Here is a 144,179-nt window from a genome sequence, read left to right as displayed (position 1 = left end):
TTTTTATCACTTTCTTTAGCATTGCAATTTTTTGGACATGATCCATTGATCTTAATGAAAAACATCAGGCATATTAAGGAGATTGATAGACCTATTTATGAGCATGTGCGATTTGGTTTTGCTTGAATTAAAGGGGCTGTTGAGCCTTGGATACCTGCTTCAAGCTCAGATCCCTGATGTAGAGAGTATGTGCTTCCAGACGTAGAGCGGTTCGTCCACTTGCCAGGGGGCTGATGGTACGATCCCAGTCTCCCTAAGCTAAAGTGTCCATGGGCAAAATACTGAATTGCACCTCACGGCACCGGAATTGTATGAGTGCTGCATGTAGATGTGTTCTAAAATGTGTGTGAATAGCAAAGTGGTAATGTAAAGCATTTTGAGTGGTTTAACTATATAAATACAGACCATTCACCATATCTATAATTGTAGATATAAAAAGCAGGAAATACAGGTAACATGTTTTTTTACAGTAGAGATTATAATTTGTTCTCACTCTCACTCTCACTCTCACTCTCACTCTCACTCTCACTCTCACTCTCACTCTCACTCTCACTCTCACTCTCACTCTCACTCTCACTCTCTCTCTCTCTCTCTCTCTCTCTCTCTCTCTCTCTCTCTCTCTCTCTCTCTCTCTCTCTCTCTCTCTCTCTCTCTCTCTCCCTCCCCCCTCCCTCCCAGTTCTCTCGTTCCCACTCTTTCACCTGGAGCCCGGTAATTTATACAGCCACTCTGCTTCCTCTGCATTACCAAGGCTGACCAGAGCAAGCACACAGAAAAAATGAGAGCAAAAAACATGATGGGGTAGACAGAAATACGCAGCAAGATACACAGGGAGTTGTCAGGAATACATTAGTGAATATTTCTCTAGCAGAAGTGTCTGAATCTGATGTATGTAACTGTAGAGCCTCCTTAACGTTTTAATGCTGCAGAACTGCATATCTTATGACAAGGTGTAATGCAATGCATAAGACAATGAAATATAATGGAATCATATGATACTTAACAGTCACAGGACATAACATATTTTTATCCGACTCAAGCCTCATTAGACCTTACATCAACATTACTCATTAAACTAAACATTGTGTAATCATCTCATCTTTTACAGTTTTTTTTATAGAAAACATGGAACAAGCCTCACTATATGAATTATGGATGCAGTGTTTGATGCTCTCAGCCATGGACTGTGAAAAAGGACAATGTGTTTCCATTTCCACCAACTATCCAAATATGAAGTCAAAATATCCTGGATACAAACGTCGCTATATTGTGCTTTTAGAGCCAGAATCCGTACAGTAGCGATCGGGGGATGGTGCTGCACAGTCACTGTGAAAAGAACACCTAAAAATTACAGAAACACCACTTGGAAAAACATTTTGGGATGTGAATTTTTTATTTGGCCAAAATCCATCATGAACTATACTCCAGGCTGCCATCAGGTGGCGATAGAGGCACTTGGCTTTACTTTTGGGGAGCCATCACGAGCCCTCTGTCTGTACTCTGCGCCCCACCTTCTGAAAGCTTTTGGAGACACACAAAACAGATCGCACCACAGGAAGTCACGGCGATGCAATGTAGCCAATAGTTCTAGCGAGACGACCATAGCACACGAGGAAGAAATTTCAACAACGGCAGGAATTTTTTGAGGAGAGACTTTATGAAGGTGTTTCACTCAGCCCTCTAGCGGATTTATTGTTTTACAACCATCCCATCTTAAAGGTTCAATGGAAGTATGAGGGCACTTACGGTTACATTGCTTTTCTACATAAAAGCAGCGTAAATAAGCCTGTAGACTGTGCTGTAGCCGTTAGTCTCAGTGTTTCTAGCATGGGAAGCACAGCAGACATCTTGGCTCGTCTCAGTAGGAGGAGCGCAGGTCGAATTAATAAAATGAATAATGGTCCATTTAGTGGATGCAGTTTCTGTTCATGCCAGCTCACTCTCGCTGTGTCGTGGCTACTGGAACACTTCAGAGCCATCTTTAATGTTATCAGTAACAGCTGCTCTCTGACTGCTATGACAAGTCACCGTCTTGTTTGTAGAAGGCCCGTTTACACAAGAATCTGCCAAAGTAAGACATTTTACACAGAAGTCAATTGAAAACTTAAAGGCACCTCAGAGGCTTTGTTCTTCCCACACAGGTGTTCTCACATAGCGTGCCTGGTTAAAGCTCTTCTCAGGAATATGTGGGACCCGTCCCTCCAGGATCTTCTTGGCTTTTTGGGGGGATTTTTACTGCTTAAAATGTCTTATTTCATGACATCTGATGGGCTGTAATCAATGCACTTCTTTTTTTTGTATAAAGCCATCACACCATATTTAGATGTTTTATTTGAGACCTTTTTCTATTTCTTAACACATTTCTCAGATACACCCACACACACAGAGTGGACAGAGGAAAGAATGATGCCCTGTCCATACACTAACGCGGATGTTTTGCAATTTGAACTTTCTCCTCTGAGCTCTGGGCCTCTTGTCCACACAGAAGAGATTTTTATTTTTCCAAAGTGCAGATTTGTGCATATAAAACTGAGTGTTTGGTAAATAATGACATCTCACCCTACTTTGCACATGCCCTTTGGTACTTTGTGTAATGAACATGCTCCACAAAAAACAAGAATTTCTTTCTTGTTTTACCTACCATCACTCTATGTTTGGTTGGAAGCTAAATCTCGCATCACTGCATCATATTACTGGCACTCACAGGCATGGGGCTACTCCAGCAATATTAGAACCACACCGTTCTTCTCTGGTGCTTGATTAATTATTGATGTACACTTTATTGCCACCTACTGGCCTGGCGTGCTTATTTTGCGTTTGTCTTTTGGACAGGGATATTTTGTAAAATGAAAGTCGTCTGGACAGAGATTTATTTTTTAATGGATAAAAAGTGGTGTGGTCAATGCCACAAGTCCAAACATTGCCTTACCCTGCGTTTAATCATATTTGGAGGTTCAGCTTAATTTGTGTTTGATACAGCTGCATCTTGGTATCTTTGCTCAAACTACCATCATATCTATAACTAGAGTCCAGATAAAGTCCAGATAAATGCTGCTGTTTCTCTTTGAATGCATAAATATGTGTTTGCTAACATAGCTCAGATTACATTTAAAAGGTGACCTGTTTTGTTTTCAGTGTACACTTCTAAAACATACCGGATAGTAAATGTCAGGGGCGTCGTTAGGCCTGTTTTAGGGGGGCTGAAGCCCCCCTAAAATGTTGTTCAGCCCCCCCAAATAATTATTGGGATTTAAAAAAAAAAAAAAAAATTGAATTTTTTTTTTTTAATTTAACTATTGTTTTACACATGGACAAGTTATTTATAACTCTAACATGCTATATATGTGAGTGCGTTTCTGGTTTTTATGTTTTCTCCCCCTTCAAATTACAATCCAATAGCCTCTCATAATACTTAACAATAAAAGACCAGGCACTAGGACCTTGGGGAGTCTGCATCGCTGCTGCGCTGGCTTTCTCACTCTGTCAAGTAACGTCTCTCATCAAGACAGCAGGATTACAGCCAAGGAGTTTAGCTCATAGTAAATGATGCACGGAGTGAAATTGTAAGTACAGGTGGTTACAGAATGTGGCTATCTGTAGTTTCTAACGATTGTTACCTGCTTAAATTTAGGTTTACTTGAGGCAAATGAAAGGGAATATTGTAATGAGCTATATTAACACTAAGCTAGCTAGCTAGCTATTTTGTTAGAAAATGTCTCCAGTGAGCAAGAGTGTGAATGAGCAAATTTGAAATGTAAGAAATAACTATCGACAGTTCTCTATTCTTTGCATTAATATCTATCTCTAGTATTTTAAAACAATAATATCAGTGCCTATAGAATGTTGATGTTTATAATCAGTTAATGCTATTTAAAACTAAATTTCATAGTGTCCCTCATAACGCTATTGTACCGGTATATCATCCAATTCATTGACCAGATGGATATAAGAAGATTCTTTAGCAGAGGTGACAGCTCTGCCCTAGTCAAAACAAGTATATCCGTCTTTCCTTTACAAGCAGGAAAATGATTTCTCTCTATTTGAGAAAAGTTCATATTTGTGTTGTCAAATTTCACAATGACCCTGAAATTCTGTCTCTTCTGTTATCTTATACTGAATGAATGCAAGCAAAGATACAGAGAAAAATCACAGTCTTTCTGATTGAACCAATCTATGAACTGTCTGAAACACTGGATATCCGCAGCCCCAAATGAGCCCAAAAAAAATTGGCGCGCGCTGCGCGCGCAAACATTCAACATCCTTAGGGGCTTAGCCCCCTCCTTCTTTCAATCCTAGAAACGCCCCTGGTAAATGTCATTCCAGTTAGGTTCTGATGTGCTGGCTATAGTAGTGTGCGCTTAAATGTAGATACAGAAATGTGTAATCGGAAAGCTGCAGCCTCCAACTTCAAACCAGTCCCACTATCATTTACTACAGACATTTAGCGGAACAAATGAGTGACCCTCACTCTACCTTTAACCATCTTTGGACTTTCAGCTACCTTTGTGTTTGCCACAGCTCATTTGGATATCTTTGCTGAAACTACCTCCAATTACAGGAATTTCCTCTTGAGCTACTTTAAAAGACAGCCCCAATTCTTGTATTACCTCTATTATCTCACGGTCAAGGCACTTAGTCCAACCCTAAATTACATCTTCCTCTCAGGCTTGCCAGCAACTCATTGCCGCCAGTGTCTCTCCAATTCTTTTCCTCCTTTCTGCCTCTATCTTACTCTTGCACGCTGCCTTTTCTTTACGCCATTAATTACCATGAGGAGATGGCACTCATTGCTTCGGAATTACAGCAGGCATATTCAACAAATGCGCGGCCTGATGAAGTGTCCGCCTCGCGCTGCACCGTGATTTATCACTTATTTCTGCCACAGTGCTCGGGCCGATAACCCTTTTTCTACACCATTAGCTGCCACGACGTGGGTCCCACACACAGACTGGGGACACGTCGTTTGTATTGATGCAGGCTCAGTGTGTGTCGAGTGACCTCAAATGTGATGGGAGGACCCGACCTCAGAGAAACATTATACAACCGTTTGAATTGTGAAATATTATATAGACTGGTTATATGAGAAGCTACATTAAACGCACATGAGTGGCTACTGTATGTGCATGTGCCAGTGGGCAATAAGCATGTGCACACTGTCCAGCTGAGTTGCTCCTTAAGTTCTACACCAATGCTTTTCTCGTACTTCCACCTACACTGACTCGAGGGTTTAATGCCGGGGGATCCCTTCACACAGTGTCATGACAAGGTTTCATCTGCACATGACATGTAAATCACAGGAGCAGTCAAGTGAACGACCTTTATAGAGTGAGCGTAACATCTCTAACAAGATATAACAGATATCACAGTCGCTGTCGTTTTTTTCCAGAGGCAGTGAAGGAAAGATTTTGGAGGAAAGCAAGACAGCTGAATATGAAATAGAGGCAGACAGACAACAGAAAAGGAATGTGTTAGACATATACCTGGGCTAGCACGGAGTTACGTGACTCTCTACTTAATGATGTCCTGTCTAGAACACTGAGATCATCTGCAGCAGTTCTGTTAGAGGTTCCCAAGTTGAGGAACAGACTGCGAGAGAAGCCTTCAGCCCTATAACTAGATCTTGCACTTGACAGCACTCCTGGGCTCTTGTATTTTTTATCGTCTTCTTTCTTTTTTGTTTTTATGCTTTTTTATTCAATTGAAATTTTATTTCTTTTTCCCTTTATTTCCATTTCTTCTAGTTGTGATTTGATCATGTTCTAATGTTTCTTAAAATCTGTTCTCTTTAATTTTGAATGACATTTTAACAAGTTTTATTTCAATCTTAATCTTTAAGCTGCATTAATTGTATCAAAGATGCTATACAAATCAATTTTATTGTTGTTGTTGTTGTTGTTGTTACTATTATTATTATTATTATTATTATTATTATTATTATTATTATTATTATTATTATATACCTCTTTTACACCAAAGTAAGCAGGAGTACATAGATTAAATCGGTTTAAAGGCGATTGACTCCTTTCGATCGGAGCTGGAGCAAATTAAAAACCTGTGGCTGACATGGGTATGAATGCCCGATTGTATCCATTCCCACTGCACACAAAATCCAGATGTTAGTGGGGTTTTTCACCAGTAAGGGTCTATTGATCTGAGTGAAATTAACCAAAAGAGGGTATCATACACAAACAGGTTGAGAATGAGGTTAAAAAAGATATTAAATGTGTCCTTTATGGGTTTAAATTAGTCTGAAGTCAGAGATGGCAGGAGTCTCTAATCCTCTCTCCCTCCGGCCCTGAATCACCTGCCATCCACAAAGTCACCGTCCATCCCACAGGAAAACACTCATTACAGGCTGCCACTACGTTTGACTGCATCTCTCTCCATAACCTTGAAACACTATTCACTCAGCCAAAAACACTTCAATCCAGCAGGAGCGCCGGGTCAATTGAGTCAATGTCGAATGACTCTTTTCTCCCAAAGGCACCGAAATTGACATTTCTTTTTCTTTTTTGGAGAATGTTACAAGGACGAATGTAGGTAGATCACATGGAAACATAAAGCAGCAAAGGTGTGACTATGCGTGCCTTGATCCCAGGGAAGCGAGCTGAGAGAATAAAACCTCAAACAAAAGCGATGCCCAGAGAAACATCCCGCTGAGTCCGTGTCCTTGAAGACTTGCGTATAGATGTCCTGGATACATGGATCGTACAATATGAGTATCTATCACATACTCGCTGAAAGACACAACCAAAAATCTCAGCGCTCCAAGACACGAAGTTTGCTGTTTCATCCTGTCTTTCCTTTCAAGTTCAATGATATTTCACTGATATTGTTTTGTTTTAAGTAGTTGTTTGAATAAGGACTTGTCAAGGCATCATTGCCCCGTTAATCTCCAAATACAAACAATTTAATACTTGAAATAGCCTTTTCTTTTAATTATCAATTAAAAAAACAACCTCTTGGCTACTCAAAATATATTCACCTCATGTAGCCTCACTTACTTTACCCTTTTCAGGTTCGAACTAGATGTTGTGAAGACTTCCGCTAAAAAGCAGGTCGAACAAGGAGGTGTAAACACAGGCAAATAAAGCAAAAATGCACACGTTAGTTTGTGGAAAGGTCGCAGTCATGGATCACGCTGTCAATACATGGGAGCATACTTTTTCAAACCTGTAAAAGTATCACACCATTCAAGGATCACCACTAGCGACTGGGAGGGTGAAATGAGAAAGTGTTCAGAAGTAACAGAGATATACTTAATTATTTTGTGCTGCACTGAAGTCTCTCCTATATTCACAGAGGTAAGGTACCTATCTGCAGCACTCCCCCCACTGGCAAGTGGGTGTAACTGCAAGTTAAAAAAAAGAAAAAAACACTATATTTCTTTTCAAATATTTGGTTTCATTTTCAAACATACATTACATTTTCAGTGAAGCCAATGCACAAACGTTTAGGTGTGACTTCTGTTGGTGTCCTTGTCTCCTTTCTGTTATTGCGTAAAATGTTCTAAGGCCCATGTTAAATGTTGTTGCCCAAATTAATACTAAAACCATTACTGTTGCGCTGCTGCTCTGCATTTAATATTTCACGATTATGCAGCTCTGACCAACTTTGAGCGTCTCTGAAAATATGTGAACTAAATTCAAATGCATCACACATTACTTTGTTTAATCTCATGCATTGGATGTGACTTTCACACTACTCCGCAGTGCTGACCCTTAATAATAAATCTGATGTGAATTTTTCTGCTGGTTCATTTGTAATGGAAAGTAGAGCGAAAAAAACACAGCACAGACCAAATTAGGTCTAGGGAGACAACTCACTGAGGAGGGGAGCTGTAGCTAATTTCATGCCTTGTATTTTTCTGTCATGCATGGCTAATTCACGGTTCAGGCGGGCGCGATGAAGCACACGCCCTGTGGTCTTTCACAGCCGACCCACCCCCCCTATTCGCCAAGGGCCTGGAGTGGTGGAGCCTGAGCTATCTTAATGTGAGGGAGGGTGGGGGGGGGCATTTGCAAATCCATACTGCAGTTTGCTTTTATACAGCACTAATTCGGAGAGAGGCCGATAAAACCAGGGGTGAGACAGTGGTGGCAGTTCCATTTGGGTTCGCTACCCTTGACTGGCTCTGGGATGTAAATGACTATCCACCCCCACCGTCCAGTGAGCCTGCTCTGGTTGCTCACCATTTGTAATTTAATACCTTTTGACAGAGTACACTTTTTGGCTGGGAAAATATTTTTCAAAAAATCCACTTCCTCATGCTCTAAAATTAGATGTCTGTTTTAAGAAAATTGTTTATTTAAGTAGGTGTAATGTGGGAAAACCTTTTATTTACTCCCATGGAATGTGAAAAGATTGATACGACTAGTAACTCAAGTGAAACAAATATATAATTTAAATACCAAATCTTTAAAAAATACTTAATCTTTATTTTCCTGTAATCATTCTTTGCAGATTATCAACTGTCAGCCTGCAGTTTAGAGGAATCTATTTACCATCCTCACATCCCATCCATACTGTGGAGCTATGGGATTCACACGCCATCTAAATCTGAACCCAGGTTACTACTAATCACTCAGACCCTTCCTGGGGTTGGTTGCCCAGCAGCCTGTACCTGCTGTAGACATCTTCAAGAATCGGAACAGGACCACTTGATGTAGGAATGGAATGGCCCTTGCTCTGAAGCTACACTTCTGGAGACATTTTGGTCCACACGCTGACATAAGAAAATATGACTGCTTTATTTTCAGGATCTCTGACTGATCTCTGAATCTTAGACTTTCAAACAAATACAGAAAGACCAAATTCATATCAAATCCTGTTTAAACAACAGGCAGGCAGACCCCATAATGTCAAAGTAAGACTATTATTTAGATAAGTGATGGTAATGCAGGCTAATTAGTGACATTTTATTTGGGTTGATCAGAGCCAGGCTAGCTCTCCCACTTATTCCAGTCTTTATGCGGATATAATAAGGTAACCAGCTGCTGGCAATAACTGATTTTCTGAAAATACAGTGGAGGAAATCTCATGTTGAAGTGAACCGATTATTTTGGTAATTCATATTTCTCTTAATAATGAATCATTTTTTTTGACTGATATTCCAAAGGCTTTTAGTTCCATAGTCAAACATTACCGTTAAATACCAACTCACGAGGTGGAACTAAGCCTGAATTCCACAGCTGTGTCTCTCTACCTCGGGAGACGTTGCCAGCTGATCTGCTACCAGGTACGTGTAGAGCACAGCTGCACATCCTACCTCCCGTCTCCTTCACCTGTCGAATGCAGTTAGGGCAGAGTGGCCCCGTCGCACAGCACACCAACATGGAAACATGTTGTCTGGTTGCTGTGGAGAGGGCGGCTGTCTCTAGGTGAACCTCCGGGCCACTTATTATGATAATGAGGCCCATTATAGAACACTGGCAGCCTGTGGTGGGGTAGTTAAGGCAAGAGTTGAGGGAGCACGGATGGAGAGGGTGAACGGAAGAAGTGGAGATGGAGGGGAAGTATGGAAAATTGGGGGGGGGGGTAGACCACCTGGGGGGACCTCCATGCATAAAGATGGAAGCACAAGGGCCAAAGTTGCCCCAACAAATCAATCAGACAGTGGTTGGAGGGCGCAGCTGGCCGGGCAGTTCCCCGACTGTGACAGGAATATGTCCCTCTTACAGCGGTGTGTGCTCTTGTACAGCTATCTTTGTGAGGACCAGTTTGAGTCTACAACCTACGGAGTGAGTCCTGTAATGGACTGGTTAAGGTTTAGTGTATGGGTTAGGCATTTAGTTTGGATGGTTATGGTTAGGGACTAGGGAATGCATTATGCCAATGTGTGTCCTCAATAAGATGGCTGAACAAGCATGTGTGTGCGTGTGTGCGTTTGCGTGTGCGACCACGATGTCCACTGATGTCCACAAACGATATCATCCACCTCAACATACACACTTTTAGTTGCACACCAGATTTTCAAGATGCCTACGAAACTGTAGACAGTAAGTTGGACTTGTTTCTGTAAATAAGGTGACGTGAGAGAAAAATTTTCCCAATCAGAGTGTTATAGTTTTATGTTTCTCGGTTGATCGACAACCCTCGACAACAGATGTTTTAGGCATAACTTGTGTTAAGCAGTTATGGGTGATGCGGGGTGGATTCCTGCATTTATAAGACGAAAAATTTGACTTTTGCATCGTTTGATTATGTCTGAAAACCGGGTCAATGTGAAATTATGTTACTTTGGAGTAAATTGCACAATTCTCTCTGGGCTACAAGCTGTTTTCGAGGAAGCTGAATCTCAATATACGTAGAGGGAGTTTGTTATTCAACTTGAACACAATTAAAATAAGTTGATTTGCTGCATTTGAAGAAAATGCTACAGAGATATTGATTTTAAACCAAAGTTACAAACATATACTTGATTCAACCACAGGTATGGCACTGAATCTTATGTAACAGCAAACTTATCGAGGGGTCAAAGGTGTTTAGTTGTACAGTTGAGAGCAGGAGTTCTTACTCTGGCCCTTCACATTGGTGGATTTAAAAACATCCCTGAGGACAACAGGCTGTCTCCTTTCTTCTCCCTTGCCCTTATTATGATAAGTTAAGATTGGCTATATTAGAAGAAATGTGTGTTTAAAATCAAGAAATGTTCTGGTGCACTGATGTTGACAGAATGGAATGGTTGTTTGGTTCAGTGCTTAAGTTGAGCTGAGTACATAGTGTGCATAACACAATAATAATAATCAATCAATCAATCTATCTATCTGCAGTTTTTTTTTCTGTTCCAAGACATACAATATCTATAAATATCTATGAGTTCAATTTAGAATATCCTCCGATTAACAGCTCTTCATTCTTGAGCTGAACTGTATTTCCTTTGCTGAACGTTAACCGGAGCAGGAAATGAGGCTGAACTGCAGATGCTCGTACTTGCCTTTCAAATCCTTCGAGGAATCTTTCTCAAATCTGGAGCGATACATATCTACACCACCGGAGACACTGTCGTTACTCACTATCAGCACCCTTCATCGAGCGACATGCTCCAGAGATTAACCCACATGTGCTGCGGCTCCTACTGGCGCCATCTGTATCTCCCCTTCCTCTTCTCAAGGTCAGATCGGCGCGGAGGCACCGGAGCAACCAGCGACTGGGGTTGATCACAGAGCTCTGCACGCCTGTTTATTTGAACACATGCGGCAGTGTGACTAATCATGTAAAAAAGAACTGAGAGCATTTTAATTAGCTGCCGTTCACCCTCTCACAAACAAGCTCTTTGCGAGTTACAAAGCAAGTTGGCCTCGATTAGGAAATGATTGACTTCCTCTCCAAAATGGGAGGCCGATGATGGGACTGCTGGTGCTGATGGGAGTTCACCTCCCTCCGAGCATCCTGAATGAGCTGTGTGCACATTGAAAGTTGGAGAATGTCCAAATACAGAAGGGAGAGAGGAGGGTGCAGTATCTCAGACACCCTGCCTGCTGATGTAAAGAGGCCCTGACTGGCCGATGCTGACTCTCTCTCTTTCTCTCTCTCTGGTAATGCTTTCTCTGGCACTCACGCAGAACTGCGCACAAGCACACGCTGAAACAAATTTAATACAGCATCATCTCTCCTTTTCAAAGTCTGGCTCTTTGTCATGCAAAACAGATGCAGTGTAGTAGAGCCCAGAGTCATCGAAACACCTGCAGGCGTCTCTGTTGTCACTTGTGAAAGTGCGTGTGCGTGTGTGCGTGTGTGCGTGTGCGCGTGTGTGTGTGTGGGTGTGTTTGTGTGTCCGAGGCTTACAACCCAGGTTTGCGTGGTGCTGCCATCTAGTGGTAAATATATAAACTGAAGCACACTCGCATGATATGGCTCAACATGGGTGAATATATGACATGCTCCTTCCTCCATTTGTGAATCAGGGGAACATGTTATTGTGTACTAAGAGAACCTTACATTACAGGCTGCCGGGAAGTAATATTTGAAGTGTAAATGTATTCATGGCATGTATCAAAACATGCACAACACTGGATCATCCATTCCGCTGCAGATTTAATCATCCAAATGTGACCTCAGAAGGAAAACAGTTGTAATGTTGCTGCAATGCTTCATATTGAGCTGAATTACACAGCTCTTATTTTGAAAAGAGCTACTTTCTAGAGATTGTGTCAATTGCTTAACTGAAATAGTTGACATGCAGATCATTCAAACTTATAAACCACACACGTGAGCAGTTTCATTTTATTAAAGACAATGAATATGAAATCTATACCAGGTAGGATGAACACAAAGTTCACTCTGCACCATAGACTGTTGTAGACAACGTCAAGCACAGAATCAATAAAAAGTGACAGTGTTTGAGAAGGATTTACTAATGACAGGGAATCATTCTGAAGTCAATTGAAAACAGGCATGTTTACAACAGGTTCTATAGTATTTTCAATAAGACAGAAACAAAATTGGGTTGAATTTCTACCTCAGAGTTTGTCATGCAAATCCCCTCCTCTTCCTCCTCTTCCTCCTCAGTGCTCCCCTCCCTTTAGATTTCAGGCTCCCCTGGCAGTGCCTGCAGTTTGTTTAGCCCTCATAAGCTGTGTGAGCCCTCCACTGACCTTGTTTGGCCCCATCGTTCTCTGGACTCCATCCCGGTGCCAGGGAACAGGGCCACATATAGTGCTGCCCTGCAGCTTCAACATCACTGGGTTGAGGTCACTGTTAAAGGTTAAGGAGAATTTAGCATCCATTAAAAGAACTCACACTGAGTTTCACCCTGTAATGGCTTCTTAATGACAGTGTAACCACGTTTGACGATTGAATGGAAATAGACGTCTCACTGCCATCTGTGATCGGGGTTGACACACAGTGAAGAAGCCTTATGAGATTCAGGTGGAGGACTGTGGTGCAACAATGAATAAGCAAAGTGCCTCGATAGCACCGCTTCACTTTGTCAAATGTGATGCGGCTCTGGCCCCAAACGTCCTCTCGAGTAGCGCAGAGTGTGTGTGCGGGCTCGCATATTATGCATGCAATGTGTGTGTGTGGTCCACGTTTTACTCATGTTGTGGGGACCTAAATATTTTTTACACAGTCGCATGAAATGGACTTGTTTTCGTTATAGGGACAAAAAGCCCCCACAATGTAGATCATTACATTTTAAGGTGAAACACTTTACACAATCATATTAAGTGGATTTGTTTGAAATGTTATGTCATCTTCAGCCAGGGAAACAATGGTGTGTGTGTGTGTGTGTGTGTGTGTGTGTATGTGTGTGTGTGTGTGTGTGTGTGTGTGTGTGTGTGTGTGTGTGTGTGTGTGTGTGTGTGTGTGCGCGTTTGTTTGTGTGTGTGTGTGTGTGTGTGTGTGTCTACGCACTTGTGTACACTAGACTGGTAACAGCCAGGCTGCTGACCCACTTTGAGATGTTTTCATTTTTCATTGACTTCCCGTGAGGAGCCACAAGGTTTTTGCTTTCTCTTCACTTCTCTCTCGTCTTCTTCTTAACGTTCTCCACCCAGTATTTACCTGATGATAATTGTGACATGAATCATTTCCGACAGGGTGGAGCTCAGCTTTGAGAACAAACTCCCGCTGCAGAAGAATGGAAGAGGAAGGGAAACGTTCTTTTGATTCCCGCAGCTCAGGAAACTGATGAATTTCCAAGTGCTCCCTGTATGTCTGTGTTTATTTTTTGAATGGGAGCATAGGATATTGCATGTGGGGAGAAGACACTGAATTCTTTATTTACATCAGGGATTTTTTCATTTATTTCCTAACAAATAAAGATTGTGACACAAAGATTTCTTTCATTGTAAAGGAAGTGGCCAAGGTTCCCTATTGCTCTATCAGACACAGTGAAGGCACCGGACTCAATCTTTTCAAAAGGGTCAGAACGTTTTATGATTCTGTCCTCAGGTCACCGGTTTGTAGATTTGTACCCATTAAAGGTATTAGTGGAGTTGGTTTCAACCTTCTCCTGCAACTAACTGCCCAATTCAACTAACTGCCCAATTCCAACAAGATTATATTCAGCGTATGTGTCTGTTCCATTTGAGAAATACTTAAAAATTGATGCAAAGTTCAGGCATTTACATTACACCACCTCCGCCAGGGAGATTATGTTTTCATCTGTGGTTATTTGTTTGTTTTTTTTTAACCCAAGAACTTCCAAATGGATTACGACGAAACTGGCTGGAGGGATGTGGTATATGTGTCAATTTGGGGACAGATCCAGGATCTTACTCTTACTTTCTTTAACATGGCGAGATAGGATCTTTTTCAACATAATGCACTGAAATTTATGAAAAAATCATAATCTGGATATAGTGCCGTTAAATGTTTCATAAGGGGACGACCGGACCTTGGCAGCGGTACGTGCCCTCCGAGTGCCCTTCGATAAGATTTTTTCTTTTTTATGTTTTTCCACTGCATTATGTATCTATTGCTCTGGCTCTCTTTCAGTTTTACCTCCATTTTCCCTGCTCCCTCTGTGCCCTGCAGTGACATTAGAGGTGGACCATGTTGCGGTATCACACAGCATGTGCTGCCTCCCTGTGCCTCGTGCCCTGCTACTGCTGGGAGCACTGACATAGCCTCGAGCATCATGGCTCTCTGCCACAACCTCATCTCTAGCAGCCCTGCTTGCAGCACGTGGATGCCCCCTCCCGAACGCCTCATGACAGAGACAATGTAAACCATTTCCAAAGCGGACATTTAATCGGATGAGTTTATTGCACTAAAATTTGTTACTCTGAAAGGACAGAGGCAGACTCTGCCTTACAGCCCGGGTCTTTGATTTGGAAACCACGCTCAAGTGACTTAAACCACATGTTATATATTTTACTCAATTTAGCGGAGAAACAATGGCCACTCCATCATCCGCAGCAGGGTCTAGAGCTCCTCCATGCCAGACATAAATGAACAGAGAGGCAACCAGATGATTAGGGTTATTAAAAAATGTGCCGTGCCACAGCTCGGTGATTGATCTCGTTTGACGTGTCCTTTTACCCCGTGTCACATCAATAAACAACGTCTCTGCTGAGAGACTGACAGACTGCCTCCATGTCGGAGAAATGGAGAGGACAGGAAGGGAGCAGAGACAGAGGAGATGGAGGGATGGAAATGATGCTGACAACCAGACAAAAGCATTAGCACTGGAAGGAAAGGGGGAAAGGAAGGAAGGAGGGGGGAGAGAGAGAGAGAGAGAGAGAGAGAGAGAGAGAGAGAGAGAGAGAGAGAGAGAGAGAGAGAGAGAGAGAGAGAGAGAGAGAGAGAGAGAATGAGAGAGAGAGAGAGAGAGAGAGAGAGAGAGAGAGAGAGAGAGAGAGAGAGAGAGAGAGAGAGAGAGAGAGGTTCAAATTCCAAACAGGGATGTGACTTTTATTGCTGATCATTACAGCAGGACAGTATGAGTCAAGATATTTATCATATTCATCACAACAGAAGGGTCTGTTACATAATTCTCCTTCCTCACCTCAACGATATCAGCTACCCTTCCTGCTCACACTGCTTGATTGCTCTGTAGAACCAGGTATAATCAGTTGCTGCTAAAACATCAACAACAACAACAACAACAACAACAACAACAACAACAACAACAACAACAACAACAAAAAGATAGAAGAATGTGAGCAATATTCACACAGCAGGAGTAGCTCTGCCTGCCTGAACCACTACACTTCCAGGGTCCTGGTGATGTGAACGCTGGACCACTGCCACACAGTCATGGTGTACTGGGGCACTTGAACAGAACCGAGCCATTATTAAAGTTGTTTGTAAAACTTCTCCTTTCCCTTAAGACAAGTCAAACGCTGTGGGGAAAAAGGCCTGTTTCATACATTCTAAATTAAAAAACTAAATAGAACTAAAGAGCTATATAGGAATCTTCTTTCAGTGTTGAAATGATAAGCTGAACCAATACTTTTTTCCTTTTTATTTATGTATCTATTTATTTAGGGGGTTGTTTAAAGGTTCAGTGTGTAGAATTTAGTGATATCTAGCGGTTAAGTTGCATGTTGCAACATCCCTAACCCCTGATGGTTTCTTTACACTGCATATACCGGTATAATTAGGGCCTGAGCACTGACAGGCACTGACAGGTGAGGCTCTATTGGAATTGTAAGGATTGTAAGGATTATCATTATTCAGGCAAATTAATTGGCTTTGTGAGGGCTTTAACATCCTCAAATTCTTACAAACATTTGCAGAAAATTGGAAAGTGGTGAAAATGTATGTATTCTGAAGAAATTTTCAATGGGCGTCGCAAAATGGCTCAACTGTGCCCCCCGAGACCCCCGGAACGTGTTCACATTGACTGATCTTCACAAATATCGATACACTGGTGTATCATGACCAGCCAAACAAAAAAGTCTTGAGGTGCAATGGGAAAAACGCAACAGGAAGCCTGCTATTTTGCATTTAGTGGCCATTTTGTCCATTTTCCACATTTTTACTTTGAGGTACTTGTACCAGGGCTTTCATCAGATCAACTTCAAATTGAGATGAGTGTCATCACAACAAGATGGAGATAAAAAGTTATCAAAGATCGATTTTTCGACACACGGTGTGACCGTGGCGTGGCGTCAAAGTTTGATTACACGCCATTAAAACACGATGTTCTGTAACACGGTCATACATGGACCATGATCCTTTGATGCTGTGCCGTAAACAAACAACTCCGATCCTGCAGTGTTAGTAGTCAACAATTAAAGGATCCTTTATGTCTTGCAAATGCGACGTTCTCAGAATCGGGACATTTCCTCAAACCGTGTAAACATTGAGGTACGGCAAAGGTTCATCCTTCGCCAAAGGAGACGATGTTGTCATAACTCCACTGTGTATTGTTTTATCACCACCAAACTTCTGTCTCGTGGTCAGAGTCCAAGCCTGAACAGCTCTATGTGTCAATATCTCCTCAGTCATTTTTATTTTTTTTTCAGGCAAAACGCTTGCAACGCTTCAAAATGCATGTGCCCGGGCCCGCCCAGTGCTGCTTTGCAGTCCTAGAAATTTTAGAAATTGTATTTAAGTATAGTTATCTATTATTTGCTTTACTGGTGCAATGGCCGTTGTAGATGGGTTGTTTGCTTGGACTGTGGTAATGCTGGTCATAATCGAAATCCATATGACAGATACTTTTACGTTGATCTATCATTTATTTAGATTCTCATCATCTTTCAGACATTGAATATTATCTCTTTGTCCTATTTAATATATTTTTGAAAACCCAATAAATACAATGGGGGGAAAAGGGGGAAATAGATCATTTCAGGATTTTCACTGTGGAAAATAGATCATTTCAGGATACTTCAAAGTACACTGAAAACACTTTGCTCAATAAGTTCAGAGAGATACGTATATTTTCATTTATATTTTCTGTGTATCTGTTCTATATTTATATATACTTATTTATATTCCTTCACCCAAGTACTGCATATGCTACCTGTTTGATGTATTTCTGCTTCTGTAATATTGCAAATTTCCCCAGTGAGAGGACTAATAAAGGACTCCTTATACTTATTTGTATACAGTGATCACAGATGAACACCATGCTCTCATTTCTACTCTATCAGACGGAGAAAGCACATAGTGGTCCAAGTGTCCATGAAGGATATTGTTTGATGTTATATGTATGTTTTCAAACTAATATTTTGCATTGTAATTGTTTGATATCGTTAAGATAATAATATTTTATTTTTTATTAAAAAGCATAGTAGATGACGGCGACAGGTCAATGAAAACCGTAAACACTGCGATCGTGTAAAAATAAACAGAAAAAAAAAGCGAAGCAGTTTCTATCTCGCACATTGACGGTCCGTGATGTCAACGCGCATGCGCAGGTCTCCACTAAGGAAGAAAGAAAAATGTCTCTGACGAGGTGGGTGCTGCGTCGAAGCTTTTTGTGTTTTTATTGAACCAAATTGTGGTTTTATGCAATTTCCAGTCCATGTTTAATGGTCCATATACTGTGTTTAATGTTTTGATTTGACGTTACTGGTCTGTTGTTCCGTCTTCTGCTTTTAATGATGTCAATAGCATCAGCTAACGCTAGCTAGCTAAACTCATATGTATGAAGCTAAGTGTTTAGCATTAGCCAGCTAGCTTAACAGCGCATGGATACTCCTAAGTTTATCCATTGTATGATAGTGAAATGCTAACTGTTTGCTTTAGTTTGACTTAACGGGGGTTTATTGGTGTTTAGTGACGACAGTTAGTTAGCTAACACTGCTAACGCTTCTGAATAAAGCAATGAACTACCGTGTTACACTCGGCTAATGCTAATGCTAGCTAGGCCTCTCAGCAGCCGCGCAACTACGTGGAAAAAAAAGTGACTGATATGCGTGTTGTTGTGTGCGCAGCTTCCTACCTTCGCCGACCCAGCTGTCCCAGGACCAGCTGGAGGCAGAGGAGAGGATCCAGGCCCAGAAGTCCTTCTCCAATGCCCTGGTCTCGTCTCTCAGAGAACCCCCCCAATACGGACAGAGGAAGAGCTGGGTGCCGCGTGCACTCGAGGTAAATAAGTTAATCGCGAGTTACGCGTCTCGCTTTAACGTGAGAACAACGTTTGAGATTGGTTTCTCATTTCTTTGGACGTGGTTCTGGTGGATTTTCGTATGATGTCATGACACTGAAGGTAGAAATCACTGTTAGCATTAATCACCTTGGCATCTGTGCTTCTGCAGGACTTTGGAGATGGAGGAGCTTTCCCAGAGATCCATGTGGCCCAGTTTCCTCAGGAGATGGGCCGGAAGAAGAAGACGTCCAATGCCTTGGCGGTGCAAGTAGATGCGGAGGGAAAGGTCAAATATGATTCCATCGCCAGACAAGGACAGAGCAAGGATAAGGTACACCACCAGTAACTGCTTCAGCTGTCACCTCAGTGCACATATAGAATGTATCAGTGTGGAACTTGACTTGCTGAAATTAAAGGACTGATCAAACTTGGTCTGGAGATGGTAGTACACAAACATTAATTGTAGAAGAAGTTTGTATAAATTACCTTTTAATATAATGCATGCATTGCGATTTTGTATTTCCCCCTGTCATCTACAGACTACACACTTCATTATGATGCACACTGTCTGAACAATCCATGGTTATGTTGCGTATCACGTTTTGATTTCATCATGAAAACGATGACTTCCTCAGTCTGCTATAAATTCTTATCTTTCCTTGTTGCAGGTGATCTTCAGTAAATACACAGACCTTCTGCCAAAGGAAGTGCTAAATGAAGACACCCCAGAGCTGCAGAAGCCAGACGAGGAGGCGGTGAAAGAAGTAAGACATATTGGAATTTGCTTGTATGGAAAAACTGTGAGACATGCCGTTTACTTACAGAACCAGTTAATCGTGAGATTTTAAATTTGCCTGCTCGAAGATCATTAACTAGTTTTATCCAATGTTTACTGGAAAGTTGAAGCTGATGATGGTGTGTGATCAAATCTGTCTTTTGCTCTGTAGAGTTGAGTAAATTATGTAAATGTGAAAAGTGGAATTACAATCAAACATAATGCTTTTGGTAGTCTTTTATTCAGTCTTACCTCTACTGAATTATGAGGCTATTGTGAAATTTGTTAAGATCTTAACATTGTCATTGTTGTGTGTAGCTTACAGATAAAACTCGGGCTGCCTTGGACAAGCAGGTGTCTCAGAAGATTGCTGCAGCTATGCCTGTAAGAGCTGCAGACAAACAGGCTCCTGCACAGTACATCAGGTATGTAGTAGAAGAATGAATCATCATAATAATAAGCATATATTTTATGTATTTAACACTTGAGAATGCTCAAAGACAATTGACATACCATTTGTTTTTTTAAATTAAAATAAACAATCACACATTACAATATAAAATACATGTCACATCAGACAGAATAAAATATGCACGTCATATTCACATTAAAAGTAATTCTAACAATTTCCACACCATTTAGAAAAAAGATTTAGACGGGACAGTTGGATAGTTTTACAACTACGTTAATTTATTAATGTGGGGATCGAATATTGTGATGACAAAAGTTCACAGTTATGACATCAACTGTTATGAAACACATAAGTTGGTACTATTCATTCATTTGTATTTATGTATGCAAGGGAAGATAAAAGTTTATCCATGTTAACCCAATTCTTCTACTTTGTTCTCTCTTCAAGATACACCCCATCCCAGCAGGGGGTAGCGTTTAACTCTGGGGCCAAACAGAGAGTAATCCGCATGGTGGAGATGCAGCACGACCCCATGGAACCTCCACGTTTCAAGTAAGTTAACAACCTGTCTCGGAACAGCATGAAGTCATGAGTATATATTATTTAATATTATTTGAAGAATTACTCTGTTCAGAGCAGCTTTGTACACAGTTTGTTAACAAAGTCTTAAATAAATGAAGCATTGTGTTATGGGCAAAGAAATCTGAAGCTCTCAGCTAAATAAATATATTTTTTTACCTGAATGTAGCATAAAGAAAGAGTTGAAGGTCATTATTTGTTGTAATTGTCTTTCTTTACAAATTGGGTAGTAATTACACAGTTGAATATGTAATAATGGCCACCTTCTGTTTAAAGAAAATAATTAAGTTGTATTATTGTGTGTTTCAGGATCAACAAGAAGATTCCCAGAGGACCCCCCTCTCCTCCTGCCCCTGTCTTGCATTCTCCAAGCAGAAAGGTACAGTTAAACATTTGAGAACATTTCTTTTTATGTGTAACACATTCTGCTTGTACTACTACTATTTAAAATACTTGCATTGTACAAAAGAGAAGATCTTTGATCTAAATGTCCTAATTTCTTTTTAGATGACAGTGAAGGAACAGCAGGAGTGGAAGATTCCTCCATGCATCTCCAACTGGAAGAACGCTAAGGTAATGTGGCACCACAATTATTATGAACTATTTCTTCTATTTCAAAGTTTCTAGAAATAAACATGTATTACCCTGTTGCCTCTTCTCTGCTAATTTTGTTCTCAAAATTTCTCTCAGGGCTACACCATTCCTCTCGACAAACGTCTGGCTGCTGATGGTAGGGGGCTGCAAACAGTTCACATTAATGAAAACTTTGCCAAGTTGGCTGAGGCGCTCTACATCGCTGACAGAAAGGTACGGCACCGTCCTTCTGATTGATCCTATCAACAGTTTAGGATAATGGCATTGCTTAAAATATGCATCCTTCCACCCACATTCAAATAACAGTGAATTCTGTTTGTGTCTCAAGGCCAGGGAGGCAGTGGAGATGAGAGCCCAGGTGGAGAAGAAGATGGCCCAGAAGGAGAAAGAGAAAAAGGAGGAGAAACTTAGGGAGCTGGCCCAAATGGCTCGAGACCGCAGGGCGGGGATCAAAAGTCACGGAGACAAAGGTGAGTGAAGGACCAAGATGTAGAAAAGTTGACTGCTAAGGACAAACGTGTGTGTGGGGATCTCTGGGCATGTGGAAACACTGGTGTCAGCACCACCTATCTTCCACATTTTTTGTTCATGCAATATCTATATTGAAATTATTTGTGATAAATTCTGACAATACTGTTTGTCAGCTGGGATTTTGTCTAAATGTGCACTGTAGACAAACAGTTTCTCTTCGCCTTGTCTTCCCTCTCCTGCTGTGCATAACATTTTCCTTTTCTCTACTACTACATCCCCATCTTCATTTACAACCCACCTCTACAGTACTTCTTCTCATCAGTTTTCTCCTTTCCTCCTCCAATTCTCTCAGTCCCATGTTGCTTTTCACATCCTATTTCTGCTGTAATATTTCACATCATATGTCATGTAGTTTACTTACTGTTTTAAAAAATTCCTTTTTGTGTTTGACGTGGCAGGTGGCGAAGACGGCGAGGCCAGGGAACGTGACGAGATCCGCCATGACAGACGGAAAGAGAGACAGCACGACAGGAACATTTTGAGGGCAGCTCCTGATAAGAGGTGCTGGACACGCAGCATAAAACACACCGCATGTGAACTCACCCACCCCTCTTTTCAATTCCCACAGATACAGATGTACTGCTCACCGCTGAATCATGCATGCATCTGGCAGAAATATTGAATTTAGCATGTGTGATCAGTGTGTGTGTTTGTGTAATTGGTCTGTTTGAGCGGTTGCCGATTGATTGAATTTTGGTTCCCTGGTTGAGTGGAGGAAGTGAAATTCAGATGAGAGCTCATTACAGACACAATTCCATCTGTCTGGCGGCACAAACCTTGTCATCTTAAAATTGCCTTTCACTTAACTTTGAGATGGCTGTCTGCTGAAAGACAGTCAAAAAGGCCAAGTCCCCAGTTATTTAATGAAAAACCTCAAACACATTTTTTAATCATAAATTGAAGCCCCAATGACATAATCTTTTAAATAATCTTAAATAAACCTATAGGCGTATAAAAATAGATTATTACCTCTGCCAAGTCAAATTAGTTTTTCACCCCTGTCCATTTGTTTGTAAGCAATATTACACCAAAACAACTTGGTGGAAGGATGCGGTATGGGTCAGGGAAGAACTCGTTAAATTTAAAGTGGATGAAGAGCATCGGTCGGATCCAGGAATTTCCACTGTTTAAACAGGGAAATTTAGCACCTTTAGGAAATGGATCTTTTCAGTGTGTAACATTTGGTGCAGCTTGATTGAATTTGATGGGGACTGTTTGTTACGAATCGGTGCTTCATCTCCGACTCTGTTCTTTGTTCCAGGTCCAAGCTGCAGAGAGACCAGGAGAGGGACGTCAGTGAGCTGATCGCTCTCGGGATGCCCAACCCTCGCTCCTCCTCCGAAGCTCAGTACGACCAGAGACTCTTCAATCAAAGCAAGGTTAGAAAGTTTCATAGCTACCACAATGAACATTAACATCAGCTTAGAATATTTGTGTTGATTGGAGAGAAAATCTCTTGTGTACAAGGCTGACTACTGAGCCCACTACACAAGGAAACATTTTCAAGTTTCCTATTGTGGACAGCATTTATCCGTTTTTAGGGTACTAGAGGAAGCACAGCAGAACTGAAGAAGAATCTATACAGAAGCCATTTAATTGTTGTGCACTGTTCTGTCTCTTATTTTAGTCGCTTACCTTTTCTCTGTCTTTTCAGGGTATGGACAGTGGCTTCGCTGGTGGTGAGGACGATATGTACAACGTCTACGACAAGCCGTTCCACGGCAACAAAGACATGGCGTCACACATCTACAGGCCCAGCAAAAATATTGACAAGGACACCTACACAGATGACCTTGAAGCACTCAAGCAAAACAAGTACTTATATTCCTCTTATATTTTTTTATCACCACTTCATACAGTTATTTGACTTTGTGTTCGTAAAGTAATATAATTCAATATTGTTTTTTATAGGCATAAATGCAACTTATGATATGGACCAAATTAATAAAATGAAGCTTCTTCTCTTTCAAAAACTTAAAATATTTCTTAAATGGCTAGTTCCATGGCTGGTTAGAAAAACCGTTAATCTTTCATTTGATTTTGATTAATTTGATTTGACTTAATATTTGTCAGACTACTTACAAGACGGCCTACGTTTTATCACTCTAAGATAAATAGAGAAAATAACAAAAGCCTGAATATGTTTAGTTACCAGTTTGTCATTGTCGTCTTTGAGTGTTTGGCGGATAACAGGGCGATACACCATTGGGCAAAGCATGCTCAAAGGAAATGTTTGCGTTGTATACATATGTCGAGCAAAAAAAAAGCCTGCCAGCATTTAGCTTGTGGCTTTAATCCTATGGGTCCTTTCAGTTTAAGAGCAGGACTTAATAAGTTCACCTTCCTATTTTATTTTAATGCTCGCACTCCAATATCTCCTTCACTGTAGGGTTGACAAATTAAATTGCTCCACTGTCGTTTTGATAACTTTTTCTGTTGGTGCGGTTCTGTCAAAATACAGGTGAAGGAGAAACAGGACAAAGACTATTTTGTTTTTATAGTTGTTAGCAACCGTGTTCCCATTACAGAACCTGATCCTTGACGGTGTAAACTGTGGAGGGCAGGGATGCATGAACCTGGTTAAATCAAGCGCCTGTATGGTACACTGGAAGAAAAGAAGCTAGAACCCACAACGAGGGCGGGACAATTTCACGAGTAAACATTACAAATGGCTCGTTGACTTGTTGCGCAAAAAGTCCAAGTGCGAGAAATCTAGGGTTTTGAGTGAGATTATTACGAAACCTGAAGGTGAAATCATTAAGTTCTGCTCTCAGACTCTCCTGCGAAAACCCTGTACAATTGCTCTGTCCTTGCACGAAGATTTTCACCGAGTGCAGTGAAATTGTCTTTTAGTTGTGAGAGAAAACATGCATTTTTGCTGCATATTCTAATATGTTTCATTTCTTTCCTCCAGCCGGTTTGCTCCTGGCAAAGAATTCTCCGGGGCCGACCATGCGCAGAAGCGGGACGGACCAGTCCAGTTTGAAGAGGATCCCTTCGGTTTGGACAAGTTCTTGGAGGAAGCCAAGCAGCACGGCGGCTCTAAGAGGCCGTCAACCAGCAGAAGCTCAAAGGACGACTACCACGACAAGAAGCGCCGGAAGGAGTGATAGTCTGTTCAAGACAGCTGTAAGGCATGTTGGAGGAGGTGGCGCCCTTTCCTTTCTGGTTTTTATTTGTTGCTTATTCAGCTACATTCAGAACATGTTGAACATCCTTACTTAACAGAACATGAATTAACACGTTAAGTTAAGCTAAAGCGACGGACATAGATATATAACCGATCTGCCTCTGTGTCTGACAGTGTCATGCATAGGCGATATTTGGGCCCGGGAAGAGTGTAGACCATAGCTGTATGGTTGTTTTTTTTTTTTTTTTTTTTAATACATATATTCAGAACCAACATAAAAATTCTCAGGAGGAGTTTATTTTTTCCTTTGTCTAATTTGCTCCCCACATTCCCCCCTTTTTGAGTTGTCCACTTACGTATTTGTGAGCCGTTAAAGCCCATATTTGATGTACAGAGATAAAAAAGTAGTTCTGTAGGGTGTAAAGCAAACCAGCTGTATAATTCTTGTACATTACCACCAATAAAATAAATTTCATAATGTGTGTAATTGCGAATCTCTATTTTTATTATGAAGTATTGGGTTTTGTTAGGTGTTTACAAATTGGTCAACATTTTTCACTATTTTCAAGCAGCTTAATTAAAACTTGAACAACATAGTGGGAAGTCCATTGCTTATATAATTGATATAGTTTCATTTATAATGGTTTTTCCCTATGTTATTCATTTTACTTATAATGCAACCTATTAACGTTGATTGTAAGCCAAAAATGTATTTGGAGAAACCATCAATTACGAAGTGTGAATAGTGAAAACAATACTGTCCCTTCCAGGAATGGGCCCTATGACATCATATGATGAGAGAAAAGTTGTTTCCATTAATTACAATTAATTATGATTCATGCCGTGTGACAGTTTTATTTTCCCGGGGTTTGGAAATATAATCAATGTGGCATTACAGAGCCCAGCAGACTCACAAATCTTTGCACAGTGCCATATTTTACTTGTACATGAACAGGGGGTCAGGCAGTTGTTATATGCACATGATTAATGCTTTTTTAAATGGGTCTGGTTTGTAGTCATGGCTTCCTGTATTAGTGCAGTGCCCTAGACCTTTATTGCTCGTCTTTTAGAGCCCATCAGCAATATAAATAATAGCCTTAAAACTGTTAAACGACACTGAGCTAGGAGCTTTAAACCAGGAAGAATCCAAGACAATTGAGGTAAAGATGCTTAACAAATTTTCCTTCCAGGGAAAGGCTCTCCCACCTATCCCCCCCCCCCCCACACACACACACACACACACACACACACACACACACACACACACACACACACACACACACACACACACACACACACACACACACACACACACACACACACACACACACACACACACACACACACACACACACACACACACTGCTAGGAACCTGGGTCGTACACGTGACAGTCAACTCTCCCTTACTGCCAACATTACTGCCACAACCCATTCCTGTAGATACATGATGCACAACATCAGGAGAATACTACCCCTTCTTACTCAGAAGGTAGAGCAACATCTCTTCTGACTATACCTTGGATAAAAAATTAACAAAGTACACTATATTTAGAAGAACTTAAATAGTACTTTGTAGTTTGGCTTTCCTGAAGAAAATTGCACTTGCTTGGTTCTTGTTCGGGGTTTGTACCCTCATGGTTGAATTCACTTATTGTAAGTCGCTTTGGATAAAAAGCGTCAGCTAAATGAAATGTAATATACAGTTTATCCCTCCAGGGGTTGGGCTGGAGCAAATCCCAGCAGACATGGGGCGAGAGGCGGGGGGGCCACCCTGGACAGGCGCCAGCGAATCACAGGATCAACATTAATGCTTTTCGCAAAGTTATAAGTTTTATGTTTTCATTTCATATTGATCTGTGAACAGGAGCAAGCAAAAGCTGCCAATTTTCTTAAGACCTGTGTGTTTTTTTTTTGCCACTTTAACATTGTGAGTAGTATGTGGCGGATTTAGGATTTTTCTAAATCTGTGTAATAAAGTGGCCCCAATTAACACAGGGGGGCAGTTATATGTCCAACATCCATGCACAATTCATGATTCAGTAAGGTGCACATAGTCACTCTTTGTTTTCTGTTATCTCTGTAGCTTTGATTCAAAGCCACACATTGAATATATTTTGAAATAATTGTTCCTTGTTCAAGGCTCAGTGCACTTCAAAAAGTATAAATAAATGATTATATGTATAAACAAAATTGTCATATTGAATGTTATTGACAGGACATGGGCCTGTCAATAACCTGTGACCAATCAGATTTCAGCTGGGGCAGCGCCCCCTGGTGGGTGCCCGTGGATTCGCCCCATGTGAGATGTGGTGTTTTTTGACGTTTCTGTGAATTTCTCAAGAAATAATGCAGAGATCCTGATGAAGGCTTACTTATGGGATTGATATCTATTGGTATGTGCAATTTGATGCAGCCTATAAGCACATATAGCCTATAACATATATAGCTTTGAATGTGTTTTTCTCAAGGCTTCTCCCGACCTCTCCCATGTGCAAGCAATGAATGTGGCCCAAACAACATTAATTCATCACTCAATAACAGCAAAGTGGCTCTGATGTGATTTAACATCGACCTGTGCTCGCGTGGAGAGGAGCCAACGTGTTCAGAAGTCGTTCAATTCCTCACGACCTGAGGGGGGGAAAGGCGTCAGTGTTTGGTTCCCGTCTCCCCTCTGAGTAAACAGGTTGAACGACACAGAAACAGGACTCTGTGTTGGGAGAGGGGCTCTGATGTAATTCAACACTCACCTTTATCGTGTTGAGTGGTGTATCTGTGTTTTACTCACACCCAGAGCTTCCCCCAACTGTTGGGATAACTCCATCGTCTTTACACTCCTTACTTTTGATCAATCCCACACTGTAGCCCTACATTGCTGGATTTACTTTATCTGCTCTGGAACATGCTCCTGCCATGTTTATCCTAACCCGGTGTATGAATAATTGATGTGGTGAACAAACGGATAGAGACGTCCACCTGCTGCTGTCTGTGTGAGGTGGTTTGAAGACAGTAGGGCGGGTTAATTTTGGAGGACCTGGGTATGAGAGTCGGTGAGTGGAAATCAATCTGACATGTAGCAGCTTAGGGTAACTGAATCAAGGGTGGCTCGATCGTTGCAGGGTTTTGGAAGAGGGTGAGGGAAAGCCCTTTCAACAGACAGAATGGGGGAAAATAAGGTTTTTGAATCCAGCAGGGCCTCTGTCTCCAAACAGCAGCAGGGACGTGTGCTCTCCCTTCAGCCTGCATTCGTGCACAGACCATTGTTGAAGTGTTACAGACAGCTCGATAATGGGTCTCCTCTCGTCTCTTGTCCGCCTTTATGAATGCGCACAGGGGAAGATGAATGAGATTCTTATTCATGAAGGTAAGAGGAAATTGGTTCCCTGGCATCGCCTTTGTGTGCTGTTGTGTGTTAACGGTGAACATATTGTGTGGGGCCATCATAATGGAATCCTCAGCCCGCAGACGGCAGCCATGATGGATACTTCCTTATCTGTGCGCCGCAACGAAAACCAAACGCAGAAATAATAAACAATATTGAGTTGTTGCAATGCACCTTTGCCACTCTTCTGACCTGAAGGAGGACAACTCGGGTAACGTGTTTTTTTGCTCATGCCTTTCTGTGATATTCCTCGCCCCGTTTGGCTGACAGCCAAGCAATCATTTTGGTGATGAATGCACCCCCGCCCACTGCTGCCGTTGACCTGTCGAAGAGAGACATCTTATCTGACACTGTGAGATTTGTTCCTCTCTTCCAGTGCTGAAAGCTGCCGCTGCAACAAAGGATGTCTTTTTATCGCTGTGGTGAAGAAACACACCCACATCCACGGATAACAATGGTGCTGTTTCCTCTCTGCCGGGGACACTGCTCTTCTTCCACACGGAGAAATGAGTCATTTTACTTCAGGAAAAAACAGCTGAAGTGTTGCACTGGAGACCACAGCCCAAATAGTGATGTCACAGCTGTTTGACATAAACTGTCCCCACAACGTATCTACTACAACAGCTCTGATTGACATGTGATGGTAACACTGGGCAATTGACATTTGATAGCAAGTAATGTAAACTTGACTTTAAGCACAACACCAAAATTAAACAAAAGGTTATTAGCAACGACGGATGAGATTGAAGCAAGGAATATGAAAAGTGTCCCAAAGAGAATTATCATGTGCAGCAGGAGCGTTTCGAGGGACATTGGGGGCCCCGGGCAAATTGGGACCAAGTGGGGTCTTCATCCAACCAAACCTCTTAAATGATACCTCTTTTACAGTCAAAGTTAGTTTGTAGTTTTGTTTTCCCAGGCTGTGACATGTTCAGTGGTGTATAAAGTACTTGAAGCCATACTTGAGTAAAAGTACAGATATCTTACTTGAAAGTGACTCCGGTAAAAGTAAAAGTCACCCGTCAGAAAATGACTTAAAGTAAGTAAGTTAAGTAAAAGTCTTAGAGTTGCTCATATTTAATGTACTTAAGTATCAAAAGTACCAAAATTAAAAGTGCTAAGTGCTTTTCATAGTAGGCCTACACAGACACAAAACAACCCAAAATTGTTCTCTTCAGGATTTATTTCAACTGACTAATAAATTATAACAACACTATATATATAAAAAGTCTGTAAATATAACTAAACGTGGACCTTTCATCAGTAGCAGGAGTGATACACAATGCCCCTTCTGATAACTCAGCAAAGGTAAACTAGGCACACAAAATAAGATAGTTTTTCTTTTGTTAACAGCCTGGACAGTGCTAGTACAGAGAAGAAAAAAACACTGGACACAGTCTGGTTTTGCTGCCAAATTTCAGACTGAAGAAGGAAATAAATAATTGAAGACCAATGTTTTTTTGAATTCTAAATTACATCTACAAAATACATCCAATTGAGTATCTTAGGGTGCAAATTTGGTTACAGTATTTTAGTGACTTTATTTTGAAGTTTATAAATGATCAGTGTCTTGCTTGACGGCACTTCAACACTAACCTTGTGTGTCTATTAGCTGTATTTTGTAACTGCCTGTATATCTGCCAGCCAGCTTGTCCACGCATCTACATGTAAGCCTGTTTATTTATCATTAGACTATCTTCACTGAATGGGCCTGCGTTTGTGTTTGGAGTTGTTTCCAGCAGGGTGACAATACACCTGTAGGGTCTCTTGCCTGTAGGGACGGCAAAGTGAAGACACAACCCTGCTTGAAGTTGTACACATTAGCCAGTTTGTACAATACATATATAAAGACCCAACAGCTTCTAAGTTGTTTTGAGTCAGCACAAAGGGCGACTAAGGATTGGAATTGGCAATATATAGATATATAATATCTTTGCAAAAATTATATTGGCATTATAGTGAGTGGAAAACTGGGACTGATTACCCAGGGTTCCATTTGGGAGGTCCATTAAAAAACCTGAATTGTGTGCGTGAATATGCAGTGATCCACGACAAAGTGTTTGTTTTTGGTTGTGTTGGCTGAAAGTTGTTTTTGCGTTTGTTTATATAATTGGTTGTGTTTTTTGTTTTTCCATCTTGACTTGTTTTAAATCTGTTTGTTTTGTTTACGTGGACGTGTAAGACTAAGTAGACACGGCCAACCAATGATAGTCTATTTGCCAACAGTTTTTGTTTAAACCAACTACTTCCAATATTTTCTTTAAGACAAGTTAACCACTTGCTGCTTCGAGTTATGTATTTATGTGCAGATGTTGACATGAAGCAGGAAAGGGAAAACAAATATGAATTGAAAAAGGAATAACTTCAAAAAATCATGTGAAATCACCTAATAAAAGCCCTCAAAACGCCAATTAATTTGCCTGAACAATAATCCTTACAATTTCAATAGGACCTCACGTCTGTCAGTACCTGTCAGTGCTCGGGCCCTAATAATAAAGACTGCAGGAGCGAGAGAGCGAGAGAGAGATGCGCCGTGCGTAAAGGTGCATGTTCCGCCAACCTTCGCTGCTCAAGCAACGAGCCAGTTTTGAGAATGTAAGAAGTAGAAAGTACAGATATTTGTGCTCAAATGTAGCGTGTAAAAGTAAAAAGTCGTCAGGAAAATAAATACTCAAGTAAAGTACAGATATGTGAAAAATGTACTTAAGTACAGTAACAAAGTATTTCTACTTCGTTACTTCCCACCACTGGACATGTTCAACATCACAAACAAGTGAGGAGCCCTCTCATCCAACTGTCCTGCTCAATCAGCTCATTCACTCCAAAGCCTCTGATAAAATTTTAGGGGGGTTCCCACAATGTCGTCGTTGCTGTGGTTCACCAAAGCTATACAGGTAGCATGTTATCCAGTTGTTTTGGTCTTACAGATTTCATATTTATTGATTTCTTGAGTCTCATCAGTGTGAAGCATTCTCCAGTGGCAAAAAAAGGGGTTAAATCAGAATGGCACGGTCCAACAGTCCCCTTAAATCCAATCCCAATTTTCACACACTCAAAGAAATCAGCCTCCTAAATGTCCCTATTTTTTCATCCAGGAATTATTCTCTGTGAAATTGGAGAACATGTCACAAACTGGATTTGTCTCTTTGTTTGGATCCAATCTTTAACAGATTATTACTTTGGCCATGTCTCATCTTTCCAACATGTTTCATGGAAATCCGTTCAGAATTTGGTGTTTGCATCTGTTTATTGAACTTTTAGCCATTAAATATAAAATGTTAAAATATGTCAATGCCATGTTTGCCTGTTTCTCCAACACATAAAATGTTCATGCTGCTGTAACATGCATTTGTATATAATATTCATGTAGTATTTAATTGCCATAAAATGTCCGGTACATGCTGAATATTCAGGATTTATAATGATGGCCTCCATTAGGCTCTAGCTTCAAATCAAAGTCGATTTCTCAAGGGCCTACTTGTATTTATGCCTTTGTGCTGTGTCACTCTAATTCATAGTGCAGCTCTACAGTCTGAATACTGTGTACAGAGCCACAAAGTCCACAGATTGAATTTGTCAAACTGACATTCACCTCCAGCAGCACACACCTGAGCAGCCTGCATTTCCTCTGTCACTCATTCACTCTCCTATCATTAGTTCCTCATCTGTGCATATTTAGGCTGGGATTCACTCTTCATTATACCCGCAGACTAGAGTCGGACAGAGTCTACTGCTCTGCTGGAAAATGGCCCGCCTGTCAATCCGTCTGTCCGTCCCGGCTGCCTCACCTGAATCCCGGAGAGCAGACCCAGTCCTCTCCTCTGTGACTCACTCTGGGGATAATCTATAATGGAGGGAGGGTTTAGACAGGCGTTACAATCTCTAATGGTTGTGTCAGTCAGGGAGCGGTCTGCCCGCTGCACTGGGCAGGGCCCGCCCAACCGTGGTGGGAGTGCACATGGACCGCTCTGGGATTTGCTATGACAAGAAGTGATTGACACTTGGGCTAATGTCTTCATCCGAAGAAAGACCTGAGCCAGGCGATGGTAAAGTCGGAATATGTGGCTCTTATTGCTCATATATCAAGGATGCACTTGTTTAACTTCCTCTGCACTGCGCTTGTTTCCATTATTCCCACTTTAAACTTGCCATCTGAGACTCTGTCCCTACATGTTTGTCACAAACGCTGATTGTAGGAATTATCCGGCACCGCTGGAATGGATTGGGATGTGACTTGCTCTGTTCGTGCATGAGCATAATTCCTGGCAATGAGCACACTCATTTATTACTTGTGTACTACTGTGATTTCATCATTTGTTATCTACCACCTTTAGACTCCACTGATGTATGAAAACAGGCCGCACGCCCTCGACTACCTCTCAGGCACCGCTGGCTCTTTATAGGCTGCAGAGGGAAGAGGATGAGAGACTGATTCTCCTGATGATTTCGTTAGATGACATCAAAGCACGGAAATTGCAACGGAGAGTTGGAACACGTCTTTGGTGAATAGGAAATCATCTGTCATTTGAATGGATCTGTATGAACATCAGCAGTGACGTAACCTTGTCAGTGGGAGAGCAGTATTTATGAAGTTTTTCTCAAGGGATATTATGCTGGGGCATCATATTTGGCCAAATAGCCACATTTATAGATACTCAATATTGAGTTAATGATGAAAATAGGTTTATCGTAGAACTTCACACAATGGAAGAATATATTATGTATATAAAATAGGTGGATAGTTTTTACAGTTATGGGAATCCTGAGAATGAGATGCTGAGGGAAGATACCCATATATGTTCTGCTACAGCACATGTCCCTTTAATGACCTGGGTGTCAGTGTGTGGTGTGTGCTGGTGCCTGTCATTCATCACAAATGAACTTGTTGATAAGTGTTTCAGCTTTGTCATTGCCTTGTACACAGTTGAAGGCTCATGGTTTTATTGTTGAATGTTCTCTTGCTCAAATCAATTGAAATGCATTTACATTTAAAACACGATATCTCCCAATCAGTTATTTCTTCATTGATGTTAACTCACTCAAATTAAAGCTGAGTCTTGGCACTGTAATGCCTTATTTCATTTTAAGAGCCAAACATGTTTAATTGTCCACATACTTCCAGTCTGGGTGTATGTAGCAGGGGAAATTAGAACATTTGATTTTGACATAATGTGAGAAATTACATAAATGCTTACATTGGTAATAGGTGAAATGTAATCAACTCTGTATCTAAGGAGTTTACTAGTTATTTGCATTTAACTCTTTGTGGTTTTTTTTAAAGATCACATCTAGAACACATAATTCTAAATTAATTTTGTTACTGTGTCCTTAAAGCTCCTTGCAAAGCCTGTATCAATAAGAGCAGTTGCACTTCCCTTTTAACCCTGCCTCTGATCCTATTAAAGCTGGATACTTATCACCACTATCAGGTTTGGAATGGACGAGAGCTTAACTGCCTTTGTGCGCATTGGCAAGAACGGACCAGACTGATGTGTCATTATTCTGCGCACAAGGTTACAACCTTGAGAGAAAACAAACAGGGAAAAAACCCTGATTAGGTAATCAAATCATCAGATGTTATCAGTGGTGTCTTAATAAAGATGTCACATCTCAGAAGCAATGGGCAGCACAACGATACCACCGCACTGAACTATAACCTGAAGAAACATCAGAAAAAAAACTCAGCTTGTGGGACTGCAGGCCTCAACCTTTGTGTGGCCCAACACTGCCATCTAGGAGGGTGAGAGCAGGAGTGGGTTTACGGAACTTTACTGAGTCATATTATATTATCTTAGAATTGAAATTATCATCCAGCACAAAAGTAAATAAATACAAACAGTGATAGAATTAATTGCATGGTTATAAATTCTGATTACACCTTATCTGAGACACATCCGGACGCAGCACGGCCTCCACCGACTTAGGCCTTTCATCAGGAGATAGTTATCGAGCAGGAAGAGGACATGAAGTACAAACCTGGAGGTCTGGTGTCAAATGCCGACAAATCTTTCTGCTGTAAAAGGTCTTCTTCTTCTTCTTCTTCTTCTTCTTCTTCTTCTTCTTCTTCTTCTTCTTCTTCTTCTTCTTCTTCTTCTTCTTCTTCTTCTTCTTCTTCTTCTTCTTCTTCTTCTTCTTCTACACACATGTAGAGCACTTTCTGTATCACACATCACTCAAACACTGCCAGCACAGCCATCAGGGGCAATTTGGGGTTCAATATCTTGCCCAAGGACACTTCTAGAATGCGGGGGGACTGGGATTGAACCACCAACCTTCTGGTTAGTCGTGGACCTGCTCTACTGAGGCACATATTCATACAATATAATAAACTATAATAAATAGCACAAGTTAAGTAGTTGCCGAGGTGCCGGAACAGTGCAATACTGTGTGTTATGAATTCAATTCATTTTATGATGCAGGCTTGTCTCTGGTATCAGTCTGACAGAGGTTTGAGCAGCTGTTCTCTGTCATGAGACAGAAGATGGAGTTGTCTATGCAGCCTGATGTGGCTCAGATAAAGTGTCTTGTGTCACACATTACAATTTAACACCAGGACTATCATCACTGACATTTTGTGATTTTTTTAGTTTAGTTGACAATTAAAATTGCCACCAAGTCCTCTCCAATACTTTCCTGAAACCTAACAGTGGACTTTAAACCGTCTGAAATAGTGAGCTCATCGTTTGTTTAGTCTTGGCACACCCCACAGCCCTACCCTTTTTCCCCTGTGGGATTCATCTTGGAGATAACCCTGACCCTTGTTTAGGATCCTCTCAGCTCAGGTGAGAAACCGTCACTGGAGTGGAAATACAGCTGACGCCCACAGCAAGCAAAGGTTATTATGAGTAATATCCAAGGGTTGGGTTTATTAGGTCCCACCTTGGGGAGAGAGGGACGCCCATCCCCTCAGAGAGGGTGCAAAGAAGGAGATCTCACACTGCTCCAATATTATCCTGCCACAAAAACAGGTCCTGTGAACTCATCATGTTGTTGTTGAATATAATAGTCAAACCTAACAAGGTAATAAACCTAGGTTACCCTAATGCACCATTAGCCAACTAAGAAAAGTGTGACCTGTCACCAAAAAGAAAAAGTAAAATGTTTGGTTTACTTAAGAAAAGTTTGATCTGTCATCAAAAAGAAAATGGAAATTATTCGATTTTCTTAATCCTTTGATGCACAACATGGGTCAAACGTGAGCCGGCTCAGTTTTTATTTTCTTAATCTTTGCAGTGAATTAATTTCATCATTCAGTATTTCAGGTATTCCCCAATTTGTTTCTGATCCTCACAAATCCCTTTTTAAATGTTTTCTTTTGTTACTATCTGAATAAAGAACATTTTTGTATCACTACCCTTCTAATGCACAACATGGGTCAAAAATAACCTGTATGCATTTCCTGTGTTATTTCAGGCATGAGTGTCTCTTTGCTATATGTTTTAAATACATGTTATTTATTATGAGTGTTTAAGTTAAGATGTTTAAGTATTCATTAAACATCTTGTTTTTGATTACCAGAAATGCATTGGATACATTTATTTTTACCTTTACAAACAAACGTTCATTTTGTATTTTGTTAATCACACATGGATCAAAAGGCCCCAAACAGGATGTTTTCCACTACGGACCAGCTTCCTAGGATCCTTTGAAGACATAACAGACTCATCTTCAACTCACCTGGTGAACGCTCCTATCATTAGACAACCGCCTGATCTTCTATGCCATTAAAGGAGCTTTCTTTTATAAAAAATGCGGAATAATAAGCTATAAAAGAATAAAGCCGAGCCTTGCGTGAAATAACACGGGAAATGAATTACGTTTTCCTGAACAATTTGTATAAACAATCCTGGTGGGAGTCGGGAGTTTTCCTTACACATAGACGATCTTCGTTTGGTAGTGACGTTTTCGACCAATGAGAAGCGCGCAGGGGGCGGGTGTTTCTGGCAGGGGGCGAGTGTGCTCCCAGCTCGGAGTGGGCGTCGCAGCGTCTCCCCCCCGGCGGCGCGTACCCTGGTTCACCCTGCACGACGCCCGCTCCGGCAGTGACACTTCTCCACGCCTCGACTCGAACATGACGGAGGGCTCGGCAAGCAAGACGTTCAACGGGGACGCCTGTCATCGGGCGTCGAACGGCAAAAGCGCCGGCAAAAATGGCTACGTCAAGAACCACTGCATGTACCGGCAGCCGCAGAAGTACCGCCGCCCCAGGGAGAAGGTAAAGAGGCCCGACCGGAGGGAGGGAGAGAGAGAGGGGGGAGATAGGGAGAGAGGGAGGGCTGTAAACAAGCGGCGCTGTGTGGGACTCTGTGCTCAACTAGTTTGACTGAGGGGACAAGACTTAGCTCGGATGCTATCCTTCATTCCTACCGCAGATATGAATGGGGGACTTTTCATTAGCTGGGATAGTGTCCCCTCTGAGGACAGCAATAACGTCACCTCTCGTTAAAACCTGAACACCATTAGTTAGCCTCATTTAGCTCGTTTATGTATGCAGCCGGTGTCCTAGCTTAAGTGGTTTGTCTCAAGGCTACATGTTTTCCGGCTAACGGTTGCCAACAGCAACACGGCATTTCATCTTGAACGCTTTAAGTTTCTTATCACGTGGTTTCCGCGAACACTTCCTGTTATCGGCTTCAGGGGTTAAAGCATGAGAGCAGCTCGTTGTTTAGAGAGGAACCTGCCACCTGATCCGGGAGGGTTGTAGTGACTTTTTTCGTAACCTGACACCCTGTTGTCTCTGCACCTCCTGTGTGTGTGTGTGTGTGTTAGAGAAAGAAGAGGTGAAGTTGGACTGGTTTCTGTTTACACTGCCTCTAGTATGAAGAAGACCAGGGCTCTGTTGTGTGCTTACAAGAGAGGCTGTGTGTGTGTGTCTGTGTGTGTGTGTGTGTGTGTGTGTGTGTGTGTGTGTGTGTGTGTGTGTGTATGTGTTGGGAGAGAAGAGGAGAGGAGGCCTGCTTCCACATGACCCTTTAGCAGGAGAGGAATGTCTTGGGTCTATGAAGGGTGTGGTCCCTCCTGTCGTTGACTGAGAAGCACACACACACACACATTAAAAAAAAACACTGTGTGTAGTGGTGGTCGGTGGGGGTAAACACACACTCTTTTGTCTTTCCCTAAGTTGTATAAGATCAACACATAGGAGCAACGTTACACAACAAACCCCACACAAGTTCTGCTGGAGGTAATGCACTTGGCTCCCGTGTTTGACAACATCACGTTCCTGCTGACTTCCAACACACGCTGGATTCATACAACCAGCTCCAGATGCCGTGACTGTCATAGTAATCAGATTATTGTGCATATCAGCGTTTACTTCTCATCCTGCAAGAAGTTTAGACAGCTGTACTTTTTTAACGCTGCTGGTAATGCCATTAGATATCGGCCTAATAGGGAAAAGATAGGTACTAGAGTTAAGTATGCCAATAAGTTTAACACAAATTGAAATCCCAACTCATTTGGATATCTCTCTGGTGAACTACACTATGGCGACTGTTTTTATTCATTGATTTAAAACGTGGTTATTAGCCTATCATGCAGGATAGAATGCAAAGTAGCAATATGTAAATACTGTATTAGGACTGCTACTATTGGTGTTAAGAAGTCCATGGCCCCATGTCATCCTGTTGACATATGCTCTGCAGGTCTTTGATAAGGAAACTGGCTTTTGAAGCACAGGTCTGTGTTTGCAGCAGTAAATTGGGTGCAGGGAATATTCTACCTCCAGTTTCCCTGTTAACCTCTCACAAACACTGCCTTTAGACAATTTAACAGTAAGCCCCTGTGTCAGTCACAGAGCAATAAAAGTCCTTTGCTAATAATCCCTTTAACGAAAATGTGGAATTAGTCAATAAGGAATAAATGATCTCCCTAACTGCTCTAATCTGTGATGCTAGTGTCAATAAATGTTTAGTTAGAACGAGTGATGTGTTGAATAGACAGTTTTGAGATGTGAGAGGACTTACTCCCGTATTTACCCTGTTTTAGGCCTAATGTGAAACCTCCACCATCTGCAGACCTTTATTGTTGTGTATGCAGTGTAATATGATCACCATCTCTTTTGCCAAAGAGCAAGCATGTGACAAGAGCAGGTATCTCAGAGGAGTGGGTTGGTTGGATTCGCTTCTGGGGATAATAGCTTTGCTCTCCAGCAATAAAGGAAGGGCACAGGCCTCTGTTTGTCCACCGGCATAAAATATTAAGCAAACATGACGTCAGGAAAATTGGATTTTGCTGCTGTTGTTGGCATCAGTGGGCAACAGACTGTGAGCGGTGTGCTTCAATTATGGTGTGTGTGTGTGTGTGTGTGTTTTTTTTTTTTTCTATAGAGGTAGTTCACGACCATAGTTCCTAGACTTAAGGACTTATTAAACTCGTGAGAGGGACCTGTTTGACTGGATTCAAAAGCACACACACACACACACTGCAGTGCACTCCTGTTCCCTGGCTCCGAGTTATTTCTTGGAGAAGCATGACTGGTCACATGGGGTATGGTTGCTAAGCTGCGGGGCAGAGTCGGTAATGAGTGATCACCCTCATTTGTTTAGTGTTGGTTTTGTAGAAAGCCTGGCCACAGTCAAATGAGATGATGCTCGTATTTCTTTTTTTATTTTATGTTGCACTTTTTCAGCATGTGACCATGTTTGCACAGGCCCATTATTCAGGATCAATATTGCTATTCATAAAACTCAATGAATTAGAACCCTGGCTTGATGCTCATTTTACTGCTCACTGGTCTATGGGGGCCTGGGTGTGGTAGAGACTCCATTTATAAATGTGCTTATGGAGCCATTATTGGGTTTCTAAATCTCTTTCCAAGAAAAACACAATTTGAACAAATTAGCCCTGCTGTCATGTAGTGTGTGCCCAGCCTTTACTGAAATACCCTGGTCTGCTTTTTATCAAAGTTTATTGGGCTGCCTAGTGTTGCAGATTTAATGAGTTAACAGACTCGAAGCAAAGATAAACAGTAACCTTTTTAAGGAGAAGCTACCAGCTGTTGCAATGGCCTGTTTGAACAAAAAGTGTGCTGAGTTATGTAACATTTATTTTATAATCCTTAAAGCATGATTTAGTTTCGGAATTCCTTAGTCTCCGATTTGTTTGTACAAATGTGGTCTTCCTATGATACAAGCTGTGGTAAATTCATAGAAAACACATTTAATCAGAACTTGTAGAGACTTGAAATGTAAATACAGGCTCTCCTACTTTATTTTCCCACAGAACCGAAATGTTCCTCATAACTCCAGCCTGTACAAGACGCCCTTCATGGAGTCATTTGAGGAGACGCCTCTACTGGTGGCCGTGCTCACCTACATGGGCTACGGCATCCTCACTATCTTCGGCTACCTCAGAGACTTCCTCCGCCATTGGAACGTTGAGAAGTGCAACGTGGCCCGGGAGAGAGAGGAGCAGAAGGTAGATAAGTATTTACATTGAAATCCTTCTGAATGCAAAGGATGATTTAAAAACAAAATACATTTGAAGCAATTGCTGTCCAATTTAGCGGAACCCTAATGCTTAGTTTTCCTCCTTAAAACTGTAAAAACTATCGTCTATCTACCTCTGTTTCTTTCATCTGTCCTCTGCAGGATTTTGTCCCACTCTATCAGGACTTTGAGAACTTTTACACGAGGAACTTATACATGAGGATCCGAGACAACTGGAACCGACCCATCTGTAGCGTCCCGGGTGCCAAGATGGACCTTGTGGAGAGAGTTTCCCAAGACTACAATTGGACCTTTGAGTAAGTCGCTGCCTTGTGGTTTTGAGTGTTGTTGAATTAGAGTGTGTACACGTGCAAGGCGTGGTCTGTAAAGGTTATTACTTCCCACACAGGTGTGTGCTTTTGATCCCTAGTTCAACAAGAAACTCATCTCTTCTGATAACTAGAGGGACTTAAGCCATAATATAACTTATTATAAGTCCCTTTGGATAAGAGCGTCAGCAAAAAAACAAAAAAATGATATAGATGGTTGTGTATAAAGGATTAGTTTCTGTCACGTGGCTCTGAACAGAAACACTAACCACTACCACAAAGCAGGCTGAAACTCACAGCCCTCTACAAATGTTAGCAGTATGAGTATGATTTAGTATCAATACAATTGTGTTCAGTGCTTGTTACTTGGCAGTATTACGCAAAAAACCCTACTTGTGGAGGGGTAGCGTATTACCCAATAAGGAAAACCATTACATTTCTATTTTCTCAAAGATGGCAAAATAGGCTTTTCTGTCTTGGGAAGTGACGGTTGTGTTATACCTTTCATATTCATCTCATTTGTATAATATGCAAAGCTTTTGGTCCATGTTGGACTCTGCTTGCTCAATACCCTTGGAATGATAAACTATAGTTTGTTATCACGGTGCATGATAACCGGGGCAGGTAAAGGCCAACACTGAGCTGGAAATGAATGTCAAGCGACCAGCAAAGACAAGGTCACAGTGTTGATCTATAAAGTAAAGTCCTGGTACCTGTTCTCTGTCTAACTCTCTGTCTAACTCTCTGTCTCTTTTAGGCACACGGGCAAAGTGGTGAAAGACGTCATCAACATGGGCTCATACAATTACCTCGGCTTCGCTGAAAACAATGGTGCTTGCGCCGATGCTGCTATTGAAGCCACACACAAGTATGGAGTTGGAGTGGGCAGCACGCGCTGTGAAATGGGTAAGTGTCAAAATAAATCTTTTGAAAAGCACAAGATTTGGTTTCGAAGCAGATGTGTCACATTATGTCCTCATCTGAGGCTGCTTCCTTTCTAAAAATGAAACTCTTACGCCATTATGAAACAAGTGGACTTCCTAATAAATCTCAGCTGGTACCTCAACAGCCATCCCGCTTTTCTTTGTTGCTCTTTCAGAGTAAAGGCTCAAGTGGATTTGAAGATTGAAAGATTAAGTATGAAATATAATCACATATTGTGAAAGCATATATTCCTTTTCGGTTTGCAAGCAGCTATGGATTTATTTGACACATTCAGTTGTTTTATCTCCAGCAAAAGGAAACTGGGGTTAATATTGTATTCCAGTTATAGGAAATAGACTGACTTCACAGGTATATGTTTGAAAGGTATTAGAAAACACATGTCATTTAAAGGTATGGTTGGTAAGTTGTTTCAGATTTTTTTTTTATCTTATTGGTTGAAATCCTCTTTACGTCCCAATAGCCATCAATAAATAAAGTTCTCTAAAAAATAAAGAAAAACAACTTGTGTCTGTGGCCCTCACGTGCATGATAAGCTCACCAACCATTCCATTAACCATCCTCCCAGTCTGCACCCTACCCGTGCTCTTACTGCAGATGACTGAAGTCTTCACAAGGCAGGGAGGCAAAGAGACATAATGTACCACACTAAAGCAGAGACAATAGCCAGACGTTAGGGATGATGTAGGCGCTGGGATGTATCAGTTGCATATTTTCAACGTGCAGCCCTCTCTTCTAACCTTTCCAGTGTTACAAACTCTAGCTTTACTCATTTGCACACAACTCTGTGAGTTGCAGTAAACTACTTTGGAGACGTTAAACGGAGATAATGTTGTTTCCAGGGACCCTGGACATCCATGAGGAGCTGGAGCAGTTGGTTGCCAGGTTCCTGGGTGTTGAGTCCTCCGTGGCGTTTGGAATGGGCTTTGCAACCAACTCCATGAACATTCCTGCCCTCACTGGAAAGGTAAGGAATTTCATCCACTTTTTTGTTCCGCAGAGAACATGCCACTCCTAATGAATTGATTTTGAAATTTTCTTTGTGTCTTTTTAGTCACCATGACCCTTGTACCTTTACAGGAACTTTATCAGTTTTACTGTTCAGGAAAATCCAGTTTCCTGTATAAAGTGAAAACAAGCTACATTTTCAAATGTACGGCCAAGCTCGAAGGGTTCAGACTGTTCCACAACACACTCGTTTCCGCCCCAGCTTTTCAAAACACTCAGATTACAGTTGCTTGAACAGGAAGTAAAAAGCCCAGCTGACAGGCATGTGTACCTTGTGAGTCAAACAATACATTTCCTGACAGCAACATGAGTGGAAAACACAAAAATGTCAGTGGAATGAGGGAAACTTTCTGTGCGACAGTAAACGTCTGATTCACAGTTCATTAATTCATTACTGTTCCCGTCACTTACCTGCTAACTCACATCCTTATGTCAAGGCATATTTGTGTGTTGTGTAACAAGCTCATTTGTTCATTGACCAGAGGAAGGGACGTGACCTCTGTGATTGTGTGGGTGTGTTGGCTTATTTATGACGCACTGAAAAAAAGCTCTCATCCTGTTATTATATTTGCTTGCTTTTGAATAAAGCATGTGGATATGCACCAGAATACTGCTTTTACGTGAAGCTTTAAAAAAAAAAAATCATGTTTGTTTTTATAACTATTAACATAGCTTTTAATTATATTAACATTTGGCAAGGTTGTGATTAGTTAAAATCCTACCTGTGTCGTCGTTAACACATAAAGATTTTCTTTGGCATCCAGGCAAGTTGCTAAATATACTCCGGAAAAACCGCTTTTGCTGTGCAAGTTCCCACAAGAAGCAGACAGTTTCGAGTGGAAGTCGTTCCCAACACCCGCCCTAACTAATAAACTACAACAGTTAATCATCTGGAGATACACACCCAAGTAATATTCTCACCAAGAACACATCTCTGCGTTTCTGAGGTATTTTGTAACACACAGACATAGACAGGGCTGCAAACAATACTCTGCTGCGGGCAAGGTAATAGAGTCTGAATGAGAAGCAGTCAACAAACAAATTCTCCCATTATAAAAATTGATCTATTCACAGCAGTTATCTACAGACACCACATCATAACGACAAAATATTATTGCTAACTTAAACTGACAATTTAAGTGTCTGTTGTCACTAGTTTTGAGACAATCCATCCCCGGTGAAGGTAACACATTGCCTTCTGGCCGTACTGCTTATATATTCCTAAGACTTCAGTTCACTCTCCTGCCAAAAAGTCATTGCGCAACACTGAAACATTTGTAAGCTTCTGATGTCTATTACAATTTTGCAATTTGTGGTTTGACTTTGACTAATTTGGGATTGCAACTCTTGCATTCGAATCCCATACAAGTTATTACAACTTCCAACATTTCACATACTGAACCTTCTTTTTGTCTTGTTTTAGGGTTGTCTCATCCTGAGTGACGAGCTGAATCACGCATCGCTGGTGCTGGGAGCCCGTCTGTCTGCTTCTACAATTCGGGTCTTCAAACACAACAGTGAGTGATTGCCAATGTTTGGCATTTTTCATGAGAGCAGCTAGATAGAACTGTGGCTTGGGGCACACCCACAGCTTGCAGTAACACAGATGTATAGGATTAAATGGATTTTTTCGATAGTATGTGAGACAGTAATTAGCTTGATCTGCTTTGCTCAGCAGGAAAGTAAATAGGTGTGTGCATCTTTCAGCACGTTGCCTCACTCAATACAAATTGTCTTTACTACTTAACTTCTCTGCTTCTGCAATTCTACATTAATTCAACACAAACACACACACACACACACACACACACACACACACACACACACACATCCTGACATATCCAAACTGTCAGGATGCAGTCAAAGCTTCAAAGGGTGGCCATCATAAAATATTGACTCTCATCCATTTATTTACAAAAGATCTCATGTTACCGTAGAGGAGTTAAATCTATACTTAGCTGACAACGTACTCTCAGTCTTTCATGAGTTACTTAAAGCCTGTGTGAAAACGCCTTTTATTCACACACGTCTCTTATATTGTAGACATGCAAAGCCTGGAGAAGCTGCTGAGAGACGCCATCGCACACGGGCAGCCGAGAACCCACCGACCATGGAAGAAAATCCTCATTTTGGTGGAGGGCATATACAGGTATAAATCCTTTTTGTGTGTGTGTGTCTCACACCTCAGTAGTCGTAGCCACCCACACTCTTAGACACAATAACATTCAGTCTTAAATTGCCCAAGATGGAGAATTTACTACCATAAAACCCACTCTAACTCAGCTAATTAAGTTATATTTCTACTTCACTGTAAATATCATTATGTCACATCTGGGTCACACTACACTTGTGTTCACTGCCAGCTACTTGACACCCACAGCTTTTAGGGTGAAGACCCATTTATCTTTATTTAGCATGACTGGTTCATTTACTCAACAGTAGTGTATAGTATTCACCCATGATGCATAAAAATAGCAGAATTGTGACTTATTTAAAACATTATGCTGTCAAGTCCCCCATAGGTTCAAAGGCTTCTATTTATGACGTAAACTTGACTCCATCTACACTGTAGCAGCAGTAAAACACTGGAAGACATTTATAAATTAATAATTATTTAAGCAGATGAGAGTTTAGTTGAAGAACAAAGGCCTACATTGATTGCTCTTGTTGTTACACTCAATTTTGGCCTAAAAAGATACTATACAAAGACATTTTTGCAAAACATAAATAGAACCAATGCTGTTTTCAGACAGAAAATTGGGTCTGGCCTTTTTTCAGCGTTTTCCTTTCACATATGAAGAAGGCAGTAAGACTCTGTGTCAAACACTTTGACAACAACAGGAAAATGTCCCAGAACATTCAAGTTGAGTGTTTTTGTTAACAGAACATCGACAATGGCATCGGCCCTTATCACAAATGACCTCAAATCTCATTGTCTTTCCAAGTTGACATTTTCCCTGGCATCTTCCTCTTGTTTGACACCTTTTTCTTTTATGCTAAGATATTTGAGTTCTTCCAGTTTTGCGTCTGTTGCATGGTAGAAATATCATCAACATGCCCACTCACTTGTGAGTTTTCCAGACATTTTCCTGCTTGGGGGCTGGAAGGACCATTTCAAGAAAATGTCAGAAGCCACTTACATTTGTGTTCTGGAAGTGTGTTAGCTCTCCTTTTTACGATAATGTATTCCATGTTCTTTGAAGAGTACTTACTATAAAGGGAATCAATCGTACTGATCAATACAGTTCTCAGTGAGGCTGCCGACATAATCAATGGCCTTTACTAATGCTTTGTTAATGGAGTTTCATTTCCACTGGGATTTTCTAAGCAATTGGTACAACTGCAAATGTAGACAATGTTTGGACACACATTGACAGCCCCACATGCACAGCCCAGCAGTTGTCAATAGGGTCGGCATCTGGCATGCTCCCTTAGTTACACTGCAGCTGTGTGATGTTTGGGGTAGATGGTAGATATCAGTCTAAGAGTATATTGTAGAGGGAGAGGTAATGACACATACAGAATTGTTTTTTTTACATTGGCTTCAGAAGGTATTCAGGTGCCTTCAATTTTTATTCCTTCATGTCGGTTTAGTTATAAATGGATAAAATGATCTACAATCATGAACCCACAGTGAGAAACTGAGATATTTCATTTACAGACTCAGACCCATAGATTCTTATTTTATAGAAGCTGCTTTGGTAACAGGTAGAACTTTGTATCTGTTTATACACTTTATATATTTATATATATATATATATATATATATATATATATATATATATATATAGATATATATATATATATATATATATATATACTGTAGATGTGTGGCCTTTATAAATTATGTCAGTTCAGTTTTTTTTGCCACAGGTGGAATACAATCAGGTTCTAGAGAAATCTCAATGATAAAAAGAAAAAAAATGCACCAACAGGATCCACCACCATTTTCTTTGTCATCACAAAGCGTTTGAATACCTTAAAATAAAAATTAGATAAGTTGAATACTCTACCTAAAGTGACTTATGGAGCTTTTTATAATTTGTTGACTTGTCTTTTCTTGTTTGTGTTTTTATCCTGAAGTATGGAGGGGTCCATAGTCCGTCTGCCAGAGGTCATTGCTCTAAAGAAGCGCTACAAGGCCTATCTGTACCTGGATGAGGCCCATAGCATTGGGGCCCTGGGGCCTAACGGCAGGGGGGTGGTGGACTACTTTGGCCTGGATCCCAAAGATGTGGACATCATGATGGGAACATTCACTAAGAGCTTTGGCGCTGCCGGTGGATACATCGGAGGCAAAAAGGTGGGTGAATACCTAAGACTTCTAAGCCTATCAGTGGAACATGAAGCCTCCTCTGTCGCAAGGGAAGAAATAATAGCCGGAGCAATTAGTGATCCTGTTTTGTGACCTGGGTAATTTTCCAGACTGATGAAACCCAACACAAGGTGTGTCATTCAGTTTTGGTGTTGGTCAACACTGTCTACCAGCAATGGGACATTTCGCTTCCTGATTTTCTGAAAAGAATTTGACTCAGAGTGAAACTGCACACACGCCTGTAACCATATGCTGTTTCAGTTGAACCAAGTTAAAAAAAATACACCCACAAAGCATAAATACACTAGATTGAACTGCACCTTATGCAACACTCCAAAAACAGATTTCACTGTGACACATAAGTACACAGTCTTATAAGACCAGGGATATTCACCATCTTGTCCTATATTCAAATTCTCTAACACAGAAAAACAGCATTTAAAACCATGGTTCTACTTACCATCACCAACTAGCAGCCTTATTGACTTTGTATTACTTTATTCCATGGAAAGATTCTGTCTTTACAGAAACGATACTTTATCTTTTTGTTTTTCTTTAGTATTGTTATATTTCAAGTAATGTTTGTCCTACCTGTACTTATGATTTAAGGCATCATATAAAGGCATTATAAAATTCATGAATCACACTGTTGTATCCATCAAAATTGTATTATATTGATACCTACAAATTGTATCCATCAGCGTTGTTTGCTGTCGCTGTTGTCACTTGTCAACTATGTCCTTATTCTCTGATAGGAGCTTATTGAATACCTGCGGCGCCATTCCCACAGCGCTCTGTATGCCACCTCCATGCCCCCCCCTGTGGCCCAGCAAATAATCACTTCTATGAAGATCATCATGGGAGAGGACGGGACCACACTAGGTAGGTCTTTATTCTATTCTTATTAGAAACGTTTTAATTGATTTAAATGATTACGAACCACTTCTCAATGGTTGTCGATTTGAGTTGAGACCTGGACTTATCCTATTAAGTTCTATTGCTGTTATATTTTAAATTATTTTATTTAAATGTTTATGCCCTTGTGGCACTGTTGCTACAGTACTATAGTTACTGACTGTGGGTCAGGGTTAGTTATTTTAAAGATGCCATATAAATAAACCTCAACAAAGTGCCAGAAAATGACACTAATCATTAAAAAATACATATTTTACAGTTGATATCATTTGCAGGTAGTTTGCATAAACCCTTAGTTTGTCATTCTACACTCAACATACCACAGAAATGTAAATCTAATGTTTGGTTCAGCACATGATGCCAAACCAAAGCTCATACTGTGTTGTGATTGCTACATGTTGGACTGATGAAGTTCCTCTTGGTGAGGTTACTTCCTTGTTGGTTTTTCTCTTGCAATTGCAGCAGCAATTAAATGTTTCAGGGTCACTGAGTTTGGTATTCAACTGTGTTTATAGACATGACCACAAGATGGCAGTGTAGATCTGACATTTGTTTCTTTCAACTCTCATTAACTTCAACAAGTGCTGTACTTTGACTCCTTCATCCTGAATACTTGTTAACCTTTACAATATTTTATTTCCATCTGTTTGATAAAGGCCACTATCAGTGGCAAACTGGCAATTATTCACTAGTAAATAAAGCTTTGATACACAGCCTTATCAAGCTGTATAGCCTGTGTAAGCACTCTGATTTCACTGCTACTGGGTTGAAAGTAAAGTATGATGCAAAGTTCATCTCTCACCACTTCCGGTTTTATTATATGATCTTATTTTTCAAGATTGGCTGCAGTGACAGTTGGTATTGTCTCCAAGTTACTGTATTAATTAGGACAAAATAGTGCTTTTTATGTATAGAGATTTTTAGGATCAGTAAAGTATATTATTAGTGCAAAAAAGTTTAATTTCTAGAGCATGGTTTTGCATATTAGGATGTCTCTCTGCAGTTGTCCAAAGCAAACTCCTCCTGTATTTATCTCTCAGGATGTGAAGCTTTTAGTAGCTGATCCAACATTTTGTTCAACATACACTAACTGAACGTAAACTGTTTCCCCCTTGTAGTAAAAACTATTTGCCAGTAGGGAGTGCTGCTGCTCCCTCAGCACCCCATGCTTCCAGCATACTTGTAGAACGGTTTCTGATTCAGGCCAGTCTGATGAAAGGTCTTGAACCGGCTGCACGCTGACTCCTCTACCATTTCCCTTTATGCCTTTCAGATGTGTGATTCTCTGTTTATCTGCGCTTCTATGCCTTCATGCTGGGGTCAGAGCAGCATGGTGCTCAGGGCCAGAGATCTGTACAGAACAAACGCTGGCGACTCATGTCCTACACACACAAACAGATCACCAGGGCTTGTTTTTCTTGCAGGGCGGCACCTCTTTTCCAGGGCTTGATTGATTCCCTTAACATGCTAATATAAGATCAGATTACATTGCTCTCCCAGTCATTCAGCCATGAGGAACAGGAATACACCTGGGGTGTTCTCTTTGGTTACAGCCTTCCCACAGTAACATCAACTCTCTCTCCAGACTGGCTGACCTTGCAGCGTATCCCAGCTTGACATGTTTTCCTTGCACAAGACTAACAATGGTAGTGTGATTGGTTGCAGCCCAGTCACTGTTTGAAATTCAAGCCTTTTGAAGACGCAGACACTGACATGAAGTCAAAGTGACAGCTGAGATACGGTTTGTTGCTGAATTGGAGTTGCCGATCGTAGTTCCTGGCACCGGCCTGCATTAAAATGGACATTTAGTTGTTTGAAGCTCACATCAGTCAGATATGGGGATGAGGCATGATGGTACAAGACAAGTTTTTTCATAACGAAAAGAATGCGAAAGCATTTTGAAAGCAAAATGTCTGAATATCCGACTCTCCAGGTTTTTGCCAACTGATCACTCAGTACTGAGAATAGCTTTGGATTCTTTGTGAACAAAAAAATGTCTGGATAAATATAATGTCAGACTTTGTTGTGTCTCGGCCGCTCTTTGAAGCTGTGATGGCTCGGCTCTGTTATTCAGCACAGCCAGGCAGATGTGTGTTGCTGTTGGCGATTCGTGCACTGTGGTTATTTGTTAGGTTTAGAAGCTGTCTGTGGAGGCTGGGCCTGAGGGATTCAGCGAGTGAATCCACAATATTCGTCAGACTGACATGTGAGGATTGATACCTGTTTAGTTTCAGCCCCTTGACCTCAGACTTTAAGAAGTTTGTCAGGTTGTTTTAAAAGGCGAATGATGTCGTGCCTTCTCCAAATATACATTTAACATGACAGAGTTTCCTGGAGTTTCCTGCACTTTCTTTCAAACTAACTTTGGCTTGTGCTGTCAGAAGTTCATTTTGATTTTCTGCAGTTTAAAAGCCAACTGAATGGAGGGACCCAGAAAACATCAATGATGGAAAAGTCTGCAAGAGTACATGTTGTTTCCTTCACTTGGCCTCCGAACAAGAGCTGATAATTAAATTTTATGAAGCTTGCAAGTAGAAAAATCGTTGCTGCAGTTTAATGGATTGGCCCACAGGTGTTCTCACTCTGTTTAGACCTCTGTACAGGTTGCCTGAAACTACACAAGGACAGGAAAATCTTCATATCCAAATAGGAATCATAACAGTGTATTTCGGGTAAAGCAAAAATGATCAGAGCGAGGAAAATGTTGCTCACATAGTCTGTACGTGTACACACAGAATCGATGAGATCGAATCAAGCATTTAAGTGCGATTTTTTTGGTTTTCTCCTTGCAACAGATCATTGGGAAAGAAAGAAAATACATAAATGTAAAATTAACAATTTAAGTATTGAACCAGTGAACAGTCTTCAGTCTTCACACGTGAAGTTGAGCTACATCGAAGCCCTGTCAGCACTCATGTGGACATTTTGCAAAACTAACCTGTCGGATGCAAAGTGTTTAAACAGTCGCTAGAACAGGTTTTTACAATTGCCTTCAAAAGTGCTCAGTTTCAAAAAACTTCAGTTTCTGTGTACCCATGTGTGCATGTAAAAAACAGAGCGTTTGGTAAACAATGAGATCACAGCTTACTCTGCGCATGCCCGCTGTTGAGCATGCACCAGAACAACAACAACAATTTAAGGCTATTTGTTGGTTTTCTTAACGTTTGGTTAGCACTGCTGGATCTAATTACAAGTTTACAGCTAAATTTAGCACCATTGCACCACCAGCATAACCAGGCATCTGCCTCGCCCAATATTATTTGATGGATCGTTGAGGTAAACTTTATTACCATCAACTGGCCCGGCTTTTTTTCTAGTTCTTGTATTTGTTTTTGTTTCGGGCTGGAAATCTTTTCAAAGATATATCCGCAGTAGTGTAGACAAAGCCTGACAGTACAAACCTTAATCCTAATAAATTTAGTAATGAATAACTCTATAATTTCTGATTACTGCCCAGCAGACTGGTTTGAACTTTTGTAGTTGCCTGTGTTGTTAAATCCAGCTCTAAAACCCCACCTTATGTGTGTTTCTGTCTTTTCCAGGTGCTGATCGCCTCAGACAGCTCTCACAGAACACCACCTACTTCCGCAGGAAACTCCGCGAGTTCGGCTTCATCATCTACGGCAACGATGACTCGCCCGTCGTCCCCATGATGCTCTACATGCCGGCCAAAATCGGGTATGCTGCCTTACACGTCAAGTTATTTCTTCTGTACTCCTCAACATAAGATACCATAATGATGGCTTATAGGCAGAATTTGACTTCATGATTTCAGTTCACACTTTTAAATAGAAGATCTTTAGGACATGGCGATAGAGATGGAGAGTTGGTTTTGGACTGTGTTGCCCTGTGTCTAATGTCACCGTTGCTTTGCAGGGCATTTGGTCGGGAGATGTTGAAGAGGAACATCGGCACAGTGGTGGTCGGATTCCCAGCAACACCCATCATCGAGTCAAGGGCCCGTTTCTGCGTTTCAGCTGCTCATACCAGAGAGATGCTCGACACAGTAAGTCCTCCAATGAGTCGGAAACACTAAATAGATTGAAAATATGATCATATCCTTATTTATTTTAAGTGTTGCATAAAGGTCAATAACCAGTAGCACTTTGGCATTTTCTTGCCATTTCGCCTTTCATTCTCTGTTAACAGAGGTCTTTCTTAGATGTTTTGGAAAAAAGGACGCTCTTTACTCTAAACTGGTTTGGATACTTTCCAGTAGCAGGAGAAACAGAACAGCTTTTATAGACGTGGAAACAACACTGGCTTGAAAATCTAATTTAACCTGTTAGTTACCTTCTTAAATGAAGGTTTTCTTTATATTAGAACATTCAATAAAAACTCTAAATAGGATTTCTTTGATAATCTGGGCTATTACATTTTCTGTGGAACGTGCCACGTGCAGTAAACAACAGCCACTTTGTCTTCAGTTCTCCTCCAGGATGCAAATAGAAAGATACATCTGTTGTGGGTCTTTGCCACTGGATCCAGTTTATTGCTGAAGACTTTATTTTATCCTCCGTATGATATAGGAGTTTGTTTGGACCCGTGGGTGGTTGTAGATCCAAGCATGCAGTAGGCTTCTCTCAACTTTTAATCAAGCAGATCTGCGTGTGTGGCTGCTGACAGTCTGTGTGTGTCTGTTTGTATGCGTTGAATATTAAAGGCCCCCAATATGCTCTTTATTACAAGGGAACGTGCAAGGCCAGGCTGTCTCTAAGCATCACAGTGTGGCTCAGTCAGAGACTTTAATTCGAGCTGTTCTGTCTCTCCAGAGACACTTCATTCATCTTACTGCAGAGTATGTCAACACTGTTTGTAATAGTCCAGTTAAAGGGCATCAGCCCTTCTTTGTAGAGCGCTGCAAGGAGCCGCTTTCTCTTCCCCCCACCCCACCCCGCCCCCTCTTTGGTAAAGCCAGCCCTCGCTATTTCTCAAACCACGGAATCAGAAAAAAGGTCAGGAAGGTAAATTGTTTCCAGGTGTCCTGCCGTGTTGCAGCACTGATACCGTCTCCTGTGGAAAGAGGTGGAGGAGTTGGTTCTTAGTTGTGGTTCAGGCAGAGAGCCTTCTGTTCACCTTCTCCCTTCAAAGCCCACCTCTCCTTCACCTCTCTGACAAGTTGGACGGTTTCAAATCCAAGTGCGATTAAGGTTAATCACTTAATTTATCTCCTATGAAAGAAATCCCCTTTATGAAGATGTAAGGTTTTTAATTATCTGTTGTATGACTTGCTACCTCTACTAATGTAATAGATGTAAATTATGTCTCTTTTGATTTTGATCAATAACGTTCTTGTTCCTCCTGTCCCAGGCGCTGGAGGCCATCAGTGAAGTGGGCGACCTGCTACAGATCAAGTACTCCCGACGAGAGCAGCCCCTCCCCTCCCTGGGCTGGATGTCTGAGGAGAGCCTAACGCAGGGTTGAGTCCCATCATGACCTCCAGCCCCCCCCCTGAATTCTCCCCCTTCCCTTCCCTTCCTACACCTTTTCTCTCCTCTGAGCCACGCTCTCCACCCCGCGTCTTCACATCTCCTCTGACTCTCGAGGACTCCCCAGAACCAAAGTCTCCACTCTGCTGCAGCCCGTTTTCAAGCCTGAATATAGGTGTCCCTGGTGTTGCCTGCCTAGCTTCCCCCCCCCTTAACCGAGGACAACCGATATCACCCGTATCTTTCTGTGCCCGTTGTTACAAAGTTTGTCCTAACTTATTGCGACTGCATCGGTCTAACACCAGTCTTATTCCTGTTTGCACATCGAATGTGTCTCTTAATTGTGCAATAATCACCACAACCTCGAGCAAAAACACCATGAAGTCATATCCGTGCACTCTAAATCTGATCATAGCCATTTCTATGATGCTCTCAAAAGTAAAACAAAATATATGTGTAAATATTATTTATCCCGAAGTTGGTCTAGCTGATTTCAGGTTAGCTTCCCTCAAAGAGAGATACATCATTTCACAGGAGGTCTTATTGTGTATTTATCTGATGGCTTTTTCCTAATCACTTTTACTTGAATGGAGAGTAGAGGATTTGGCTTCTTTCCCTCACCAAGGGATAGATATAGATATAAATATAGATATAGATATATGTATATGTATATATCTATAGGTATGTATGTATAGATATATTTTCTACCCTTTCTCTTAAAATGCAAAGCAAATGTTCCAAAAGAATAGGGAGAGAATCCCATGGAGCAAGACTAAGATATTTTTACTGCTTATTTTCTTAAAATACTTTTAGGCCTTATTTACTGTTTACACCTGCACTCAAAGAAAAAAAAATTGAGCCCTGTGTCTTTAACATTTCTATAAGCTAATGAGCTACTCGTGTGATTGTTATTTTATTGTTTTTTTTTTCGTTCAATCATCCTCACTCAAGTGCATTCGTGCGTTTCAGCGTCGACAACCGTCACGATGACACGCTGTAACCGAGATCTGCATGTATGAAGATGCTACGCCCAAATGCATCTGATTTGCAGACGGCTTTATTTATTGTTTAAGCCCGCTCACTTTTGTGTTGTATGTATCTTAAAAGGCAGCTCCAAATGTGTCCCGATGAAAGGTGCCTATTTAAAACTGACTACTTACACGTCTTCCTCAGTGCAGCACTACTGACAAGGCATTCAAAATGCAAAGATGACGTAGTCACTGAGATTTTGCGAGACTTGTTGAGGTTTTCGCACATTGTTGTTGTTTTTCTCCTCATAAATCATGTGTGATCATTCCTTATCAACCTGCTTTGACACTGTTTGTTTTTAAGTGTATTGTCTGACCTCTCTGTGTGGGGTCAGCCCCAAACATCCTGCTCATGCGTGTTAATGCTCTGTCACTTTATTGATGTGAATCGGAGGGTGCACCAGTGTGCCCGGTCTGAAAGCTGGATGTGACCATTCCTACACGTGTGCAGCAAAACTCAACACAAGTTCAGAGATGCTTTTGTTGATGTTTGTGGCGTCTTAGCGCCTCAGCACAGTGAGCAACACTGTCGTTTCCGGGTCTTTAACTGTACATCCCTTTTGTGTGAGTCATTCCAATTGTATTGTTTTTTTTCCCACTGAAAATGGCTTGAATAATAATTCCATTATACATTTGCTTTAAATGAATAGAATATAAAAAATGGAACACATGACTATGATGTGGATTTGCACTCTTCAGCAATGTGCTCTGACATGAAGAATTTCTTCTTGTCAAAGTTTCCTCTCAATCCTCAATTCCTCTCAGTCTTTTCTGTCTATGGAGGCAAAAAAACCTGTAATTACAAACAGCAACGTGACTGTTCCTCTCAGCCAGGTTTCCCCCGACTGAAACTGAGGAATTTAAGTCCTGAGAGAAATGTTCCAGCTTACCTACCACGACTACCTGCAGACTGACCTGCAGTCAGCGCTCATGGGAACGTGCTTATCAGCCGCTTTTGCCCTTGGTAGTTGTGTTTGGGTTGAAGATAAAACCACTAGGAGGAGTTTGCAAAGCCATGATGTTTGTTGACCATGCTGTTGGAAACTGCTGCAAAGATTAAATCACTTTCTTAGAATCAAGACCTTGAATGACTTTGTGTTTATTTGCAACTCCGACTGTTGACACTACTTAGCTGCCGCTACACTTGCCTTTACCCTGCAGTCCATGATATCGTGGTCGTTCATTACTGTTCTTAAAAGTGTTTATTTGAATACGTTTGTAGTAGCCAGATTAGATAATAATCCATTTTCCCAGCAAAGAAAAAATATTGGTATTCAACTATTTAGGTTTTAAAGGGTTTTACAAGAGTAAATCAGAATAAAACAATTAAACATACATATAATACAACAATAAAAAAGGTAGAATTTTACAATTAAATCAATAGTATTAGTGTAAATAAAGTTCTTTAAGTTTTAAGAAGGGATTTAAAAGAAGCTTGAGAATTTGTCCATCTTCAAGGGCAAAACAAGATCAAAGAGAATGCCGGGATTTAAGAGACAGTATAAAGGCAGAAAAGGATATAATACCAAATCTAAACTCAAGGACAACAAATCAAATAAATCAACATCATTTAAAATTGATGACGACGGAAAATGATAAAAGAAACAATAATAATAGTTAGGAACAGTGCAGTAAAAACTTCTAAAAGCAAGTTTTGAATGATATTTGATTTAAATGTCAACTATTAAAACAACGATGATATGAAGATGTGAGTATTTGTTTGGATGATTGGGTTATGAGTCAATTTAACCTTGTAAATCATCAATAAACCCAGTGGCCCCCCCCTCCTCACAGCTGTGAGCCTCCAGCCCCAAACTCCTGCAGCACAATGCGTGCGTAAAAGCCAAGTTATACCGAACCCGGTTGGCTGGAGCGGTGCACACACACACGCACACACGCACACGCACACACACACACAAGCGCGCACAGGAACCAGTGGATGAACTTCAGCAGGATAATGGATTAGCGCATCGCAGCTAAGAATAAAAAGGCGCAGCGTGCGATGAACTCCAGATGTCGACGCGTCGGAAGAGAACCTCCACCCCCCCCCCACACCACACCGGGATGACTCACGGTTTGTAAAGCGGCGGAACACGCGGGGCGCCGGTGCGGACGGGCAGATCGTGCGTGGGGTGATCCGACTCGTTTGTGGTACTTAAAGCTCCGTGGTTTGTTTATGGGGGAGAGAGGAAGGAGCAGAGGCAGCAGCAGCAGCAGCAGCAGCAGCGGGACTCGAACCCACACCCGGACTGACAGCTGCTGCAGGAGGCGCCGGTGCCAGATGTGCACAGCCCGCGGGCCACCACCTCTCCACGCTGCTGCGCATCTTCATAAAGTCCCACACGTCCCGACGCCGGGTCTGTGCCGAGTGTGAGCTGCAGAAAACAACAATAACAACAACAACAACAATAACAAGTCGTCCACGGAGAAGAGTTGGACACGAGCGTCAGAGAACTTTTGTCTCCTTGTTTTTTCTTCCTTCAAACGTTCCTGAAGCGGAGATCATGCGTCAGGAGGTGGCGAGGAGGCTCCAGCTGCTGCTCGTCCTCTGGTCGGTGCTCCTGCTCACTTTGGGCTCGGGCTTCCCCACCAGGCACAAGAGTGTCGCCCACAAGGTACGTTCGATTCTCTCCCCTGGAACCTTTTCTGTGGCTTTTCTTTACTTTTCTTCATAGTGGAGCAAGTTCCAAGCAGCTGCGACTCGTAGAACTTCACCTGTCACTGACAAAAGCTGACGAGGTTTCAGCTAACGGCTCAACTATGGAACCCTTCAAAAACAACTATAACATTGTTATTACAACAGAATAACCATGATATATTTGTCAACATCACACATCACAGACAGACTGACATTTCACAAGTTCCTGCGTAGCTTTTATTACACGTGAAACTGATCTTATCACAACTGTTTATTTAACTTTAATTATATAGGTTAGTACTTGTGTGCCATACACAACACATGCTGTCATTGAGTTCATTGAAATAAAGGCGTCTATATCTTGATAACTTCACAGAAAACTTTAATTTAAGTTTTAAAAAGTTCTTATGTAGCTTTTATTACACATAAAATTGTCAAATAATCTTAGCATAACTGTTTATTTAACTTTAATGATGTAAGCTAAGGTATAAAGTAGTTGTGTGCCGTATACTAAACAGGTTTTTCTAAGTTTATCATGTTTACGTCACAGAAAAACGTTAATGTAAGTTTGAAAAAGTTCCTGCGTAGCTTTTATTACACATTTAAATGATGTATTATTGTCGCATAACTTTCATTTAGTACAAAACGCACTACACATAAGTACCTTTAGTACTCAGTAGTTTCATACAGAAAAATAACAGTGACAATATCATTCAAACATCCCAGAAAACTTTCACCCAACGTTTAAAAAAAGTTCCTCTGCAGCTTTTACTTCTCGTAAAAATGTAATAACTGTTATTAAAGACCAAACGCTCTGCAATTAACAACTTTAACCTTATTAGTTAGGCTAGTATTTGTGTAATTTACAACATTTCACTGTCCATTTAATTCTTATTAAAACATCCATCAAGTAATTGATAAAATTCATTGAGTAGATAAGTGGTGTTGCTCTCCTTTGTTCCATTCTTCTCTCCATGTATAGTAAACCGTGCCATCCCTCTGCATACATCCTGCTATAATAAATCAAACTCTCTCTCTCTACACACACACACACACACACAAAGTTTGTTGTGCCTGGATGTGTCTACGGGAATGTTTGTGTTACACGCGGACATATTTGGATATCAAAGTCTGTTTGTGTGTGTTTGTGTCAGGGTTGAGTTTTTTGCCTTTGAAACCGGCTCCTTCTTGTGTGGCCTCCCATGGATGCCCTATTGGGACGTTCTCTCTCTCATCATCTGACTGATTGATGTCAAAGCAAAGGGAGAGACACGGAGAGAGGGAAAGGGGAGGGCGAGGGAGGGAGGGAGGGAGGGAGGGAGGGAAGAAGGGAGGGGAATGATTACTGAGGGGAAAAAAAATATATCTCACTGCGGCTTGTTGAGATTGTTCTATTCATTCACCGAAAAAGGGCTGCAGTTGGTGACTCCGTACCTCCGCCTGTGACCTGCTGGATGCGTGTCTGTAAGTGGTGGATGGAGAGGGGAGATTAGAGAGGAAGGGAGGAGAAGGAGGAGGGGAGGCTCAGTAAAGCGGGTGCCCAGTAACGAGATGCTTATGTAACCAGAATAAGGCCGAACCCTAGGCATCCCTCACTACTGGGGCTGGGTGGAGGGGTCAAGTGTCATCCATCTGATTGTTTACATTGGTTCTTTATTGTGTTAATGTGGAATTTCCTGTTTTGCTCCTTTTTTTTTTTACCCCCCATCTCTTGGCAAAAGGAGAAGCAAGAGTTTGTTTTGAAGTGGCCTCTTTCCCGAATATCGTTTGTCCTGATCGCCCTGTCTGTTTTCTACGCACCCCCAACCCCCCCAACCTCCCAGCTTAACCTCCACAACCTCACCCCGGTTCGACCAGGCATGCATTTGTTGTCCCGTTTCCATTCGCGAGAGGCGGCGATCAAAGAGCTCCCATAGTTTATTGTTCTTCTGTAATGGTTTGGAAACGGCCAAGTGCAGAGGCCTTTGATATCCGCGGGCCACATAAATCAGGGGCTGCCACACCGTCTGCCTCCCCAGAATCCGCCAGATCCCGCTCACACCCCTCACCTCAGCCCCATCCCGTCCCGCTCTCCCGAAACCGGAATGTGTGTCACCATCAGCAGCAGCAGCAGCGCCAACAGTAGCTCAAAATGGATCCATTCTTCTCAGTCACTTGAAAAAGAGGACAACAGTGCTGTGCCAAAAGGGGGTGGGTTTGTCATTGATGTCTCTCTGTGGAGAGAAGCCAGTCTCCACGCCAGTCTGAGGTCCCCTGCTGCATCCGTACAGTTCCCCAGTTAAACACGCTGCACGCCATCGGCCATCGGGCCTTTGATCAGAACAGCTCCACTACGGAGAGGAAGAGAGCAGGATCAGAGAGAACGAGGGGGAGGGAGGACGGAGGAGAGAGTGATATACAGGGCGAAAGAATACAGGATCCAGATGTGTAGCAGGACGAGATGAGGAGGGTGTGAAAGTATGTGGCCTCTCATGACTCTGGACTTAGTGTTTCTTGTGAACTTGCGTAAGTCCTTGGGTGTTAGGGCTTGTGTGAGAGAGGTGTACACTGACACTGCTCAGTGCACTCAAGCTAATAACAGGCCAGTGGCCTAGTGATCATGCTGTCTTATCAGGCACCAGAAAACAGGGTAAATATGAGAGAAGCCGGATCTTCATTATTTGTTCATTTGTTTGATTTAGACTAGAAGTTATATGTTAAATTGGAGGTAATGGCAATAAAACTTGGTGTCCTGTATGAAAAAGTTTACACATGGATAATGCAGAAGAATTGCCTTTTTTCTTAAGATAGCCAATTAATTTGCGGATTAAAACTTGATAATTAACTAACTAACTCACCAAATAACACATGCAAGCACAACTTAAAAGCTTTCTGATGCTATTTAAAGATAATGTTTAGGATTGAATAATTTGCTGATTAATCATTTATTGATTCTAAAGTATAATATGTCCGGCAATAGTGAGTTTCCAAGGTGACATCGTCAAATGACTTGTTTGTTTTCGGTTTACAATCATATAAAACAGAGAAGAGCAGCAAATATTTACAATTCTGAGTCTTTAACTGGGAATGTTTTGTCGTTTCAACGATTAAACAATTATAAGAAGAGTGGCAGATTATTAACTGGGTTGTCTACACTTTGCATATTGTCTTCAAATATTTTACGATTTTCAGTACATGAGCATTAGTACTTCTTGCAATATTTAGCATTTAGCATTAGAATGTGTTCAAAATGTCTGTTGTAAATGGCCAGTTTGGATTTATTACAATATGCCGATGCATTCCCTTCAGATGTTGGATGAAATTACAGCGAGAAACGCTAACCATCCCCAAAAGGTTATCTACTTGTCATCACTAGTTCACAGATATCTGGGGAGGGGGCCAACTCTTCATCCATCGTTTATCATGCTTGACAGGCTTCTCCTCTAAACAGGCATTCTGTGTTCACATGCTTGGATTTGTCCGACCACATAACTTCTTTATGGGACAATCACAAGCAGTCAGTGAAAAGTACTCCCCGTTCCAGAGGCCATAACTAGAAATCATCAACCAACTGGTCATTAATTCAGACATTTCTTCTCCTCTTTAGCCCCTCTAACTGCCGCTGGTTTGCTCCTAGTAGACCGCAAACTGGCTTTGGTCCAAACTCAAAGTCCTGTCCAATCACATGGTCATGCCACTTAAGTGTGTTCGGTACATTAATGAGTGAATAGCAGACCTCAGGGTTCATGGTTTGGTATAGTTTGGTTTTTGGTTTTGACCAGAATCAAAAAATTCCAGGAATGGAATAGATGTATGTCCTATTAGAGGTGAAACAGAGACATGACCCCTGGAGGATCAGCCCTCTGTAAAAATCCCCTTTTAGTGACTGTATTTCAGCTACAGTACATCTCACCTCCATTATAATATCACCATTAATCTCAGAGATCAACGCTGCACAACCTGGAAGGTCACATCAAGCGCTGGCCATAGTGGCGGCAGCACAGCAGGTTCAGACACACTTGCACCAGCCCAGGGGTCCCACGCCTCCCAGGCCCTCTCATTAAAGCTAAAAGAGGATCCCTCTGGCACAGGCCCCTCTTTGTCCGCTGCCTGGATGCCATGGCTGTTGTGGGAAAAAAAGATGAGAATGTAATGAACGAAGGCTGGTTGGTCACTTGGCTGATTAGTTGGATGCCTCAGGGGCTTTTTGGAATTGCTGACCAAGCCATGAGAAGGTAGATGGTTTCAAGGATCCTCCTGGAAACAGAGCTCTACTTGTTGTATACACCTCAATGAGTAGGAATAAACGATGGATTACTATTACTCAATAGCATTAAAGTAGCCCCTGGGTTTTGCATGTGTATCAGTGACTTCCTTATGCTTGTCCCTGTTGCCCATTTGGAAGGTGATGTCTGCACATCATCAGCATAGATATAAGGTCAATGTAATCTTTTAAATCCTTCCAGATTGTAGTTTCTAATTTAGGCAAACACCCAATAATCCATCTATGTCTTGATTTGTTCCTTCTACCAGGGTCACGGACACCCTGTTCATAACGCTGGGGTCCAGTATGTCCCTGAGACTTTGGAGCAGCAGAACCAGGTGCAGAGTCTGCTGCCCGAGCCACACACTCACCAGAGGAGGTGGTCGCACCCGCAGCACCGCTCCGTAGGGGTTCTCCCACAGCCCGAGCCTGAGGAGGAGACCAAACCCTTCATCCTAGATCTCCAGAACTTTCCAGACCTGGCCAACGCTGACATCAACTCACAGAACCCCAACATACAGGTGAGCGGAGAGTGACAGGTGTCCCACATTTCTTTTTCTGTTAAAATCAAAGTTAAGCTTCAAAGACATCCTTAAAGAGATCTACATTGTTAGGAATACTGTATATTTCTGTACAAAATAACAAAAACCAACCCAGGTATAGTTTGTGTGCTTCAGTCGTACAGTAATCAAGAATTATGAGGGTAGTCTTTTGTCCTCTAAAATGATTTATTTCCTTGATGTGAAACAAAATTAACAATCTCAGTCTAATCGTGAAGACTGAACTGTCCTCATCAACTTCTTCTAAATTGCCAAGAAGTTCAAATAGCTGTTATCCTCTTTTGCTCCGGTCAACGTAATCAGGATGTGGTTCAAGGGACGTAATGATGCCGCCCTACGTCTACATCAAGCACAGAGACAGATGAAATGTCTTTTCATGTTGCGTATTGACCAGATGTGCTCTTCTTTGACACTAACGTTATGCTCCACGGAGACAATTTAAACCCAATCCTATTATCATATTTCCTTCCTAACTGTGACTTTGAGGTCAGAAGAGTTATGAAAAGATTTCCCCTGTAATCTTCCTGTTGCCTGGTGTTCACATCAGTTGAAGCAGGCTCCTTGGAAGCACTGCAGCATCTAGGATGAGTCATGTTGAGGTAATGAGAGGTAGTTATCCAGAATAAATGCTCAAATTCTCTCCCTGAGAGGACTGTTTAGTTGGCTGAATGCTCATGATTACGTCTGCTTGGCTGAGTTAGATCAGGGGAGAGAGTGTTCGCCTGCTAAAGTACTCCTCCGCCGATTTGAGATGGTTGATTTCTTGAAGAGCTTGTACGTCAAGCACTAAAGCAGGCCGAAGGTAGTGGTGGTACTGCTGTTTTAATGACAGAGAGGGACAACATTCAAACCCCTCCTCTTTATTCCTACACAGGTGACCATTGAGGTTGTGGACGACACTCAGATGGAGGTAGAGATGGAACTGGCCAAGGAAAAAGAATGGCTGCCCTCGTCTTCCTCCTCCCCTTCTTCCACAGTAGATTGGCTTGGCGGCAAGAAGCTTTTCTGGCCTCTTTTCTGGAGTTACACTGATTCTGGCGAGGACAGCAGCAACCGGTCGGGCATGGAGGAAACTGGCGAGGAAGAGGAGGAGGAAGACTATTCGCTGGATTATGGCAGTGAGGAACCCTTACCCAGTGGAGTGGGCGGAGACTGGGACACTCATTGGAATGAAGGCTGGGATCCAATGCAGAGCTACTATGGTTAGTTTTGCCAAGTGGTACACTCGCTCATACAATTCATTAAGGCACCAAATTATGCCATAAAAGAAAAAAAAGCACAAAATTAAAAGTAAAAAGGGTAAAAAGGGAAACTAAGCGATTCAATCATTTAATTTTTTATACAAAAGAAGAGATAATGTGAATGTCTGGGAGGAGAGACAGAAAGTGAGAAAGGACAGTGGAGAGAGCGAGAGAGAGAGTGAACAACAGGGCGGCTCAGGGAAGCTGCACGAAAGCTGTCTTCACAGTCAGAGACAACAAAATGATGCCAGCATGAGAGGCAGCATGAGCACTCGACCATCAGGACATTGTGGATTATGGGCACTTTGAAGTCGACACTGGTCGTGCTGGTCGCGGAGGCCTGCCTTTTGAAGATGGGTCAGATGCGCTTGCTAATGGCAGCGTGAGGCCGGCAATGTTCCCTGGGACAAAACAGCCCTCTGCTTGTGAACAATTAGAGGGCAGATTGGGAACTCAGAATGACAGGGGCCGTTCGGCCGGCCCTTTCATCCTTCCCCGGGACCCCATGGGCCCCCCCCCCCCATCCACCCCAGGCCCTGGCGGCCCTCACTGCCCTCGGCGGCTCTGCCTTTTGAGCCTGTTCAAGAATTTCGGGGGCTTTCAGGGTCCTGCACAACCTTTACTGCTCTTTTCCCCCTCTTAATTCTGCATTCTTCTGGTGGGAAAAAAATGTTGTCTCAGTTTGCACAGGCCACTAATTCGCTGGTAAAAATAGTAAATAATGAGAGAGAGAGAGAGAGAGAGAGAGAGAGAGAGAGAGAGGGAGAGAGGGAGAGAGTACAGTAGGTGTACATGCTGAAAGAAGAGTAAAGTTTAATGACAGTTTTTAGGCCAATGTGTGTGAGTCCTACTGTAAATTAGTGCACAATCTACCAGAGCCTAGAGCATCTTTAAAGACATTTCCCATACAAATCTGTGCGTGGTTGACTGTCTTTTTACGGCTGTTGTGGTCTTACAAACTTTTCAACGTAACCTCAAAACTCAGTAGCAAGTGTCTTGAGTAAAACCTGTGTATTTTTACACTATACATCCTTTCCCTTTTCCATCTGCCAATATAAAGACACTCTCTGCACACGCAGACGAGCCAGCGACGGGCAACAATGCCTATTAAGTGGTCACATCTAAAGACTCTGAGAACATAAATCAAGGATGTCTGCCTTCGCTTCTTCTGTAATTAAGACTCTCCTGAGACCTTATTCTCGTTTGGCCACATGGCGAGCTGGCAGTGCCCACAGAGTCAAATTGGGTGCTCGCTACACCCAGGCTGGTATTTCTGCACCCACCTCGCCTTTAATCAAGAATGACTTGTTTTGAGTATTATTAACGCCACAAGGAAACGTGGTGCGGAGGCAGACAGCCACAGCACAGCTTCTCTCTCTCTAATTTTACTGAAGCCGTTTTAAAAAGAATATGGGTTTGCATGGGAAAGGTTACAGCAGCCGAAAACTGCCATTTAAATGGAAGAAACTAAGAAAACACATTGTGGATCAGACACGCAGAGTTCACTCCAGTACACAAACTGTCAGGTGCTTTTCTTTTTGTTTGTGTTTACAATCTCACATGACACCTAAAAGCTGCTTCCTATGGGCTTGTTAAATTAAGTCACCTTTTGGCAATAATGTAATGCTTTCATTTTAATTTCTCCAAGTCAAATGGAGTGTGAAAGGGTCTAATCACTAAATTCTCTCTCCCACAGAAAAGGAGACGGATGAGTGGACTTCCTGGTCTCCCTGTTCGGTGACGTGTGGACACGGTGAGAGGAAGAGGACGAAGTCTTGTGGCTACTCCTGCACTCTGACAGAAGCCTCCAGGTGTGACCAGGAGCCCTGCCCCGGTGAGATTAGACTTCCAATTGAAAGAAATACAATTACAAACTAATTTGGTTTTCATAATTGATTTTAATGGTTTTTAATCCACATCTTTTGATTACTCTCCTTTTTGTAGGTGATGTCAACACTGTGGCAGAACCTTTTCCTTTCGAGATGGAGAATGGCACTGAGCCATTCGGAACAGGTGAGTTCATCTAATGAAGAATGCTCCATAACAATCTGTCATTTGTTTACAGGATCATATTTTACACTCTAATGAAAACTCTTTACTCTTTGAAGTCCACAATTTTACAAGCCAATCCTCGGTTAGATATATTATTTGATAGAACCTGCTTGGCTACGTATGCTCGAGTAACAGCATGCCACTCATGTCACAAGGGTAATAGGACTGGCTCAGTGAATTGTCAGACATAAACCCCCGGAGAATGTCTGCACAATTGGGTCCAGACTTTCACCAGGGTCTGCCAGAGGGCACTGCAGGTAGAGGCAGGACACAACGCTGCCGAAATCACATTTTGACACAGGCCCTCCCTCATCGCCATGAGCTCACAAATCTTGTTGTCATTCCAAGTTGACATATTCGTCTGTGTCTCCTACGCGATGAATCCTCTGGAAAAAAAGTCGGCAGCCTCTCGCTCTGTAATTTGTGCTCTCACATGCAGCCCCTCCAATTAAATTCCAAGAGATGGAGTTCAGTGCGTGTCTGGAAGCAGCTATAGATGTTTATGCAGTTCTACCATGAACAACCGTAACATTATGTGGTATTGTCGTCCTCTTTTTCAACAGATGTGGACAGCTGTGAGAAGTGGCTCAACTGTAAGAGTGACTTCCTGCAGAGGTACCTCCACCAGGTGCTGTCCGAGCTGCCCAGCTGCCCCTGCTCCTACCCCGCTGAAGTGGGATACACCGTCGTCAGTGTCTATGACGAGACTCATGGCCGGCAGTTCCGCTGGCGTGATGCCAGTAGCCCGAAGGAGCGCCTGGACATCTACAAGCCGTCGGCGCGCAGCTGCATCCGCTCAGCGCTCTCTGGCGACTTGTCTACTCTCGCAGCGCAGCACTGTTGTTATGACGAACGCGGGCGCTTGATCACGCGGGGCAAAGGCGCAGGCACGCCGAACCTGATCAGCACCGAGTTCTCACCCGAGCTACACTTCAAAGTGGACGTGCTGCCTTGGATCCTGTGCAAGGGAGACTGGAGTCGCTTCCATGCGGTGCGTCCACCCAACAATGGGCTGAGCTGCCCGGCAAACCCCCATGAAGACGTGTTCATGAACGAACTAGAAGAGGCCAGGGAGTACTGAGGGAGCACAGCCAAACGTACAACTTCACTCAGAGAGTCAGAGGGCCCAATCCTAATTTGAACGGAGGCCGTGTACCTTGAAAGTCACGAAAATATTACATCTAAACCATGCATCAGCCATTCATCATGCATTGATGACTCAGAGGAAATGCACTTTTGTGATTGGCAGATGTGTGGGGTTGAGAAACGACGGTGAAGTGTGTGGCTGTCTCAAGTTAGGATTTGGCACCGTGTCCTGACAACAGGCTCAACTGAACTGAACTGAATTACATGAATGGAAAAAAATGCAGTGTTCTCCCATTGCTTGCCAACCATTTACACATCTGGCATGACATCAAGCTCTGTTTCTTTTTATTCACTGCACTCTCCTGGGTGCGTGTGAGCATGATGTCTACCTACTGGCTTCTTTGAGGGTGTCCTGGAGCGCTTGTGATTGACCATAGCAACACATGGTAAACATCCTGATCATGCTTCTTGGAGGTTTTACCTTAGGAAATGTATGACTCCATTTACACCTGGCAGTAAGAGTCTCATTACCAGACTTCTATCTAGATACCATTTGAATGTGATGACATTTACACCTGGTATTAATGTGTGACTCCAGTGTCACTGATGCTACATACACAAATGCATCGACTCAGCTACAGATACACCTGGCATCCACACCAGATTCGCTAAAACAGAGAAGTTTGGAAACAATGCTGGCCCTGTTTAAGTTTGAAAACTCTGCAGCCGTGTTTTAGTTTGGACAAGCAGAAAAAAAGACGTTCGGAAACAATGACACTCACAACTGACTGCTGATTTCGTATTTTTACTCATGACATAACGTTTGCTGATTCGTCAGGTTCTTATCACATGACCGCAACATGGATAATCAATTATCAGCATTGCTGACCCTGTTGTCTTTGCTAACAGCTGTTGTGAAGTTAGAAATCCAAGACAAGCTACTATTTTGAGTAATCTCCATCAATTCCTCTGTCCAGTGAGAAGCACACTCCTTGTTTACACTATCATGTGCATGCCCAATTGTACGTGAGTGGTCACGTATAAATACATGGTAGTATGGACGTGGCCTGAGATCTGACTGAGCTTTAAAGACTCCATCCAACTCACGTTACATCCGCTACACATTGTCCCAAAAAATCAATGAGCTAAAAAATAATAGACGAAGACAGTAGATGCATTATTGTGTTTGTTTGCTTTTCTCTTCTTTACTTCATTCAAAAGTGTATTGAAGGAAGTCAATGGCTAAGGACTGAGGAGAGGAAGGACTGATTCATGTGTTTATTGGCTAATGGCTTGTAGCTGCTACCTTGCTGGTCTGGAATTGTCACATGCGATTAAGTATTTCCATCCACGTTGTTTGTGGGTTGACGACAGAATTGCATTTACATTTGTTTTAAATGTAGTCACACTGCGTCACATTTAAACCTGTACTTTTCCAGTGGACCAGCACTTTCAGATTGCATTACCTCCACCTAAACACATTTTAATACCAGGTGTAATATGAATACATGAACTTGGGCTGTATTAATGCAACAAACTCAAGCATAGTCCAACAAATTTGAAATTTTGAAAAGAATGAAGGGTGTCAGACACAAGTAGACCCAAAAATGCCAAATGCATTCACATTAGTGTACATTTCAACGAATCTTTTGGAAAGAAACATTTGTCAGGATAAAATAATTTGAGTGTGAACCTGAGAGATAAATTAATAATTAATCATTTGAAATATTCAATTGCTTTATTGAGCTTGATTGTGAGAATTGCGAGAAAAACCTCTAGACAGTAACAGCACATTGGATTTCAAATGTTTTGTCACATAGATTGCGTTTCCTCACATTTTTACAATATATATCATCTGGGTGCCAAAGACTTAAAAAATCTGACTGCTGGTGCCTGTGTTCAATCCAACCTCCTAAGTCTCTTCAGTGCAAATGCAGGAGAAATAAATAATCAGCTATACAGTGAGTAGATTGTGCTCAAAGATGCGTCTCTACAATGTTCTCAGGGTGACTCACTAACCATGATAAACAGATTTATTAATTTACCTCTACAGCGGAGCACTATCAGACTTTGTACAAAGTGTATCGGGGTAAAGAGTAGTGAGAGTTATCGTGTGTGTAATCCAGATTGGAAGTTGTGAAGAGATAATACTTTTGTGCGGTTTATAAAAGCAAATAGATCCCTTATATCTGAATTATTGTTGTCGGTACATCGAGTGTGGTAGAAAAGTGTCATTGCAGTTTAAGCTGCTTGGATAGAAAGGACAATCCTATTCAAATGGACACGCCCAACATGGACCTTTGGGAAACGTTTGAGTCTTTCATCGTTAGGTATAGCACAAAGAAATGAAAAGGCTCATGTGTTACCATATTACACATTGAGCATTGTTAGCATTGTAGCAGTAGATGTGTTAAGACTTTATACCTCCCCCAATAAACTGCCAGTGACAATCATTTTAAACCCCTTAGAAATATCCTAAAACTCCAGGAAGGGCCATTTCTATCCCGTCTGATTTTATGGACGTTCGCTCCAAACCCTTTTTTTTTTCAGGAACTCTGCTTCCAGATTTGCATTTACATTTTGGAATCACCAATTTTGAAGGAAGGCACTTTATTTATAAGTCTATACAGATTGGTGACAAATTGAAGGGAAAAAGGAGTATGTGACCAGAGGAACCTAACAAAGGCAGAGAGAGTATGAGGGCGGATAAAAGCATTGAGTATGACCATGATGTGAATCATATGCTATGGCCTTCGCAGTCACCAGAGCTCAGCTGAACACCCCTGGGAGATTTGGGATGGGCGTGTTACTCGTTCTTCTCCGTCATTCATCACTTGACACCAAATGAGGGAATGTCTTTTCTAGAAGATTGGTGTCAACCCTCCTGTTGAGCTCATGCCGCTTATAGAAGCTCTTCTGGAGGCTTGTGGTGGCCCAAGACACTTTATATTAGGTTTTCCTTTCATTTGTCAACCAATTGTGTGTGTGCACGTGTATATATTTGAATTCACGCTCACACACACACACACATGCAAATGATATATCAAAATGTACTCATGTTCGCCATTTGTCGACGGTAGTGTTATTGTGAAGGGTAACTCGCCAGAGATGCTGCATTGTTCTATGAGAGTGCATATATCAAGCATTCGGTGGAGAGAAGCATGATCTTTTTGTGATTTCTGAATCTAGTATTACATATATGGTGTTGTACAGTATTTATTTGTCTGCTCTCGTTTTGTTTTTTAACTTTGTCGAAGCTTTGAAATGACTCTATACTCAACATGGTGCACTAATCCGACTGAAAAACGAAGGCACCCGAATCAAAAGGGAAACCACATGCCTCATATCGCTTCGTACAGCAACATAAAGTGTGTGTTTTCATTTTACGTTGTACTGCAGTGCTATATAAATACAAAATGTTGTTGCAATTATGCTGACGAAATATATATATAAAGACCTTGCATTCATCTGACTTTCTGGTGTGTCGTTTCTTTTTCCACACTCCAGATACCGCGAAGTGGAGCCAAGCATAGCACAGCACTGTAGAGTAAAAGTCCCTTATCCAACCAAGCAGTTATGCTATTTATTGACTGACCAAGCTTTTCCGTACCTTTCCTCTCCAACAGGTAACGTGCAGCGACTTCTCAGTTAGTACAAACACGTTACTTCCTTACAAAGCCACTGGGGAATATAAGGACAGCCCATGGGACAGACCATAGAGCTTTCTCTGTCCCAAATGTTTGAATTATGAAGCCATAGTTTGACCTTCTGGGAAAAACTCTTTAGTCTTTAACGTGAACTTCATTATATAACTATGTAGCTCCAGCTTAGCACACAAACAAAACGAGGAAACCAAATTTGTATTAAAGATGAACTACGTGTCTTCCACCATCCAGAAATGAAGCCAAAATATTACAGATACAAGCGCTGCCATCTTGCTATCAGGGGATTGGGCAATGGCAGCTAGGTCCCCACTAATACATGCACCCGACCAATCGTGACTCAGTCTCAGATGTCAATCATGATGTTTCCCACAATTAAAACCAAACAAAGGACACACAACAGTGAAAAGAACTACCTCATATGACCGGAAATATCATATTGTAAGTTATGTGGGCTTTGTCTTTTTAATTTGGTCCATGTCCAATCCACTAACATGGATGAACCAGGTTTTTTGACCTCTACCGCAGCAAGCTACAAGAGGAGCAGTCATGCCGTTCGTCTTTATGTACAGTGTATGGTTCTATCAGAGCAAAAGCAAGAGGAATGGCATTGGCTTTAAAGATTCCAGGAAAAAGCAGCTTGGATATCAACGTAATGCTGATGTGATTCCACTTGACCCGGCAGACAGAACAGCCCTGCTGTACCATACATTTAACCTTTTAAGCTCCTGCATGCTTTATCTAACCGTCACCACCGGCGTCATCCCTCTCCACTGAGGTTTCTAGGTTGATCCACGGTATATTTCTACCATCACGTCCGAACCTATAGTCTTTCTAGAGGATTAAATAACAGTGAGATTTAAAGGTCAAAGGTCGGGGTAATCTAAATCCATAGGCTTAGGGAATCCAAACGCTCCTCTCAGATACTCTAAATCCAGCAGGGTCATGGTTTCTATCCTTCAAGGCTATGCATTCACATTAGAACATTAGGTCAAAAGTTGGATGCAATTAATGGCGGATGTACTAAAGCAAGGGAGATATTTAGAACTCCATCCCTCTGTTATGTATCCACTGTGTTATAAACGATAAGGAGCTTGGTATGGTTTACTACGCTCCTCTGGTGATTTCCTAAGTCGACTACAGATGAGTGCCGCGTGGAGCGGAGCCAGACACATGTTGACCACATTGCTGCCGCAGAATAACAGATAAATAACCGCAGATGTGAGGACGCGGGGGAACGCAGAGAGAGAGACTGAGGCAGGGGGGGAAACAGAAGAGGGAGGAAAAGGGCAACATGAAAGAGTGGATTCAAAACTCTCTCTGTCCAGAAGATGTTACCAGATATATAGAAACGGAGAGATACCGGGAGGATGCGTTGTTTGAAAACCAGGGTGAATACACTTCACCGGTGGCATGTGTCAGAGAGGGAGAAGTACGCTGAGGTTAAACAGACGTTCAAGATCACCAGTGTTAGTGTGTGGCAATTCAGCGTGGATTATTTCACATGTAAAACATGTGTGTGTGTGTGTGTGTGTGTGTGTGTGTGTGTGTGTGTGTGTGTGTGTGTGTGTGTGTGTGTGTGTGTGTGTGTGTGGTGTGAGTCATTCCTTTGGTTATAGTGCCGGTGGCCCAGGCCTCATGCCAGCCCTCAGTGGTTTCAGATCTGTTTACTTTTGTAGGCTGGCAGGAACATGAGATTTCCTCTGGGTGCTCTGCGGCTGGTCAACCTGCAAACAGCGCGGCCCCTTAAAGTCACCGCTCCGGCTGCCGGCTCCCCCCCCCCCCCTCCAAGCTCATACACTCACACAGGAGGCAGACAGGGGGGGGGTCACAGAAGTCATGAACCACATACTGTGTTAAAGCCAAGAAGCCCGTGCACACAAACTCATGCACAGACTTCAGCTGCTCCAGGACTTATATGGATGCCAGTGGATCTTAGGATCTTATGGATTATCTGGAGGGGGACTCACCCCATTCCTCCACACACAGGACGGCCTTGTTCTGAAACGATCAACAGGAGCCATCTCGAAATGGAGCCTCCGCCCGCCAGAGAATTCAAGGAGCAAGAATAATATTTCACAAGTGGTTCATTGGTGATGAAAAAGCAAGAATGACAAAAATCTAATGACGACATCATGATTTGCTGCATGTGATATTTAGCAGGAATCATGTTTGCAAGTGTTAAAGGTTCAGTGTGTAGAATTTAGTGACATCTAGTGGTGAAGTTGTTTGTTGCAGCTGAATACCCCTCACCTCACCATCCACTTCCAAACGAAAGAGAACCTGTGGTAAAATTCAGATGTCATGAAAACTCAAAAGGTGTTTAGTTTGTTCAGTTTGGGATCCTGTAAAAAAAAACTCTTCCGATGTAAATATAAAGTATTTAAATATAAAGGATCCCTTCTAGGGTAAAAAAACAACAACATTTCATTCACTTTAGATGAAACACAAACACACTGGTAAAAACATCTCTAGGATTATTTGTATATTCAATTTCTGCCAATAGATCCCTTTCACCTAAATCTTACACACTGGATCTTTAAGGAAAAGCAAAAGTAAAATGTTTCCTTCTTCTTTGTCTCATGAGAAATAAATCATCGTCTTATTCGTTGAAGATTGATTTCAATCATTCAATTATCGGTAAGGGTCGGTTGACAGAGGTTGAACATGTGCTTGGATGACAGATAAACTGAAAGGGGTTTGTAACTTTCCAGGAAAGACACATGGAAACAATATCTTAAATATTTATTTTTTAACTTCGCCCCAATGAACAGAAGTCGAAAAAATAATCCATAAAATCATCTGCTGCCCTCATTGGCTTCTCAGAGTTTTCTTTGGATTAGAATTTGATCACTGAGACAAATCTCAGATAATGTGCATAAGCAAATCAAGTTTTATGTTGGATCTTAATTACATCTCAAGAAATCTAGCCGACTAAAGAAAAGTGGAGGGAGGCAGAAATAGGAGCATTTTATGGTCTTATATCATGATCGGGAGCTAAATGGAATAAATATGAGAAAATAGTTTAAATCTGATATTGACCTTAGATTGAGCTCTGTTGTGTTTAGAAGAAATAAGCAAAAGAAAGACGAGATCACATTTTGAATTTCCTTTATTCTCATAGCACCAAACACAAAGTTCAGCTGATGAAGCGATGATTTGAATTGTGAATAATTTATAACAGGTCAAAGAACAAGGCAAGGCCAAAGTTTGAACTGAGCCTATGTGGAAGGAAAAAGTGATCACCAAAGTTGTATCATTGTATCCTGGGGAGGTTGCTAATGTCTGAATTAAAAATATCACTTAATCATGACCACCAATCTCATAATTATTTGTAGGACGTCTGGATCTTCTTTCCTCTTTAATGTTTTCTGCGCAAACCAAGGACCGGCAAATGTTTTTTTATCAAAAACAAGAATAATATTCAACTCGATCATCCCAACGCTGGACTTGAAAATCCTCAGAGAGGTCTGCATAAGTGACATTCTTTGGATTAACCAGACTGGACAAACTTTTGTTTACACATGTCCAGTGGGAGTCTTAATTCCCCCCCCTGCCCCTCCACCTCTCTGTTGATAATATAATCAAAAGAGCGGCCAACCCAATACCTTCTGGACGTGAGGGCCCTGCAGATGCAGTCGTACTCAGGCGGCACAGGGCCAGCCATAACAACGTCAAACAGCCCCTAGCCTGCAGCGTTTACACAGAGCAGAGACCCCGGACCAAAGCTATGAGTGCACGTTCTTGTGGAGATAAGAATGCAGACAAGCTCGGAGGTCACAGCAAACAATATGCACAGGTATGAGGTAGCCATGGCGACAGAGGCGGATGGGTCGTAGTAAACCAGCTGGGGGAAAGTGGCTTTGCAGGTCAGACTTGGATCAGTTTGTGAGATCTTGTCTCGCAGGGATGATCCAATTAGAAAACAGACGAGATGCTCATTTGACCCTGCATGTTTTGACCCCAGCAAACAAAGAGATCTGAATTTTGGTAATTTACTGTGATAGTTTCTTCGATAAACGCCGGTGCCACACCAAATTTACTCTGCTCCTGCAAACAACTGCAGCAATCTCATATCCCGAGAAATTTTACTCTCAACATAAAAGGCCAAGCTCTTTAATAAAAATTTAAAAAACTTGAGGGAGAAACAAAACACAAAATCTCAGTTTTTTGTCCCCTAGTGAGCCTCCACAGAAAAGCAGTGACAGGAGAGAGCAGGATATTTGAGGAGACTGACACAGAGCACCTCCTGCTGGTCACCATGTGTAAACACACAGCCCTCAATGTAGAAACTTCTCAAAATTCAAGGCTTTGCTATTTTTCTATACTACAAATTTATCTTAACACATTCTCACACAAGTTAAGATGAAAAAAATGCACTGTCTAAAAGAGGTTGGGGGGGGGGGATTTATAGATTGATCAGCAATTTATTCTGATTATAGATCGACCACTTCATCGTAAATAGTCACATTTTGTAACAGCCCATCTTTAAATGTGTTGTCCGCACACCAGTCAAAATCCCAAAACGTTACATTTTGCTGGGATCCGTACTTCTCCCTCATTTTCCCATCCCCCTGTGTGTGGGTGTGTGTGTGTGTGTGTGTGTGTGTGTGTGTGTGTGTGTGTGTGTGTCAGTCAAATCCAGTGGTATCTCAGAGATGCCTTATCCTGCATTGTTTTTGGGCCTTTTAATGATATTTGTAGCTGCTCACCTGTTGTTGCATCTCTCTTTAACTATCACTCTACATCTTTGTCCCACTTTAGCGTTTGGGTCCAGTGCTTGTGTTGAAACGTACCAAATTCCCCAAATGGAAACATAAAAATATGTTCAATTGTCCAATGATCCAGTGATGAATTGTCCGTAGTTTGACTAAATGATAAATCAACAAAAAGTATTTGCTTAAAATGTGACATCTGTCGATCTGCAAAATAAGAATATAGATTCCTATTTTGACCTCAAAAGTCACAGTGATTCATTGTCTAATTAAATCCTCTAATGATGCTCTACGTGCCCAGACGCAGTAGAATAGACTTTTGACGTCATTACCACCGAGTGTCGATTGTTGTTACTGGGTGTCTATTAACAGCTTTGTTTAACCATGTAGGGATAATCCTTTTGTGCGATGGTACTCAGATTAGTGTTGTGTTCACTGCTTCCAGTTTCATGTCAGCCTACAGAATTATAACTTTGGTGAGTGTGTGAGCGTTTTTGGTCGATCTGATAAAATGTCAGCAATGGCTCAATTACCCGAAACAGATATTGAATAACGTTTTTTAACCACGTGGATCACAACACTTTTGGCTTCATCTGGGAATCGTTGACAGCAGCAGATTTGAAATCAGATCTTGTGCCGACGCACTAACTTTGCCGCCGCCCTGTTAGCCCCTTTTAGCCGCGCAAAGTGCGTGTGGTGATCAGCCGATATATTTACACAAGCAAACATCTGATTCACAATGTCCATCTGCATCACGTAGCTCCCGTGTGCGAGCTTCTGTGACGGCTCCCAATCCAGCGCTCCGGGAGACGAGTGCAATTGAATAAACGGAGGGAGGGTTTTTCCCGCTTCACCAGCTGAGGTGAAAACAGGCGGGTGATGTGTGTGAAGCACATCAAGCTACGTAAAGCCATGCTCCACTGGCCAATATGGGTCCTATTTTCAGTCGTGGAGTAATTCCCACGCCTCTCCATCGTTTGAGGGATGAACTCGGAGGTGGGAATTAGAGCAGTTAGGTTCAAACTTCTAAAGCCGTGGAAACCGTAACTCGGGTCTGTGTCATGATTCTTCTGAACCAGAGATTAAAGGTGCAGTGGGTGCATGACACATATATGGATCTGGTTCTGCCTCATTAAAGCAGGCACAACAACCAACAGGAATCTGACTCTCTGCTGAGAAAGTTCTAGCCGAACTGTATGCGTCATCATTACTGTGTATGCGGATGACGCACAAAATACGACTGAATGAACAGATTAGTGTTAAGATAAAGGTCTTTAGATACGAGTGAAATGGCTCAAGATGACTCAGTGATAAAGTTCAAACTTGTTTTTACTAAAACCTCCCGATGATGATGATAATGATACGGTATTAAACAAGGTGACCAGGCCTTCGTGTCCGGGCTCCACCATCCTGGAGCTCAGAGCTCAAGCAGTCAAACTCAGTATCTTCCTTTAAATATTTTCTTAAGACTCACTTTTATCCAATAGCCAATCTTTAAATGTTTACATTTGTTTTTCAAAACTTCATAGTATTTCACACGGTTATAGTTGGTGAATCTTTGAAGTGTTGTTATCGTAATGTGCTTTGTTACTTTGATTTTTGAAGGTGCTGAATAAATAAAGTGAACATCACAGTGGAATAACATGACAGGAGGCCCCAGCAAAGATCAAACTCGTAACCCCTGTTGGTTTACAAGACCTGGGCTCTAACCACACTGTTACACTATGCTACTATGGGTGGGGAATAAGAAGAAAGAAGGGGGAGAAGAGGGGAAGGGAACATTTAGGAAATTTTGAAAAAAATTGAAAAATTCAAGAATTGAAACTGATCCTGGTGCAGGTCATAAGTTATAGGATGCAGTTTTTATTGTATTAATTTGAATAATACAACACTGGATAAACTCCCGTCTGCAACATGTGCCTGTTTACCCAAACTGTTACTTAGCATTATGAATCTTTCAATGTCCCTTTATATTTGATACAAATTGGACAGTGACTCATAGAGAATACCTCAGTGCCAAATGGTAAACATTCTGTTAGTAATGCTCACAAAGATTGCTTACATTTTGGGAAAAGTAAACTAAATAACAAACTTTAAAAGATAAAACATACTGAATGAATATACTGATAAAATTAAATATAGTAACAAAATAATTTCCGCTTTCAACTATTGCAACAATACTTTATTTTAAAACTTTTTACATTATTTACACACATAACAAAGAATAAGATCTTTTTTCTTCTGCCTTCTTCCTCCGCATGTCAAGGCCGGTGGTACTAAGGCGGACAAGGGGAGAGCGAACAGGAAGGGCAGGTGGTCCAGGGGGCACATCGGTGCGAAGTGGTCCTCAGAGTTTAGCTGATGAGGTCTCTGAGTCTGGAATATATTTCTTTTGTCTTTTCCCTGCCCTTTAGCAAGTTTCAAAATTTTTTAGTTTTTAATATATCTTTAAATAAAAACAGCTTATAAATCATCTACAAACCTACATCTTCTATAAATTACCCAATTTGTTAAAGCAACAGTTGAAATTTGCAGAAGAAAACTCAGGGAGAGAGAGTGAGAAAGAGAGAAAGAGAGAAAGAGAGAAAGAGAGAAAGAGAAAAAGAGACAAAGAGAGAAAGAGAGAAAGAAAGAAAGAGAGAAAGAAACGACCTCAGCATCCAGCAGTGACAAAAAGGATCGGTAGAAAACAAACCTCTATACATCAGCAAACTGATTTGATAACATTTTGCCGAAACAAGAGACAGAAGACGGCTCCTGCTGAGAGAGCGCTGGTTTGGTCTAATCCGGTGATGGCTTCAGAGAGGAACCTGTGTACTGAGGGACAGCCCTCTTGTGCTTTTTATTGTGTGTACAAGTTAGTCAGCAGCTCCTGCGCCCACGTCTTGATGGAGGAAGTCCAGTGTTGGAGCAGCTGCCACGTTGAAGAGGCGAAGGTCACGGCGTGGCCCTGCCGACAGGTCACATAACCCCTGGAAGAGAGAAACACAGAGGCAGGTGAGTTTCTATCACGTTATTTACCAGAGCTTTAAATAAAGCCAAATATAATCTTGCATTTATTTCCATTAGCTATGGAAACAGACTCAGAGCAACATTACTTATAAATCAAGGACAAAAAAGCCAGAGCTGGCAGGATGTAGTTGAGATGGAGGAGGTGGTGCAGCTCCATCACATACAACAACACCTGGAACACAGTGTCTGGAGTGTTGGTGTAGACCTGAGCAAAGAAGAGAGTTGATCAGCGATTACACCTTAAATATGAACAAGTGACAGTTTTGTATGTTTGTTTATATTCACTCTTACCCATTCAATGGATGCTGCTTTTGACTTCTCCATGGCCTGGGTTATAAGTGGCCCCAGGACACGCTCAGAGTAATCATAAGGGGTGTTTGTCGCTACCCAGCTAAAGAAAAAGCTGAAACACAAGTTAAATGGTTGATTTTCATGAACAGTTATTAGACAAATAGTTTAAAGAAGGATTTGTACCTGAAGCCCTGTTTTGAATAGACTGTTATTTTGCCCCAGGCCTGCTGAAATACGGCCGTGACCCCTGAATCGTGCAGATACTTCGCCGTGCTGGAATCTGAAACACACAGCAACCATCACATGACCCTTAAAGAACAAACAAATTAAAAGTCCAGATCCAGACGTGGAAGTTCTGCCGTAAAGACGGACCTGTGAAGGAGCCGGGAGGTATGACGTTGTGTGCCAGGATGACGGCAAGATTCACAAACAGAAGAACCATGAGCAGCTTGGACCAGGGGAACCCGCGACCACTCATCTTCACCTGCAGGTTCTGGTGGCAAAAGCAAAACAATCGTTGTTTTCGATAGTCTAAGTCAGGGGTTTTCAACCGGGGGTCCGCAGCCCCCTGGTGGTCTGCGATGGCATTGCAGAGGGTCCGTGAAATTCGCTTTGATATTTCAACACATTTCCATATTACCCTTGAATATCGTGAAAAATATCTAAAATAAGAACAATATGTCTACAATAATATTAAGGTGCTGGTGATCATGAGGTTAAACTTAAGTAGGCCTCAATTGTTTTTGTGATATTGTATGATTATCATTTGTGACATATTCTGCTTTACTTTGTCATCTTCCCTCTTCAGTTGTAGCCCCAGTTTATGTTGATAGTTATTGATCACCGTTACTTTAACGTTCTCTCAACATGTCAGCTACATGTCTGTACATTTAAGTCATGAACATTACATATTGATGTACATATGGTTCTGAGATGCAGTACGAACTGCATTTGAATTTTGTTTTCAATTCTTAAGCACTGAAAATCAACCCTTTTTGTTGTTTTTTACACAGATTTTTCTAGATTTGTTTGAGGTTTTTAAGTAGTAATATCTAGAAATGTTTGAGGTTTTTAAATAACACCAACATGATAAACCAAATGTTAAAACTTCCTTCTATCCACATGCACGCACGAACGCACACACACACACACGTAGACACGCACGCGCGTAGGCACATCAGTGGGCCGCGGATTATTTTCTAGTCAGAATGGTGGTCCCTGGGACAAAACCAATTGAAAACCCCTGGTCTAAGTGTTGCAGTTGTAATCAGGAGTTTGGGCACCGCAGGTTTAATTCCATCTTAAATAAATAAATAAAACCTCAAATGTGCTCAGTGGTTAAATTCTGCTTTGCACTGTGGGTCTCACCTGACACAGTTTAATGCACTCGTGTAGCTCTGGAGTCTCATAGGTGTCTCTCAACATCTCATTGCTCACTTGGAACGACTGGATTGTTACTTCAAGGTTCTTCTGCAGCTAAAGACGGTCAAATACAAGGCAGCAGTCAAGTACAAGACGATTTTAAAAAGACTGTTTAAAAGATATTTCAGACCCAAGAAGTCTTTTAGGTTTAATATTACATATTAGACTTGATTTATGCTGCAGTTTCTCTCTGTATTCTTTTCTGTTACTTAAAAACCATCTGTGTCATGGCGGGAGTCATACTTTTGGTGGCAGATCTTTCCAGGACTTCAACAAATGATTCAACAGCAGACTGGAGAAAGGAAAAGAGGAAAATCAGCTTCAAAATCTTAGATCTTAATCTTAAAATTCAGATTTGAGTGTTTGCTTTCTCATATTCACACTTTAAAAAGGAAAAAGTTAAATTCAACCACTCGTAAAATGTAGAGATCAGTGTATGTATAAGAGCATTTTGTGAAGGGTGAAGTGTTTATAACTAACCTGGACTGGTGTAAGTGTTTGGAATAGAGCTCCCTCCATACTTCAAGACTTAGTTTGTCCACACACAAACACTTGGTCATACTTCTGAGCAGCTGCAAGGAGCAAGAAGACAATCTTTTAAATGCCACAGTCCCAACAATACCAACTCCAAGACAACAGTTAAATGGGAAGTTTATAGGTTGATAAAAGTGACAAAATCAATCACCACTTCCAACAAATAAAAGTGTATTGTCTTTATTTCGGGAGGAATAACACTAAATCCTCATGTTTTCCGTTGATGTTTTAGAGCCAGTAAGTACATGTGTGTGTCTTACCTCTCTCTTCATGGCGTCAGGACAGTGTGACGTGGCTCTGGACAGAAAGGACGGCAGGTACTCGTGTAGCGTGCTCTTCGGTTTGGCTCCGAACGCAAGGATTTTGAGTCGAGGATACAGACGCCTCAGCTGCCCCTGCAGACTGAACACAAACAAAATGGGGTTATATGTGTTTTTGGGAGATTAGAAAAAACCAGAGTCATATGTGTTCAAACTCAATTGTATGAAATGATCAGTTCTACAGTTTGTTTTGATGGAGAGATGATGAGCTTACAACTGTTTTGATACTAAATAAAAAAGGTATAAATGATCTTTCTCAGTGAACTCCACCACTTCAGTGTGTTTTAAAGGATCCAGAGAAATTTCTCAACCACCCACTTATTCCTAAACTGATCGTCATGTTATTGCACATGGGCTTAAAGGGGAATCCGATTTTTACATTAGATTCCATTCACCTTGATGACAGGGCATTCTTGGGCATGAAGGCGAAATCCAGCAAAGGAAAGAACTCTTTAGGTCCCATGATGCCAAATCCCATTCTCAGGTTTGGATGAAGTCTGGAAGAAGAAGGACAACAAAAGGATTTGAGATTCAAGATCATGATTTCAGTTTCATTTTAATCATATTACATCCAGAAAAGAACATGTCAAAACAAATAGGAGAAGGTTTTTGTTGTATATTTTTTACGTGATCTAAATAAAAACTGAAACATACAGTTCTCATATTACTCCAGACTTACAGGAGAAGTAGATCCAGATAGGCAATGGCATACGCAGACAAGGATTTCACTCCAAGCACAGGAAGCATGATGCCCAACCACACTGAAACACACAGAGAAACACTTGATTCACCTTGTGCTGGTGGAGCAGTTAGTTCTGGTATTAAACAACTCAACACTGGGTCTTTTCAGTTCGCCATTTAAAAAAGAATAGGCCAGAGCAAAAGCAACCAGGAACACATGGTGTATTTAAAGAAACACGGTGACACAAAGTGAGTGATGAGAACTGGAGCAGCATGACAGCCGCCCAGCAAGTCACCTTTAAACCTGCAAATACTCTGAGTCTCATGTTAAATGTGCTACATGTGCAATTTTGTGTTGAGAATTTAAATCAGTTCTTTTTTCCTCCCAAATTACAGAGGAAAACATTTAAGGTGAAGTTTGTATATCTTCTCAGTCTAGTCAGTCTGAGGCTCAAACAGGAAACATTTCATTGCTTTTTAAAGTCCTGATGATGAGACGGGAGGGTTTTCACATTTTCAAACAGCCCGTCCAGGTGTTTTATAAGAGACGGACCGTAAGGGATTTTCCAAAGGCTAATTCTGATATTGTAATATCAATATATATATATCGACTGACATGTGTCAAAGAAATGGAATCGAGGCTTGATATTTTACAGTTTAACCATATATAGCTGTTGAACTGAGATAATAAACGTGAGAGGATAAATACACATTTTTCTGTGTAAAGTATTTAAAATTGGGTTGAAATTTGCCGCACAATAATTTACTACAAAACTCGACCTGCTCCCAGACTTTCTGTGCTCAGAGATAGTTGGGAATGTGGGAGAAAGGACAGACCCTGAGCATGCGGTGAATTTGTGAGAACAATGAAACACTGTGCTAACTCAACTCAAGGATGTTTTTTGTAGTGGTGAGAATGTGTGTCATTTTTTAGGAAGGGGGCAGTATTTGTCTGTTAGTTACCTCTTAGTCCGTGGCTGAGGTCATACAATACTGCTTGTCCCAGAGCCCACATGATAGTCAAACACTTCACTGGGCGATTCTGAACCGACCGCAGTAACTCCAAATACTGCGGAGGAAGGAGGAAGCTTATATGACATATTACTGCACAGTTATTGCAGAAAACAAATCATGCAGTACATTGGACAATGGAACTGAAATCACACACATACACCAGTGCAGTGAAGCAATCAACACACACACTTACATCTGGCAGATTTCGGGTGGCTATTGTGGGTTGGTTCTTTAAAATTGCCTGGATGCAAATTCTGTAGCCATGAAGTGGTTCCCCTGAAGGGAGAAAAGCAATGTTGTATTTTGTTAAATAACTTTTAACTTCCCTGGTAATCACTGTATACTCTGACCTTAAAATCAAAATGTAACACTGATTTGATGAAGGGTCTTGATGCTGATGGTGTAATTGCATCCATGGTGAAAGTACAAGTGGACCTTTGTTTCACGCCAGAGCCCATATATTCTTATTCAACTCATTTCCTATTATCTCACAACTATTGGCTGCTTCATCAAAGCAAAAATACCCCAGACATCCTTAAAACCAGTTTATTAGGTTTATTATCCTTAACTGATCAAGTTTACTAGAATATTTCTGCCACATAATCTGTGATGTTCTAACCAAATGATTTATATTAATTAGGATATGCATCACAAACTACGTCCTCCAACTTAACCCCTTATTGCCTCAATTAATTTCCAATTATATAAAAAAAAAAAATTATTTGTGTTTTTGGCTGTCATACAGATGTTAATTTAAGTGGAGATTGTTCATTTGAATGTAGCATATACAATATATATACATTTTGGTATGAGGCAAATTAGCGACATTAGGCATAATGGGGCATAACCTTAATTTAACAAATTTTCAAGTCTCTGGTATGTAGATTATTATATTGATGCTGCTTTTGCTTGAAATTGAATAACAACATATGTTTCTGTACAATCATTGCTGTTCCATCATCACAGTATTTCAAATACAGCTTAATACCTCAAAATAACTTTTGCTGCACAGTCCCAAGGGGCTAGTGTGTATATTAAGACCAGATGGGGTTTGAGGCGAATTCGCGACATTCGTCTACAAGGGGTTTTAAAGTACTGAATCTACTCTGGAAATAACACTGAAGATGCACAGAGCAAACGAGGGAAGAGGGATAACGTCTGAACCACTTCCACCTCCTCACGTAGCCTCCTGTATTTACCTGACTGCCTGTCCAGCCTTGTGAGCATGGCGTAAACACAGTGGTCGAAGAAACGTGGCAGAACGTCGCTGCAGCTTCTGATGAGGCCTTCGATCACATCCCTCAGCTCCTGCCCTGTGAAGCAGTATGGGTAGTCTGAGGGGAGAAAAAAGGAGGATATGACATCACTGCAAAACAATTTCAAAATCAGGTTGTTGACAAATAAAAGGTCCTATTAAAATTGCCCCTGTATTACTTTGCATATTTGGATCTTGATCGAAAAACCAACCGACCGTGAGCGCAGCTGCAGTGGGTGGGCTCTGTCTCCGGCACACTCAGATTGAGGTTGAGGTACTCGGCCAGGTCTTCTACCCAGATGGATGGATTGTCTGGGAACAGAGTCTGACTGTGAGCCAGGTGCTGCTTCAGCTCCCAGACATCCAGCTGAAGAGAGAACAGCACAGAAGAGAGGATAAGTCTTGTCTGTTACCTCAGAAACAACACGTCCATTATGTGAAGATGAATATGTGTCTCAGCGTGTGATATTTTGTTCTAAAGTTGCCACAATTCTGCATTGTTACCCAGGTTTGTATGAGGAATTTGTCCGCGAAATTCGCTTTGATATTTAAACACATTTCCAGATTACCCTTGAATATCATGAAAAATATCTAAAATAAGAAAAATATGTCTAAAATAATATAAAGGTGCTGGTGATCATGAGGTTAAACTTAAGTAGGCCTCAATTGTTTGTGTGATATTGTATGATTATCATTTGTGACACATTATGCATTACTTTGTAATCTTCCCTCTTTAGTTGTAGCCCCAGTTTATGTTGATTGTTATTGATCAACGTTACTTTAACGTTCTCTCAACATGTAAGTTACATGTCTGTACATTTAAGTCATGAAAGTTATATATTGATGTACATATGGTTCTGAGATGCAGTACAACTACAAACTGCATTTGAATTTTGTTTTCAATTCTTAAGCACTGAAAATCAACCATTTTTGTTGTTTTTTACACAGATTTTTCTAGATTTGTTTGAGGTTTTTAAGTAGATATATCTAGATTTGTTTGAGGTTTTTAAATAACACCAACATTTTTGGAGAATGTAGTTTGTGATGCAAATCCTAATTGATGCACCCAGGTTTGTATGAGGAAGTGCGCGGCTTTGAGGTTTTACAAAGACATTTACTTTACAGAAACATCAGGAAAAATCTTACACTAATATTGATGAAGATTTGTCTTTATTTTTAATCGAAAATTGAAGGAGAAAAGTTGGAAATTCACACACAAAATCTTCAAATATTTCAAAATCTGTGACCATGATCCACTCCTTGCTCTGGCCTTTGGATTGTCAACAAACCTCAGTGTCACATTCCTCAACGACAGGTTTTCATACGTTCAATGAAAAATCCTGAGAATGTGTGTTACTCACAGCTTTGAAGGCTTCCTCGAGGTTCTTGTGCGTCGGAGGGGCGACTGCATTGCTGGAGTTTGATTTCTTGGGTGGTTTACTCGTTGAGGGCCTCTTGTTCTGAGGCTTGGCTGCTGGTGGAACCTGCTCCTTCTTCTGTTTCTTCACCATCTGCTCCAAGCAGTCGTACACTGTCTCTGACATGATCAGCGGTGCCGGATGGAACAAGGCAGCGTTGGTAAGACACGCCTCTAGATTGCAAATATAATTATTGGTCTTGATTCTAAGTCTGAAATCTCTGAGGACCTAGACTATGTTATAGAAGATCAAGCTGGAGTCTTGGGTAGGTCTTGGAACCCAGCTCTCCTAAATGAAGAAGGCTCCTTTGTTGACAGTGACATCTTCTATGTCATCAAAGGAGCCTTCTCCTAAAGGAAGAAATAAGCATAAGCTTTACAAGAATATCGCAAAATAAACACCCAGCCATGCATGAAATAACACAGGAATGCCCTTGTCCACTCAAGTCCAGATTAAGTGTCCTTTGCTAGTACGAGTTTGAGAAGCCAGGCAGTGCAAAAGGACGACGACAGATGAAATGGGCGACTTAAGGGGCGACTGAAAAAGTGAAATAATGGGGCAAAAGAGGAGGATAGATTAGGATGATGATCAGGGAGGTGAACAAACTGATAGCGATGAAGAGAGAGTTCAGAACTCCTCTTGGTCTCCCTGAGCTCCTTCATCAATTTTTCGTCATCATCTGGCCGCGAGTGAGTGAGAGAGGTAAGCCAACCTCAGCTGCTCAAGTAACGAGCCAGTTTTGAGAATATAAGAAGTAGAAAGTAAAGGAATTAGTGTTCAAATGTATCGCGTAAAAGTAAAAAGTCGTCAGGAAAGTAAATACTCAAGAAGAGTACAGGTATGGGAAAAATCTACAGTGAGAAAGTATTTGTACTTCGTTACTTCCCATACAGGCATAATAAAGTGCTGCTAATGATGTTATACTTTACTACAAGTTGGATGCTACAGTAACATTATGATTATTCAAAATGCAATAGGCAAAACCACATTGATTCTCTCTATTTAAAATTGGCGGCCAAACGAGATTATGATTATGAATTATACATAATTTTGTAAGGTCTTGATCTTACTATGAAACGTGGCTTGATTTATGTAAAGACGAGGGAAAAACCCCGGCAACTTAACAAATGTCATCTGTAGCGAATGAATAATTAACAGTGATTTTAATATATATCTGACAGTAGCTGTTCACCCCTGTGCAGTGGTGGAGGAAGTACTGAAGTTTAGTACTTAAGTAAAAGTACAAGTACACAGGAAAATATATACTTAAGTAAAAGTAAAAGTACTACATCAACAATCCTACTTAAGTAAAAGTAAAAAGTACTTGCATTTAAATTTACTTTAAGTATTAAAAGTAAAAGTACTCACGCAATGGGTTGTCGCTCAATGTCTAGGCTGTGCCATTTTGATAAAGAATGCAGATATAGCTACTGGTAATACTCATGCCTCTACAGATGTCACTACTAGTAATAATTATAAGCAATAATAATGTTTCAGCAAAACAGGCAAGGCTGTAGTGCTGCTGCCAAACGCGCTGTTGCAGGTATGGCCGGCCCCTTTAAGGGTGACGTAGTGCACCTGGGTATTGTGGGAAAGGCGCAAGAAGTGTGTGAATACGAGAAGTGAACAAACACCTAGAGGTGATGAGAGTGTTGCTCCGGTGGACAGACAATAAATAAAGTGGCGGCGTTAAAACTAAAGAAACGTCTCCTCCTCCTTCTTCACGGAGTGGTCCGGACGGCTGCTTACCGGCCACTGTGTGTGACTGTTTGTGTGTGTGCGTGTGTGTGCGTATGTGTGCGTGTGTGTGTGTGTATGTGTGTGTGTGTGTGCGTGTGTGTGCGTATGTGTGTGTGCGTATGTGTGTGTCACCCAGATGCGGAGCTGACGAGTGGGCACCCTCTGTCGGCCAAGCGCTAAACAGGGTAGCTGATGGTTAGATAGTGATCAACTACGAACTTTAACAGGAAGAGTGGAAATGTTTGTTGCCGTTTGTGTGGCTGCTTGTGTGACTGTGTGTGCGTGTGTGGAGCGCTGGCGGAGCCGCTCCGTTACAGCAACATTTTGGCGAAACTGTGTTCATAAAATGTAACGAGTAACACACATATTGTAGAAATGTAGCGGAGTAAAAGTATAGATAATAGCTGCAAAATGTAACGGAGTAATAGTAAAAAGTATGCACTTTTATTTTTACTTAGGTAAAGTACAGATACGTAAACATTTACTTAAGTACAGTAACGAAGTAAAAATACTTTGTTACATTCCACCACTGCACCTGTGTGACAGTCGATTGTCCGTTTGATAAATGAGCTAACGAGCTAACGAGCAGCCTGACAAAGTAAAAACATTTTGGCGCCATTTAACCTCCGGATTAAATCCCATCAATTTGTCAAATTAACGGACACGTCACGCAAATGAAGGACAAGACACTCACTGATTGGTTGTCCGAAAGATGGAGACGGTGCGACACGATTGGGCGGCGCCACAAAAGATGGACATAGGGCTTACGGATTGGCCGTTAAAAGACGGAAATGAGGAAACGCAAGTTGGGATATTATCGCAGTGGAAACATCCAAAACAAACTGTTAAAGAGAAAAAGGAATATACCACACGAGGCCCCAGCGAGGATCGAACTCGCGACCCCTGGTTTACAAGACCAGTGCTCTAACCACTGAGCTATGGAGCCCGTTGACTTGCATTGAAAACAGCTTTTCTTTTTATACACAGCTGCAAACGTACACGTGGACGTCGTGGATACCGAGTTAACTTTGGCCACACTAACGACCTAGCGACCGATCTGCACTTCACTTCCGCGCTACCTTGGCGCTAACATGGTGATCTCCGTCCTGTGGGGCTGGACCGCCCCGATCCTGGTGGTTCTACTTGTTCTGCTTTCGATCGTGTTTCTCTCTTACTGCGTGTACCTCAAATACATCCACATGAAGTACGATCACATCCCCGGGCCGCCAAGAGACAAGTAAGTCAAGTGTCTCGGTTTCTGATGCGAGCTCTAGCTAACATCAGGGATCTTGTTGACACCTTGTTTTGCTCCTCGCAGTTTCTTCCTCGGACATTCACCCACGCTTCTGAGGGTCATGAACGGTGGCGGAGTGATCCACGATAAATTCCAGGAGTGGTAAGTGTGTTATTCTCGTTGTGTGTGTGTTAATAACCTCACATGTGTGTAGTCTGACACGTCTCAGGTGTAACTGCGATTGTGTCCAACTCATCTGTAAGTTGTCCCCTACAGGTCAGAGAGGTACGGGCCTGTTTACAGGATCAATATCCTTCACTACGTTAATCTCGGTGTCACCTGTCAGGAAGCCACCAAGGTAAACACGACACCTTTCAGGAACCACTGATTTGTGTTGCATAAGCACCGCACTGCTGTACAAAGGCCAGCATGAATCAGCACAATTATTAAGCGCGCAGAGGTCAATGGAAATGTCTTCCTGTGGGCCCCCCTCTTGTGTTTTCAGGAAATCTTAATGTCCCCCAAGTACCCCAAAGATAACTTCTACAAGAAACTCTTCAACCTGTTTGGTCAAAGGTAATAAATCGGGGATACTCCTGTATACACAGTAGTACCATGTTGTCAACGCACCTAGCAACGTGTCAATAATAACAATGTCAATATTTGTGATGGGTGGTACTGTCAAAATGCTGATCGGATGCTTCTGAGATACATCATTTTACATTGAATCAGAGGTCCCCCGATGTATTGGTTGGCACAAAAATGTCCGATATAGGCCCCTAAAGATTTTGATGAAGGTTTGATAGCAACATCTTAGGGAACACTACCCTTTTTTGTGTATAAACATCAGCTGTATGTATCAGAAATGTTTTTACCCCCTAATATCAGTATTGGCATCAGCACCAAACAGTCAGCCCTAACTGTAATGTCCACTTTGTTGTCGGTCCATTTTTGTGTGACGTTGTTCATTGTTTTGTTCCGTTAAATCATGTGCAACCTTATTAAGAACTTATAAGAATTGTGTTCAATTCCTCTCTTCAAGGTTCTTTGGCAACGGCATGATAGTAGCACTGCACCATGAGCAGTGGTACAAACAGCGGCGGATCATGGACCCTGCGTTCAGCAGCTTGTGAGTTTATTATTATGATTTATTCTGCAACCAGAGACAGAATGGTGAATCTACATTTACCTTGATTTTTATTACAGCGTCTACAGCCATGGCAGATCCTCTTCAGAAGGTGGGCAACTCTTTTGAAGGCTTTTCCTCTCTTTGCTTGCAGGTATCTGAGAGGACTAATGGGCACCTTCGATGAGAGGGCAGAGAAACTGATGAACAGCTTAACGGATGCTGCTGACAGTAACACTGAGGCCAACATGCTCGCCATGTTCAACTGTGTTACTCTGGACGTTATTGCTAAGGTGTTGTGTTAATATGCTTTTTTTTATGCGAAGATTCCTCCAATCATTGTAACCAACTCAATATTGAGTTTCCTTGTTGACTCTCAGATTGGTTTCGGTGTGGAGTTGGACCTGCTGCATAATACTTCACCCTTCCCTGAAGCCATCGAGACATGTCTAACAGGGATGATTCACAATCTCCGAGACGTCTTTTTTGAGGTATGTCTTCGCTGCCAGTTTGATTGGAGTTAATATGATTAAAGGTTCATAAACTGTTATACTTCCTAAAATCCTTCATTTCCAGTTCAAACCAAAGAACAGATCGTTCATTAAAAAAGTGAGGGAAGCGTGCCGCCTGCTGCGCACAACCGGAGCTCGGTGGTTAAATGAAAGAAGGAACGCCATTAAAATGGGCGATGACATCCCCAGAGACATCCTCACGCACATCCTCAAAGCTTCTGGCCAAGGTTACAGTCCCTAAAGTTCACACTCCTTTATACTGGATAATAATTATGATTAATTGTTCCTGTGTTGTAATCAGTCATGGCAGCTGCAAACAATGGGATCTAGATAAGAACATTGAGAGTTGTGGACAGCTTAACTAAGAAAGTAAAAACACATTTAACATTTTTCATTTCAACAAACATCCATCTAAACACATCATCTATCCATATTAAAAGGCAAAATAAATTTGATTAGAAACAGATATGTAGCTGTAAGTAACGAAGTATGCCCATTAATCGGAAATGGATGCCTATGATTATATGTGATATTAAAATGAGTTGAGAAGTCAAATATTGGTTGACATGTTGATTCCATTTTCTGTTGATTCCAGAGGAAAGGGCTACTAAAGAAGAGGAGGAGACCATGTTGGACAATTTTATAACGTTCTTCATCGCTGGTGAGTCCGTTGCTTCTGCCCTGGTTTGTGACATTAATGTGAAATCGTGAAATTAGTAAAAGGGACTTTTAACCCGAAATATCGGTAAAATGTGTCTATCCACCGGTTTCAGTATGAGTTCTGAAATTATATTTATAGCCCACCACTGTGTTTGAGTTAAATATTATTATGTAGGTCCAATGAATGGAGACCAAACCCTATCTAAACTGTTTTTTCTTCTATCTGCAAGGATATTAAATAAAATGTTGTGGTGTAGCTGTTATTGTTGAACTGTGAATTTGTATCGGTTTGTGGGTGAACTGATCTATTGAGTAAATTATTTTTTGTTTAGAGATGAAGAACACAATCACTTTAATGTCACGTGTGTTGTTTGAAAGTAACACTAATACATTTTTTGTCATCTGTACATTTTCAGGCCAAGAAACAACAGCTAATCAACTCGCTTTTTGCGCCATGGAGCTGGCAAGACATCCGGATATTTTGGAGAAGTAAGAACAGCATTATTTGTTATTAATAATGTAGCTGCTGAAGGATTGTTTCTTGAATTGTGTCTTGTTCCTCAGGGTGAGGAAGGAGGTGGATGATGTCATTGGGATGAGACAGGACATAAGCTATGAGAACCTGGGGAACCTGACCTACCTCTCACAGGTATATGCCATGAAAAACGAAATATTTCAACTCATAATCATCTAGAGATCTTGACGAACCAGTGTCATCAACTGAAATGAGCAGGTGTTAAGCAACAGGCCCACACTGTAACCTCCCCCCAGGTGCTGAAGGAGACTCTGAGGATCTATCCGACAGCTCCAGCCACATCGCGCGATGTACTTGAAGACATGGTCATAGACGGCATCCACATACCTGCAGGATTCACCTGTATGGTGAGTCATTCCCTTTTGAATGTCTGGATGTAAACCCAAACATGTCTTATAGTTTGTTTCTGTATCATCTTTCAATGAATTGCTCTGAAATGTAGTTCAGTACCTATGTGACTGGGAGAATGGAGAAGTTCTTCAAGGACCCACTGAAATTTGATCCAGACAGATTTCACCCAGATGCCACTAAGTGAGTTGCATACAAAGACAAGTTTCAGTTTTACTCCTACTGTGTCTCTTGCTTGCTTCATATAAGAGAAGGAAGTCCATTTCATGAGTCGTGTCTTATCTCTTTTACAAGGCCTTATTACTGCTACTACCCTTTTGCCCTTGGTCCGCGCTCCTGCCTCGGCCAGAACTTTGCTCAGGTGGGTGTTGACAAAATGTATATAAATGTGACACACACTTGGTATCCACATATGTCTCTGGTGATCAGATTTACAAGTGGCTCTAAGTATAGGTGTGAACGCAGCTGAGATGCACGGCGGACGCATCTGGACATTTTTTACACTTCACATTGTTTCCCATTTTTGTAAGGCTGTCATAGTAGAGTAGTAGAATTTTTAATTTTTTTTCAAATGAGTAATTACCTATTTCATTATGTAGCTGAGCACATTGTGCTGGTTTGACCCACTGTCACTGTCTCTCACACATACAAATTGAAAAAAAAAACATTCCTTGCAATGATGTATGTGTTATTTACATGTAGAGCAGGGGCGTGACTGACGGGTTGGGACAGGCCAGTGTTCCAACAGTCAGTTTTCCAGATGACAGAGCAGACAGCGAACTGGGGCATGACGAGCATAGCAGATATTTTATTAACGTGGGCACACGTCAAACAGGGGTGAGGTCAACAGACACTGATAACAGGCAGAGTAACATAAAGTCAAAGTGCAGGATAGAGGAGGCAGCGGTAGAATTTCTACCACAGACGATGGATGATGATCTTGTGGATTCTCTTAGGATGGACCGCTCTTCACAAACTGAGACAAGCCTGATAAGTTGATGGTAGAATTAAGCTCAGGGCGTGCAGGTGAAATGGCAAAAGAACAGGAAACAGGAAGACACACCTCCCCTCAGACATGCATATAAACATCCTGAATGTGTTTTCAGATGGAGGCGAAAGTGGTGATGGCCAAGCTGATCCAGAGGTTTGATTTCACCCTCGCCCCCGGAGAGACCTTTGACATATTGGACACTGGCACACTCAGACCAAAGAGCGGAGTGGTGTGCTCTATCAGACACAGGAATTATAACGAGAAGAATGAACACACAGTAATATAGGCAGAAAACACAATGGTCTCTGGGAAGAAATTAGGTTGTTGGGTTGCTCAGGTAATAGTTTTCTAACTTTTTAATGCTGCCAGATTGTTTTATTACTTTCTGAATGATGAGAATGCTGTAATGATCATGATTATTGTTATTTCCTAACAGTAAAGGGGATATGGGGAAACCAATAGGGTTACAGGGCTACAGTATAATATGTACTTCTATTTGCTTGAACTAACATTTAGATTTTGTGTATTTGCTCTTACTTTAACACAATATAAAATACGAAAATTATTATGGGGGAGATTCCATAGACATATATATCAGTTTTTTCTGTCTGCGGATATGATAAACCTTTATTTTATATAATAAATAATGCAGTTTAAACAATGCGGGGAAAAAAATAATATATATACATATATGTTTACGTTTTATGTACATTTTATGAAAACTTGTTTATTATCTTTGTCATAAGGGTTTGATAATGAAATCAATATACGACTATCAGAAATTTAAAATCAAATATTTTATCAAGGCCTTCAAAAATCAATATCGGTCTGTTTTTTTTTGTAAAGGCTGTGTGGCCAACATGCAGAGTGAAGGTGCTGTGGTCGTGTGTCCTATGCTTGTCTGCTGGAACGCAAAGCACAGTCCATTCCTAAAAACTCACCTTTCAGAGCAATGCTTACAAAGTCTGTACCATTGCCACTGCTGATTTCCCATGGTATTTTTTATGGTATGTGGATTAAAAACGATTTTGCAGAAACATGAAAACCTTATGCAGACAGGGTTTGTTGTTTGGGCCCAATGATTGAAATGTTCCTGTTCTTTCATCCAGTTGCTCTTCTCCTCTTCTGTCGTTCTGCTCTGCAGCTCTTGCAGATCAGCTGTGGCTGTTATGTGTGTCAGGAAGTGAAACAAGCTGAGTGGTTAGGGGATCTTTAGCTGTGACACTTGCAGCTGCATCCACCTTGGCGTTTCCTTGTAAAACAACATCTGTGTTGTGATTGTGAAGTTCACATGTACAAAGAACTGGTTTGGGGTGGGAGCAGCACAGCTTCCAGCAGCTCAGTTGGTAATGCACACTAAAACCAAAACTAATGCTCTTAGCTTTATCAAAGCACATTTGGCCTTTTTCAACACTGCGTTCCATATCCCAGCATCTGGACAGTGTGACAGTGGCTAAACTTGACCTGAATGATCCGCTTGGACCAAATATAAATATCTGGGTGCGATATATGTCAACATCTTTTATCCCAATAAGAGACATTATCATCATACACCATTGTTTGATTATTCAGAAGTTGATAGTAACAGAACAATAAATGGATTAATCCAAATAATCCATTAGCTATCCATGCTTTATGCTTTTCCTTTGAGGGTGGGAGGAGCCAATCTGAGCAGACAAGTGCCTTGGGTGAAAGGTGGGGTACACCCTGGACAGGTACCACAAGGCTAGCAAACAAACACTGCCTACATTTATTCTTATTGTCCAATCAACCTGCGTGTCTTTGCATACACTAACATGGATAGAACATTCACAATCCACCAAGAGGTAAAGTGGGATTCAAACCATGAATCCTTTTGCTGTGAGGCGCCAACGCTGACCACTACCTTCATCTCCCAGTCGTACTTAATGTATTTTAAGGGGTTTTGAGGTGCAGGAGCCCATCCCAGCTGCTACAGGGCGACATGCAGGGTACAACGTGGACAGTTCGCCAGTCTATCACAGAGGCAACGTAAGAGTAGTTAATAACTTAACCGCCATGAACATGAAACAGAGATTTGAACCTTCAACTCTGTGGCTGTGAGGCGCAGCTCAGGCTGCTGTATCCTGAATGAGCTGGCTCTCCTAAGAAAGGATCTTGAAAAAAGCAAAGCTACCCGATGTGTAGATTGCAGCGATAACAATGGAGTATTATGAAGGCCTTATCTCAACAGGAGGCACACCTAACCCTAACCACTAACCAGGTGGTCCGCTCTGGGCATCTGTGGCAATATGGGGATCCAACTATGGCGATAGGAGACCTGGGGTCACGGAGATATTTACAAATACATCAGGCTCATTCTATCAAAACAAAATCACATTTATTTTTGGCTCACTACACAGTTAATATAACTGGCCCTTTAAATCAAATTCATATTTACTTGGGGCCCAATGAATGGAAGGAACTTCAGTTAACAGAGAGGCATGTCTGAACCCTCTATATATACAGTCTATGGTCTGAACCCATGTGTGTGTGTTGGGTGTGTATGTGGATCTGTGTTTTTCTAATGTGGAAAATGTGGTGTTTCCTGCCACGGGTAATCTTTTTAACACAGCAAGGAGCCAAATCCTCCAATCGGACATGTATCAAACATGAAGACCTGGGCTCTACTGATGGAAAATGTTTTGCAACCTGTGTGGTATTAGTAAATCTGCTTACTCTATTAATCCCTTAAAGTTACTTCTCCAAAGGAGAAAGAGAGAAAAAGAGAGGGTATCACTCAGCTTTAAAACAACCACAGCATATCCCCACATCCCCTCCCGTCCCACACACTCTTAAAACCCAATAACTACAGCAATAATATTAATAATTTATAAAATGTAAATAAATAATGACAATAACAGTAATGAAACAAGAAGAGAGAGAGAAATGCAAAGGGGAGGTAAATAATTAGACTCATAAGTGGCTATTTTGTTTTGCTTTTTATTTCTGCACAATGTTTGTTTTCTGCGTCCTCTCCCACCTCTCATCAAACTCACTCAGGTCCATTCCACTGTGCGTCATGCTGTTAATCTGGTTTTAGTGAAACATGGGCTCTACAGTTGACTGACCTATGACTGACAACGTGATTCTAGCCGTGATCTTGTAAAGCATTGTGTGACAGCATTTGACACTGAGCCTGTCTTGACTGCTCCCTATGTTGTTTTAAATGAACCGTAGCTTTTTGCAATAGACATATTGTGTGCTGTGGAGTGTATGTGTGAGTTACTGTCCTGGTTCCTGACTCGTACCTGGTTTGGGGGTCATTCAGTCCCACTTGGCTTGTTTTGGACAGTCACTAGCTCAATGTCATTTGCTCTGCAGTTGAAACATGCCACTGCACGTCCACGACCCTCCTGTTCCTCCTGTTCCTCCTGTTCCTCCTGTCAAACTGTTGTCTTAGAATCGGCCCCCACTGTATAGATTGCATGACTTCCCACGTTCTGCAGGGTCACAGCGGACACGATGCTCCCTGTGTAATCTGACTGAATCCAGTGAATCTGTCTGAGAAGTGATTTCCCCTGGAGACATGTTAATCTGCCCATGTCCATCTGCTCTGGACCGGCCACTGTGGATGTCATGTACTTTTGTCTGATGGCCGAAAGCTTTTTCAAATCCAGCTGTGTCATGAAACATGCGTTAGTAGTAAATCTCCAGCTCATAGTCTGGAGGCTCTCAGTCTTAGCAGGGAAGGATCCCAAAAAATAAATACCAACAATACTGACAATACATATAACAATTTGTCAAGAATTTGTATTTTTAAGCTTTTTTGAGAAAGGAATGTGCAGAAGGAATAATTTTCAAAATATTTTAAGTGATGTGTGGCTGCGCTCCAAGATAAAGAGCTAGCAGTTTTCAAAGGAATGACTAAAATGTGCACCTTAGCTCAGGAACTCTGCATGGATCTTGGGCATATGATTGGCCCCTCTTTGTAGATTGTAGCCCCTTAATGGCTCCTGCAAAATCCTAGATCCGCCACTGCATCCCACCCGTCTGTATGGATGTGTGACTTAGGTATCTACCTTGAACTCAAGTCTATTTCAACCCCCAACACATAGGGTGATGATCTCAGTGGAAGTCTTCTAGCACACCTCTTAAAACCAGAGAGTGGAGTGGAGCCTCCTGTCGTTTTGGGGGCATTACTGACAGCGTACACAGGAGGGCGCTGCAATCTTGCAAAGAAATCTCAAAAGCGCTTGTTGAACTACAATTGACACTGAAGCATTGTTACTTTAAGTGGGCTGTTGTCATTTGATGCTGTGAATTAGGTTAGTGGTAAGCGGTGGTCAGATCGTAGTAGACAGCTGAGCAGGGTCAGGTTTCGAATAATCTCCAGTAACTTGAACAATAACTTACACAGCCCTTTAATAAAGGGGGATTTTAATGTAATCTGTGTCTTGTGATCTACGTTATAAACACACACACACACACACACAAACAGATATACAGCTTCACAAATAACAATTATATATAAAAGTTAAATAACAAATAAACAAAAGTATATATATATATATATATATATTTATATCCTGTGTATATATATTTATTTGTAAAGCTGTACACACTGGTTTGCATAGCTAGGGTTATTAGGACATTACAGTCAGTGTTTTTGTGTGTGTGCGTGTGCGTGTGTTCTTATATGTATTTACACATAAAGAATCAATAAGAAAAAAATCCATTCATCACGTGTTTGTGTTTTGGACGGAATGTGAGCAGCGAGCTCCAGTCCAGGATTCTCCTCCCAGAGACCGTTATGGAGCCCGTTGACTTGCACTGAAAACAGCTTTTCTTTTTATACACAGCTGCCAACGTAAACGTGAACGACGTGGATACCGAGTCCACTTTGGCCACACTAACGACCTAGCGACCGATCTCCACTTCACTTCCGCGCTACCTTGGCGCTAACATGGTGATCTCCGTCCTGTGGGGCTGGACCGCCCCGGTCCTGGTGGTTCTCCTTGTTCTGCTTTCGATCGCGTTTCTCTCTTACTGCGTGTACCTCAAATACATCCACATGAAGTACGATCACATCCCCGGGCCGCCGAGAGACAAGTGAGTCAAGTGGCTCGGTTTCTGATGTCGAGCTCTAGCTCACGTCAGGGACCTTGTTGACACCTTGTTTTGCTCCTCGCAGTTTCTTCCTCGGACATTCACCCACGCTTCTGAGGGCCATGAACGGTGACGGAGTGATCCACGATAAGTTCCAGGAGTGGTACGTGTGTTATTCTCGTTGTGTGTGTTAATTTTATTACCCTCACGTGTGTGTAGTCTGACTATGGGGTTGCAAAAATTCCGGGAATATTCAAAGTTGGAAACTTTCCATGGAAATTAATGGGAATATACGTGAATTAACGGGAATAAACTGGAATTTTTGTGGATAATTTATACTAACTGTATTTACCTTGTCATATTGTTACGCCCCTGGTCTAGGGGAACCCAGAGACATGACATGTGGTGCTCTCCCCATTCTTCCCACTCCCAAGCAGGCCAGTATCACAAAGTATTTCTGGTTTAGAAGTAGCTTTTATTTCGCTTCAGAGGGAGAAAGGCCAACACAAACAAAACAATCTTATTCCCTACGTTCCTATCTATGAAACAAAACTGTTAACAAAAAGACAAATGCTTATCTAACTCCTAACTAAGGAAAACACAGGAGAAAACAGGGGTAAAAGAAAAGGCTTCTCCCTCCTACAGGGCTACCACCAACACTCATTTACTTCAGATATACACAACAGAACAATACGGCATACAGACACTGGTCCTGGTTGGAGGTGGGAGATTCGGTGGAGAGAGGGAGAGTGCAGTCAGTCAGCTCCTCAAGTAGGCTCCTCTCCTCACTCTGACCAATCCCGGAGCAGCAATCAGCAGGTCCCACCTGCTATCAATCAGGGCACACACACACTCAAGGAAGACTGCTCACATACTAGGAGGAGGAACAGACCGTGTCACACAAACACACAGGGTCGTAACAATATAAAGACATAAATATCAACATTTTGTTTTGTTATAGGCTGATTTGAGCCCTGAGGAAACTTTGGGAACTTGACGCTTCTGCATCTTTGTGTCATTCTTAACATAGGCCGTTGCACAGTATTTGCAAATGTACACAGCCTTTCCTTCTACATTGGATGGGGTGAAATGTCTCCACACATGAGTGCATGTGACATTGTTCTGTAGAATAAGATGAGAAAAAAGTATGTAAAAAAACACTAATGCAATGCCAGAGATATAAATAGTTAGCCAAACAAACGATTCCAACAATTGGAATCGTCTGTGAAAATATTTTAAAATTGATGGATAAATGAATAGAAATAGGCTAGATGAACAGATGAACAATCCTCAATCAACATGCTAATATATTTTCCCCAGTGATATCATCGAAACTTACTGACTAGGCCTGCACACTACAGTAGCCCTGCTGTAGTGTGCAGGATGCTGGGAATTATCTGTGCATGTGATGGAAGAATGCACAGTGGAGGGTTGAAATTCAACGTGCAGCGTGTGCTACATTCCATACATCTTTAAAATAGGGGTTTGAATGATGTTTTTATTGCTCAGCATTTAATTCGCGTAGTTTTTTTTTTTTTCAAAATTCCCAAAATTCCCGAGCTTAACTTCCCATGGAAAGTTCCCGGAAAGTTTCTGGAAATTTACCCGAAACTTTCCGCCCCTTTCCAACCCTAAGTCTGACACGTCTCGGGTGTAACTGCGATTGTGTCCAACTCATCTGTAAGTTGTCCCCTACAGGTCAGAGACGTACGGGCCTGTTTACAGGATCAATATCCTTCACTACGTTAATCTCGGTGTCACCTGTCAGGAAGCCACCAAGGTAAACACGACAACTTTCAGGAACCACTGATTTGTGTGCGGTCTTCTGTTGCATAAGCATCACACTGCTGCACAAAGGCCAGCATGAATCAGCACAATTATTAAACGTGCAGAGATCAATGGAAATGTCTTTCTTTTGGCCGCTCTTGTGTTTTCAGGAAATCCTCATGTCCCCCAAGTACCCCAAAAATAGGATGGTCTACACGAAACTCTTCAACCTGTTTGGTCAAAGGTAATAAATCGGTGATACTCCTGTATACACAGTAGTACCATGTTGTCAACGCACCTAGCAACGTGTCAATAATAACAATGTCAATATTTGTGATGGGTGATACTGTCAATATGCTGATCGGACGCTTCTGAGATACATCATCTTACATTGTAATCAGAGGTCCGCAGATGTATTGGCTTGCACCATCTCGTCCGATATAAGCAGCTAAAGATTTTTTACTAAAGGTTTGATATCGAAATCTTAGGAAACACTACCCTTTTTTCGTATAAATATCAGCTGTATGTATCAGAAATGTTTTTTACGCCCTATTATCAGTATTGGCATCAGCACCAAACAGTCAGCCCTAACTATAATGTCCACTTAGATAATCTTAGCATGGTTTAGACATGGTTTTTGTTACATTAAATCATGTGCAGCCTTATTAAGAACTTATAAGAATTGTGTTCAATTCCTCTCTTCAAGGTTCTTTGGCAACGGCTTGTTAGTAGCACAGCACCATGAGCAGTGGTACAAACAGCGGCGGATCATGGACCCTGCGTTCAGCAGCTTGTGAGTTTATTATTATGATTTATTCTGCAACCAGAGACAGAATGGTGAAATCTACATTTACCTTGATTTTAAGTACAGCGTCTACAATCATTGCAGAACCTCTTCAGAAGGTGGGCAACTCTTTTGAAGGCGTTTCCTCTCTTTGCTTGCAGGTATCTGCGAGGTCTAATGGGCACCTTCGATGAGAGGGCAGAGAAACTGATGAACAGCTTCACGGATGCTGCTGACAGTAACACTGAGGCCAACATGCTCACCCTGTTCAACTGTGTTACTCTGGACGTTATTGCTAAGGTATTGTGTTAATATGCTTCTTCTTCTTCCAATCATTGTAACCAACTATTGAGTTTCCTTGTTGACTCTCAGATTGGTTTCGGTGTGGAGTTGGAACTGCTGCATAATACTTCACCCTTCCCTAAAGCCATCGAGACATGTCTAAAAGGGATGATTCACAATCTCAGAGACACCTTTTTTGAGGTATTTCTTCGCTGCCAGTTTGTTTGGAGTTAATATGATTGAAGGTTCATGAACTGTTATACTTCCTAAAATCCTTCATTTCCAGTTTAACCCAAAGAACAGATCGTTCATTAAAGAAGTGAGGGAAGCGTGCCGCCTGCTGCGCACAACCGGAGCTCGGTGGTTAAATGAAAGAAGGAACGCCATTAAAATGGGCGATGACATCCCCAGGGACATCCTCACGCACATCCTCAAAGCTACTGGCCAAGGTTACAGTGCCTAAAGTTCACACTCCTTTATACATTTTTTCTGTGTTATCAGTCATGGCAGCTGCAAACAATAGGATCTAGATAAGAACATCAAATATTGAGAGTTGCCAGTATGGGGTGCCGTTTGTCAAGCAGCTCACGCTGAAAATAACAGCAACATTTTGTCACATTTAGCTTCAAACCATGTTTAAAAAACTGGTGTGAATTTTTGAGAGTCACTTTTTTGCACATTTACAACAATATTTGTCAACTTGGAGATATTTAAAATATTTAAATCCAAATGTTAAATGTAACACTTAAATGTTAAATCTAAATGCTAAATCTAAATGTTAAATTTAAATCTAAATGTTAAATTTAAATCTAAATGTTAAATCTTAATCTAAATGTTAAATTTAAATCTAAATGTTAAATCTAAATGTTAAATTTAAATCGAAATGTTAAATCTGAATCTAAATCTAAATGTTAAATCTAAATGTTAAATCTAAATTTAAATCTAAATGTTTAATCTAAATGTTAAATTTAAATCTAAATGTTAAATTTAAATCTAAATGTTAAATCTAAATCTAAATATAAATGTTAAATCTAAATGTTTCGGGTGAAACTAAATATTTAGCTAATATGCAAATTCAAATGCCGGTTACAGGAAGTAGTAACAAAATAAATGCTCGAGGAAGTCAGAGTGTGTTTATTACGGAGCCCCCCAGGGGACACGGGGGAAAATGAGGACAGCAAAATGACTTTTGCGAGATCCCGAGAAAGTTTAGGACAATGTACATCCGGGTATCTCATAATAATGACATATTAAGTCATTATTATGAGATACGGGTTGTGGGCGGGGCGCCACAGAGCAGGGCTGAGCGGCTGCGGGGACAGTCACCCTACTCGCGGAAGTGGGCGACTGTGCATCGATACAGAGACATAACAGGATCGATCCATGTTTTCTGCTCTGTTCATTGTCTTAGCGATGTGCTGCCGCTGAATCATTATAACCAGCGCTGCTCCAGCATCAGAACAGACGCTCATTAAAAGTCTGGTTGTCCTGTGTGTGTCTGTGTCTGCTTCCGCCTCACTTCCCTCTGTCCCCCGCTCGCTTTACACTTTAACAATAAACACCAGCGCTGATCACAAGTTATTAGGACACCTACAGGACTGATGTTATGATCTCATACTATCTCATAATAATGAGATACTGACTGCAGGGTCTGTCATGGGAGACTGTGTGTGTGTGTGTGTGGGCTGTGTGCGTGTGTGTGTTTTTGTGTGTGTTGGGGGGGTTCATGCTTGTCTCTGTTCCTCTTCACTAAAACTGATAATCACATGTATTTTTTAGTTATTATCCGATGATGACCGATCATGACTTCGGATCGCTCCGTCACTTTAACGCTGTCAGTCCTGACTGTGCGCATCGTTACATTACATTACATTTCATTTAGCTGACGCTTTTATCCAAAGCGACTTACAATAAGTGCATTCAACCCTGAGGGTACAAACCAAGAACAACAAGAATCAAGACAGTAAAATTTCTTCGAAATAAAGCAAAACTACAAAGTGCTATAAGTAAGTGCCATTTTAGTGCTACCAAAGTGTTAGTTTTCAAAAGTGGTTAGTTTTTTTTTTTAGTTTTTTTTTTTTTATTCAAGGTACAGTCGGAAGAGGTGTGTTTTTAGTTTTCGGCGAAAGATGTGTAAACTTTCAGATGTCCGGATGTCGAGTGGGAGCTCATTCCACCATTTAGGAGCTAGGACAGCAAACAGTCGTGATTTTGATGAGTGTTTAGCTCGCAGTGAAGGAGGAACGAGTCGTTTAGCTGAAGCAGAGCGGAGTGAACGTGCTGGTGTGTAATGTTTGACCATGTCCTGGATGTAAACTGGACCCGATCTGTTTACAGCATGGTATGCGAGTACTAGTGTTTTGAACCGGATGCGGGCAGCCACTGGTAGCCAGTGTAGGGAGCGGAGGAGCGGAGTAGTGCGAGTGAATTTAGGTTGGTTAAAAACCAGTCGAGCTGCTGCATTCTGGATGAGCTGCAAAGGTCGGATGGCAGTAGCAGGTAGACCTGCCAGGAGGGAGTTACAGTAGTCGAGGCGTGAGATGACCAGGGCCTGGACCAGAACCTGCACCGCCTTCTGAGTGAGAAGGGGGCGTATTCTCCGGATGTTGTAAAGCATGAATCTACAGGACCGCGTTGTTGCAGAAATGTTGGCAGAAAGGGAGAGTTGGCAGTCGAGTGTCACACCCAGGTTCCTAGCAGTCTGAGTGGGGGTCAGCACGGAGTTGTCAAAGTTAATAGTCAGGTCATGGGTGGGAGAGTTTGTCCCTGGAAGGAAAAGTATTTCAGTCTTGTCAAGATTAATCTTCAGGTGGTGAGCGGTCATCCACTGAGAGATGTCAGTCAGACAGGCAGAGATTCGTGCTGCTACCTGTGTTTCTGATCGGGGAAAAGACAGGATTAGTTGGGTATCATCAGCATAGCTATGGTAGGAAAAGCCATGTGAGTGAATGACAGAGCCGAGACGTTCTGCTCGTGTTGTGTGGAGCGGGGACTACGTGCACACGGTGTTTAAACATGTGTTTCATGAGCTCAAACAAACACAAAGTAAACATCAGTCCTGTAGGTGTCCTAATAACTTGTGATCAGCGCTGGTGTTTATTGTTAAAGTGTAAAGCGAGCGGGGGACAGAGGGAAGTGAGGCGGAAGCAGACACAGACCCACACAGGACAACCGGACTTTTAATGAGCGTCTGTTCTGATGCTGGAGCAGCGCTGGTTATAATGATTCAGCGGCAGCACATCGCAAAGACAATGAACGGAGCAGAAAACATGGATCGATCCTGTTATGTCTCTGTATCGATGCACATTAGCCCACTTCCGCGAGTAGGGTGACTGTCCCCGCAGCCGCTCAGCCCTGCTCTGTGGCGCCCCGCCCACAACCCGTATCTCATAATAATGACTTAATATGTCATTATTATGAGATACCCGGATGTACATTGTCCTAAACTTTCTCGGGATCTCGCAAAAGTCATTTTGCTGTCCTCATTTTCCCCCGTGTCCCCTGGGGGGCTCCGTAATAAACACACTCTGACTTCCTCGAGCTTTTATTTTGTTACTACTTCCTGTAACCGGCATTTGAATTTGCATATTAGCTAAATATTTAGTTTCACCCGAAACATTTAGATTTAACATTTATATTTATATTTATATTTAACATTTAGATTTAAATTTAACATTTAGATTTAAATTTAACATTTAGATTAAACATTTAGATTTAAATTTAGATTTAACATTTAGATTTAGATTTAACATTTAGATTTAACATTTATATTTAGATTCAGATTTAACATTTAGATTTAAATTTAACAATTAGATTTAAATTTAACATTTAGATTTAACATTTAGATTTAAATTTAAATTTAACATTTAGATCAAGATTGAACATTTAGATTTAAATTTAACATTTAGATTTAGATTTAGATTTAGATTTAGCATTTAGATTTAACATTTAACATGTAAGTGTTACATTTAACATTTGGATTTAAATATTAAAATAGCTCCAAGTTGACAAATATTGTTGTAAATGTGCAAAAAAGTGACTCTCAAAAATTCACACCAGTTTTTTAAACATGGTTTGAAGCTAAATGTGACAAAATGTTGCTGTTATTTTCAGCGTGAGCTGCTTGACAAACGGCACCCCATATGCCAGCAGCTTAACTAAGAAAGTAAAAAAAATTCCCCATCATCTACCCATATTTAAAGGCAAAATAAATGGATTTGATTAGAAACAGATATATAGCTGTAAGTACAGAAATATGCCAATTAGTTGGAAATTGATGCCTATGATTATATGTGGTATTAAAATTAGTTGAGAAGCCAAATATTAGTTGACATGTTGATTCCATTTTCTGTTGATTCCAGAGGAAAGCGCTACTAAAGAAGAGGAGGAGACCATGTTGGACAATTTTATAACATTCTTCATCGCTGGTGAGTCTGTTGCTTCTGCCCTGGTTTGTGAAATGAATGTGAAGTCTTAAAATGAGTAAAAGGGACATTTAACCCAAAATGTCAGTAAAATGTGTCTATCCACCGGTTTCAGTACGAGTTCTGAAATTATATTATAGCCATCCACTGTGTTTTAGCTAAATATTATTATATAGGTCCAATGAATGGAGACCAAACCCTATCTAAACTGTTTTTTCTTCTATCTGCAAGGATATTAAATAAAACTTTGTGGTGTAGCTGTTCACAAAACAGTCTGTGTATTATTTGAGTGTTGTTATTGTTGAACTGTGAATTGTTATCGGTTTGTAGGTGAACTGATCTATTAAGTTAATCCATTTTCTGTTAGAGATGAAGAACACAATCACTTTAATGTTTAATGTTTGTTGTTTGAAAGTAACACTGATTAATTTGTTGTCATCTGTACATTTTCAGGCCAAGAAACAACAGCTAATCAACTCGGTTTTTGCGTCATGGAGCTGGCAAGACATCCGGATATATTGGAGAAGTAAGAACAGCATTATTTGTTATTAATAATGTAGCTGCTGAATGATGGTTTGTTGAATTGCGTCTTGTTCCTCAGGGTGAGGAAGGAGGTGGATGATGTCATTGGGATGAGACAGGACATAAGCTATGAGAACCTGGGGAACCTTACCTACCTCTCACAGGTATATGCCATGAAAAGGAAATGTGTCAACTCATAATCATCTAGAGATCTTGACGAACCAGTGTCATCAACTGAAATGAGCAGTTGTTAAGCTAAGTGGCTCACACTGTAACCTCCCCCCAGGTGCTGAAGGAGACTCTGAGGATCTATCCGACAGCTCCAGGCACATCGCGTGATGTACTTGAAGACATGGTCATAGACGGCATCCACATACCTGCAGGATTCACCTGTATGGTGAGTCATTCCCTTTTGAATGTCTGGATGTAAACCCAAACATGTCTTATAGTTTGTTTCTGTATCATCTTTCAATGAATTGCTCTGAAATGTAGTTCAGTACCTATGTGACTGGGAGAATGGAGAAGTTCTTCAAGGACCCACTGAAATTTGATCCAGACAGATTTCACCCAGATGCCACTAAGTGAGTTGCATACAAAGACAAGTTTCAGTTTTACTCCTACTGTGTCTCTTGCTTGCTCCATATACGAGAAGGAAGTCCATTTCATGAGTCGTGTCTTATCTCTTTTACAAGGCCTTATTACTGCTACTACCCTTTTGCCCTTGGTCCGCGCTCGTGCCTCGGCCAGAACTTTGCTCAGGTGGGTGTTGACAAAATGTATATAAATGTGACACACACTTGGTATCCACATATGTCTCTGGTGATCAGATTTACAAGGGGCTCTAAGTATAGATGTGAACGAACCTGAGATGCACGGCAGACGCATCTGGACATTTTTTACACTTCACATTGTTTCCCATACTTGTAAGGCTGTCACATTGAACACATTGTGCTGATTTGACCCACTGTCACTGTCTCTCACACACTCACACACACAAATTGACAAACCCATTCCTTGCAATGATGTACGTGTTATCTACATGTAGAGCAGGGGCGTGACTGACGGGTTGGGACAGGCCAGTGTTCCAACAGTCAGTTTTCCAGATGACAGAGCAGACAGGCGGCGGAGCCCGAACTGGGGCGGGACGAGCATAGCAGATATTTTATTAACGTGGGCACACGTCAAACTGGGGTGAGGCCAACAGAGACTGATAACAGGCAGAGTAACTTAAAGTCAAAGTGCAGGATAGAGGAGGCAGCTGTAGAATTTCTACCACAGTCAATGGATGATGATCTCGTGGATTCTCGTAGGATGGACCGCTCTTTACAAACTGAGACAAGCCCGATAAGTTGATGGTAGAATAAAGCTCAGGGCGTGCAGGTGAAATGGCGAAAGAGCAGGAAACAGGAAGACACGCCTCCCCCAGCCCGCCGCACACTAAAATGGGAAACAGACAAAACATGGGCAAAACACACACAGCAGGGTCACTGGGGGACACATGAAGAGAAACCTTCTAGCCAACTTCGAGCTGTGGACTCGTGATGGGGTCACCCGACATGCATGTAGATACCATGTCTGAATAGAGCCATATAAACACCCTGAATGTGTTTTCAGATGGAGGCTAAAGTGGTGATGGCCAAGCTGATCCAGAGGTTTGATTTCACCCTCGCCCCTGGAGAGACCTTTAAAATATTGGACACTGGCACACTCAGACCAAAGAGCGGAGTGGTGTGCTCTATCAGACACAGGAATTATAACGAGAAGAATGAACACACAGTAGCATAGGAAGAAAACACAATGGTCTCTGGGCAGAAATTAGGTTGTTGGGTTACTCAGGTAATAGTTTTCTAACTTTTTAATGCTGCCAGATTGTTTCATTACTTTCTGAATTATGAGAAGGCTGTAATGATCCTGATTATTGTTATTTCTTACAGTAATGGAGATATGGGGAAACAAATAGGGTTACAGGGCTACAGTATAATCTGTACTTCTATTTGCTTGAACTAACATTTAAATTTTGTGTATTTGCTCTTACTTTAACACAATATAAAATACGAAAATGATTATGGGGGAGATTCCATAGACATATCTATCAGTGTTTTCTGTCTGCGGATATGATAAACCTTTATTTTATAAAATAAATAATGCAGTTTAAACAATGCGGGGAAAAAAATAATATATATACATATATGTTTACGTTTTATGTACATTTTATGCAAACTTGTTTATTATCTTTGTCATAAGGGTTTGATAATGAAATAAATATACGACTAGCAGAAATTTAAAATCAAATATTTTATCAAGGCCTTCAAAAATCCACATATCGGTCTGGTTCTTTTTTGTAAAGGCTGTGTGGCAAACATGCAGAGTGAAGGTGCTGTGGTCGTGTGTCCTATGCTTGTGTGCTGGAAAACAAAGCACAGTCAATTCCTAAAAACTCACCTTTCAAAGCAGTGCTTACAAATTGCCACTGCTGATTTCCCATGGTATTTTTTATGGTATGTGGATTAAAAATGATTTTGGAGAAACATGAAAACCACACAGGGTTTGTTGTTTGGTCCCAAAGATTGAAATGTACCTGTTCTTTCATCTAGTTGCTCTTCTCCTCTTCTCCTCTTCTGTCCTTCTGCTCTGCAGCTCTTGCCGATCAGCTGTGGCTGTTATGTGTGTCAGGAAGTGAAACAAGCTGAGTGGTTAGGGGATCTTTAGCTGTGACACTTGCAGCTGCATCCACCTTGGCGTTTCCTTGTAAAACAACATCTGTGTTGTGATTGTGAAGTTCACATGTACAAAGAACTGGTTTGGGGTGGGAGCAGCACAGCTTCCAGCAGCTCAGTTGGTAATGCACACTAAAACCAAAACTAATGCTCTTAGCTTTATCAAAGCACATTTGTCCTTGAAACTCATTCAGTTAAGCCTGTTTCAAGCTGTTATGACAGCTCAGAATTGGCCTTTTTCATCTCTGCGTCCACAATCCAGCAAACTGGACAGTGTGACAGTGGCTAAACTTGACCTTAATGATCCGCTTGGACCAAAATTAATATCTGGGTGCGATATATGTCAACATCTTTTATCCTAATAAGAGACATTTGCAACATACACCATTGTTTGATTATTCAGAAGTTGATAGTTACAGAACAATAAATGGATAAATCCTAGTAATCCATTAGCTATCCATGCATTATCTCTATGCTTATCCTTTGAGGGTGGGAGGAGCCAATCTGAGCTGACAAGTGCCTTGGGTGAAAGGCGGGGTACACCCTGGACAGGTACCACAGGCTAACAAACAAACACTGCCTACATTTATTCTTATTGTCCAATCAACCTGCGTGTCTTTGCATACACTAACACGGACAGAACATTCACAATCCACCAAGAGGTAAAGTGGGATTCAAACCGTGAATCTTTTTGCTGTGAGGCGCCAACGCTGACCACTACCTTCATCTCCCAGTCGTACTGGATGCATTTTAAGGGGTTTTGAGGTGCAGGAGCCCATCCCAGCTGCTACAGGGCGACATGCAGGGTACAACATGGACAGTTTGCCAGTCTATCACAGAGGCAACGTAAGAGTAGTTAATAACCTAACCGCCATGAACATGAAACCGAGATTTGAATCTAGAACTCTGTGGATGTGAGGCGCAGCTCAGGCTGCTGTATCGTGAATGAGCTGGCTCTCCTCAGAAAGGATCTTGAAAAAAGCAAAGCTACCCGATGTGTAAATTGCAGCGATAACGATGGAGTATCACGGAGGCCTTATCTCAACAGGAGGCACACCTAACCCTAACCACTAATCGGTTTGTTCACTATGGGCATCTGTGGCAATATGGGGATCCAACTATGGCGATAGGAGACCTGCGGTCACAGAGATATTTACAAATATATCAGGCTCATTCGATCGGAACAAAATCAAATTTATTTTTGGCTCACTACACAGTTCATACAACTTAGATATGAGAATTATATATGCATTTTTGCAAAGAGAGCCTTAGAAATTCTACACACTGGCCCTTTAAATCATAATCATATTTACTGAATTTACTGGGAACCCAATGAATGGAAGGAACTTCAGTCAACAGAGAGGCATGTCGGAACCCATGTGTGTGTTGGGTGTGTTTGTGGATCTATGTTTTTCTTATTGTGGAAAATGTGGTGTTTCCTGCCACCGGTAATCTTTTTGACACAGCAAGTAACCAAATCCTCAAATCGGGCATGAATCAAACATGTAGACCTGAGCTCTACTGATGGAAATGTTTTGCAACCTGTGTGGTAATAGTAAAACTATTAATCCCTTAAAGTTACTTCTCTAAAGGAGAAAGAGAAAAAAAAAGAGGGTATCACTCAGCTTTAAAACCACAGATCCCCACATCCCCTCCCGTCCCACACACTCTTAACGCCCAATAACTACAGCAATAATATTAATAATTTATAAAATGTAATTAAATAATGACAATAACAGTCATGAAACAAGAAGAGAGAGAGAAATGCAAAGGGGAGGTAAATAATTAGACTCATAAGTGGCTATTTTGTTTTGCTTTTTATTTCTGCACAATGTTTGTTTTCTGCGTCCTCTCCCACCTCTCATCAAACTCACTCAGGTCTATTCCCCTGTGTGTCATACTGTTAATCTGGTTTAAGTGAAATAAGGGCTCTACAGTGTAATGAAGTATACGCCATGGACCATGTGGCCTCCTCTGTACTTGCTGCAGCAGATGTCTATTTATATAAATACACTAATCAATCTGCCTCCCATCACTGCTTTACTGGTGACTAAAGTGACAGAAAGTACAGTATGTCACTAAACAAATTTTACTGGACAACACGATGGCAGAAGGAAAGTCGTTTGTTTAACTTGAACTTTATATTTCACCTACATAACACAATAATGATCTAAGCACCACAGTTGTTTGTTCCTCATTGTGAGTTCAGAAGAGTTGGATGCAGCCCTCCATGGAAAACCAGAAATGTTTGAAGCCGCAACTGATATGTATCTTTCCAGTTAGTTGTAATCCATCTTTAAGTTGTCATGCATCAAACTATTAAAAAATGCAGTGTTATTCAAAAGGCACAATGCAGGAACACGATGAATAGTATTTAGCCAGTAATCATTCCCAGGGATTATGTAACACTTTCCCACAACACTTTAACACAAACAATGTGGTTAAAAGAACCTTTCTCCTGTTTGCAAAGCCAACAAAGATCTGAATCAGAGAAACCCTTCCTGTGCAATCAAACAGGGGTAAAATATGTCCTGTGCACAGAATTCTAATCTGCGTTTTGCTCTCAGCTCTTTCTCCATAATAACCGATTCTCTCACTCTGAAAAGAAGTACAGTTGACTGACCTATGACTGACAACGTGAATCTAGCCGTGATCTTGTAAAGCATTGTGTGACAGCACTGAGCCTGTGCTCCCTATGTTGTTTTAAATGAACCGTAGCTTTTTGCATTGGACAAATTGTGTGCTGTGGAGTGTATGTGTGAGTTTCTGTCCTGGTTCATGACTCGTACCTGGCTCAGGGGTCAGTCAGTCCCACTTGGCTTGTTTTGGACAGTCATTAGCTCAATGCCATTTGCTCTGCAGTTGAAACATTCCACTGCACGTCCACGACCCTCCTCAGACTCCTGTTCCTCCTGTTCCTCCTGTTCCTCCTGTCAAACTGTTGTCGCAGAATTCGCTTCTCTGTATAGATTGCATGACTTCCCACGTTCTCCAGGGTCACAGCGGACACGATGCTCCCTGTGTAATCTGACTGAATCCAGTGAATCTGTCTGAGAAGTGACTTCCCCCGGAGACATGTTAATCTGCCCATGTCCATCTGCTCTGGACCGGCCACTGTGAATGTCATGTACTTTTGTCTGATGGCCGAAAGCTTTCTCAAATCCAGCTGTGTCACAAAACATGCGTTAGTAGTAAATCTCCAGCTCAGAGTCTGGAGGCTCTCAGTCTTAGCAGGGAATGATCCCAAAAAATAAATACCAACAATACCGACAATTAGTATAACAATTTGTCTAGAATTAATCTTTTTAAGCTAAGGAATGTGCACAAGGAATAATTTTCAAAATATTTTCAATGATGTGTGGCTTCGCTTCAAGATTTAGAGCTAGCTGTTCACAAGTAATGACTAAAATGTGCACCTTAACTTAATCAGGAACTGTGCATGGATCTTGGACATATGATTGTCCCCTCTGTTTAGATTATAGCCCCTTAATGGCTCCTGCAAAATCCCAGATCCGCCACTGTATCCCACACGTTTGTATGGATGTGTAACTTAGGTATCTACCCTGCAATCAAGTCTATTTGCACCCCCAACACATAGGGTGGTGATCTCAGTGGAAGTCTTCTAGCACACCTCTTAAAAGTAGAGTGGAGCCTCCTGTCGTTTTTGGGGCATTACTGACAGCGTACACAGGAGGGCGCTGCAATCTTGCACAGAAATCTCAAAAGCGCTTGTTGAACTACAATTGACACTGAAGGATTGTCACTTTAAGTGGACTGTTGTCATTTGATGCTGTAAATTAGGTTAGTGGTAAACGGTGGGCAGATCGTGGTAGAAAGCTGAGCCGGGTCAGGTTTCGAATAATCTCCAGTAACTTGAACAATAACTTACACAGCCCTTTAATAAAGGGGATTTTAATGTAATCCGTGTCTTGTGATGTACGTAATAAACACACACACACAAACAGATATACAGCTTCACAAATAACAATTGTATATAAAAGGTAAATAACAAATAAACAAAAGTATATATATATATATTTATATCCTGTGTATATATATTTATTTGTAAAGCTGTACACACAGGTTTGCATAGCTAGGGTTATTAGGACATTGCAGTCAGTGTTTTGTGTGTGTGTGTGTGTGTGTGTGTGTGTGTGTGTTCTTATATGAATTTACACATAAAGACACGTGTCCTAAGCCACAGTTCCCTGCTCTGTTTTGATTTATTTGAGAGATCGATATTCTCCCCTCGGTGTTGAACTTGTGTGCCTGTCCCTTTAAGAGGGCTGAGCCTCCGAGGGTCGAGGCTTCACTTCTCTTCTCCTCCACCTGCTGCCCACTCCCATGCCTCCTCCTGATTGGCTGCCCGGGCCCAAATCCTCTTGAATGCTTTCAAACCAGACCCGAGTGTGTGGACATCCAGGAGGAGGAGGAGGAGGAGGTGGAAGAAGAATAATAAGGAGGAGAAGGAGGGGGGGGTTGCTCTGCTAATTGTGAGCTGGCTGGAGAACCCAGAGTGCCTCCACCGCGCAGCACCTTCACTAAAGAGGCTTATCCAGGACCGAGAGAGCAGCCGGTGAACAAAACAAGCAGGCTGTTCACTCGATCGTTCGCCATTTTTCCGAGTTAGATCAACACTCAGATCTCAGGTTGGTTTGCGCTTCACGTTTTTCCATCAGTGGGACGGAGGGATGTCCGGCGGCGGACGGAGGTCGGGATTCCTCACCGGGGACCAGCAGCTCACTGGAAACCACTGGTAATCAATTAGAAAAAAATCCATTCATCACGTGTTTGTGTTGTGGACGGAATGTGAGCAGCGAGCTCCAGTCCAGGATTCTCCTCCCAGAGACCAGTGAGGTTCACTCGCTTCATGCTCGCTTGGTCGTAGCCTCGCATCGGTATTTGTGCGCTCGGCCTGTTGAGGAGGACACACAGCGAGACTTTCAGGACCATGTTCTCCTTCTTTGACTCCATTCATCTGAGGGCTGGTTCCGATCGTTAACACCGAGACTCCGTGCGATCGACCCGAGACCGAGCCCCACACAGTCATGGCTAAAACCCCGTCCGAGGGAGCGATGGAGGACCTGAGCCAGCACACGGACGAGGAGCTGCAGCGGTGCAGCAAGGAGGATCTGATCCGGAGGCTGAGGAAGGTGGACGGGGAGAAGATGAACCTGATGATCGAGCACGGGAACATGATGAAGGACATCAACCGGAGGCTGCAGGTGCACCTGCATGAGATCCGGAGCCTGAAGGAGATCAACCAGAAGCTGCAGGACGACAACCACGAGCTCCGGGAGCTCTGCTGCTTCCTGGACGACGACCGGCAGAAGGGCAAGAAGCTGTCCCGGGAGTGGCAGCGCTTCGGCCGCTTCACCGCCAGCGCCATGTGGAAGGAGGTGGGCACCTACATGCTGAAGCTGAAGGAGCTGGAGGCCAACCAGGACACCGTGCTCCGGGAGAACACTGAGCTGAAGGAGATCATCTTCATGCTGGACGAGGAGAGGAACGGAGCCGGGTCCAGGAGCTCCATAGACAGCCAGTCCAGCCTGACCAACCTGAACGGGGGCACCGGCACGGTCAGGGATGTCGGGGACGGGAGCAGCACGTCCAGCACTGGGAGCGCTGGGAGCCCCGATCACCACAACCACATACACAAGCCCTCAGAGAACAGTAAGGTGGGCCCCACCATGAGGAGGTCCATGGATGACCTGTCAGCGCCACACCATCACAGGAGCATCCCCAATGGACTCAGTGGTGAGTACACACACACACACAGGTCCTCCAACTTCTTCCATCTGCCTCCACAAACTTGTCACCCTACCAAGTTTGTTGTGAGTTTTAAAAACATAACCCATAGACCCTTTTTTATTTTTTAAATCCCTTTTGATTTCGTTTTTTTTTTTTTTTTTTTTTTAAATCTTTGGGTCTATAAGTCAATCTTCTGGTCTTAAACGTATGACTGATTTTTAAAACCTCTCCAGAAAAGGGATCTCGATTTCTTACTTTTTTTGATGCCACTGAAGTAACACATTATTACTCTGTTCTATGTAGTGTGAGCACAGTAATCTATTACATCGGTACTCCTCTCCCTAGTGTCCTTCCCAGCAGATACAGCAGTCAGACAGTTTCACAGTCACCATATGTGTGTGAAGTCATGACAACATATGCTGATCAAAATTGCTGTGAAGGATTATCATGAGGAGGGGGGGTCTTGGCTTAACCTCACTGTAAAGTCTTGATTGGGGTGATTATCACACACACACACGTACACACTGACCACCCTGCATCCTTAAGTGGCCTTTTTAGTCCCACGCTACTGTCATTCGATTTTGCACTGATTTAGGTCACTGCACTTAGGGTCCTCAAGGAAGAGGACTTACCTTAATGGCTTTTGGAAGGGACTCAGGCAAATAGATTTTTTTTTTATTTTAGGGCCGTTCGCTGATTATCATTGTTGTCCTCGGCCACAGAGGAGCACTTGTGCCTGCTTAGGGCCCATCTGAAATGCATGGCAAGGGACCAGAAATCAATGTCCCTGTTTTAAGACCTAAATACGAAAGCTGGGATGAAACTGCCGTGATGGAACAAGAGGACACTAAGCCTCGGTCGGCTACATGGGCTGATAACTCGCCATGATCTGTTTGGCGAGGGGAATAAATAAACACATTCATGGGCCAAAAAACCCCATTTATTTCTTTATTTTATCGTGATGTACAAGGTCAGGGCGGATGTATGTTGGAGCTCAGGGGAAGCAGCTTCAAATTAGATCAGAGCGGTCATATGTTATCCATCAGATGGTCCTGGAATTGTGGGCCGTAAAAAGCCACTGGGATGTTAAGCGATATCAACGCACACACTCACGCTGACACACATTTTTTTTGGCAGTGTTTTGCTGTCATTATGTAACATCAATATTGTGTCTGCAGTGGCCCGGCACCTCTCTAAGCCGCTGTTGCGTTAGATGTGTGACATTGTGTGCCCCCTGAGGCCTCTGGCGCTGTGTGTTCATCACCGACAATGATGTACAGATATTCTATAACACGCTAGCCCCATTTCACTCGGGAGGTTTATTATTCCCTCGTTCAAAGCAATGCATCGGTAATGAGATCGATGTTATCGGGTGTTAAATAAAGCTGAGCATCACAAATCTTTCTGGCTTTAACATAATTGCAAACAACCTCATGCATAGAGGATCACAACTTCTATTGGCATTAGCTAAGATGTCAGTCGATTTTAAAAAACAACAGCAAAGCACTGGATCCCAATCTACTACTACTACTACTACTCGAGTCGGGTGACTGCTCCCAGAGGCAGTCCGATCCAACAAGTGCTTCATCACTTCCATCAATAAATAATCCTCTAAACCTCTGATGTAAAACATGCTGTAGTAGTTGCCTGCAGGTTTAAGCTGCAACTTCTGCAGAAAATCCTTCTCCAGCACAGACTTGCACCATTGGATGCTTGAAACCTGAGTGAAGCGACCATGTTGCGAGGGTCAGAACTGGTCGCGGTGTGAGGTCCGCAGAGTGGCTTTATTTTAATGCTGTCCAAATGCCAGTGGCTCCCTTGGGCATTTAGGAGGCAAGCTCGAGGACCGACGCTCAAGTGCTAAACGAACAGCATCTGTCCGGATGCCAGACACACACAGATGGGAAGAAGGGAGGGAGAAACGAGAGTAAAACCAACTTGTCTTGAGCTGGAGGCTTCTGTTTCATCCCATTACGGCTACATTTTAAGATTTTGGGCTAATGCATCTGTTTTTAAGATTTTTAATTTCTTCACAGGCAAATGGGGCACTGTGAGAGGAATGCGTGACAGAGAGCCCAGCGAAGGGCCCTCAATGGGTCTGGGTGGTGTTGTGGGAGTGCCGGAATGGCTGTAAGGGGTTGGCTGGGAAGCTTGGGGGGTGGAGTGGTGAGGGACTGTTGGAGGGCATAGTGAGCACAAAGGAGGCTGGGCTTCAGAGGCATCCCGCTGTCCGCTTAATTGAATTTCTTGTGCGTTGACACGGCTGACAACCCCTGCTCCCCCACACCTCTTCCTTTGGGCATGGCTGTGTATATGCATGTTTACGTGGACAGGGTGAGTGTAGTAGTGTGTAAGGAGAGCAAAGGAGAACAAAGGTTTAAAAGACAAACTGCTGTTTTTCATATCATATAAAAGTGACTTCTGTTTCCAGGCTCCTCACCGGCTGCAGTCTCTTCTGGTGGTCTGGCACCCGGCTCCAGTCAAAGGCCGTGTGAAATATGATGCTGTCACAGAGAGCTTGCATTAGGCTCCCCTATAGTGCCACAGACACAGAGTAAAACCTCATGAGATTAAGACAAAGTGGCCGAGCGAGACAGTAAAGTGGTGCTTTGACATTGTCCAGATGAACTGATAAAGAGCCTCTCCTGTAATAATGCTTGTTGACCTTAAGCAGACCCTCACACATTCCCCTGGCCTTTTAGCTGCCAAATGGCTTTTAAGGAACAGTTTTTTCTAATAACCACAGAGAGTGTGCAAGGCCTCTCAGACTAGTGCAGAAAAAAAAAAGACCCCGGGCTGACGTCAACGTATTGTGCTACTTTTACCACTTTGAAATCCCTCAGCATCAAGCCCGGGTGGGGATAGCATCTGATCGGCTCTCATCGTGCAGCAGGATTTTATTTCTCTGAAAGTATTTCTTCTCTTCAGAAAGTTCGCTCTGTATAGACCCCTTTATGATGTCACCAGTTTCCGTACATTAAAGTTGATTTTAATGGAGGGAGCTTGACTCATGCCACATGCCCTCAGTTTCTTAAAAGCTACTGCTGTCTTGGTTGATGAAAGTCAGTTCATTGCAGGCATGGACTGATTAGAAGCAAGCTCCCAAGGAAAGGAAACTTGGTTAAAATAAATATTGATTCATTAAATGAGTTTCGCCACAAGTTGCTCAAAGTGTGGTATGTATGTGTGCGTTTGCTTTTCAAAGGCTGGTGAGATGTTGAATTAGGCACAACTGCTGTTGACAGCTGGAGATTTGCACAGTAAAACCGTGGACCTTCATCACTGAAAAGGTTAACACTGGCCTTTTCCTTCCCTTTTTCAGAAAGGCTGGGTCAAACCACATTTTAAAATGGGTGAATTTGGTTTTAAGGTCAAAACGATTTTGAAATATGACTAAATATAAAGCTACCATGGTCAGCGCTGTGACCTTTAAGAGAACGGAAATCCAGAGAAAACAAATGGCGGACGCTAACACACGCAGATCATTAGCTGTGTTAAATAAACTTTTAATTTCCTCAGGCATATTCAGCCGCATACAAATAGGTTTTTTTGAATAATCTACAGATACATTGTCCTGTTAGCAGTGTATACCCACACAAGCTAGACTATCAAGGAGTCACTACATGGCCGACGACATAACCTTTGTACAGAGACACTTTTCAGACCTCATCACCACAGAGGCTGCCTGTCCATTCCGCTGCCTGCGGCTGTCAGAAAAACCAGTTGGATAGGTTTAGTGATTCACCGGAGATTAAGACTCAAAAGAGCTTCAGCTCAATCCATGAATGTGCATCTGATTAACATGTTGTGTCACATTCCCTGTGTCTGCTGCGTGGGTTTGCATCATCCCACAGCCTAACGAAATTGGGCTAAGGTTAATGGGTGACTCTGAAGTGTCGCTGGGACTAGTTGTTTGTCTCTATGTGTCAGGCCTGCGATATGCTGGAGACCTGTCCAGTGTTGGACCCCGCCTCCCACCCAATGTCAGCTTGGATTGGCTCTAGCCTTCCTAGAGGATAAGATAATGGATGGATGGATGCATGTTGTTTGACATTACAGGAGACTGCTTGAACTGTTCTCTTGAGTAAATTGTGCTGTTCCTGCGACACCATGCCTTCCTGTGTTTATTCCTTCTCCTGAGTCACCCAGTAAATCTCCGCACTTAGGGCTCAAATTAGGTTCAAATCAGTCCTAATTGACGCACTGACAAGTCGTAAAATTGTGTCTTTAATCTGGGGGTCTTTAGCACCTGGCCCTCGTGTGTGTGTTTAATATATGAGGTGCTACCGTGAGTGTGAACTCCCCTTTCTCATTCAGAGGCTTTCCTCTCTCTCTCGCTCTCTGTCTCTTCGGTTTCTTTTTCTTTCACCCTTGGGGAGTGACGTGACCTAAAAGCCTCACAATGAAACTGTAAAACCAGCCCTCCCAGTTGGCCGCGTGCATGTGCGTGTGTGTGTGTGTCTGTGTCATCATACTTACGAAAATTAGTGAGTGTCTTGACAGCCACATTCATGTGCGTCAGGAGCGTTTGGTTGTTCTCCTTTGTAGGTTAATCATCAATAAGCTTTAAAAGTTCAAACAAAGCATTCTAGTCTCTCTTGAGAATACAGTCTCGTACAATCAGGGTCACTTTTTATGAGAAAGAATCAAAGTTCTTGTTTGCTTTGTTTGCACGACTGTAAAGTCTTTATCGCTGCTTTAGTTTCTTCAAATAACGAGCTCGGGCTTTCAGTTTCTCTTTTGTTTTTCCTTAATCAAACATCAGTCGGTGAATCACAGCCTGCTAGTGAAAGTCAGCCTTGGCCCGTCATTGTGTGCCGGAGCTCCGTTCTCATTTCAAAAGAAACTGGTGGATCAACAACACAATGGTGTTTTCCTCTCGGCTGTGGTTTCATGTCATTGTCTGGCATGTCTGTAAGGCAAGAAAAGGGGCGTCTGAGCCGGAATAGGATGTTTTTGTCGCGAATGTCCTGTTTGTCCACCCTTGGATTCAGGTTTCGGTGTTCCGAAATGCTGACTTGAGTTCTTGCAACCTTACCCCTGGTTACATTTGTACTTTTCTCATAGAGGGCGGTATCAGTGTGTGTACTCAAAACTTTAAATAAAGGAAGAGCAACCACACTTGCTGACTTAATGGAAATTGTAGTTCTGATTTAATCGCGAAAAAGAATAGTATCACATCAGGTCATGTGAAAAGATGTAGTTGAAATTGTTGCCCTTTTAAAAACCTACTGCTCTATATAGAAATGCTGATATATAATTTCTGTCAATGTTTGCAAACTTCTACCAAATTCACAAAGGAAGGCACTAAAATTATCTTATGAACTCCCCCTGGTTTTGTTGACATTTAAATATACATTTTTATCTTCCTCAGTGACTGACTAGCGTCAGGTACTGTTTGTTTGGCTTGTGTTTCCCAGCAACCTGCCGGTGTGAGGCCGGGTCGGCTGATAACGCTGATAATGGAGTAGAAACACACACACACACTTAGAAGAGAGAAAGAGACAGAGCCACCGGGGGAAACTCTCAGCTGTGAATGAAAGGCCAGCCTGTCAGGATGTCCCACATTCCTGGATAAACAAAAGAGGAAGTGGGTCTCTCTGTTCTTAGTGACACAGCAGGAATGAGACTGCAGCAGAGAGGAACAGGAAGATGGAAAATGATCAAGACGCGTGTGTCTCTAGGTCATTCTTCTGAACTTTTGCCTCCTCCCCTTCTGTCTTCTGTTACCTGACTGACTCGTCTTCTCCTGTCGCCCCCTCTCGTTCCATCTGCATCCGTCTCTCTCCCTGTTCTTGTGAACCTGCCGTCTGATCCGCTGCCCGTTCATTCCCATCATTTCAGCACTCGGCCGACAGAATGAGGTTATTGAGCCAGCGTGAGTCTTGCACACAGGGACATACTCACTGTAAGGACTAAAGCCTAATGTCACATGCATCAAAACAATGTAGGCGCTTACAAATATTTGGGCATTTTTTTAGGTCCTGTGTCTCTCTCCATGTCCATGTCCTTTTTTGTTGACTGGGCAGTGGGCTGCTAGTGGGGATGGGTCGCTCTGTTGCCTAGGCAACGGCAATGATCAGTGGGGCGATCGTGGACGGCGCCCATGCTTAGCCTCAGAGTCGCTGAAGCGGAGGCAAGTAAAGGACAGGGGGGATGGGGATCGGTTTCGGCATGGTCGGCCTTTATGCTGGTTGACCCGTGCAGAATGATGCTAGCAGTAGTAAGGTCAGCTGTGTGTGTGTGTGTGTTTGTGTGTGTGTCTGCTGTTTCAAAATAACTCTCACATTAGTTACAAATAGGGTGTGGTCAGACTTATGCTCATTTTAACTTGAAAAATACCTGAAGTTGATAACCAACTTTACTTTCAGATGTTACTTGAGTTATTTTAAGAAGCAGATACAGCCTGGCAGCTTCATCTATTCTGATATAGGGTTTTTCCCAATATGCAATACGACTCTGAGATACCTAATCTCTGTATTTACTAAATACTGTGTTCTCTTCGGGGGCAGTTCAACAAGTTACACCCTTCTTAAACGTGTTGTGGCCTTTTCTATTTGCACATCCAGAAACATTTAGTATTTATACTTTTCTTTGTATCATCGAGAAAAATATAACACCAGTAGTGCTCTTTTATCTCTGTTTTTGGTCTCTACCAACTCCTAAAGAAAAACACCTTACACTTTGGCTGTGAAACGTTTCTAACAGGGAGCACTGAGTTATAAGCTCTTTGCTGCTAGTTAGCAGAATGTTAATCATACAGTAAAGTTGTGTACCATCAAGCCAAAACAATGACTGGAAAACATCCATATCTGAAATGAGACTTCAGAGTCAGGTTAATATATAAAAAAATCTATTGGATTTTGCAGGTTTAAAATAATTCTTGGTTGGTATTGTGTTTCTTGGCTCTTTATCATCTAGTAAAGACTTACTTAATTCAATTGTATGTGATGCTGCTGCTGCTCAGTCTAGGACAGTAAATCCAGAGATTCCTCTTCAAAATACACCCATATATGGATATATATATATATACATATAATGTTGTTGACTTAAAGGAGGGAAAACCTTACTCGCTCCAATTACCATAAAAGTAAATGCACTTTAATTTGGTGCAGTAGTAGTGTCTCTCGTAAAAGTGATGAATAACATATTTAACAAGCCCTTAAAGATTGCTTACTACGTTGTAGCTTGGCTTTATAATTATATAATCCTTAACTGAATAAAGTTAATCTTATTTACGGACTCTGCACCCTTGGCAAGACCCTTTTATTGATCTGTGTCCTGTATCGGATCCAAACTGCTGATTAGGATGTAAAGGACATACACGGGAGGGAATTCAATAGAGCAACTGGCGTCATTGTCAAAAACCCATCTGGGGCTGCTCCATAAACTCACTATCAGCAATTCAGTTTTGTCTGTGCATCATGCCCGGTGACCTTCCGCGGTGGAATGGTCCCAGGTTGCCAAAAGACAGCAGCTTCTAGACAGAGCATCTCTTCATCAGCTCCTTTCGAGGCCCGGGAGGAACAAGGTGTTCATCTGGATTTTCTGGCCTGTCAGCCGTTCGCATTTGGTCACCATGACATTGGAGGCCGGAGTCAGCAGATGTTTTCCATTTTTTTGCATTTTAATACTGCCGTCATTCACCCGGACTTGTAGTTTAACAGTTACGGATGGTTTTAGTCCACGCTTGATTGCCTGTAATCTCGCCATGGGGCAACCTTTGCTTGGTCCCATATGGAATGGCTCATTACTTTTCAAGTTGAGGGACACGTTGCTTCCTTTGGAATCTGTGCAAATGTTTTAGCTGCCAGCTGTTGTGATAACAAAGATATCGAAACCCTTGATTTGATGCCTAGACAATAACAAATTCCCAGTTTTCACATAGTTGTGCGTACCTTTGCATAACTGCAGCACCAGAAAAATGTGAATCTGGCCTCGGCCCCACAAGATGGATGAGATAATGTGAAGCTTTGACGGTCAACCGAAAGCATCTGGAATGAATTGCACAGTCTCGGTGCTGTTGCTCCATCCTCGGGAAGATTTTATTATGAATGGTTTCAGGTAACCGCTCTGCTATCCTGTATGCTAATTTCCTCTTGCAGGCTGGTTTTATGTGCCAAAACTGTTGTAACTTGGGAAAACGTTTCCTTATTGTTCTGGGATGGGCCTTTGAGACAGACCTTTCTCCGGATTCTTTCTTGTTACTTGGAGCCTGAAGCAGTAGCTGCATGACGAGCGGGGATTATGCGAGGAATTAATCCAGAAGTTGGGATGCTTTCTTGTTTTGCTAAATATGTTAAGAATTAAATAATTTGGGGAACATATGACTTGTCTTTTAGAGTCTTCTGTTACGGCAGGGGAGTTTGAGAGATTGCAGTCCTCCTCCTCCTCCTCCTTTTCTATTAATGCCCCACATTAATGCCGCTCTGGCCATCTGTCGGTGTGGCCTATTGTTGGTGTTACAAAGATGGTGGGAAAAAGTAGTTTCCCCTCGGTCTCACGCGAACAGATCTGAGTAAATCTGCCTTTAGCTTGGAATGTGCTGCAAGACATTTTAAACTTGGAATTGTTTCCCTCTCTTGGCATTTAAACAATTTTTTAAAATTTGGTTTTCATGGAAAATGTCTCTGCTCTGAATTTTTCATTCCTCGGCTCAGGAGGTTATGTCTTTGTCAGCGCTTTTCTGTTTGTCTGTTAGTTACTAGGATAAGTAGATTCATGAAATAAATCAGGAATGTTCAAATGACTGATATTTATAGATGTGTATTGACTATTGATACAGATCCCCCCCGAAAATCTGGATCTAGTGAATTTAAATGTGGTTTCATAAGGGGACTGTTTCTGAATGGCAGGGGAATCTGCTTTTTTTAATTTGATTCTTGTTTAAATGTGTTTGCTGTGTTTAGAGTTTTTTTTGTGTTAATATTCCCTGTTTGCATTCATATATGACACAGAATATGTAAAGAATGAGTATCATACCTCAAATAAATAAGGCCCCATTAATAGTTTAAGGTTCTGTTGTATAGTATAATAATGTATAACTGACTTCTCCCTCTAACTTGATAGGAATGAGCTTTATAGAATCAAATGATATATGACCTCCCACAAGAGCTCGGCTTTCTGCCTTCAGTACTAAATGGAAAACATTCAAAATATCTAAATTTTTCTCAGCGGATAAGGCGTTTATCTAAGCTATGTCAAGATAGATAATGAAACAAGACACCGGAGCAGCCACGTCAGTAACATAAATAATCCAAACATATTTAGAAATGTTGTAACCTTCAGTCCATTCATGTTACCCATTGGGTCCGAAACCTGTCTGCCTGGTGCTTTCTTAAATAAAATATATGAAAAAGAAATTTGACAGACGAAAAGTAGGTGAGTCACCTGGGGAAGGTCAGAAGACAGTTTTGAACTCTCAGTGCTATAAATACATCATCAATGCTCCCGCGCCATGAAATATTTATTCCAAAAAACTATTAATCTCTCTTTCCCCTGTGTCACCAGTTGTGCTGCTCATGATAAGTACTCGGCAGCTATATTATCTCTGTTGAAATTTCATCAAAAATGTATTAAGACCACCGCACTTAACAAGGCTCCATCTCGGATTATAAAGGGCTGATCAAAGTCATTATTCATTTGAACTGCCAAGCGCGGAGAGTTCGATTCCAGCGGTACGACTGTGACAATCATAAAGCGCTTAGTTGGAAGCTGATAAACACATGAAAATGCAAGCTCACGGAAAAGGACTGGCAGCCTCGATAGATGAGAGGCAGAGAGCTACAAGTACAAATGCTTCTTTATCTTTTCATTTTATTGCGTGTGATTGATATTCATGGCATTGGGGGATATGTGTGCTGGCATTAATGTTGGTGGAACAATCAGGGATGTCCACACGATTATCTAAAACTCTGGAGATGTTCCTGGGTCCCCTCCGATCCTCTTTAACTCCATCTGCCTTAGCTCAGGGTTCAGCAGATGCACAGATAATGTCAGATTACACGTGGGCTGCTTGGCTCTGGTTGGCCGCAGAGCCAGGTCTTAAAAAGAGTACTGGCGGGGGTAGATCGATGGAAAGTTGACCGGAAGAAGGGATGGAGAGAGTGCTTTGATGGAGGTTACACAGGGCTCACACGTATGCCTTGTGTTAACGCTTGACGGTGGGCGTGCCTGAACAGATATTTTCTCCGTCCACACAACCTTCATTTGACCAAATATCTCTATTTTTACAACACCACAAAAACAACCACAAACACTCAAACAAGCATGCCAGGCCAATGGGTGGCAATAAAGTCAATGATCAGTCAAATACCAGAGAGAAAGCGGGCGTCCAAATAATATTGGGTGAAGCAGATCCCTGTGATTGCTGCATATGTGGTGCAGTGATGTTAAATTAAGTTTATAGCTGCCATTGTTGTTGTTCTTTAGGGCGACATCATCTTTTACCAAACGATGCATTTTACATGGAAGTCCGAGCATTTAAGTGAAAAGTATAATTTTGACGGATTTGGTGTCAGATTGGGCAAATGGAACCACTTATTCATCTCTGGAGGGTCATCACACAGCATATTTCTCACTCTCAATGTCATCTCACTGAAGGGAGATGACATTTCTGACAGCCAGTTATAGCCGGCCTGTTTTTCCTCTCTTTCTCTCAGCGCTGTGGCCTCTTTAGTTCCGATCTCACATCGCTCTGCTGCTCTGCTGCTGTTGTTTTTTTGGAGGAGTTCAGAATCAGCACATTTTGAATTGGGAACAGCAGGAAGGCAATACGGGTCGGTGTACATTTGACTCTGTGTGTTTCTCATCAGGCACCAAGCTGCCCTATATTCTCTCCTCTAATCCTGGAGCTCAAAACAATGATGTGCTGTCCTTAAAAGTTAAATGGGACCTTCTCACAGCTCCATCTGAGAGCTGTGTATGAGTCATTCTCGACAACTACCAATCCACTGAAATTAACATGAGGCGAAGACCAAGAACAGTGAGAGGACACAGGCCTCTCTGCATAAAAAGTCTTTATAAAATATAAAAAATGTTGTGTAATGTGCCAGTGAGTTATTTACCAGGCATCGACCTAAAATCTTGTTGTTAATTCGCTTTTGCTGAGTAAATAAGCTTGTTAAACATTAGCGCTTCTTTAATAATTAAAATTGTCAATTTTTGTGATGTCTTTCTTTTAGATTTTTTTGGTCACTGTCCCATTCATACTAGTTTTAAGTCTTGCAGGTCTACTGGGGCTGGGCAGTAAATCAAATTTTTCGTACAGAGCAAGATCTACTCATATCCCACTTAAATCTCGTTTAGGTAAAGTGAGGATGGTTAAGCATTCCTAGTAAGAGTTCATTGGTTTCTGGGGTTCTCATTGAGACTTAGCAGAGCACATATGTCGTTCATCAAGACCAGACAGTCCCCGAAATCCAATCAAGATAGATGTCCGTCCTCTTAATAAGCCTAATTTGTTTTCATCAACATCCAGGAATAATTGCCTGGAAAATAGGTGAAAATGTAAAAAAAACTCCATGAAATGTTAAAAAAAATTATTTGTCCGAATCCACAACAATACTGAATGGGTTATTTCTTGGCCTATGTCCCACCCACCTTCACTGAGTTTTATGTAAATTAATTTAGCAGTTTTTGTGTAAACCTGCTGACAAACAAACAAACCAACCAAAACAAACAATAAGGACGAAAACTTCCAACCTCCGAGGTGAGGTAGAGATTATATTGTAGGAAAAAAATTGCCTAAACACAAATAAGAACATCTTAAAATATTAAGGTGAGAGATCTATAGCGTTATATATTGCGCCTCTGATACTTGTTCTTGATGCACATGCTCCAGAAGCTGTGCCGCTCCTAATGATGTCTGATTGGATGAGGAATCTTAAGTGAACTCAGTGAACCTACACATCCGCTTTCTTATACATGCACTCTCGAGCAAAAAAAAAAAATATCTTTCTCCACAATTTCTTTAATGATTCCCTCTTTGGCTGCCTCTATAGCTATACCCGGCACAATTTTCTGCGATCTCGGAAATAGATTAATGGAGCAGCAAAACCAGCCAAGGGGGATTTCAGGAGAGGTTTAACAGTGTTATCTCCCATATATCCTCTGTGTCTTACCCGCTCTTCTCTCAGTCTACAAAAGATGTAAGGTAAGGGATTAAACCAATGAGGTTTCAGCTCTGTCGTTGGCTCTCCTAAACCCGGCAGAGTGTTTGGTGGAGAGGGCTTCTCTGCTAAAAGGATTTGAAGATCCAGTGCTGCCCACCACTCTTTTAAAAACTTGGCACGTAGCCTCGCATATGATATGCACCGTATCAACCGAGGCACTCTCTTAAACCCTTTAGAACACATAACGGTGTTAAATGGCGTGCGCACTTTATGAAAGTGCCCTCGTTGGGGTGCAACAAGGTGCCCTAACAGGAAGTAGATGGATAAAGGATGGGGCGAAGCATGAAAGTGTCTGCCAAGAGGGCTGTTGAGGAAAAAACCTCTGAGAGAAACATGCAAGGTTGAAGATCCAGGAGCAACAGAGGACACTGCAGAGCAAGCGGCTTCTACTTTTCTGCTTGTTGCTAGGCTACCATGCCCCTTTTTTCCCTTATTATGGGGTGTGCTTTGCCATGCTCTCTCTATAGACTAGCACCTCCTTTAGCTCCGTGCCTCTCCAGAATAAATCCTTCTCCTTCCCGTTGGACAAATTTCTCAGATTTCGTTATTTTTTGGTCAGAGAAGTTTTAAACAAGTTTAATCTTGTTTCGGAGGAATGCGCTCACGGCCAGTGATTCTTTGTTGCCACCGGTGATGTGCTCCCTCAAGGAGGTATGTGTACTGTATACCTCTGTGTACTGTATACCTTCAGGGCCTCCTTGTACTCGGCACATGCACAACAAACAAAAGCAGCGGGCATGAAGTGGAAAAGGATGAGGAGGAGGACTGAGCCATGTGCAACCAGTTAGTGATTCTTCTGATCCGGGCTCTGTATGGTGCAGCATTTATACAGTTTGGAACAAGATGAAAGGTTCAACATAGTTTCCATGCAGAGATTAATAATTGACCGTTTGGAAAATGATGAGATAATAGCATCAATATAAGCATGCCAAGTCGAATGAAAGCAGAGGCAAGCAATCAATGCCCATTGTGTTTATGTTGTATTTACCACAGTCGTGGCAGCACGGTTAACCAAATGGGTGGAAAGGCTGACGGAGGAGGGTTTTTTTGGGGGGGGGAGCCCACATTAGTGGCCACGTGCAGCCGATGAGGGTTGCGGAGGAAAGGGGAATCTGGGAGAAATGAGGCGAGTTTAAAAAAATGCGGAAGAGGGAGAGGTGGGATTAGGAAAACTAGATGAAGGTTGAGGGTTATTGATAGTTGTGGCCGGAGGGAAGTGGAGAGAAGAAACGAGAAAGCACCAAAGTTTAAACAAAGGTGAAATGAGCAGCGATGAGGCAAAAAGAGATGGATGAGGTATAGGAAGAGCGGATGAGGTGGAGGAGAAAAAGGGACATGGAAAAACGAGAGTACAAAAGAGAAGATGTCACTGCTGGGGGGCACAGCTGGAAATTGGCCCCCTCTGAAACCTCAGCTGCTGCGGCTGAGAGGGTGAGGGTAGAAGAATAAAAAAAAAAAAAAAACCCAAAAGGCTTGAAATATCACTGAACGACAACTTCCTGCTTACTTTTCATCAATTATTTTCAGAGGAAATGGGAGTTTCATTCTGAAAACCTTTGATTTGTTCAGATTCTAAATTAAGAAAGGAGTACTGATGTACATTATACAGGTATGTAACTAAATCCAACAAATAGGACCCTATGCAAATCTCTATTATAGCTGTGCTTTTATAGATTTACATATGACCCTGAGTGACCTTCATAACTAAACCAGCTTGGAACCTATTCCTGTCGCTAAATGTTTTGCTACAATCAAACATGTCAGTGGGGTCTAAAGTTGACTTATTTACAGTTTTGAAATGAGTAACGAGTTTCACTCTGAGACTGTAAGATTGGCTTTATTGCAACACCGCACGTGTTAACAACTCTTGGGTGGGACCGTGCCTTTAAATTCCGAGGGAATGTCTATAAGAAGAGCACCCTGACAGGAACTTGGATGCGAGGTAAAGCGAGCGCAGCATATTGTCATTGTGTCATAATAAAAACAGCGAATTGGTTACATAAATCAGGCGTCAGTGTCTGTGAACGTTCCCCGTTGTTGCCTCTCGGGATTTAATGCGCGGAGAGAAAATAGTGAGAGACGGGTCGAATGAGAGTTCATATTCCACAAGTCGTAGAGGGAGAGATATGCTTTCAATTATTTACACAGATGGGTCTTACACTGCAGTACTGAAGAGCACGGCGTATGTTATACAAAAATGTAAATAAAGCTAATTAGGATGCTGCCTTTCGCCGTCTGAGGACCGCTGACCGTCGTGGGAATGCGCACGGATGAAGTGCAGACTAGTTCTGCTGAGGTCTGCTGAGGACAGTGAAAAGTGTATTACTGGTGCAGTTTAGCAAAAAATTCTATAACAACTGTGCATTTTGTGATGAGCAACATTCAAATTGGTCAACTTCCAGCCAAAAGCATTTCAAAAAAAGTATTAATAATCCCAAGGGTAATTGCTAAATTGTCACAAAATGCACATTTGTTATAACTATCTGCCCCACTCTATGGATTTTTCAACCGTCCACAGTGCCACCGACGTGACAGGATTTCTCCCAGTGCTCACGATGGTCAGTGTGATGGTGAGAGAGCAGGGCATGATGGGAGGCTGAGCCAATCTATGCACACAGCTCTTCAATGAAGCAATGAGGCAAAGCACTATGGTAGAGATCTTTGATGCTATTTGAAGTGAAACAGTTTTTTGGTTCATAATGAAACTGGGGTGGGACATATAAGACTATGGCGTGCAGCCACAGTCTGGGTAATTTATGGGAAACACTGGGAGCAGATAAATATGCTGACATCAGTCTCTAGCCTGCAGCATTAAGTTTAAGTTTTAATAAGGACAATTAAAAAGTCAGGCTTGCAACTTTCTTTTTGCACACGGTACTGGCACCACACATATGCAACAAAGTCAATAATACATGCCTTTGTTTCTATGTCTAATTTTATCCTGTGCATGGTTGTGGGAAACATATCCCAACACTCATTGGGGGAAATATGAACTAATTCCACCGGGTCTCCAAACAGCCGAAAACACTGGATTCATTGCCATTTTGAAACCGAGAGAGAAGCAGCACAAAATGTTTGTCCTGGCCAAAGCTAGCATATGTTCCTGTTTCCTAATCTGGAGCTTTTACAGTAAGATGATTAGAGGTTTGATAACCCTCCATATATAAAAAAAAGGCATAAAACGGATAAAGGCTTGTTCAGAGCGAGTTAGCCCTCACTTAACCTTACTCAAAATCAATTTTCTTAAGCTATATTTGACTTATTTAGAATCAGCTGAGACAGAACATGGCCGGCCTTGTCCGCATCTCACTGTCTCCTCTGCCAGTTTCTGCCAGTGATCTGATTTGACCTCCCTCTGTTAGTAAGACGCAGTGAGTCAGAGGGACCACCTGGTCACTGTCTCGGTGGACAGCTGCCACAGACATATGAGGCCGGGCAGCGTCTGACCCGTCTGTGCCGTGCAAGGTGAAGTCAGTTCAGATTTTATCGGTGACGCATCCCTGGAGCCTTTTTTTTTTCAGTTTGTAGAGGTGACTGAGGCAACGGAGGTGATGCAGGTAACACGGGTCAACTTTTTATAGACGGTGAAACAGCTTTACAGCATATGACGACTGATTGCTCATTTTTTATTGGGCAAATATATAAAAATAAACAGCCAAATAGCTTTTGAGCACTGAGCAATAGATTTTGATTATTATTCATTCAGGGTGTTGACACATTTAGATTGTGATCGTATCACACCTCATTAAATGTCTGTGGCCCTGTTACAACCTAGTATCTTGCACAAGATCCGGATTGTGTGTTGCTGCAGCTGGTTGCAATTCACTTGAAACAAATATGCATCTGAAAAATACAGTTTTATTTAACCTTCTGAAAGCTGGTGTTTTGTTTTGAAGCCTAATATCCAGCATTTGTTAGTGTATTGAAGAAGCGTATTACTCATGTAAAGAAATTTGCCTTTTTTATGTGTCAGAAGAAAGAGATGGTTGTTCACTAATCAGAAGATGCATGCTGAAGTGTCTTTGGGAAAAATACTGAAAACTGCCCCTGTTGGCTGTACAGACAGTGTGTGAAAGGTCTGTGATAGAATAGGAGTAGCATATAGAAGCCCTTATATGAAAGTGTGTGTGAATGGTTGAATGTGATTTGCGTTGTAAAGCGCATCCAGTGGTCGATAAGACTAGAAAAGCTCTACACAAATGTAGAACATTTGCATTTTGGGAAATACACTTTTTAGCTTTTTGGGACTTTTTGGGATCCGGGTGTCGATGGGTTTTTTGACCAGTGGAAATAGGGGCTTGATTTTTACTGTGGTTCACCATAAAAAAAGGTACCCGAGAGCTAATGGTTTCTATGTGTGAGATTCATTCTCAAGATATCAGTGTGAAACTACCCAAGCAAGCTGGATCATGAGGGATTCATCACATAAAATATTCCCTGTCTTTTAAAACCATTACTCAGCAGCCTAAGTATTTTATTGAACCGCATCCCACAGTTCAGTGGCTTGGGAATCCGGCGGCAGCACATCACCCACAGTTCTAATTTTCCAGTCAGAAGCAGTTTTATTTTATAGTTTGGGATCACATTCTGCTGCTTTGCATTTCATTTATGGGACCCAGACAGCAAAAAAAGAATTTGTCAAAGGCCGCGGCTGTTAGATTGATGAGTATGACTTATGGCTCTGCCCCATCAGAGTATGTATCAAACCAAACTGCCTCTGTAACCGCCCTGCTGTGCAAGTGATAGCCATGCATCATAAAGTGAGAAAGCGTGACTTGACGACCAGATGATGGGGTGTCAGGAAGGTCTTGTGTAATAAAATTACTGGTTGATGAGTTCCCATTAGGTTTTATTAGGTATTTATACGTGTGTGTGTATATGGGAACGTGAGATTGGGGTCTTCATCAGATTGATTCAGGGAAGGTTAACCATCTGGCTATAAAACCTCTAGTCCCACTCGCTAATGGAATTTGTTCTCGTGATCCCGCCCTTCCGTGTGTGTGCGTGTCTTTGCCCCCTGTACAAGCTACACTAATAAACCTAATGGCTACATAGTCAGAGGTGGGGCTTGGTCCTATTAAAAGGATGGAACACTTCAGTGCTGCAGTGGCAGTTAGGGCATATGGACTGTTATGATATACCACAGCACAGTATAAAATGACATTTAAAACCCTGCTGGCACACTGGAATACAGAACATATATATAATGCTGTAATGCACTCCATCATCCAATCAAATGCAATGGCCTAAGCTTGTTTAACATAGGCTGCAACACTGGTTGTAAATGTCATTATTGCCTCTTGGGTGGAAATGGGGTTGATGTTTCTGGCAGCTCTGCTTAATGAAGTCATTCATTAGCTGCGATTACTGGAGATATTTACTGGTGGGACAAATTGCTGTTGTGTGATTGGAGCTGGGTTTGGTTGACGTCCTGCTAACACACACGTACACGCACACACACACAAACACACACGTGAACGCACAATCAAACTAAGCATTGTCCCAGTTCATCCTTTATGCTCTTTGTTTGCTGGGTCTGTGGTGATGCTTGTTGGAGTTCACTTTCTGAAACTGTAAAAGTGACCGGCAGTTAATCAGCCGCGGCAGGGAAAGGCCTGCTGCCAGTCTCAGTGGCAGCAGGCCGCTGCTGCAAAAAGAGCTGTTCACCTGTTTATTCAGAATTCAGTGAAGCTCCACTCGAACCGGAGACGTTAGATAAATAGAAGATAAATACTATTCTTGTATTTGCTATACATGGAAGAATAATAGTACACTGGTTTATACACAGTTTAACATGTGTGTTCATACGTCAGTCAATCATTGACTATCAGTTCACTAAAATCGATGAATTTAAAATAACTAGAGCTGTCTCCCTTCAGAAATCAAGTATATGTTTGTTTACTTAGATTTCAACATATTTTAAATGAATATATTAATTATAAAATTTCTCATCAATTGTCAATCGAAGCTATTGATAATTTCCCCCATATGATAATCTGTCATGGTTTTTGTTTCGACATGTGGCTCCTTCATTGGTCACATGCCTGAATTACTGCTTTTCTAAGTTTTTCCTGTAAATTACTCAAATGCTACCTGTTAAAAAAAAAAAAAAAAGTGGTCTCTGATTGTATGCATAGCAACCTGTGATTATGGCACACAAACAGTGTTGAGCAAATGTTTTTGAACCGCTTTAAGTTTGAGTCTAAAAAGGTAAGAATAACTGATGACAGAGCAAAACTGCAATTCGTCACGCTGTCATTTCAGCTCAAGTCAGCCAGAGTTTGTGAGACAAAACCGTCAATTTTGGAGTGTACACTGTGCTTCAGGGTCCATTTGGAGGCAATTAGACAAGATCAGACACCTTGGGAATGCCTGGCAGTTTCGCACCTTTGAGCTTTTCCTTTTACACACGCACATTCACATACATGTACACACACACACATACACACAAACGCACATGTGATTTCCCTCTGTCTTTGAGCTGCGAGGCATCCTACCAACGGCACAGGAAAGCTTTTGTGTGTTTCTGAATATGTGTGACAGTGTATGCACTATGCAGACACTTTGTAGATAAAAATGTAATTTTTTTGGTCTGATGCTGCTTCTTACAAGGAGGTTTCATGTTCTGGGTATAAAAATAGCCAGTTTCTGTGGATGACTGTTATATATATATATATATTTTTTTTTTTGGCTCAGTGTCCCCATTTGAACGCGCTTCACACCGTTCTGTCCTTCAGAGGAGGACGTCTCGGAGTTGTGCACATAGGTCACTTCTCGCCAGGAGGTCGGAGGGATTTTGAGTTGATAAGTAAGCCAGAGAAACACAGAAGGGACAAATGCAGCGACATAGATAATAAGTCCAGGCTTTTTCTTCTGTAGCGAGAGACTTGGATGAAGCCAGCGCTAACCACTCATAATGAGATGTAATAGAATTCCCTGGGTTATTATGCCTGTTTCTGTCCTGTCTGCACAGTATCTGTTGTCTCCCTACTGTACGTCTCGCTCTCGTGCTCCTGTTTCCTTTCTAATGGCCTGTTTTCCTGACAACTGCGGAGTATAAGCGCTGTCGCCTTCGCTTAACTTCAGCGCATCTCAAAATGCTGCTGTCGGGTTGAGTCAAAGGCCATGGAACTCCACTCCAACATCAATCCAATTTTAGTGGTGGTTACGATGAGATAACTGTCTATCTGGACAGCTCTTACGTAAAGCCTCTTTCTCTTTGTGGCAATTACTGTGCTAATGGCCCTTCACAGATCCCTTTTATCCACCAGTGCTTGGTTAATAGTTGGTAATAACCCAGATGACACCAGTTAATAGAGGGGGTTTTGTTTCTCCAGGTTATTTTGTGAGAGCTTTGTCTTTGTGAAGTTAGAAAATACTCAGAAGCTCCACAGGCCATTATGATAAAGTTTAACAGTGACCGCCCACTTTGAGTTTGGCTCTGGAAGTAAATTTCTCAATCTCCCCCATCCCCAACTAACTTTAGATTTGAATAAACAAAGAAATATATGGACAAATATTGGACATAGCCAAGGCTACAATCAACGACTGTACATAATTATTTTAATTCCAGGCCGGATGCTCCACGATCTTATCACTTTCATGTTGGTTTTGAAGACTATTTTCGAGTTACTGAACATAACAACCAAACTAATTTCCCCATTAAAAAGAAAATAAAGACCTACAAGGTAACAAAACATAATTTGGAAAAACAATTACAGACCATTAAGACCAAACTGATTTTTATTAAGTGTGCAATTCTAGTACGAACAATCAACAAGAATTTTGACATGGTTTAGGCTTGTATTCAATTACAAGAATTAAGCATAAATCCCATCCTTAAATGAACATTGGTTTCAAAGGGTAAACGACACTCAGGCTAAGTGCACTATTGCTACTTAAGATTAAAGGAAATTGGAATGAGGAAGCTTACTTTTCCACCCAAAGTGAATCGAGTGCTAGTGCTGGAGCTGGTTGAACTTGTGAACTGTTTAAGAACCAGTTTGCTTTTCCATTGGCTAGATCCGAGTTAGAGCCACATCATTACGTCAACACTGTCTAGGTCTCCAGGCCTCAACTGTATAATTGAAACCACAAACTGGCATTTACTTATTATATGTTATTAAAGAGAGTTAGAGAGAGAGAGAGAGGACTGTAGCATGGTTGTAATGATCTCTCTGTAATCGTTCAGGATCTAATATCGTCATATCGCACACCCTGATCTGGAACCACCCTGTTGAGCTCTATTAAAGTGTTATTCTTACAAGTGTTCTTTTGCCGAGCACATTTTTACAGGATTTTTAACATGTTGTCACAGGTAATTCTTTTTGCTCCGATAATCATCAACCAAAGCACAGATTAGGTACCAGAGCAAGAGAGATTTTGTCAACATTTTAATTATGTAGCAGAACCCATCCTCAAGTTGAATCTTGCCTGCTCTCCTTTCCTTTCTCATTTACGTCTGAATGAAATCCGACATAGCTATTATTGGTTTAAACGGCAATGAAAACATGAGGTGATGTCATCGGAAAGAAAAACTTATTTTTCCAGATTGTTGAAACGTATGAAGATTGCATCAGAACCCACACGGCAGATGGGATTTTCAGAGGCACATAATAAAGGGGTTTAAGGGTGATAGTTATTGATGGGACGCCCTCTGTATTTACCATCTAACCACTAGCTGCTTTACTCGGCCTTTGCCAGCTCAGCAGTCAGTCACACATGCCTTTAAAGCAACAAGGAGGTATGCAGATTTATGCAAATGGGGCTTGCCATTGGGTTTGTGGTGGTGAAACCGTGGTAACGGGGAGAGGAATGAGGTTAAAGAGGGCCATGGGCTCTGGGAGGATGCTCCCTACCCACAATGCCCTCTGGTGTTTGTTTACACACTGCGGTGGGTTGTGCGAGGTAAAGCCAGCCATCTCCTAAGCCTCTTGTGCAAAGCCTTCCATGGGCACTGTGGGGTATCATGTTGATGACACGCAGGCGTACCGAGACTGTGCGTCTGTTATCACATGGCCTTAGTTTAACTGCTGGTTCGCTGACATTTTCTAAAAGTTTTGTTGACTGAGGTTTGCTCAAACGTCAATTTAAGCGACATGTAAATATTCATAACTCCTTCTAATACAGCACAGATGATTCCCACAACAAATCATCCCATCTAACTGTGTATGATACTGAAATGCAAACAGAGGGCAAAACAAATAAGGGCAAACACTCATTCACACAGTAATCCCACCATGTTGTTCTACGCAAGAAGAAAATCTTAACTGGGTGACTGATCCAGAGGAATCCAGTGTCCCGACCCTTGACCTGCAGTGTCAAGGGCTCAGAGTGTCACGGAGTGTGAGATAGAAGGTCTTCTTGGATTAGGAAAATACTGAACAGATTAAACTCTTCAAGATAATCCATTCAATAATTGATGGTTCTCAGTTTTGGCATTTACCCAGAAAACCAGTTGGGGAAGGTCTGACCCGTTGCTTCGTGGGGGTCCTGACCTTGTTCGCGTGTTTGACCCAGAGGTGACAGATGGATAAGAAAAGTCATCTGGAACATAACACACAGAATGGGTTCATGAGTCGCAATACAGCTCCCTGTAGCCCACACGGCCAATCAATCTCCAAATGTTGCTAATTTCTTTCTGTTTTGTCGCGCACTGAATTAGCCAACAGATGCACACATGGACCGTAATTATGCCTGTGGACCACATCTATGAGATTAAATCCAACTGGCTGCCAGGCTGCCATTCTTCTAGCCTAATCAAAAGATTAAGGTCATAGGGCACTAGCCTTGAAAGTGGCTTGATCGTCCACTGTCAACAAATAAGCTGTGACGCTGCTGTTAGATTGTTCTGGAGAAGAACATGGAGTTGTTTTGGAAATTTTTCGGTCGTCACAATCACAATTAGTCCGTACAAATTAGTTTCGCATTTACGTCAAGGACTTTTTATTTATAGATCAATCACATTGGCTCCTGCGTGGACACGTCTTCATCAAGCCATGCACAGCTTCAGGCGTTTGAAGGCGTTCACGAGACCCTGCTAGCGTGGTGACGACGATCGGAGAAGACGGGGGGGGGGACGCATCGCGATGTCAGATGTGTTATAGCAACAAGACACACGTCTTTGTTAGTCTGCTGGAACGACTATAAATAATTCCTTCTCTCCCCCACTGAGGATGTTGACAGACCGATCAATACCTAGACAGAGGAGATTTATAGAGGTCTTCAATTTCCACTCAATAGACATTACCAACACTTGTTCCATTAAAGAGACCCAACGGACCTCCGCACAACTTCAAATGACAGTGTGTATAATTATACGCAACATGAAGTGGTTATTTGTGTGGAGTTAAAGTCAATAATGTTTCCATGTCCCAATTCTCTGTTTTATCCAGACTGTCAGATTGATTTATGTTGGAAAGTACGAGAGGAATCTGGTCCAGGAAGCTCAGTTAAAGAGTTTTTCTGCTGCTGCAACTTTCACAGGGGACCAAGAACTGTTTGAGAAGCGTAAGAACTTTACAATCCATTTGATCAAAGAACAAAACGAGGTTGAATTACCATGCAGTAGTCTCAGACTGATAAAAAGTCTGTTATCAGGTGCAAGTTTTTACAGTCTGACTTTGGCTTTAGATAACGGTTGTTTTCATTATTGATTTATTTGCAGTTTATCTTTCCATTAATAATATAGTTTATAACCCATGAGGAAGTTGTTTTACTTAACTACATGTCCCTCCACTATGAACATTGGAATTAGGTGAAGTTGTGCCAAAAATAGCTAATCTACCAAAACAGTTATTTTCTCAAATGACACAAATATTTCCCAGGACACATTTTGAAATGTTCAAATTTATCGTATTTCTCATTTTAATCAATCACTCAATGGGTTAGGGTTAGGGTTGTTTTTTCAGCTCTTCCTCAGAGTAACCAGAAGACAGTTGTTTGCAGGTTCTATGCCATGCTATCTATAGCATGTGTTTGATGCAAGATATTTAAGAAAAAGGGTTGAAAATAAGTATTTGTCTTGTCTTAACTTGACAATGAAGGTATCAAAGTAAAACACAATGCATTTAGCCAAAAAGACGAAAGGAAGAAGAAGACAATATATCAAGTTATACTCTTAAGGTGTTAAAACACAATTTGTACTGCAGTAACTGTATGTGGTCAAAGGTCCAAAGTCATTCCAAAGCTAATCAACAGATGAATTGGACGGGAACTAGTTTTTAATACTGTAAAACCTCCCCCTCAAAATGTAATATTACAAAGTGATTTTAAAGAAAAATCTGATTTTAGGTAGCTGTCTAATGCTGCTATACCATTTCTTGCCACAAGGTGTTTCAACTGTCATTTTCTATCTAATATTACATTCATTTTTTTAATATGTTTCGTCAATTTGCATGTGCAGCCTGTAATTTCTTTGTTGTTAAGCATTTTGCATTTCTATGAAAAGTGCATTACAAATAACGTATTATTATTACAAATATTATGACGTGCGGCAAATGACTAAAAACCTGTTTTCACCTGGCGACGTTAGGGTTAGGCCGCCCTTTTGAATCCCAATCCATTTTGACGCTTCAACTATCACATGAGTCACTCAGCATGGGTCATCCCTCCTCGAGCATGAAGCCACGCAGGGCTGTTATCACACACTGAGCTGCACACACGCACGTCGGCAACATTCACATGCTCATGAAAAAACATGTCTCGCTTTCTGCGGAACACACCGCACCCACACCCACATACATGGTCACATACAACACAGAGTGTGTGTGAGGTGGTGAGTCTCTCTCTCTCTCCCTCAGAACGAGTGCCATGTCTTGTCAGATGGGGTTAGCTCCCTGCCAGCTGATGCACCAGTCGAGCCTTTGAAGCCCTCCCATGGGCCTGCGGTTTACATGCTTGGGTTGCCAGGTTCTGCCACCCCCCCTCATTAATGCAGCATGGGTGCCCGCTTAACTGGTTCCTCTCTGTTCCTGTGGTCAGTTTGCCCTGGCTTCAACTGAGCGCTGGGCAACCAGGCAAAAGAAGCATAAACACACTTGTCCTGCACATGCACGCATCACGCACATACCTTAGAGTGCAAACAAATATCCACATGTCAGTCCTCTTTGGAGTGTGTGGGCTGTGCAAATATGGAACAGAGAGCTGAAACAGTTTTTCAAATAATCAGTTTTTAATTGTACTTTGCTTAACGTCTCCCCTGAATGGCGATCAGTCAGTCAGATCTTACCAAGTATAACCAGGCGTGGTAGGCCCATCAAGCATTGGATTTCTGCACATGCCTAAGTACGGATGGGAATCGGCGACCTCACAATACGATACTATCACGATACTTGAGTGGCGATACGATATGTATTGTGATTCTGTGGGTATTGTGATTCTGTAAGTATTGCGATTCGATATTATGATTTCCTGGGATTTCTTTTGGTTATTCTTTTTTTAAATACTGCACCATGGAAAAATGTTGAATCATACCTTCAAATACAACACAGTCAAATTCACTTAGAGGTTTACAAGTTTTATTTCAAATATTAACATTAACTTAATGACTGCCGGGCAGCCAATAGAGAAAATAAATAAAAATGTGCCCTATTATTGTATAGCCCCTGTCAACTGCACATAAACTGACAGATTAAGAAATGTATGCCACCTAGGCTACTTTTAAACAATAAATAAAAGGTAAATTAAATAGAATGAATAAAAGTTTACTTAAAATATAAACTTTGAAATAAACAAAAAGTAGGCTATTGTTGTTTGCATGTAGGCGATGCAAAGCTAGTTCTTGGGTATGTTTAGATTCTTGTGCAAAAACAAGAGCTGGTCAACATGCTCTTGGGTGATGTTGCTCCCCCCATATACCCCCCCCCACGTATAAACCAATAAATATGTTTTTGAAAAAAAAAAAAAAAAAAGCAGCATGGCGATTCAAAATCGTCATTCACAAGAATCGCAATTTGTAACTGAATCGATTTTTCCCCCCATCCCTATGCCTTAGTGATGTTCTTGAGGCTGAAGAAAGAGGGACGCCTGGTATCTAAAGGTGAATTCATAGTTTCTGCATCGAACGGTCAGATGGGGTCTGCTACATTTTGTCATCCACCCGTACCCATGGACCCCTCACTTGAACACTTGTGTTCGGTCCAAATTTGACTGCATTCTTTCACGCAGCTAAAATAAGGTCTAATGAAACTCCCAATGTGGTCTGAATCATCAGATGTCCAATACATCTTGGAGTATTCGTTCACACACGGGAGCGGATCACTCAGGGACGCGTGTTAAAACCAGATCTGAAGAAGTCTGTAGGATCTGACTTTAGAGGCAGTGGGGCCTCTCTCCTTTCATTATTTCTTTTTCCCTAATTTTTTTTCTGTTTTCAAAGCTGGGCCCCATTCGGATCGCCCGTATGGATTTAATATGTTCTCTCTGGAGTTTTGAAAGTTGCCCCTTAACGGAGATGTTATTGTTTGATAAATTGGATGCACTGTAGCCGCTGAGGTCAGGTTTCACGGAATTCTGCTGTACTTTTATTTGGGTGTTGGTGCAGAGAATCAAGAGGGAGACATGTGTAGAGGCTTTCTGCTCTTTCTTCAACATCTTGAGGTAATTGACCCAGCCTCCTGCCTTAAACACACATACTAACACACACGCATACCCACACACACACACACACAAAATCCCCTCTTTTGTACAAACACTTGCTCTCCCTCCCTCCCACATGCACACACACTCAGCGTAGACACCCATGCAACCCACAGGCACTCCCTATTGTACAAATGCTGCACATAGGCGCTCGCTCATACCCCGACACACACATTACACACTCATCGCTGAGAGAATATCCATGTCTCTGTGCTCAAACACTGCGATACAGCTGTGAATGGGAGATGAAAGCCGGAGCCGAGCCAGGAATAATAAAAGCAGAGTGATTCTGTGCACTGCAGGCTTCTAAACAGCCGAGGGATCCGACTGGAAAACATGAGGGGATTCCAAAGCCGAGTCCTTTTTAACTCTACTGTTTTACCAAAGCTTTTTGATGTATGAAAGACCTTAGAGTCAACAGTGTGGAGGCTGGTTGTGCTGTAATATACATTCCTGCCAATACCAGCTAAATAACAAGTATATATATTGCATGGTCTAATAGCTAACCGGGCTTATTCTTGCAACACCCTTCTGCCTGAAAAGAGTGGCCTGGTCTGACCTCCAATAAACCCACTCCCACCCTCTGCCCCACACTGGGAATTGAGACATGTATAGGAAGGGCGTGACAAAGAGAACAGATGGAGGGATGGAGGAACTAGAAATGTAAGGAGGAGAATTGTATCGCTCACACCTCAAAAGAGTATAAATGTAAAGTTATATTATAAGGAATCAAACCTAATCACATTTACTTCAAAACTTATACTTTGTTGGTTTGTATGCACGATTACACAAAAACTCCAAAACTGATTACTATGAAACTTGGTGAAAGGGTGTATTATGGGTCATGGAAGAACCCATTTAATTTTGGAGAAGACCCAGATCGTGGGGTGGATCCAGGAAATATTTCCCCTCATTTCCCGGGAATAATTCATGGATCTTAACAAAAGAAAAAACAGGCACATTTATGGGAGTGATATCTATAAGTTTTGGCCATTTGATGCTGATTCAGTGAATTTATGGGGAGTCATTGTAGTTTCTTCATATTTAAATTCTAAGGCTGGCAGCGTTTTGGATTCTCCTTGACTGACCAAAACCAAAAATCTCACAATGATTTCCCCAATCAGCTCTCTCAGCTGAGTGTCAGTGCTAAGATGAAAAATATTGTTGTCTTACAAACTAATACTAATTAATGTTGTTGCATAATGAATAATATTACATTGCTATTACTTATGTCATGGGCTATAAACAAACAAACCAAAATGCAGTATTTCAAATACTGCATGTTGATTACCACAGCAGTGGTCAAAGCTTCGCAGCTTTGAAGTATTTAGGTCAGCCGAGTCGTACGTGGCCTTGAGTACGGACTGTTTTCCAAGATTAAATACTTTCCTGCTCATGCAGCAGGTCTGTAAACACACTGTGGTCAAGCCTCTCTCACTGTTTTAATACTGCACTGGTTTTCATTCTCATTTTGAGAATTGTGCCTCACTCCTTGTGGTTGTATCTTAGAAAAACAACCCAGACAATGCGGTGATGGGTACGTGTTGCATTGTGCAGAAGAGGCTGTGATGATGGACAGATGGTTGAAGGAGGTTTGGAGCACAGTAGAAAACAAAGAAGGGCCATCGGAGGTCATGACCTGTGGATGATCACACACAACTTTTTGGGAGCTTCTGTTTAACATAGAAACACGGATGACAACGTCACCAACCAGCAAAGTTCACTAATGGGTCAGTGTCTTGAGAGCTTGTGCTTGTTTTGAGGGTGGAAAAGGAAAGACAATGGAAGGAGCAGTTAAAAGCGGAGGGATGGAATGAAACGGAGGGAAGGGAGCGGGGCAGAGTTAAGGAAGGAGTGGCCACGAGAAGTGGGTCAGAGTGGCCCTGACGTGATGTAAAGTGACGCATGGTGAGGGGGACGGACTCACGCCACTGTCTGCGTCACCTTTTGTCCTACACACACACACACACACACACACACACACACACACACACACACACAACCTCGCACATACATCAGCTCAATTCATTTGGGTAAACAACACTTAAGAAGATAAAAATAGCTCCCTTGTACTTGAGAGGTTTCCCCCTCTCTCTTCTTACTTCTCTCTCAATCCCTCTCTCACCAAATGTATGCTTCTATATATATATATATTCTTTAATGCTGAGTTGGGTATTTCTTCCCCGCCTACTTACTCACTGCGCATTGTAAGATCTAAAGATTGCGTTCAGATTATGCATTAGTAATAATAGAATTATTTTTGGCTCGGCTCTATCATCCCTGTGTGATCTGCTGGCTTTTCCTCCAGCTTCACGAGGGAGCAGTGAGGAGAGGATGTGAAGCCTGAGGGGCGGTTGGGTGTAATAAAAAAAAGGAGATGTAGCAGTGGTGTGGTTCAATAACCTGTCCCCCCCGCTCCCACCGGGATGACTCTCTGGAGTCGGTTGTTAAAGAGAGGGTGACAGGCTGGCTTCACCCCTGCAGATCCCTGTGTGTGTGTGTGTGTGTGTGTGTGTGTGTGTGTGTGTGTGTGTGTGTGTGTGTGTGTGTGTGTGTGTGTGTGTGTGTGTGTGTGTGTGTGGGTGTGGGTGTGGGTGTGTAGGAGGTGTTGAGGCATTCCGTGCATGTCGTGTGTTCCCGCGAATGTTCCCACGGCAGATCTACACATATTTAAGCGTCACTACTTAATAATGCCATGCGTGATGCTGGCGTGATGCGCTCCGAGATTTAACATACCCCCCCCGTACCACATCAAAGGCTTATAGATAGGCAGTGGAAGGGAGGGATGGTGCTCTGTGTGATATGTGAAGACGCAGACACAACGCTTATAGCAGTGGGATTCCTCACTTCAGTCTAATTCTAGCTTGCTATATGTCTGAGCTATATATCGATATTTACAGTTGAGTGCTTAAATTCATCTTTGTTTAATTAATTTAAGAGATAAAAATGAAATGAGCCCGACAGACTCGGATAACTTTGGAGTTTATTGGATTACTGACAGAAAGATCTCCATCTGTTAGTAATCTTAACATACACACCAAAGCGATCAGAATTCATTTTCCGTCCTCCCTCTCCCTCTTTCTTTCTTTCCGAGGCTTCTCCCTTTGTTGTTTGAGTGAGCCGGCGTTGAGTGAAGACTGAGGAACCGTCGCCCTAATCGGCTTGAGATCTTGGCCACAGGTCAGGGCAGCAGATGAATCCAGATTAGAGTGTCACAGGGCAGGAAGGGAGGATTAGCAGCTCTGGTCACTGCAGCCTCTGTCCACCCGTCGGATAACCAGCAGCCTGACAGCGCTGTCTGCACCGGCTCGCCTCAAGAGTCAAAGGGCTGGACACAAACAGGCCTGCAGGTCCCGCTGGGGCCGCTCTTTGTGTCTGCTTTCAGATACAGAGTTCTAGCACCATCACAAACAGGATTATGGAAGCCAGAAAGCCTGGAAATCTGTACAAATTTTGTTTACATTCAGGTAGTCAGTGATCGGATTTCTCCTCACTCATTACCATGATATGATACTTATTTAGCTTGAATCTTTCAAGTGTCGAAGGTGCATCTGGACTGATTGTGGAGTGGGAGGACAGGCTGTGTGCTGAGACAACACACAGTGTACGTGTCCGATTTTCACAAATAATCTGCTATTTAGTCATGAAAACCCACTGATTTTGAGATCATATATTAACTTATCATTTTAATAATCAGATCTGTTGTTTTTGAGGATGGACTTGATGCATATTCAAATCTTATATTTATATGCAATTAACCAGCATTTATTTTTATGTATTCTATGAAAACTGGGTTATATACAATTTGTTTAGGAATAAGGACACTGAATAAAAAAACTGCATTTACTGCATCGTCAAAAGTGTGGGCGGCTGTGGCTGAGGGGTAGAGTGGTCGTCCTCCAACCTGAAGGTCGGCGGTTCGATCCCCAGTCTGAACCATCTGCATGCCGAAGTGTCCTTGGGCAAGATGCTGAACCCTCAATAGCCCCCCATAGAATAACAAAGTGCTGCAAGTAGATGCACTGTATGAATGTGTGTGTGAATGGGTGAATGTGAAACTGTACTGTAAAGCGCTTTGAGTGGTCTTCATCAGACTAGAAAAGCGCTATATAAATACAAATCCATTTACCATTTACCAAAAGTAGCTTCGTAAACATGTAAACACACAAGTGCATGTAAACACACACTTAAACATGCATCTACTGTGGGGTGTCAAAGTCTGAGACCAGTTTCCTCACTGCATTTGAAACTCGTAAAACATGTTTTATTTTTATTTGTGACCAAGAGTTTGTCATTGTAAATCTACACAACCCAGGCTGCTGTTAAGTGTGGGTGATAGTTGTTTCTGCAGAATAGTGCCCCCTGGTCGCAAAGAACTCATCAGCTAGGTTATAAAAAACTTGCTCGGGTAAAACCAAGGTCACTGACTTGCGTCACTGCAACAAGTTGTGATTTAGTGTGTGTGTGTGTGTGTGTGTGTGTGTGTGTGTGTGTGTGTGTGTGTGTGTGTGTGTGTGTGTGTGTGTGTGTGTGTGTGTGTGTGTGTGTGTGTGTGTGTGTGTGTGTGTGTGTGTGTGTGTGTGTGTGTGTGTGTGTGTGTGTGTGTGTGTGTGTGTGTGTGTGTGTGTGTGTGTGTGTGTGTAATACCCTACAGCACCGGCTTCTCATCGGCATCTTACTCAACCCGTCATTTTCATCAGCAACCTCCCCACCGGCTTTGTTCCATCTCCTCTGTCTCCTCTCTCAGTCTCTCTGTACTTCCTCTTAGAAAACAAAACAAAATCCATCTGTGTGCACAGTGTTGTTGCTCCTCACTCGCTGCTGCTGACGTGCACTTCCTGTGCACAGCTCGGCTTTGATCTCGCTGTAAATTAAACATGGCTTTTCAGATAACAAGCTGTGTGTGGCACCCACTAAAGTCAAACTGCACCTCCGCTCTTCACACAGTCGCTGTCCCTCGTTTGAACCCTCCGAGTCGCGTTAACGCTCAGCGCTGCGGTATCCGGATCAGCTATGCTCGTGTGTTGCTGTGCTGAAATTAGGCCACGGTTTGTCAGGTGTCTAGAGAAAGATACAGTTTTGTGACATGTTTAAAAAAAAACACAGCGATCTCAGATGTTTCACCCTGAATGAACTAGAGGCACAGAGAAAGTGTGGAACCCACTGGGAGACCACAGTCGAGCGTGAGGTCAAAAGTTAGGTCAAGCTCTGCTAATCTGGGTGGGAATGCTCAGCGTTTGACCTTTGACATTAGAGTGACACAACTCCACTCTGCTTGACATCACCAAGATGGCAGAAGCCGCATCCAAGATGTTTTGGCTTATTACAGAAGGAGGCAGTGGAGATGTGTCTTTATATACAGTTATTGTGTTAAACATTAGCGTTCTCTAAATTCTTGTTTCCTCCTACACATTATTTGATTTTGAAAGTACAAGTTATTTGCGTACTACTAAAATACTTAAGTTGATTTTTTTCTTTTATTTCTCATGTGGCTGCTGAGTCTATTAGAAATCATGTGGTTAAGTACTTTAATTCATAGTAAACAGTTAGAATTGTGTGTGTGAGTCTGCTTTTTTGGTTGCAGTTTCAAAATAAAAGCTCATGTTAATAAGAAGACAACATATTGCCCATATTCCAACTTCGGACTTGAACCACAACCTCATCTGGAATGTGTCTAAGTGCATAACAATGTTGTCTAGCTCTATGGGGCCCGTTCGCTCCACTGGCCCTGACCCTGTTTTCTGATCGAGTTCTTTTAAATGCTAATCACCTCTGCTCTCTTTCTGCTTCCTCTCTCCTCCAGATCCCTCCTCCAACTACATCAGACAGCTGGAGACGAAGGTGCGGATCCTGGAGGACGATAACACTAAGCTCCTCACACAGGTGAGGCTCACACGTTATACCCTTTGCAGATGTGCGTCACTCTCAGTGGAGAGACTCGCTCAGGAGTCACGCCATTAGCCCAGTCACTGAACTCTTGTGCAACTTTCTAACTCGGCCAGCAGCATGTGATCGGCGGCGGCTTGAGATGAAGTGGCTGCCTGCTGCCTCCTCTGAAGCCACCCCCTCACAACACCCTGCCTGTTAGTTGGAGAATATGTTTACCCATGTTTAATTCATGGGGAGTCAGTACGCCTCGGCAGCGAGCAGCGATGTTAGCCCCCGGAGGGGAACTGTGGGAGCGGAGGATAGATGAGAGGAGGAAAAAGGAGGTGGAGGGGAGGGAGAGAGGGCTCTAAGTGACAGTGACGGGGTAAAGCATTTCTCCAAAAGTTGACCTTGCTCTGACTTCTCTCGAATTTGGAGGATGGAGGGTTGAGCGAGTGGAGGTGGGAGTGTGAGAAAGGGGAGGGTGGGGGCTTGGAATATTTGGTCTGGTTCACCAGGAGGTCATGTCAGTCTGCAGAGGTGTGTGTGTGTGGGTGTGTGTGTGTTACATCTGCACAAATAGATGTATCACGGAAACAAGTCATAT

General features: G+C 42.0%; 7 protein-coding genes and 1 non-coding gene across 11 annotated transcripts in view; 6 read left to right on the top strand and 2 right to left on the bottom strand.

Moving 5' to 3' along the window:
- The first annotated feature begins 17,822 nt into the window (after positions 1 to 17,822).
- On the top strand, positions 17,823 to 24,996 carry snw1 (SNW domain containing 1). The gene is made up of 14 exons (XM_061091000.1): positions 17,823 to 17,857; positions 18,339 to 18,492; positions 18,663 to 18,824; positions 19,162 to 19,257; positions 19,587 to 19,693; positions 20,128 to 20,232; positions 20,569 to 20,638; positions 20,767 to 20,832; positions 20,950 to 21,066; positions 21,182 to 21,323; positions 21,783 to 21,885; positions 22,646 to 22,763; positions 23,039 to 23,199; positions 24,299 to 24,996. The coding sequence occupies exons 1-14, from the start codon at positions 17,844 to 17,846 to the stop codon at positions 24,492 to 24,494; spliced, it is 1,611 nt and encodes a 536-aa protein (XP_060946983.1). The 5' UTR covers positions 17,823 to 17,843; the 3' UTR covers positions 24,495 to 24,996.
- A 10,902-nt stretch (positions 24,997 to 35,898) lies between these two features.
- On the top strand, positions 35,899 to 54,368 carry sptlc2b (serine palmitoyltransferase, long chain base subunit 2b). Its single transcript, XM_061090999.1, has 12 exons — positions 35,899 to 36,109; positions 39,118 to 39,312; positions 39,486 to 39,640; positions 40,410 to 40,558; positions 41,437 to 41,561; positions 43,026 to 43,119; positions 43,646 to 43,751; positions 45,686 to 45,905; positions 46,673 to 46,799; positions 50,375 to 50,510; positions 50,709 to 50,838; positions 52,143 to 54,368. The coding sequence occupies exons 1-12, from the start codon at positions 35,966 to 35,968 to the stop codon at positions 52,254 to 52,256; spliced, it is 1,695 nt and encodes a 564-aa protein (XP_060946982.1). The 5' UTR covers positions 35,899 to 35,965; the 3' UTR covers positions 52,257 to 54,368.
- A 1,425-nt stretch (positions 54,369 to 55,793) lies between these two features.
- ism2b (isthmin 2b) lies at positions 55,794 to 65,104 on the top strand. Its single transcript, XM_061091939.1, has 6 exons — positions 55,794 to 55,904; positions 60,440 to 60,691; positions 61,605 to 61,932; positions 63,668 to 63,805; positions 63,916 to 63,984; positions 64,587 to 65,104. Exons 1-6 carry the CDS (start codon positions 55,794 to 55,796, stop codon positions 65,102 to 65,104), a joined length of 1,416 nt encoding a protein of 471 aa, XP_060947922.1.
- Positions 65,105 to 76,038: 10,934 nt separating this feature from the next.
- tmem214 (transmembrane protein 214) lies at positions 76,039 to 86,266 on the bottom strand. The gene is made up of 17 exons (XM_061092067.1): positions 86,253 to 86,266; positions 83,377 to 83,653; positions 82,232 to 82,382; positions 81,960 to 82,094; positions 80,954 to 81,036; positions 80,710 to 80,815; positions 79,745 to 79,826; positions 79,461 to 79,562; positions 79,006 to 79,147; positions 78,692 to 78,783; positions 78,455 to 78,503; positions 78,158 to 78,265; positions 77,162 to 77,282; positions 76,973 to 77,069; positions 76,790 to 76,901; positions 76,585 to 76,703; positions 76,039 to 76,458 (listed from the first exon to the last, which is right to left on the bottom strand). The coding sequence occupies exons 1-17, from the start codon at positions 86,264 to 86,266 to the stop codon at positions 76,329 to 76,331; spliced, it is 1,920 nt and encodes a 639-aa protein (XP_060948050.1). The 3' UTR covers positions 76,039 to 76,328.
- Positions 86,047 to 86,119, bottom strand: trnat-ugu (transfer RNA threonine (anticodon UGU)). The gene has a single exon. It is a non-coding gene; the product is annotated as a tRNA-Thr (tRNA).
- Positions 86,213 to 91,624, top strand: LOC133024687 (cholesterol 24-hydroxylase-like). Its single transcript, XM_061091850.1, has 15 exons — positions 86,213 to 86,410; positions 86,492 to 86,569; positions 86,684 to 86,765; positions 86,913 to 86,983; positions 87,450 to 87,536; positions 87,688 to 87,826; positions 87,914 to 88,024; positions 88,110 to 88,272; positions 88,641 to 88,706; positions 89,122 to 89,194; positions 89,270 to 89,354; positions 89,477 to 89,587; positions 89,683 to 89,771; positions 89,883 to 89,949; positions 90,695 to 91,624. The coding sequence occupies exons 1-15, from the start codon at positions 86,265 to 86,267 to the stop codon at positions 90,863 to 90,865; spliced, it is 1,539 nt and encodes a 512-aa protein (XP_060947833.1). The 5' UTR covers positions 86,213 to 86,264; the 3' UTR covers positions 90,866 to 91,624.
- A 3,673-nt stretch (positions 91,625 to 95,297) lies between these two features.
- Positions 95,298 to 105,964, top strand: LOC133024686 (cholesterol 24-hydroxylase-like). The gene is made up of 15 exons (XM_061091848.1): positions 95,298 to 95,649; positions 95,732 to 95,809; positions 97,345 to 97,426; positions 97,584 to 97,657; positions 98,120 to 98,206; positions 98,359 to 98,497; positions 98,570 to 98,680; positions 98,766 to 98,928; positions 102,841 to 102,906; positions 103,357 to 103,429; positions 103,505 to 103,589; positions 103,712 to 103,822; positions 103,918 to 104,006; positions 104,118 to 104,184; positions 105,040 to 105,964. Exons 1-15 carry the CDS (start codon positions 95,504 to 95,506, stop codon positions 105,208 to 105,210), a joined length of 1,542 nt encoding a protein of 513 aa, XP_060947831.1. The 5' UTR covers positions 95,298 to 95,503; the 3' UTR covers positions 105,211 to 105,964.
- A 4,648-nt stretch (positions 105,965 to 110,612) lies between these two features.
- The window catches only part of ccdc85cb (coiled-coil domain containing 85C, b), a 47,589-nt gene continuing 14,022 nt past the window's right edge, over positions 110,613 to 144,179 (top strand). For all 4 annotated transcript variants that reach the window (XM_061091854.1, XM_061091853.1, XM_061091852.1 and 1 more), the window contains exons 1-2: positions 110,613 to 111,899; positions 143,508 to 143,587. In XM_061091854.1, coding sequence (XP_060947837.1) covers positions 111,191 to 111,899; positions 143,508 to 143,587 — 789 coding nt within the window. In that variant the 5' untranslated portion in view covers positions 110,613 to 111,190. The remainder of the gene's footprint in view (positions 111,900 to 143,507; positions 143,588 to 144,179) is intronic.

Source organism: Limanda limanda, chromosome 18 (assembly GCF_963576545.1).
Source record: "Limanda limanda chromosome 18, fLimLim1.1, whole genome shotgun sequence".
NCBI classification, from domain to species: Eukaryota; Metazoa; Chordata; class Actinopteri; order Pleuronectiformes; family Pleuronectidae; genus Limanda; species Limanda limanda.
The sequence above is the reverse complement of the archived record's forward strand: the minus strand, read 5'-3'. Positions and strand labels throughout refer to the sequence as shown.

Bases quoted from the DNA above. Each gene is read 5' to 3' on its own strand.
- snw1 (XM_061091000.1), top strand. The intron at 19,258-19,586 runs GTAAGACATATT...TGTTGTGTGTAG, and splicing joins ACGAGGAGGCGGTGAAAGAA to CTTACAGATAAAACTCGGGC. The intron at 20,233-20,568 runs GTAAGTTAACAA...TGTGTGTTTCAG, and splicing joins ATGGAACCTCCACGTTTCAA to GATCAACAAGAAGATTCCCA.
- sptlc2b (XM_061090999.1), top strand. From the start codon at position 35,966: ATGACGGAGGGCTCGGCAAGCAAGACGTTCAACGGGGACGCCTGTCAT. The intron at 39,641-40,409 runs GTAAGTCGCTGC...TGTCTCTTTTAG, and splicing joins GACTACAATTGGACCTTTGA to GCACACGGGCAAAGTGGTGA. The intron at 41,562-43,025 runs GTAAGGAATTTC...GTCTTGTTTTAG, and splicing joins TTCCTGCCCTCACTGGAAAG to GGTTGTCTCATCCTGAGTGA.
- ism2b (XM_061091939.1), top strand. From the start codon at position 55,794: ATGCGTCAGGAGGTGGCGAGGAGGCTCCAGCTGCTGCTCGTCCTCTGG. The intron at 60,692-61,604 runs GTGAGCGGAGAG...ATTCCTACACAG, and splicing joins CACAGAACCCCAACATACAG to GTGACCATTGAGGTTGTGGA. The intron at 63,806-63,915 runs GTGAGATTAGAC...TCCTTTTTGTAG, and splicing joins TGACCAGGAGCCCTGCCCCG to GTGATGTCAACACTGTGGCA.
- LOC133024687 (XM_061091850.1), top strand. From the start codon at position 86,265: ATGGTGATCTCCGTCCTGTGGGGCTGGACCGCCCCGATCCTGGTGGTT. The intron at 87,827-87,913 runs GTGTTGTGTTAA...GTTGACTCTCAG, and splicing joins CTCTGGACGTTATTGCTAAG to ATTGGTTTCGGTGTGGAGTT. The intron at 89,355-89,476 runs GTATATGCCATG...ACCTCCCCCCAG, and splicing joins ACCTGACCTACCTCTCACAG to GTGCTGAAGGAGACTCTGAG.
- tmem214 (XM_061092067.1), bottom strand. The intron at 80,816-80,953 runs GTAAGTGTGTGT...CTTCCTCCGCAG, and splicing joins CCACCCGAAATCTGCCAGAT to TATTTGGAGTTACTGCGGTC. The intron at 78,504-78,691 runs GTTAGTTATAAA...TCCTTTCTCCAG, and splicing joins AAACACTTACACCAGTCCAG to TCTGCTGTTGAATCATTTGT.
- LOC133024686 (XM_061091848.1), top strand. From the start codon at position 95,504: ATGGTGATCTCCGTCCTGTGGGGCTGGACCGCCCCGGTCCTGGTGGTT. The intron at 95,810-97,344 runs GTACGTGTGTTA...TGTCCCCTACAG, and splicing joins CACGATAAGTTCCAGGAGTG to GTCAGAGACGTACGGGCCTG. The intron at 104,007-104,117 runs GTGAGTTGCATA...CTCTTTTACAAG, and splicing joins TTTCACCCAGATGCCACTAA to GCCTTATTACTGCTACTACC.